General features: G+C 43.7%; 6 protein-coding genes and 3 non-coding genes across 14 annotated transcripts in view; 6 read left to right on the top strand and 3 right to left on the bottom strand.

The window, feature by feature from the left end:
* actr5 (actin related protein 5) overlaps nt 1–3,555 on the top strand; it is a 16,883-nt gene extending 13,328 nt beyond the window's left edge. The window contains exons 5-9 of the mRNA XM_029719988.1: nt 1–23; nt 187–285; nt 427–566; nt 718–850; nt 2,887–3,555. The exon at nt 1–23 is cut by the window's left edge and continues 115 nt beyond it. Of these exons, the coding sequence (XP_029575848.1) occupies nt 1–23; nt 187–285; nt 427–566; nt 718–850; nt 2,887–3,180 (689 nt within the window). The 3' untranslated portion in view covers nt 3,181–3,555. The remainder of the gene's footprint in view (nt 24–186; nt 286–426; nt 567–717; nt 851–2,886) is intronic.
* Nucleotides 3,556–20,711: 17,156 nt separating this feature from the next.
* On the top strand, nt 20,712–25,728 carry LOC115166201 (NADH dehydrogenase [ubiquinone] 1 alpha subcomplex subunit 4-like 2). Its single transcript, XM_029719986.1, has 4 exons — nt 20,712–20,980; nt 22,801–22,886; nt 23,227–23,287; nt 23,874–25,728. The coding sequence occupies exons 1-4, from the start codon at nt 20,939–20,941 to the stop codon at nt 23,928–23,930; spliced, it is 246 nt and encodes an 81-aa protein (XP_029575846.1). The 5' UTR covers nt 20,712–20,938; the 3' UTR covers nt 23,931–25,728.
* A 17,431-nt stretch (nt 25,729–43,159) lies between these two features.
* Nucleotides 43,160–51,735, bottom strand: LOC115166430 (neurexophilin-2-like). The gene is made up of 2 exons (XM_029720323.1): nt 51,478–51,735; nt 43,160–44,866 (listed from the first exon to the last, which is right to left on the bottom strand). Exons 1-2 carry the CDS (start codon nt 51,529–51,531, stop codon nt 44,069–44,071), a joined length of 852 nt encoding a protein of 283 aa, XP_029576183.1. The 5' UTR covers nt 51,532–51,735; the 3' UTR covers nt 43,160–44,068.
* A 19,117-nt stretch (nt 51,736–70,852) lies between these two features.
* LOC115166199 (methyl-CpG-binding domain protein 5) lies at nt 70,853–96,390 on the top strand. Of its 5 annotated transcripts, none has more exons than XM_029719984.1 (13): nt 70,853–70,872; nt 86,826–86,942; nt 87,574–87,713; nt 87,939–88,041; nt 88,153–88,321; nt 88,895–91,078; nt 91,249–92,183; nt 92,298–92,415; nt 92,844–92,989; nt 93,093–93,752; nt 93,896–93,948; nt 95,853–95,919; nt 96,044–96,390. In XM_029719984.1, exons 3-13 carry the CDS (start codon nt 87,598–87,600, stop codon nt 96,113–96,115), a joined length of 4,623 nt encoding a protein of 1,540 aa, XP_029575844.1. In that variant the 5' UTR covers nt 70,853–70,872; nt 86,826–86,942; nt 87,574–87,597; the 3' UTR covers nt 96,116–96,390. The 5 variants fall into 5 exon arrangements, with proteins under 5 accessions (XP_029575844.1, XP_029575843.1, XP_029575839.1 ...); XM_029719983.1 differs by lacking the exon at nt 70,853–70,872 and adding an exon at nt 81,838–81,904; XM_029719979.1 differs by lacking the exon at nt 70,853–70,872 and adding an exon at nt 85,767–85,971.
* LOC115166492 (U5 spliceosomal RNA) lies at nt 71,260–71,375 on the top strand. The gene has a single exon (XR_003870328.1). It is a non-coding gene; the product is annotated as a U5 spliceosomal RNA (small nuclear RNA).
* LOC115166493 (U5 spliceosomal RNA) lies at nt 76,353–76,468 on the top strand. The gene has a single exon (XR_003870329.1). It is a non-coding gene; the product is annotated as a U5 spliceosomal RNA (small nuclear RNA).
* LOC115166200 (SH3 and cysteine-rich domain-containing protein 3) lies at nt 78,023–84,080 on the bottom strand. Its single transcript, XM_029719985.1, has 13 exons — nt 83,840–84,080; nt 83,285–83,343; nt 82,937–83,015; nt 82,353–82,506; nt 82,150–82,247; nt 81,958–82,018; nt 81,767–81,864; nt 81,575–81,638; nt 80,750–80,802; nt 80,525–80,619; nt 80,352–80,403; nt 80,084–80,221; nt 78,023–79,710 (listed from the first exon to the last, which is right to left on the bottom strand). Exons 2-13 carry the CDS (start codon nt 83,299–83,301, stop codon nt 79,612–79,614), a joined length of 1,008 nt encoding a protein of 335 aa, XP_029575845.1. The 5' UTR covers nt 83,302–83,343; nt 83,840–84,080; the 3' UTR covers nt 78,023–79,611.
* A 2,708-nt stretch (nt 96,391–99,098) lies between the features above and the next one.
* Nucleotides 99,099–127,200, top strand: kif5aa (kinesin family member 5A, a). Of its 2 annotated transcripts, none has more exons than XM_029719978.1 (29): nt 99,099–99,718; nt 111,176–111,263; nt 111,552–111,625; nt 111,923–112,027; nt 114,360–114,408; nt 114,522–114,577; nt 114,719–114,806; nt 115,555–115,679; nt 115,977–116,081; nt 116,573–116,721; nt 117,351–117,499; nt 117,822–118,006; nt 118,644–118,712; nt 119,978–120,184; nt 120,437–120,583; nt 120,801–120,989; nt 121,434–121,551; nt 121,651–121,712; nt 121,807–121,916; nt 122,073–122,174; nt 122,308–122,368; nt 122,567–122,638; nt 122,758–122,862; nt 123,982–124,198; nt 124,358–124,523; nt 124,635–124,717; nt 124,878–124,905; nt 125,060–125,145; nt 125,274–127,200. In XM_029719978.1, exons 1-28 carry the CDS (start codon nt 99,590–99,592, stop codon nt 125,136–125,138), a joined length of 3,117 nt encoding a protein of 1,038 aa, XP_029575838.1. In that variant the 5' UTR covers nt 99,099–99,589; the 3' UTR covers nt 125,139–125,145; nt 125,274–127,200. The 2 variants fall into 2 exon arrangements, with proteins under 2 accessions (XP_029575838.1, XP_029575837.1); XM_029719977.1 differs by having other exon boundaries at nt 121,807–121,937.
* trnaa-ugc (transfer RNA alanine (anticodon UGC)) lies at nt 115,333–115,405 on the bottom strand. The gene has a single exon. It is a non-coding gene; the product is annotated as a tRNA-Ala (tRNA).
* Nucleotides 127,201–141,540: the final 14,340 nt, after the last annotated feature.

Here is a 141,540-nt window from a genome sequence, read left to right as displayed (position 1 = left end):
AGGGAAGGCAGCGACTCTTACAGGTGATCATAGGGGCTAGCAAACAATAGCGTTGAATTAGGATGACAATGTCCAACAAAAGTTTTTTTTTCAAAACAGCCTAGACTATGGCAACATATCACAGTGTTTATGTTGAGAATAATGTTGACGTTAAACTAATTGACAAGTAAGAAATCTCTCTGTCAGGCCTCGGAAATGGAGCAGCCAATGGACGAAGGGGACGGGGTGACAGAGATGGATCCAGACTTCAGCGAGGAAAACACAGAGACAGAAAAGCCTGTGCAAGTAAAGAAATATTCTCTACTATTTTAATGGTATAAACACAACAGTCTGAACCACATTCACGCAGAACGAAATATGGATTGTGATTGAACGTCTTGTGATGGAGGCTCCACTAGCCCTGTTGACAACCTCCTCTTGCCACAGCCGGTGTTTAACATGGCAGAGTACCATCAGCTGTTTGTGGGTACGGAGCGTCTGCGAGTCTCGGAGATCCTCTTCCAGCCGTCGCTGATAGGAGAAGACCAGATGGGCATGATGGAGACTCTGCAGTATGTCTTAGCCAGGTAATCTACTGCACATTTCCTCGCTATACATTTTTGATTGTACATTTATTAAAAACAACACGCAGACGGCCACAATAACTAGAAGATGATTAACATAGTGGCATGATTAACAAGAGGTTGATCATAGTTTGCTTGACTTGACTGTGTGCAGGTATACTCCTGAGCAGCAGGAGGCACTGGCCCGTAATGTGTTCCTGACGGGAGGGAACCTACAGTATCCAGGTATGAAGGAGAGGATAGAGAGAGAGCTGCTGGCCATGAGGCCCTTCCAGTCTCACTTCCAGGTATAGTAAACGTCTGTGTATGTGCTAATTTACTGCTCCTAAGGACACCGTTGTGTCAAGCAACTTATATTGGTTCATGTTGAGACAAAGTTAGGGCAAGAATATTCTATACCAGCAGTATAAATACTCAGTGACCTTAATTTAAACAATATGGTGATAAGGAGAGAACTGTATTACAACTTACAGTACAGTCGGAAAGTATTCAGACCCCTTGACTTTTTCCACTTTGTTACGTTACTACTTTATTCTAAAATGGATATAAAAAAAGAAAATCCCCCTCAATCTACACACAATACCCCATAATGACAAAGCAAAAGCAGGTTTTTAGAAATATCACATTTACATAAGTTAATCAGACGCTTTACTCTGTACTTTGTTGAAGCACCTTTGGCAGCGATTACAGCCTCAAGTCTTCTTGGGTATGACGCTACAAGCTTGGCACACCTGTATTTGGGGAATTTCTCACATTCTTCTCTGCAGATCCACTCAAGCTCTGTCAGGTTGGATGGGGAGCGTCGTTGCAAAGCTATTTTCAGGTCTCTCCAGAGATGTTCGATCGGGTTCAAGTCCGGGCTCTGGCTTGGCCACTCAAGGACATTGAGACTTGTCCCAAAGCCACTCCTGCATTGTCTTGGCTGTGTGCTTAGGGTCGTTGTCCTGTTGGCAGGTGAACCTTCGCCCCAGTCTGAGGTCCTGAGCGCTCTGAAGCAGGTTCTCATCAAGGATCTCCCTGTACTTTGCTCCGTTCATCTTTCCCTCGATCCTGACTAGTCTCCCAGTCCCTGCTGCTGAATAACATCCCCACAGCATGATGCTGCCACCACCATGCTTCACCATAGGGATGGTGCCAGGTTTCCTCCAGATGTGACGCTTGGCATTCAGGCCAAAGAGTTCAATCTTGGTTTCATCAGACCAGATAATCTTGTTTCTCATGGTCTGGGAGTCATTTAGGTGCCTTTTGGCAAACTCCAAGTGGGCTGTCATGTGACTTTTACTGAGGAGTGGCTTCCGTCTGGCCACTCTACCATAAAGGACTGATTGGTGGAGTGCTGCAGAGATGGTTGTCCTTCTGGAAGGTTCTCCCATCTCCACAGAGGAACTCTGGAGCTCTGCTAGAGTGCCCATAGGGTTCTTGGTCACCTCCCTGACAAAGGCCCTTCTCCCCCGATTGCTCAGTTTGGCTGGGTGGCCAGCTCTAGGAAGAGTCTTGGTGGTTCCAAACTTCTTCCATTTAAGAATGATTGAGGCCACTGTGTTCTTGGGGACCTTCAATGCTGCAGAAATGTTTTGGTACCCTTCCCCAGATCTGTGCCTCGACACAATCCTGTCTCGGAGCTCTACGGACAATTCCTTCAACGTTATGGCTTAGTTTTCTGCTCTGACATGCACTGTCAACTGTGGGACCTTATATAGACAGGTGTGTACCTTTTCAAATCATGTCAAACAATTGAATTTACCGGACTCCAATGAAGTTGTAGAAACATCAAGGATAATCAATGAAAACAGGATGCACCTGACCTCAATTTTGAGTCTCATAGCAAAGGGTTTGAATACTTATGTAAATAACTTATTTCTGTTTTTTTATTTTTTATACATTTGCAAATTTAAAATTATCTGGTTTTTGCTTTGTCATTATGGGGTATTGTGTGTTGGTAGATTTCTTTTATTTTGTTTTTTATTTAACCTTTTTTATTTAACTAGGCAAGTCGGTTAAGAACAAATTCTTATTTACAATGACGTCCGACACCGGCCAAACCCGGACGATGCTGGGCCAATTGTGCGCCGCCCTATGGGACTCCCAATCACGTCCGGTTGTGGTACAGCCTGGAATCGAACCAGGGTCTGTAGTGACGCCTCTAGCACTGAGAGGCAGTGCCTTAGACCCCTGCGCCACTCGGGAGCCCTGAGTGATTGAAAAAAATATTTGAATAAATTTTAGGATAAGGTTGTAACGTAACAAAATGTGGAAAAACTGAAGTGGTCTGAATGCACTGTAGTTGAGCAGCATAGTACACTGTTTTGACTCTGCTCGCCAGGTGATGATGGCGTCGCGGCCTGCGGTGGACGCCTGGTACGGGGCTCGGGACTGGGCCTTGGAGCACCCCCCTGGCGGGGAGGGCTGGATCAGCCGGCAGGACTACGATGAGAAGGGCGGTGAGTATCTGAGCGAGCACTGTGCCTCCAACGTCTTCATCCCCATGAAGATCGCCAAACCAGTCCCGCGCCTTGCTGAACCTCTGTTGGTGCCCATTACCACGATGACAGCAGCTTCCCCTGACAGTGTTTCAGCCTCTCCATCAACCGTCACCTTGGCACCGACCCAAACGTGAACTCTTCCACTTTCTCTCATGAGCACGTATGGGAAAGAGGAAAAACTAGGTCGGTGATAAACACTGTATAATTCATGGTGCTGTGCATTTTGGGATTTCAAATTGGCACAGATGACGATGGACCAATGGACCACTCATGTTGAATAGTTACAACTTTAGACCGGTCTGAAGGCATTGGGCTGTTTGGTTGTGTTAGTCCTTTTTATACTTCATCACATGAATGATTTGGGTTTTTACCTGTGGAGTTTTTCTAATACAATTAAGATATGTTTAAGATTCAGTCAAGGATATGTTGTCAACCAAACATCTAGATACCACAAGCTGGCATTTGCTGTCAAATATCGCAATAAAAACATACTTTTTGTAGAGCGACAATGTTTTGTGTAAGACTGTCAAGTTCCTCTTTGTTGTATGCTGTATCTAGAAGAGAGAAATCCATATCCACATGAGTATTACTGCAGTACACCATTATGCCACAGGGTGGTATTAGTCTACAGTACAGTATTTTTTTTCCCACACACACCTTTGACCAAACAACTGAATGCTCAGCCAATACAAGTTCTTCAGCAGCTTGTAAAGCACCATTGGCCGCATTACTAGGATGTAGGAACATCCCCTTTTTACAGGTGTTTTGTTAGAGTTTGATCTCTATTGTAGTATTGCCATACTGTGTCCTGTTAGATATACAGTGCCTTCAGAAAGTATTCATACCCCTTGACTTAACCCTTGTATTTTATTTTTTCTCACCCAACTACACACAATAACCCATAATGACAAAGTGAAAACGTGTTTTTAGAAATGTTTGCAAATGTATTAAATGAAATGCAGATATCTAATTTACATAAGTATTCACAGCCCTGAGTCAATACTTTGTAGAAGCACCTTTGCCAGCGATTACAGCTGTGAGTCTTACAGCTGTGAGTCTTTCTGGGTAAGTCTTTAAAGAGCTTTTGAAACCTGGATTGTGCAACATTTGGCCATTATTCTTTTCAAAATTCTTCAAGCTCTGTCAAATTGATTGTTGAATCATTGCTAGACAACCATTTTCAGGTCTTGCCATAGATTTTAAAGTAGATTTAAGTCAAAACTGTAACTCAGCCACTCAGGAACATTCACTGTTTTCTTGGTAAGCAACTCCAGTTTATATGTGGCCTTGTGTTTTAAGTAATTGTCCTGCTGAGAAGTGAATTCATCTCCCAGTGTTTGGTGGAAGGCAGACTGAACCAGGTTTTCCTCTAGGATTTTGCCTATGCTTAGCTCCATTCCGTTTCTTTTTTTATCCTGACAAACTCCACAGTCCTTCACGATTACATGCATACCCATAACATGATGCAGCCACTACTCTGCTTGAAATTATGGAGAGTGGTGTTCAGTAATGTGTTGTATTAGATTTGCTCCCAACATAATACCTTGTATTCAGGACAAAAAGTTAATTGCTTTGCCACATTCTTTGCAGTATTACTTTAGTGCATTGTTGCAAACAGGATGCATGTTTTGGAATATTATTTCTGTACAGGCTTCCTTTTCACTCTATCAATACGGTTAGTAGTGTGGTGTAACTACAATGTTGTTGATTCATCCTCAGTTTCATCCTGATTCATCCTCACTTCTTTCATAGTCATTAAACTTGAACTGTTTTAAAGTCACCGCTGGCCTCTTGGTGAAATCGCTGAGCTGTTTCCTTCCTCTCCAGCAACTGAGTTAGGTATTGATGCCTGTATCTTTGTAGTGACTGGGTGTATTAGTACACCATCCAAAGTGTAATTTAATAACTTCACCATGCTCAAAGTGATATTCAATTTTAGCTTTTTCTTTTTTTACCCATCTACCAATAGGTGCCTTTGTGAGGCATTGGAAAACCTCCCTGGTCTTTGTGGTTGAATCTGTGTTTGAAATTCATTGCTTGACTGAAGGACCTTACAGATAATTGAATGTGTGGGATACAGAGATGAGGTAGTCATTAAAAAATCATATTGCACAGAGTGAGTCCATGCAACTTATTAGGTGACGTGCAAATCTTTACTGAATGTATTTATGGTTGTCATAAAAAAGGGGTTGAATACTTACTGAATCAAGACATTTCAGCTGTAATTTTTTTTCTGAATTAGTAAAAATGTCAAAAAACAATTTCACTTTGACATTTGGTATTGTATGTATGCCAGAGGCAAACATCTCAACTGAATCCATTTTAAATTCAGGCGATAACACAAAATGTGGACAAAGTAAAGGGGTATGAATATTTTCTGAAGGCAAGATAACACCCCTCAGTGTTGCTTCTCTGCCACAGCAAGCTTTGAACATGTCAAAGGAGAGTGATAAATATATGATTGATTTGAATGGTTGGGTAAACCTTTGTAGTTATTGTAAAGCTGGCAGCATCATAGAGTGACTCCCGGTCTGTAAATACTCATCACACAGGGCATTGGCAGCCAGACATATAGAACCAGTCAAAAGTTTGGACACCTATTAATTCCAGGGTTTTTCTTCATTTTTACTATTTTCTACATTGTAGAATAATAGTGAAGACATATACTATTAAATATCACATATGGAATCATGTAGTAACCAAAAAAAGTGTTAAACAAAATATATTTTATTTGAGATTCTTCAAAGTAACCACCCTTTGCCTTGATGACATCTTTGTACACTCTTGGCATTCTCTCAACCAACTTCATGAGGTAGTCACCTGTAATGCATTTTAATTAACAGGTGTGCCATGTTAAAAGTAAATTTGTGGAATTTCTTTCCTTAATGCGTTTGAGCCAATCAGTTGTGTTGTGACAAGGTAGGGGTGGTATACAGAATATAGCCCTATTTGGTAAAAGACCAGGTCCATATTATGGCAAGAACAGCTCAAATAAGCAAAGAGAAACAACAGTCCATCATTGCTTTAAGACATGAAGGTCAGTCAATGCGGAAAGTTTCTTCAAGTGCAGTCGCAAAAACCATCAAGCACTGATCTAACTGGCTCTCATGAGGACCACCACAGCAAAGAAAGACCCAGAGTTACCTCTGCTGCAGAGGATACGTTCGTTAGAGTTACCAGCCTCAGAAAAAGCAGCCCAAATAAATGCTTCAGAGCTCAAGTAACAGACACATCAACATCAACTGTTCAGAGGAGACTGTGTAAATCAGGCCTTAATGGTCACATTGCTGCAAAAAAAACACTATTAAAGGACACCAATAATAATAAGAGACTTGCTTGGGCCAAGAAACACGAGCAATGGACATTAGACTGGTGGAAATCTGTCCTTTGGTCTGATGAGTACAAATTTGCAATTTTTGGCTCCAACCGCTGTGTCTTTGTGAGACGCAGAGTAGGTGAACGGATGATCTGCATGTGTGGTTCCTACTGTGAAGCATGGAGGTGGTGGTGTGGGGGTGCTTTGCTGGTGACACTGTGATTTATTTAGAATTCAAGCCACACTTAAACAGCATGGCTACCACAGCAATCTGCAGCGATACGTCATCCCATCTGGATTGCATTTAGTGGGACTATCATTTGTTTTTCAACAGGACATTGACCCAAAACACACCTCCAGGCTGTGTATGGGCAATTTGACCAAGAAGGAGAGTGATGGAGTGCTGCACCAGATGACCTGGCATCCACAATCACTGACCCTAAGCCAATTGAGATGGTTTGGGATGAGTTGGACCACAGAGTGTGGGAAAAGCAGCCAACAAGTGCTTAGCATATGTGGAAACTCATTCAAGACTGTTGGAAAAGCATTCCTCATGAAGCTGGTTGAGAGAATGCCAAGTGTGTGCAAAGCTGTCATCAAGGCAAAGGGAGGCTACTTTGAAGAATCTAAAATCTATTTTGATTTAACACTTATTTGGTTACTACATGATTCCATATGTGTTATTTAATAGTTTTGATGTCTTCACTATTACTCTATATTTATTATTTTCTACATTGTAAAGAAAAAAATCCTTGAATGAGTAGGTGTCCAAACTTTTGACTGGTTCTGTACATCTTCCTCAGCAGAGGATTTATGGGTATTAGCAGATACCAGTGTGTCCAGAGTTCCATGAGCATGGCCTTATTTTTATTACAGCATATTGGATGACTGTCATTCATATTCCATTCACCCAGTTCAATGTAACAATGATAGGTTTAGGCTACTACATGATGCTAGAATTTTCCCTATACCCATCGTGAGGTTGCTACAACCTAGCCTATGAATGAAAGTTTACAATGTAGGTGCACACAGGTCGAGATACAAATTTGAGGTGACAGTGACACATTCACTACCGCCTTGCACACTCTTGTCTGCATCTAGCTGATATAGGGTGTAATCATTAGTCCAACAGTTGCAAACAAGAGTTTCTATTGGTATGTATGGTATGTTTATTCCCGTTTTGTTCCGTTTGCTTCCGTTCATCAGAATCGGCAGAAGGAATACACCCCTGATCAAGCATAAACACAGTTCACTTTCATAGCAGCCACGTTGTATTCCTTTTATCTAGGCGCTCTACTTCTCTCACCTTTTGCTTGTGGACTTCAATGCACAAAACATCAGCTGTATGTGACCAGGCGAAAACAAAACTTTCCAAACCATATCATAACCGCTACACATAGCCTACATCGTTGTCACCATATTAGCTAAAGTAACGCCATAGTCAACATAGCTAATAGAAATAATGCGTTAGAAAACCAGCTACAATCATGCAATAACGTTAGTTAGTAAGCAGTTTAGCAGTTACACGGGCAGGTCCGGTTGGCAATAAATTAGTAAAACCAAAAGCTTACCTTGACTTGGAAGAGTTCCAGTGTTGTGTTGGATAGTCATAGCCAGCTAGATAACATATTATCCCGCTGTTTGAGCAGGGTGCTTTGAGTAGGCTAAACTAGCTGGCTGCATTTGCTAGTAAGTGAAAATGAAAAACAATTACAAAATCTCTCTCGCTTCTCCTTCATTTTGGAAGAAATGTATTTGTTCAAAACTGTTCAACTATTGTCTTTCTCTTTCATTGAGTCAACTACTCACCACATTTTATGTACTGCAGTGCTAGCTAGCTGTAGCTTATGCTTTCAGTTCTAGATTCCTTCTCTGATCCTTTGATTGGGTGGACAACATGTCATTTCATCTGATAGGTTGGAGGACGTCCTCCGGAAGTTGTCATAATTACTGTGTAAGTCTATGGAAGGGGGTGAGAACCATGAGCGTCCCAGATTTTGTATTGAAGTCAATGTACCCAGAGGAGGGCGGAAGCTATCTGTACTGCGACACCACCATGGTGGTAACTACAGAGTGCTGTTGAGGCTACTGAAGACGTTCATTGCAAAAATAATGGGTTGTAATCAATTATTTGGTGACGTGATTATATAGTATAGTTTTATCTAAGGATAACTTTTTTAATGTTTTAAAATATATATTTTTATGAAATTCACTGAGGAGGATGGTCCTTCTTCCTCTGAGGAGCCTCCACTGGCAGACACAGACTGACTTGAATGAACCCAGCCCAAAAAGTGTGTATATGATAAGATTATCTGAGAGGACTGATCTATGGTGGGGGGGGGGGGGTGAAATTATATTTATATTGTCCTCAGAACACACCATGACCAACCTCAAACTATAGTTTTCCAGACTCTTTTTTTGTAGAACAATTCCGCAATCCCATAGCAAGACATAATCCACAATCTTATGCATGATTAACATTCTTAATCAGGGATATACATATGACATTGACTAGTTGTTCAACAGGAAGTATTACAAATGGCTTTGTCCTGACCTTTGTCCTGACCTTTGCAGCAGCCGTAAAACCATTGATCATTTAATGTACAAGGCTTTCGGCCAGCCCCAAAGGAGACAGCAGGGAGTAATTTTACCCCATAGATACAGACAATAACAATGGAGCTGTTCCAAGGCAAACATGCCAATAATCACATTAACAGAGGAGTGATGCAGTGCATCAAAACACTTGTTTCACTAAACTGCTTGATATGACTAAATCATATTCCCTCTGTACCCCCCCTTCAAAAGTATAAAAGAGAGCGCATTCATTCTATTTTCCCGTCAAGTGGGGAACACTGCAGCTATATTCGAGTGTCATTGGCCACCTGACAACTGGATCATCATCAGTCGGGAGAAAACAGCATTTCCTGCTGTGACCCTGGTGATAGAAAGACATTTTAACAGAACACATGCAGTGAATTATTTTGATTTATTTTATTTATTTCACCTTTATTTAACCAGGTAGGCCAGTTGAGAACAAGTTCTCATTTACAACTGCGACCTGGCCAAGATAAAGCAAAGCAGTGCGACACAAATAATAACAGAGTTACACATGGAGTAAACAAACGTACAGTCAATAACACAATAGAAAAAAGTCTATATACAGTGTGCAAATGGCGTGAGGAGGTAAGGCAATAAATAGGCCATAGTAGCGAAGTAATTACATTTACATTTAAGTCATTTAGCAGACGCTCTTATCCAGAGCGACTTACAAATTAGCAAAATAACACGAGTGATAGATGTGCAGATGATGATGTGCAGATGATGATGTGCAAGTAGAAATACTGGTGTGCAAAAAAGTAAATCAAAACAATATGGGGATGGGGTAGGTAGATTGAATGGGCTATTTACAGATGGGCTGTGTACAGCTGCAGCGATCGGTTAGCTGCTCAGATAGTAGATGTTTAAAGTGAGTGAGGGAGATAAGTCTCCAACTTCAGCAATTTTTGAAATTCGTTCCAGTCATTGGCAGCAGAGAACTGGAAGGAAAGGCGGCCAAAGGAGGTGTTGGCTTTGGGGATGACCAGTGAGATGTACCTGCTGGAGCGCGTGCTACGGGTGGGTGTTGTTATCGTGACCAGTAAGCTGAGATAAGGCGGAGCTTTACCTAGCAAAGACTTATAGATGACCTGGAGCCAGTGAGTCTGGTGACGAATATGTAGCAAGGGCCAGCCGACGAGAGCATACAGTTCGTAGTGGTGGGTGGTATATGGGGCTTTGGTGACAAAACGGGTGGCACTGTGATAGACTGCATCCAGTTTGCTGAGTAGAGTGTTGGAGGCTATTTTGTAAATGACATCGCCGAAGTCGAGGATCGGTAGGATAGTCAGTTTTACGAGGGTATGTTTGGCGGCGTGAGTGAAGGAGGCTTTGTTGCGAAATAGGAAGCCGATTCTAGATTACATTTTGGATTGGAGATGTTTAATACAAGTCTGGAAGGAGAGTTTACAGTCCAGCCAGACACCTAGGTATTTGTAGTTGTCCACATGTTCTAAGTCAGAACCATCCAGAGTGGTGATGCTAGTCGGGCGGGCGGGTGCGGGCAGCGATCGGTTGAAAAGCATGCATTTTGTTTTACTCGCGTTTAAGAGCAGTTGGAGGCCACGGAAGGAGTGTTGTATGGCATTGAAGCTCGTTTGGAGGTTTGTTAACCAAAGAAGGGCCAGATGTATAAAGAATGGTGTCGTCTGCATAGAAGTGGATCAGGGAATCACCCGCAGCAAGAGCGACATAGTTGATATATACAGAGAAAAAAGTCGGCCCGAGAATTGAATCCTGTGGTACCCCCATAGAGACTGCCAGAGGTCCGGACAACAGGCCCTCCGATTTGACACACTGAACTCTATCTGAGAGGTAGTTGGTGAACCAGGCGAGGCAGTCATTTGAGAAACCAAGGCTGTTGAGTCTGCAGATAAGAATACGGTGATTGACAGAGTCGAAAGCCTTGGCAAGGTCAATGAAGACGACTGCACAGTACTGTCTTTTATCGATGGCAGTTATGATATTGTTAAATACCTTGAGCATGGCTGAGGTGCACCCGTGACCAGCTCGGAAACCGGATTGCACAGCGGAGAATTTACGGTGGGATTCGAAATGGTCAGTGATCTGTTTATTAACTTGGCTTTTGAAGACTTTAGAAAGGCAGGGCAGGATGGATATAGGTCTGTAACAGTTTGGGTCTAGAGTGTCACCCCCTTTGAAGAGGGGGATGACCGTGGCAGCTTTCCAATCTTTAGGGATCTCAGACGATACGAAAGAGAGGTTGAACAGACTGGTAATAGGGGTTGCAACAATGGCGGCGGATAATTTTAGAAAGAGAGGGTCCAGATTGTCTAGCCCAGCTGATTTGTACGGGTCCAGGTTTTGCAGTTCTTTCAGAACATCTGCTATCTGGATTTGGGTGAAGGAGAAGCTGGGGAGGCTTGGCCAAGTAGCTGCGGGGGGTGCGGAGCTGTTGGCCGGGGTTGGGGTAGCCAGGAGGAGAGCATGGCCAGCAGTAGAGAAATGCTTATTGAAATTCTCGATTATTGTGGATTTATCGGTGGTGACAGTGTTTCCTAGCCTCAGTGCAGTGGGCAGCTGGGAGGAGGTGCTCTTATTCGCCATGGACTTTAGTGTCCCAAAACTTTTTGGAGTTAGAGCTACAGGATGCAAATTTCTGTTTGAAAATGCTAGCCTTTGCTTTCCTGACTGACTGCGTGTATTGGTTCCTGACTTCCCTGACAAGTTGCATATCGCGGGGCCTATTCGATGCTAGTGCAGTCCGCCACAGGATGTTTTTGTGCTGGTCGAGGGCAGTCAAGTCTGGAGTGAACCAAGGGCTATATCGGTTCGTAGTTCTCCATTTTTTGAAAGGGGCATGCTTATTTAAGATGGTGAGGAAATGACTTTTAAAGAACGACCAGGCATCCTATACTGACGGGATGAGGTCAATATCCTTCCAGGATACCCGGGCCAGGTCAATTAGAAAGGCCTGCTCGCAGAAGTGTTTTAGGGAGCGTTTGACAGTGACGAGGGGTGATCGTTTGACCGCAGACCCATAGCGGATGCAGGCAATGAGGCAGTGATCCTGATTGAAAATAGCAGAGGTGAATTTGGAGGGCAAGTTGGTCAAGATAATATCTATGAGGGTGCCCATGTTTACAGATTTAGGGTTGTACCTGGTGGGTTCCTTGATAATGTGTGTGAGATTGAGGGCATCTAGCTTAGATTGTAGGACTGCCGAGGTGTTAAGCATATACCAGGTTAGGTCACCTAACAGAACGAACTCTGAAGATAGATAGGGGGAAATCAATTCACATATGGTGTCCAGAGCATGGGACTGGGAGCTGAGGGGGGTCTATAACAGGCGGCAACAGTGAGAGACTTATTTCTGGAGAGATTCATTTTTTAAATTAGAAGCTCGAACTGTTTGGGCATAGACCTGGAAAGTATGACAGAACTCTGCAGGCTTTCTCTGCAGTAGATTGCAACTCCTCCCCCTTTGGCAGTTCTATCTTGACGGAAAATGTTGTAGTTGGTGGCCTTCCTAAGCCAGGATTCAGACACAGCAAAGACATCAAGGTTGGCGGAGTGTGCTAAAGCAGTGAGTAAAACAAACTTAGGGAGGAGGCTTCTGATGTTAACATGCATGAAACCAAGGATTTTACGGTTACAGAAGTCAAGAAATGAGAGCGCCTGGGGACACGCAGGGCCTGGGTTAACCTCCACATCACCCGAGGAACAGAGGAGGAGTAGGATGAGGGTACGGCTAAAGGCTATCAAAACTGGTCGTCTAGTGCGTTAAGGCTTCACCTTCAGCCAGGGCTACCGGCAAACATGTAGAGAGCAGACATTTACCGCAGCACTTTTCAGTTAAGCTTACACAGTATGCTTCTCAGTCTAAATAGTTCGAGCATATTCAGTATTATGTCGAACTTTTATGACGTTTTTGTTCCTTTTGGTGTTCGGTAGGTTGTTTTTAGGCTGTTCATGCACACTTAATTTTTTTCTTGAGGCAAGTCGAAGTTCGGTAGCCGATGTCTACGCCCCTTCATCAGTGATTGGTCAACAGTACTACAACTCCTGGTATGAGTGGGAACTATGGACGGGATTCTTCAAATAAGTGTTTGTTGTTGTCATTCAACGAGGTGCAACTAGTTTTCATGTACATTTTTTCACTTGAGAAATACTGGACCAAAGATCTTAGATGTAAAATTGCGTGACTAATTCGAGATTATGATTTATCTTAGATGAATTCTGACTATTTTGAGGAAGTGATACTGGGTATGTTGTTCCTACGGCGTCTCAATAGGGAAAAACAGTAATATTGCAGTTTTTTTCAAATTTTTCAAGCAAAGTCTTAAGGGAGTATGCGAGTCACAGACGTTTGCTTCGCCTAGCTTAGTTCTGCTAGGAGCAAACCGAACCTAGTATGCGGACATCTAAAGCTTACCGTATGCTTCCCAGTCGAAACAGTTTGTGCATACAGTATTTTATGATTACATTTGATGTTTTTGTTCATTTTGGTCATCGGCACTTTTTTCCCTCCAGCTGTTCTTTCACACACAAATGTTTCTGATGGCAAATCGGAGTTCGGTAGCCAAAGTATACGACTCTTCGTCGTTGATTGGTCAACATTACTACTTCTAATAGGAGTAAGAACATGTAGTGTTGGTTCTCATTCAATGAGAGACAAGTTTTCATGCACATACTTTTATGCACATACTTTTCATGCCTATTGTTTTTTAGACTGATTTACCTCATAATTCGGCAACTCGCGCACAATTAAGCCAGAGTTTCTAAACCCAGAGGCGCAACACCGCAAGACTTCCGGGAAAGCATGTGAAGCAGACCAGACCGGGGTTTAAGAAGTCAATGAGAGAAGTAAAAATGATTTCTTAGTTGTTCATTTTCTAAATCTAAATGCACAGCTTAGATTCAAGCCAATGTCTTAAGTAGTTGAACATGTTATTACTCCAACCTCGTGAAAATGACAAACTGACATGTTTTCATTTTCATTAAAAACAGCTTAGCTAGCCAACATCGCCATGACATCACCTACAAGTGTGATCAGAGATTTCTGTTGTAGAAGCAGTTTCTGCCTGTCATCATACTGTACTGTTTTTGATTCAACCTTGTTCACATTGTCAGTTTGAAGTGACTCAAATCCAATTTTTTCGCATATCCAATTCGAATATGACTTTTTTCTGCAGTCTGAACAGCCAAAAGCACATGGAAATCGGATATTTCAAGCCACATCCGTAGGTGGTTTGAAATCAGATACAAATCTGATTCCTGGCCCTGCAACTTGTGACTAAATGGTCAAATCTGATTTATTTGCCTTCAAGTGGATTTTAGACAGTTATTTGGCATATCTTGAGGCTTGCTAGCTACTCTGTTGACTGTTTGACAAGAACATGTGGTAGCTAACTAGCTTATTAATTGTTTACAACAAAAAAATTATGTACTAGAAAGCTAAACAGCTACCTAGCTAGCTAGTTGACCGCTGTGGCTAGCCAAAAGGTTTGAGAGGCTTTAAACGTGTTCTTACACTATCATTTTGTAAGAAAGCAACTGGGAAACCTAGGCAGGCACATAGAATTAGGAATTAGAATACAAGGACTATTGAGAGTAAATATTAGTTCATCAGGAGAGCTGTAGCTCCCCCCACCGGTAATGTGGAGCAGAGCATGCTGGGCGATCTCTAACTGAGGAGAAGGAAGTAACTACAGAAAGTACACAAGCCGTGATAAGTTCCAGCCATCTTCTGTGATTACATTAAGTTAGCATTCTTTGTTTTAGCCAAGGCCAGAAATTCGAGTTCATATTTCTTACAATTCATGTGTTGTGGACGCACTCCTTTTGTTATGCTAATTCGCGTTTTTACCGCGAGCTAGCAACTGTAAGCTTGCTAACCCTGTTGTTTCTGTCATCTCATTTCAGACATTTAGCATTTCAGTGTATAGTCTTATATACTCTGTGGTTATATGGATGTATACTGTATAGATTATGTGGGTATTTTGTTAGCAATGAGCATTGTGGATGCATAATACATTCAAGTTCATGCAGTTGTGTGAGGATGATGGTGCTGTGTAGTTGCACTCTGATTATTCATTAGTGAAGTCACAGCCATGTTGTTAGGTTGTGTTGCCCTGTGCAGCAGATAACCTATTGTAGCCATTTTATTTGTATTTAATGTAATTGGAGGTTGTATTAAGCCTACACCTGCCATTTACTATTGTATTTCATTTCCCCCTTTTCAGAACCACACACTCTTGTTTAACACGATTGTCAAGCCATACGTTGTTCTGTGCCGTTACTGATCTATGTGAATCATCGTCATTAAACAACCTCAACTGGAATCCTACCGGTCTGTCATCTGTGCCCTTACAAGCACCTGGAAGAGATATGGGAGAGATATAATGCTAAGTTAAACCTAAACCTACAGAATATACAGTCCACCAAGTCTTCAACTACATTGTGGTCCATTCGAGATGGATCTTCAGAGCTTTTTCCCGGAGCAAAATGCAAGACCACTATGTGAGTGAAGCTTTCACACACCCAGCAGGTCGTCCGTAGCGTTAGACACAGCCACCACAGCATCTACAAGATAGGCTATGTGAGCCATAGACTGTACGCATCACCACACCATAGCACAGCACGGTATGATGTATATGGGCAGGAAGAGGAGTGGTATTCTCATCATGAAGGAGTGGCCAAGATGACCCCCTTCTCCTCGTCATGTGCAACCTCATCCACTCGCCAGGTTCAATGGGATGCTGCCCCAGAGAGGGTATGGTTCAGAACCCCAGCTAGCACACAGCCTGCAGAGAAAAAGAGAACACATGGAGGTAAGCAGAGAAGCCTCCACACCCTATGCTTACCGAAAACACAGGAATCTGCCAACAGCTTACCAAGCAGAGCTAGAGGAGATCCGGAAAGAGAACGAGAATCTGTGTATCTCTCAACTAGCCGTTCAGAGAGAATTCGCCAAGTTTGATGGAGTTAAACATGAGATGAGGAAGCTTGTGTATAAATAAGGTCTGCATTCTCCAGTCTCCCCTTGACCTGACTAATCAACAAGAGTCTGTCCCGGCTGTATGAATTGAATTGGTTCTCCCAGTCCACCACATTCCCCCACCTGAGCTAGAGGAAGAGTTCAGCGAGGAGTACAGTGAGGAGTACGATAACAATGAAGACGAATGCGATTATGTTGAGTGGACTGACTCACCACCATGGCCAACAGAGGGAAAATCAGATCAGCCAGAGAAAGAACAAGTAGTAGACCTCCTGGATAAGATGAGTGAGTTCAAAGTCATGAGGGATCAGGCTACTTCCGCTGCTGCTAAGCAGAGCAGACCAGCATCAGTAGTCAACACTCCAGGCCACCCTCCAAGAGAGGCTACACCTTCGCCGTGTCTCAGAGAGTCAAGTTATCACCCTGATGTGGACTATTGCCAACCTCCTCACCAGGCCAGTGCTGCACCTTCACAGCGCTACGTCGGTGCAGTGACCCGGAAGTATTTTCCTCCTAGGGCTCACCTTCATGCAGCAGCATATGAGTCACGAAGAGCCAAAGGCAACCAGAGCACTCACTAGGTCGCCAAGCAGGTCAGGTTCCATGGATACCTAGGCCAGACCCTTAACCCCATCCGCAGTCCACTAGAGGTTTCACCGCCGCACCAGTGCAGACCTACAGAGGACCTAGGCCAACCATCCCTAACTTCAACAGCCATGACCCAAGTGAGTTCCCTCGCACTAGGGAACATCCTTCCAGCTGACGGGAACGAGCTCTTCAAGTATCAGATCCTACTGCGGCGCACAACTGGCCCAGCGTCATCTGGGTTAGGGTTTGGCCGGTGTAGGCCGTCATTGTAAATAATAATTTATTCTTAACCGACTTGTCTAGTTAAATAGTAAATAGTTAAATAGTGGGTCACTTAAAGCTAGAAGCCTGCCTAGTGGCAGATTCATACCTCAAATCCCCCCACACCTTACTCAGACACCATGGCAACCCTGAACGAGACATTTGGACAGCCACACCATGTTGCCCTGAAGAAGATAGCCAGTGTCATGGACTCTCTCGATGTACGCCGTGGAGAGACAGCTGCCTTCGGGAAGTTTGCACTACAGGTCCAGTCCTTAGTGGGCGTGCTCTGGATCACTGGGTCCAGGTGGCAACATAGAGCTGATGTGTGGGTCTCATGTGGCATGCCTACTCAGCAAGCTACCACCCGAGATGAGGTCAGTCTTCTGCCGTCACATGTTTCATCAGCCAGGTACCACATACACCTTACTCGAGTTCTCAGAGTGGTTACAGTACGAATCCTGGTGCCAAGGGCATAAAGACAGACTTGGGCAGAAGTCAGAAGGGCGCCACGGGAAATGTGCAACATCCATCTTTCACAGAGCTAAAGACACATCTTGGGTGCGTCACTCCTGGGAGTACTGTTGCGGTTCCGTGAGCACGCCGTTGGGATCAGTGACGACATCAAGGGGATGTTTCATCAGGTCTACATCCTGCCTGAAGTTAGGCCCTCCTACGGTTTGTGTGGTGCGACATGGAGAGAAGAGCCCCCCTGTTTTTTTGCAGATATTTCTAAAAACCTGTTTTTGCTTTGTCATTATGGGGTATTGTGTGTGGATTGATGAGGAAAAAATACTATATAATACATTTTTAGAATAAGGTTGTAATGTAGCAAAATGTGGAAAAAGTGAAGGGGTCTGTATAGCGCCAGGAATGATTGGGTCTATGGAAGGTAGGGTTGTTACTGTACCATGGGGTGAAGAGGAACAAATTAGGGAAATATTAGGAAGAAGAGATGGAAGGGTTGAAAGATGGCAAAGATGAGTGAGAGATGAGGAGAGGAACATTTGAGAGAGGGAACAAAGAAGAAGATAGAGGATTGTATGAGGACCCTTCCGAAGAGGTGTGACTCTACATGGGGAAGACTAAAACACACTGCATGCCAGTGTAGAGGCTGGGTTAGAGTACAGACGTTGGGGAAGGGTCGCGTCACCACCAGCAGCATCTCTTCATGAATCATGGGTAACGTGGGTGAGTCGGAGTCCATCTCGTTCCCTCTCTGACAAACAAAAGCACTTCCCAGGTTAAATTCCAACCCTGGAAACCGTGTGTGAGTCTTTCCCCCTTTGAGGGACCAGGGAACGGCACGCCAAACCACCCGATACAGCTCACCTCAAACACCCCATCCTGATCATTAGGTTTTTTTAAAACAAAATGCTGTGGATTATTTTAAAATCACAAGGCCAGGGTGTTACCAAGAGTTGGGAAGTGTGCGATTTGGGCAGCACAAGCAGCATATATTTTTTTGGTACGATTTGATTAGTTTTTTTTTACAGTACAAAACATGCACACAAACAGCCACAACATCACCCATGCCCAGACCCACCTGCTCACACCCCCATCTCCAGCGCCCATATCACTCTCTGCCACATGGCCTCCTTCTGCACTATTTTGGTGATCTCCATCGCCCACGAACTTTCAACATTTGGATAGGCCTAATAAACCATTTGACCTTTCCATTGTGTTAACGATAGAAGATTGGTTGATTTCCAGTTTTTTTTCCCCCTCAAGATGATTGATGAGAAAAGTATCATCCAACCAATTGGGTATCTCACTGCATCCACATATGCCAGGTAGCCTAGCGGTTAAGCACTTGGGCCAGTACACCAAAAGGTCGCCGGTTCGAATCCCCGATCCGGGAAAGAAATCTGCCGTTCTGTCCTTGAGCAAGGCAGTTAACCACCAACGACTGCTCTCGGGGAGCCGAGGACGTGGACATTGATTAGTAAGGCAAGCCCCGCACCTCTCTGATTCAGAGGGGTTGGGTTAAATGCAGTAGACTCATTTTGGTTGAATGCATTCAGTTGTGCCACTGACTTCGGTGTCCATCCCCTTTCCCATGTCTTGAAATATGCAGACAGACGGATTAAAAATACATTTACATTGTGATACTTCTGACAGCCAATTTTCTAACACCCCGCCAATTGGACTTTATTGCATTCCCAGAGGCATGGATTATAGCCGATTTGTTGAGATGCAGTTAAATACATCTAAAATAGACCTAGGTCTAAAATCTAAATACAAATCGCTGGAAAAACACAGAAGAGAGGAGACAAAGAAAAAAACCTGAATCTGTCTTTAGTTAAGCTATCAAAATTCTCAACTAGCAATAGGCTATTGAGCAAACAGTATCCTTGTTTATTTTATTGGAACTATAGTGGAGAGTGCGCATTTTCACTGTCTGTCTTTTATTTTCTCCCCCAGGCTAGATGGATGTCATAGCCTACAATATGTGTCTCACCTTTTCATAGGCATCGATTAGATGGTTGCATTCAAGACAAGGTCATTTTTGCCCTAAGACTTGTAAAGTTGATAGAATATTTTTCAAAAGGGTTCACAGCTGTAATGGCTGCCAAAGGTGCTTCCACCAAGTATTCTGGGGTATGAAGACATAGCCTACACAATCAAGACATCTTAGTTTTTATTTGTTCATTAATTAGGAACACGTTCTATAATTTGTCCTTCACTTCGGAAATGTGGAGTAGGTTGTTTGCATCGGTAGCCAAAAAAATGTAATAAATGTCTTTAAATTTTAAGGCAGCAAAATGTGAAGACTGCGCAAGGGTTGTGGAGACTTTCACTAGGCACTGTGACTATGGTTTCATACGTTTGTTTAGTTAAGTTGATTTCTAAGCATTTTTTGAATGGCGAGATAAATATTTTTCAATAAATAGGAATCAGTGAAATGTGCCTGAAAAACCAAGATATGACGTTGTCCAACATATTTGGGTTCTGTGAATAAAACGGGTTGAGAGCAACATTGGGTATTACAGTACTAATTTTGTGTTGAATTATTATTTACACCGCAACGTAGGTATTGACCAGCTATAAAGAGTGTTTTTGTTGACTATTTCAATGTTTCTAATACTGCAGGGAGGGAAATGCCGCAATGGCCCTAAGAGCAGCAGGAAGTGTGTTTCTGGTTCTCTTGCCTATGGCAAGCACAGCTTTTCATGAGTAGCTACTCTCTTATCATGATCTCTCATCTCTTAAGTATTTCTCTTGGGTAACAGTAAAAAAAAAACTTGGTACACACACACACACACACACACACACACACAGAGGGAGAGAGTAGCATCATCGGTCAAATGACCTAAAGCATGACAGAGGTAAGTATTATGGATCCCTCCCTGTGTAATCAGCTTTATCAGCTGGCCATTGTTTACAAGGACACTGTATTGACCAAGGTCATGTAAGAATGCTCACATTTCTATGCCTCCATTCTCTTTTTTTCAAATCAAGCTTGTTTAATCAATTTGCTCTAAACCCCAGTTGATGGGCTAGCACATGCTCAATATGTCCCAAGAGGTCAGATATAGTACGAGGACAAGATGACATCTACACCTTCCTCATCTCCTGAACCCTGCGAGCCCCTCCCGGGCAGAGAACGCAACAGGTCTAATCTTGGATACCAAAAAGCTTGTTTGAGGCTGCCTTTATAACGCGTCCACAATGTTTTTAATTTCAAATGACTTGTTAAAATGTATATAATAATCTTGAAATTAACATAATCAAAAAGTACAGCAACAGCAAATGCCTAATTATATCACACGTGTATTTGTTTGCCTCTGTTTTCGATGTTTGGTCCAAATGACAAGTTGATACTGAGGTTTAGCCTATATCTTATAAAACAACGGGAATTTTGTCATTTGAATTTTACGCTCGTTTTATAATTGAAATGTAGATCAGGAATTTAATCATTGAAGTCACAAGTGTGTCCTGAAGTTGATGGGTCTATTGATCCCCTCGCCACTAGCCTATGTAAATCACCCTTGGGAGTTTCATCAGCAACATGTGACAACGGAGGGCCCTCCAAGCGAGTTTATAAGCTCAGTGGTTGAGGCAAGTGGCTGGTTTGGGATTCACTGCTAATATTGCTTAGTCACAATTAATATAAAATTAATATAATCATTTTAACCTTTATAATAAATTAGAGCAACTGCAATCAAAAATGATTAGACTAGCGTTGGAACACGCAAAGAAGCATCCAGGGGTAAGAATACCTACTTATTTTTGTTCTATGGTTTATTGCCTCAAGTGACTTAGTCGTCTATAATATTGCGTGACAATTCCTTCTGTCAGTGTGTATGTGCTACCAGTTGTTGCTCAATTAAATTATAAAACGACTTAATTGCAGTTTACAACATCAGTTGTCCACACAGACCGACTGTCATTTGGGTACTTGAAATTAAAAGTTACTTCTTTAAATACGCCCCACTACTGCATTTTGCCAAATTATTTTGGTTGTTGAAAAAGTGATTTTTGTGCTCTTGTCTTGATGTTGGTGAATGATTTGTTTTAAAAGAGCGGCTCAAAACTGGCTATTCGCTTATGTGTAGCGACAGTGAGATTTAAAGACTGGAGATATGACCGAAATAGTAAGATAACTTTACCATCTCATAGGCTGCATTAGCCTAGAGGTCCTCAACGCAGATCAGCAAGGAATTACATCGGGTTTCTGTCAAAATGGGAGCTTAGAAACAAGCTCGAAAACCCCAGGGATCACAGGAGGTTGGTGGAATGGTATCAAACAGGATGCCATTCCATTTGCTTCGTTCCGGACACGAACCGTCCTCCCATCAGCAGCCTCCACTGCCAGGGATGCAAGTTAGCCTAACCACCTCGTACAGCGGGATCAACATTTGGACTGCGTCATAGGATTTGCTACCAGTGTCACGTCTGAGTATAGCCTAGACAGGGCAAACTAGGTCTGCATTTATTTGGCTACATTCACGCAGGCTTACTAAAGTTATACCAACTTTTTGAGAAGGCAACAGACACGCTTTTTGTTAATGAACTTGTACAACTAATTGGGTCTCATTGTATCTAACGCTGTTGTGCATTATGGTTTCAGTTCCTCCTTAATTAAAGCGCCATCATTAGGCCATGTGTGCTAAAGGAAGTCAAGTGAACATTAAGGAAAGCTAGAAAAACTCAAGACATTAGATTTAAGTCAATACAGTTTATCAACGGACTACATTCAGGGCTGCCCAATTCTGGTCCTGGAGGCTGAAAAACGTCCGTTTTTTTTGTTTCTATCTGGTAGTTAATTGCACTCACCTGGTGTCCCAGGTCTGAATTAGTCGCCGACTAGAAGAAGGGGATGAAAACCAGAAGTGTTTCTGCCTTTCAGGATCAGATTTGGCAGCCTTAAGTCAGCTATTTACACTTGATCTATAGCAGGGATGGCAACTCCAGTACTCAGGGCCTGATTGACACTTTTGCCCCAGCACTAGCAGACACGCCTGACTCTAATCATGATCTCCAGTTTAGAATACAATTTGTTTAATTAGGTGTTTTAGCTAAGGCTGCATGGGTCCCGTGTGGCTCAGTTGGTAGAGCATGGTGTTTGCAACGCCAGGGTTGTGGGTTCGATTCAGTACGGAGAAAAAAAAGAATGTATGAAATGTATTCCTTCATTACTGTAAGTCGCTCTGGATAAGAGCGTCTGCTAAATGACTAAAATGTAATGTAAAATGAAAATGTATGACACCAATCGGGGCCCCTAGGACTGGAGTTGCCCACCCATATAATATGAAAAGGAAGTTCCATATGAGTCTCCCTGAAAAGGGGTGTGTGTGTGTGTGTGTGTGTGTGTGTGTGTGTGTGTGTGTGTGTGTGTGTGTGTGTGTGTGACACCTAAGGCATGACAGAGCAAAGTCTTATGGATCCCTCCATGTGTAATCAGCTTGATTAGCTGGTCATTGTTTACTGGAAAACTGTATTGACAAAAGGTATCTAAGAATGCTCAGATTTCTATGCCTCATGAATGACATGCTCATGTTATCTCCTTCTCTTCCTACCCTCTCATAGCTCATCCCCCAGTTCCTCGTCGTCTTGTTGGGAATAGGAGGAGCCTCCACGTATTTGTTCCGTCTTGCAAATGGGCCCCATGTTAAGTAAGACTCATTCACCCTGACTCTCATTCTCTTTTGAATCAATATTGGTTAAACCATTTCTTAATACTATCCAATTAAAACAAAGTAGTGGATCCCCTTTGACATCGTAAAGCCTTGGCTAAATCAGTTCATGATTGACAGCTCTTGGTAATCCCACCTCTTGTGCAGTTCTAGGGCATCAATTTCCAATTCACTACTAAAGACCTATACCACTGTTGTAAGTGTTTGAAAACTGTGCCTGGCTAATGAATAGTTGATCACAGGCAGACTAATACAGTTCCCTCTGATCCCATTTGCCTGTCCTACTTTGGCCTGCTTTGACTATTGTGTCACTGTACAGCTGGAACAAGAAGAACAACCCTGAGCCCTGGAATCAACTTGAACCTACCTACCAGTACAAGGTACAGTACTGTTTACACTCTAGCACACTTTAGCTCCACAAAGTGAATTAATCACTATCTTAATCGATTCTTGTTTCACGTGACAACAATGTAATAGTAATGCAGCCTATCAATAGTATCAGTTAAGTCAATAATATATTTTTGATCAATATAAGTAGCCAAGAGCATTACTGTGCTTGCCTGGATCATAGACATGGAAATGAATAGAGCAGACTTGGAAGCTCTAACCATGGCATTTGATTGGTAAACTCATGGGTACACTCACAATGGCTGCCTGGTATTTTGATAGAAGATTCCAAAATCCCATTGAAATGATTGTATCAACTGATGCTGGATTGCCATGGTAATGTAGAATTCAAATGATCCTAACTGAATGTAATTTTAGTAATGTTAGTTGAGTTGACAAATCACAGCACAGATTGAAGGGTACACTTTCTGATTTTACTTCCTGGCATGGGTACGCTCAAAACTGCTGCCAGTCCACCCATTATGCCATAATTGACTTGAATGGTGCCACCCTTTCTTTCTATTCATTCTTATTTTTATGGCCTGATTTACATAAATCCTGCCATATTGTCTTCCGCAGTTTTTGGCCATAGACACAGACTACAAGAACCTGAAGAAGGAGGGACCTCACTTCTGAGTATCTTTCCTCCTGTCCTAATGGCACAAGGTCCAGCCCACCTTACTGCAGTCAATGTAAAAAGCCTTCGGTCAGACATGTGCATAGCAGCAGTAACACACATGTTAAACTGCTGTTGTAGTGGAAAAATAAAGTGAACGAAATGTGAACGTTGAAGGCCAGTGCTGAAGGTGCGTCTAGCGACTTGCTGACGCCAGCCTGGCGTGTTGATTCAAAATTGTCTTGTTTGATTTGTTTCAATATTTCATAAAGAGCTGTGAATTTTGATTACGTGATTGTACTCTGAGTTATGGATTTTTTGTTGTTACAGGGAAACTGTTATTCTGTCCGTTTTGACGTGGGGTGACTAGTTTAGAGAATGCGTGTGATGTTTTATGCCTTTTGATTAAATGTTTTGGGCCATGCAAAGTGATGTTAATTATAGGCGCGTAGGCCTACTGATATTTGCCGCTCTGGAAATAATAAACGTTTGGTTGAAACCTATGTTAATGGCGACATTGTAAATCAAGCACCTGACAACCTCCAGTTTGTCAGTGTATTTGTATGCTTTTAGACTTACTATTTTGTATTGGTTTTACATTGAAGACTTCTAATATGTAGCCTCTGCCATTTGTATTCTTTATTGCATAACTGTAATGAACCTGATTTAATTTTATATTTGGCCTACTGTAGTCCTCATATTTCAGTGTTATATTGTTTTCTTTTGGTTGAACCGATAGTCGTTAAACACACTACACAGCATAAATGCCTGGCTTCTACTGTGCCTTCTCTGATAGACTCATTTAGTACAGTGATAGAAATATGATCGTCAGGACCAGCTCAAGATAACGCTCTCCTTAGACAAATGTAGGTGTACTTAGTATTTTGAGTGGTGATGCAAGCAAGGCTCGCTACCTTGGCTAGGTGATTTAAATTTCCTCCTTTTAATGGGTTGAGATCTGTCTGACATTTTCCACCTGACCCAATTAAAGCGCCCCTGGCCCAGCTGAGCAAGTGGCAATAAATTAAAGGACGATTCCACCAACTCCGTGGGGCTTTCTACAATTTCCGTCTGTTAACAAGCCTTTTTGTGGGGAGAAACTCATTCTGATTGGCTGGGCCTGGCTACCAGTGGGTGGGCCTATGCCCAGTCATGTGAAAGCCATAGATTAGGGCCTAATGAATTTATTTCAATAGACGTATTTCCCTGTAACTCAGTAAAAATGTTGCGTTTTGTATTTTTGTTCAGTATAGATCAAAGCTGAATCAATGTTTTGGAAGATCACTTAATGATTCATTCCCACTGGGCACAGACATCAATTTAACATCTATTCCACATTGGTTCAACGCAATTTCATTTAAATTATGTAGAAACAACGTGAGATTTAACCAGTGTGTGCCCAGTGGGTTAGTATTTTACATAACCAAATATAACAGCATAGTAGAACAACACTATTACACCAAAAAACACAATTTCTTATGATATTTTAGGATGATGAGCTGAATAGTAAAACAAAATCTCATGTGTCCAAAACTAAACAGCACCACTGGGCTTTGATAATATATATACAGGAAGGCTATAGGCTATAATTTGTTAACACCATCTGCTGTAATTTGCCCACGAAACAGTAATTCAAGAAGATCTTAATGCATATTCCAATTAAAATGATTGTGATCAAATGATTGGCCTGCTTCACTGGTGAAACGAAGAATTATCCTAATTGTTCATGATTGAGCGTGATGATGTCTTGGCCTCTTTTTGAAATTAAGTTAGCCTAACATGGTGTTTGTCTTTTGAAGGTATTAAAAATATAAATGTTTCTTGAGACCATATGTGTGGGCATAGGCAGACGTTGCATTTTATGTATGGGATGTGCTGTGAAATGTTTGTATTCTCTAAAAAGAAAAAGTTCCTTTAGGGGTTCCTCAGATTACAACACCAGCGGAACCCCTAAAGGTGCCTCCAGGAACCTTTTCCCTGATTAACCTTTTTATGTCCCATGTATTATATTAATAATGCAAATAACATTGAGTGGCAAACTTGTAAAGTCACAAATTCATTTTATTGACTGAAAGTTAGAAATCCAAATATGCAATCAATCAATAAAAACAATTACTGTCATCAAGTATACCAATCAAAATCCCCATCTTACTGATAAAAAAGCTATGTTTAGATACATGAAAAATATTTCACAGGGTCAATAATAAGACTCATAGGCATGTGGAGACGCTAACAAAGCATTAGCACTTTCTAAGTGGTTTCTAATTTGAGTTATTTGGCTGTTACAACTGATCTCGCATTACTTTGTGCTCTGGTCTCCCCTATCCCTCTCCGCAGCGAAAAGTCTGCCATTCAACATTTGTTGGTAATTTACACCCCTCATCAATTCCCACAACATGCATAGCGTAGTGCACAGTGTAGTACTTTTCACTAATTCTGCATACTAAATATTAAAAAAGAAATGGACCCCCATTGCCACTTCCATGGAGTGTTCCTCAGGCTCCTTAGTGAGTAGCTCCTCTCCATCTAGGAAGACTTGACCGTGGCTCTAAACCGCAAAGGGATTCCCATCTATTATTATGGTAGGTGATGGGAACTTGAACCAAATAAAAATAAGATTAAGGTTATTTAAGTCATTTTCAAACAGTAAATTAACAAATGAGCCCACCTTACACAGTATTACTTGTAACTTTGCATTTATTTCTTTATTTGTCTGCTGGGAAATACATACCCTGTCTGTGACATACAGACGTATGGTACAGCCCACTTGAATCTTCTTTGAGGAGAAGCAAAATGGCTCCAGTGACATTGAGACCTTCAATTGGAGGGTGTGTAATAAAAAGGCTGGATTAGAATCAATAGAATTAGAATGGCTGCATACTGTAAAGGGTACATGCGAAATGTAATGACGGATTATTGGGACATAGGTTAGCGGAGCAGACTTAGTCAATTACATTCCTAGCGATTGTCTCATTATGCTGCTGGAAATGTGATGGAATAAACAATTTGAGAAGAAAATATCCAAGCCGGCACATTATGGTCTAGGTAGGCACAATGTGGTGTACAAAGGTTATTAGTGTGTGAATTAATGTGCGTAGGAAAATCGAAGAATTCTTACATATCCCTTCCAAGTGTGGTCTCTCAACAAGGAGTACTTCTGAATGAGTGCTGTGCAGACATCCATTTATATTTGGGTAGTGGAGTACCTAAATCAAAATAGAAACGTACAAGACTACCTTTAGACTAACAATTAGGTTTGGAATAAAAATGATGTTGATTGTTCGAGTTTATTATCAAGTAACTGTGGAGTATGTGCTATGCTATCAGTTGTAGTGATTATGAAAATACATTATGGAGAGAGTATGGAGGACAGAGACAGGAGTAACAGAACACAATAATTACACTGTAAATACATTAATTCACCATTCAGTTAGTATTGGAAAATATAAAGAAATAACACAGAACACACTATAATCACACTTCAAATACATCAGAAGACTTTACAGAGGCTAACCTGTTTGTCGATCCACAGTGAGCTTTAATATTATCTTGCTTTGGTCTGAACTGCAGAGGACAGAACAGGCCGCCCCAATACACCAACCTGAAAGACATAAATCAGAAACAAACACAACTTAAACATGAGTATTCAAAATCAAATGTATCTACCTAATCTGATCTGTTTAATTTATTCTTATTTTTGTCAAGTTGAACATAACCTACATTGGGTCATCTCTCTCTATGTGTGTGTGTGTCTATTTTGTCTGTTTGTGGAGGTTGATACATTTCTCTATACATTTCCAAGCATTATGGGTTATTGTGTGTACATGTATTTAATACATTTTAGAATAAACTCTCCACCACTTAACTGGACAGGGGCAGGATGGAAAGAGAGAAAGTGTATCATGGATTTAAATCTTTTTGTCAAGTTTAACATAACCTAGATTGGGTCATCTGTGTCTCTGTGTGTGTGTGTCTTACCTGTTTGTAAAGATTGAGTTTTTCTATCAATGCAGGCCACCCCGACACACCAGCCTGAAAGACATATGCTATACAGTGCATTCAGGAAAGTATTCAGACCCCTTGACTTTTCCCACATTTTCTTACGTTACAGCTTTATTCTAAAATGTATTAAATACATCTACACACTATAACCAATAATGCTTGGAAATGTATTAAAAATAGAAAACAGAAAACCTATTTACATAAGTATTCAGACCCTTTGCTATGAGACTCGAAATTGAGCTCAGGTGCATCCTGTTTCCAGTCATCATCCTTGAGATGTTTGTACAACTTGATTTGGAGTCCAACTGTGGTAAATTCAATTGATTGGACATGATTTGGAAAGGCACACATTTTGTCAGATGCGCCGAATACAACAGCTGTAGATCTTACTGTGAAATGCTTACTTACAAGCCCTTAACCAACAATGCAGTTCAAGAAATAGACTTAAGAAAATATTTACGAAATAAAGTATAAAATAAAAAGTTACACAAAAATATAACTATGTAAATTGTCCGGGTGGCCATTTTATTAATTGTTCAGCAGTCTTATGGCTTGGGGGTAGAAGCTGTTAAGGAGCCTTTTGGACCTAGACTTGGCACTCCGGTACTGCTTGCCATGCGGTAGCAGAGAGAACAGTCTATGACTTGGGTGACTGGAGTCTTTGAAACATTTTTGGGCCTTCCTCTGACACCGCCTAGTATATAGGTCCTGGATTGCAGGAAGCTTGGCCCCAGTAATGTACTGGGCCGTACGCACTGCCCTCTAGCGCCTTACGGTCGGATGTTGAGCAGTTGCCATACCAGGCGGTGATGCAACAGGTCAAGATGCTCTCGATGGTGCAGCTGTAGAACTTTTTGAGGATCTGGGGACCCATGCCAAATCTTTCCTGTCCCCTGAGGGGGAAAAGGTGTTGTCATGCCCTCTTCACAACTGTCTTGGTGTGTTTGGACCATGATAGTTAGTTGGTGATGTGGACAGCAAGGAATGTGAAACTCTCGATGTGAATGGGGGCATGTTCGGCCCTCCTTTTCCTGTAGTCCACAATCATCTCCTTTGTCTTGTTCACATTGAGGGAGAGGTTGTTGTCCTGACACCACACTGCTCTTTGACCCCCTCTCTATAGGCTGTCTCATCGTTATCGGTGATCAGGCCTACCACTGTTGTGTCGTCAGCAAACTTAATGATGGTGTTGGAGTCGTGCTTGGCCACACAGTCGTGGGTGAACAGGGAGTACAGGAAGGGTGGAAAAGGGCAGTGTGGAGTGCGATTGCGTCATCTGTGGATCTGTTGGGGTCGTATGTGAATTGGAGTGGATCTAGGGTTTCCGGGATGATGGTGTTGATGTTAGCCATGACCAGCCTTTAAAAGCACTTCATGGCTACCCACGTGAGTGCTGCTGGGCAGTAGTCATTTAGGCAGGTTACCTTCACTTTCTTGGGCACAGGGACTATGGTGGTCTGCTTGAAACATCTAGGTATTCGGTGGCAACCTGTCATTTTGGTTTTCTTGAGTAAGGCAGCGCCAGAAGGCAGTTGTTTCAGCCTAGCTCAGTGCTTTCTGTGGTGGTGGGGCAAGCCAGCAGAAAATGTCAGTGAAGACACTTGCCAATTGGTCTGCGCATGTTCTGAGTACACGTCCTGGTAATCCGTCTAGCCCCGCAGCCTTGTAAATGTTGACCTGTTTCAAGGTCTTGCTCACATCGGCTACGGAGAGCGTGATCAGTTGTCCGGAACAGCTGGTGATCTCATTAATGCTTCAGTGTTGCTTGCATCGAAGCCAGGATAGGCTCACGTCACTGGGCAGCTCGCGGCTGGTTTTCCCTTTGTAATTCGTAATAGTTTGCAAGCCCTGCCACATCCGACGAGCTTCAGAGCCGGTGTAGTAGGATTACATTTTAGTTCTGTATTGACGCTTTGCCTGTTTGATGGTTTGTCTGAGGGCATAGCGGGATTTCTTATAAGCATCCGGATTAGTGTCCTGCTCCTTTAATAAAGCTCTAAACTTTAGCTAGGTGTGGATGTTGCCTGTAATCCATGGCTTCTGGTTGGGATATGTACAGTACCAGTCAAAAGATGAAATCATGTAGTAACCAAAAAGGTGTTGTATAAATGAAAATATATTTGAGATTCTTGAAAGTAGACACCCTTTGCACACTCTTGGCATTCTCTCAATCAGCTTCATGACAATTCCAGATCATTGCTTCAGTCCAGGACAACTGCTTTATTTCTGTACATTACAGTATGTTTTCCTTATTAATGTTGTTGTCCCTAACTCATTAGGAAACGTAGTGTGTGATGTATGAACTTAATAACACTTTTTAAAAAACTAGGCCTAATTTCTTTTAGGGCTATTTACACCCTAACACAGTGGTCTGAAACCCCTGGTTTACAAGCCACATCAAGCAAGCAAATCACATTATGCTCGCAAAGTGACATGATCCTATTGGAATACAGCCAGAGTGAGGTTATCCAACAATTTGAACTTTTAATAACCCGCAAATTTGAACTTCTTAAATGGAAAAAGTTTGGAAACACCAAGACTCTTCCTAGAGCTGGCCGCCCGGCCAAACTTAGCAATTGGGGGAGAAGGGCCTTGGTCAGGGAGGTGACCAAGAACCCTATGGTCACTCTGACAGAGCTCCAGAGTTCCTCTGTGGTGTTGGGGGAACCTTCCAGAAGGACAACCATCTCTGCATCACTCCACGATCAGGCCCTTATGGTAGAGTGGCCAGATGGAAGCCACTCCTCAGTAAAAGGCACATGACAGCCCACTTGGAATTTGCTAAAAGGCACCTAAAGGACTCTCAGACCATGAGAAACAAGTTTCTCTGGTCTGTTGAAACCAAGATTGAACCCTTTGGCCTGAATGCCATGCTTCATGTCTGGAGGAAACTTGGCACCATCCCTATGATGAAGCATGGTGGTGGCAGAATCATGCCGTATGGATGTTTTTCAGTGGCAGGGACTGGGAGACTAGTCAGGATCGAGGGAAAGATGAATGGAACAAAGTACAGAGAGGTCCTTGATGAAAACCTGCTCCAGAGCGATCAGGACCTCAGATTGGGGCGAAGGTTCACCTGCCAACAGGATAACGACCCTAAGCACACAGCTAAGACAAAGCAGGAGTGGCTTAGGGACAAGTCTCTGAATGTCCTTGAGTGGCCCAGCCAGAGCCCAGACTTGAACCCAATCGAACATCTCTGGAGAGACCTGAAAATAGCTGTGCAGCGACACTCCCCATCCCCAACCTGACAGAGCATGAGAGGATCTGTAGAGAAGAATAGGATAAATTCCCCAAATACATGTGTACCAAGCTTGTAGCGTCATACCCAAGAAGACTTGAGGCTGTAATCGCTGCCAAAGGTACTTCAACAAAGTACCCAGTAAAGGGCCTGAATACTTTTGTAAATGTGATATTTTAGATTTTTATGTTTAATCAATTAGTAGAAATGTCTAAAAACCTGTTTTTGATTTGTCATTATGGGATATTGTGTGTAGCTTGATGAGGGGGAAAAAAAATGAATTTAATCCATTTTAGAGTAAGGATGTAAATTAACAAAATTTGGAAAAAGTCAGTGGTCTGAATACTTTCCGAATGCACTGTAATGCACTGTAATGAATAGACTATGAGACTAGAACATAATGCCCTGATATAACAGTAATAATCACAATAGGCAGCCATAGCCTATATATACTAGAACGGTGGACACCAAGCCTTTCAAATCAAATCAAATTATTTTAATTTAATTTGTATTTATTTTCGTTAACCTTCATTTAACTAGGCAAGTCAGTTAAGAACAAATTCTTATTTACAATTACGGCCTACACCGGCCAAACCCGGACGATCTGGGCCAATTGTGCGCCTCCCAATTACGGCCGGTTGTGATTAGCCTGGATACGAACCAAGGTCTGTAGTGACGCCTCAAGCACTGAGATGCAGTGCCTTAGACTGCTGCGCCACTCTTAGTCGAGATCACTTTATGAGTCGAAATGTAAGCCAAGTGCAGTTCTCTGCTGGCCCTACAATGCATTGTGTGATTTCAATTAAATGATCAATAGACTGATTATAGGGCCTAACTATAGTGCATGGGAGGAGACGCACAGGCTAAAGTTATATTTCCAATTCCTAAAAATGGTAGGCTATTTACATTGATTTGAAAATTGTTATGGGATTTATATGTTTGAATGTAATGATTAAATAATTCTACCCTGAAACTTAACTAGTAGGGATATGGTCTATATAGCATGTAGAATGAGTAACTAAAGTGTTAAGCATAAGTCTAACTGGGTTGGACTAGGATAAGAGAGGAATGGGTGTCTGTGTGTTTAACAGTTCTTGGTGTTTACTTAAACTGTGGTTGACCTGCCCTAGCTTGAACTCTGAGGGTTTAAGATATGAGAGGGAGTACCCCTCAAGGTTTCCCTAATCTCAGAGGAATGAAACTGTCGGCTGGGTAATGATCTACAGTGTTAAGAGATCTGTGGCCTTAATATTTGTGGGTATGTGTGTGTGTGTGTGTGTGTGTGTGTGTGTGTGTGTGTGTGTGTGTGTGTGTGTGTGTGTGTGTGTGTGTGTGTGTGTGTGTGTGTGTGTGTGTGTGTGTGTGTGTGTGTGTGTGTGTGTGTGTGTGTGTGTGTGTGTGTGTGTGTGTGTGGGTATGTGTGTGCGTAAATAAGGAGTGAATTATAAAAATGATGTCTCTGTACAATGGACTTCAGAACGTTCTCGTGAATAAACACTTCTGATTCTTGTAAGCTGGGCCTTCGTCTGTTTCATTCAACCAGAATCTTACACATTCTGGGTGTCAGACTGAGTATTTTAATTGAAGTTAACATTGAGAACATAATTCTCATAACATAAATAAATATTGTTTCATACATCTGCTTATTTCCATATATAAAAAGAGAGGACCGATTTTTCTGTGTAGGCCTACCCTTTATTATAATTAACGTAGAGTCCCTTATTTCTAAACTCGAGTCTCAAGCTAAGCTATATGATAACTCTGGTAATAGGTCAGTTGTAATATTTAGCCATACTTTTTTATTTTTTTTAATTAACATTTATTTAAATAGGCAAGTCAGTTAAGAACAAATTCTTATTTACAATGACGGCCTAGGAACAGTGGGTTAACTGCCTTGTTCAGGAGCAGAATGACAGATTTTTACCTCGTCAGCTCGGGGATCCGACCTAGCAACCTTTCGGTTACTGGCCCAACACTACCACTAGGCTACCTGCCGCCCTGATACTGGTGAGGCACATCGGAGCATAAATTGAAATAACTTGTTTTTTTATGTCACTGGACTGATAATCATGTCTCAGCGGAGGGAGAGCGTTTGCGGTCAAGTGGAGAAACAAGTTTCATGATTTCTAAAAGTGTTGAAATAAAACGTTGTAATGCTGTAGTGTTGTCTCTTAATGTACTGAAACTGTCTTTAAGGCCCTCGATTAGGTCAATGCAATCAGTGATTGATATAGAGGGGGACTGGAGGCCCATCATGGCCAAATCCCTGATATCAAATAACTTAGAATATTGTCCAACATCCTTTTCAATACACAGTCTCTTGGAAAAATGTTATAGTGAGCTTTGTTTGGCCATTTCACTTGTTTTTGCTAGCCAAGTTGGCTAGTGAGTATTAGCTAGCTAGCTGACAGTGACTAGCCTACACAGTGTAGCCTAGCCTACACAGTGTAGCCTAGCCTACACAGCGATAGCTGCTGTTTACTGCACATGGTATCAGTGCACATGTTTTTTTTACAATATGTTTTTATTCTTTTTTCCCCTGTAAATAATCAAACATAATTCAAATTCATTACATATGCCTACATTAAATGGATTTTACGTACAGCACTAGATTTTGTGAAAGATGTCGTTGAGTATCCTGAAAGGCATCTGCAAAATAAAATTTATTATTATTACTATTTATTATTAATATGTCAGTATATATCCCTTTTGTTTTTCCACCCTCCTCCGTACTGTTTACTATGAATTCTATCTGATGGCCGGTTGTTGACTTGGAATGAAATAGGTGTCGGTACTCATTTTGGGTGCCGGTACTCATTTTGGGTGCATGTACCGTTTATAATTAGATGCAGGATCTCCTCAATAGTTTTGCGCTAATATTCTGTAGGAGGTGGCAGGAACCCTAGGGGTTAAGAGCGTTCCTCCTGTAAGTCGCTATGGATAAGAGCGTACACTAAATGTAAATGTAAAATGAGATGCAGGAACTAAAGCGGAAGAAAATTTGAGGTGCCAGTATTTAGTTCCGGTGAGCTCCTGACCAAGTCAAGTACTGTGCTTAGACAAAAAGACAAATAATGTCCCATTTGGAACACTGACAAGTAGAGCCTAATTTATATACAGTTCAAGTATAGTTTTGGCAAGTCGGTTAGGACATCTACTTTGTGCATGACACAAGTCATTTTTCCAACAATTGTTTACAGACAGATTATTTAACTTATAATTCACTGTATCAGTGAAGATGCTGGAGGAAACAGGTACAAAAGTATCTATATCCACAATAAAAACGAGTCCAATATCGACAGAACCTGAATGGCCGCACAGCAAGGAAGAAGCCACTGTTCCAAAACCGCCAAAAAAATCCAGACTACGGTTTGCAACTGCACATGGGGACAAAGATCGTACTTTTTGGAGAAATGTCCTCTGGTCTGATGAAACAAAAATAGAACTGTTTGGCCATAATGACCATTGTTATGTTTGGAGGAAAAAGGGGGAGGCTTGCAAGCCGAAGAACACCATCCCAAACGTGAATCACGTGGGTGGCAGCATCATGTTGTGGGAGTGCTTTGATGTAGGAGGGACTGGTGCACTTCACAAAATAGATTGCATCATGAGGCAGGAAAATGATTTGGATATATTGAAGCAACATCTCAAGACATCAGTCAGGAAGTTAAAGCTTGGTTGCAAATGGGTCTTCCAAATGGACAATGACCCCAAGAATACTTCCAAAGTTGTGGCAAAATGGCTTAAGGACAACAAGGCCAATGTATTGGAGTGCCAGCACAAAGCCCTGACTTCAATCCTATAGAAAATTAGTGGGCAGAACTGAAAAAGCGTGTGCGAACAAGGAGGCCTACAAACCTGACTCAGTTACACCAGCTCTGTCAGGAGGAATGGGCCAGAATTCCCCCAACTTATTGTGGCATGGAATTGTGAAAAACTGAGTTTAAATGTAATTTGCCTAAGGTGTATGTAAACTTCCAACTTCAACTGTGTGTGCGTGTGTGTGTGTGTGTGTGTGTGTGTTATTCTCATCGATCCATTATCCACTCCAAAAGACACTGGATACAGTCTCTTTGTTCTTGCCCCGAGCCGTTGTGGCCCAGCAGTGTTTAATTGGTAGGTTGATTGTAACATATAGTTGGAGAGTATAGACTGTGCTGCACTAAGTGCTCATGTAAATGGTGACTGTCAGACACAGCTGAGTGTGAAGTCAGCTTGGCTCCATGTCCTCTGCTGCAGCCATCTGTTATCTGTTTCATAGTTGTCAGCTACAGAAATATTACAGCAGCCAAGAGCAACACACATGTACGCACGCACACACACACACACACACACTTGTGATTTAGAAAACGACATTGAAGGAGTTCTTGGCAATTTTGTGATCAGTGATCAAGATTAGGTAACAGATAAACTCATGGCCGTGGCATAATATGTCTCTTTTCTTTAAATTGGAACTGGCAACATTCCACCTCAATTATTTTCAGGCTTAAATAGAAAGGGAATAGTGTTCCTCAATTATCTTTGGATGAATCATTTATAATGACGCTTACTGAGCTACAAAGTCTACCACCTATTGACGTGTTCCATAAAAATCCATAAATACTAATAAACACATCAGTTATGAGGATTTTCTATCAATCCAATGTTTCTGAGATTAAGTACACAACGGTGGGTTGTAACGTCTGCTACAGTGTACTATATGCCAAGCCCACAGGACCAATATTATACTGCATAGCATGATCCCAATCCCATCCATTGATGGCTAATATGATATATCCTTACTATATACCCAGCACATCTCACTGTATATTAGCCTACACTTCATCAACTTATAGTATAGCTTTAAGTACATTGTGTTTTGGGTCATTCTCCTGTTGAAAAACAAATGATAGTCCCACAAAGCGCAAACCAGGTGGGATTACGTATCGCTGCAGAATGGTGTGGTAGCCATGCTGGTTAAGTGTGCCTTGAATTCTAAATAAATCACAGAGTGTCACAAGCAAAGCACCCCCACACCATCACACCACCTCCTCCGTGCTTCACAGTGGAAATCACAAATGCGAAGATCCTCCATTCACCTACTCTGTCTCACAAAGACACAGCGGTTCAAACCAAAAATCTCAAATTTGGACTCATCAGACCAAAGGACAGATTTCCACCGGTCTAATGTCCATTGCTTGTGTTTCTTGGCCTAAGCAAGTCTCTTATTCTTATTGGTGTCCTTTAGTAGTGGTTTCTTTGCACTAATTCAACCATTGAGGCCTGATTCACTCATTCTCCTCTAAACAGTTGATGTTGAGATGTGTCTGTTACTTTAAATCTGTGAAGCATTCATTTGGGCTGCAATCTGAGGTGCACTTAACACTAATGAACTTATTCTCTGCTGCAGAGGTAACTCTGGGTCTTCTTTTTCTGTGGCGGTCCTCATGAGAGCCAGTTTCATCATAGCGCTAGATGGTTTTTGCGACTGCACTTGAAGAAACTTTCAAAATTCTTGAAATGTTCCGTATTGACTGACCTTCATGTCTTAAATTCATTAACTGTTTCTCTTTTTGTAACCTTGATTGAAGTAAATTAGATAGAAATTGATTGATCAGTTTCCACATGATCCTAATAATACAATTAAGAGTACATGAGTGTTAATGAGGAATTGACAAAGACATTATTAAAATGATGGGATGATGCCACGAGCTCATGAAAATGTATAAAAAGATAGTTCATCTCATCGATCCATTATCCACTCCAAAAGACATTGGATACAGTCTCGTTGTTCTTGCCCTGAGCCGTTGTGGCCCAGGAGTGTTTAATTGGTAGGTTGATTGTAACATATAGTTGGAGAGTATAGACTGTGCTGCACTAAGTGCTCATGTAAATGGTGACTGTCAGACACAGCTGAGTGTGAAGTCAGCTTGGCTCCATGTCCTCTGCTGCAGCCATCTGTTATCTGTTTCATAGTTGTCAGCTACAGAAATATTACAGCAGCCAAGAGCAACACACATGTACGCACGACACACACACACTTGTGATTTAGAAAACGACATTGAAGGAGTGAGTTCTTGGCGATTTTGTGATCAGTGATCAAGATTAGGAAACAGATCAACTCATGGCCATGGCATAATATGTCTCTTTTCTTCTTTCAAAGTTCTTGAAATTTTCCGGATTGACTGACCTTCATGTCTTAAAGTAATGATGGACTGTCGTTTCTCTTTGCTTATTTCAGCTGTTCTTGCCATAATTTGGACTTGGTATTTTACCAAATAGGGCTATCTGATTGGCTCAAACACATTCAGAAGGAAAGAAATTCCACAAATGAACTTTTAACAAGGCACACCTGTTCATTGAAATGCATTCCAGGTGACTACCTCATGAAGCTGGGTGAGAGAATGCCAAGAGTGTGCAAAGCTGTCAGCAAGGCAAAGGGTAGTTACTTTGAAGAATCGGAAATATTTACATTTACATTTTACATTTAAGTCATTTAGCAGACGCTCTTATCCAGAGCGACTTATAAAGTGTATTTTGAATGGTTTAACACTTTTTTTGTTACTTTGTGATTCCATATGTTTTATTTCATCGTTTTGATGTCTTCACTATTTTTCTACAATGTAGAAAATGGTAAAGTTATGAAAAACCCTTGAATGAGTAGGTGTGTCCAAACTGTTGACTGGTATTGTGTGTATATATACTGTAAATCAAATGTTATTAGTCACATGCGCCGAATACAAGTAGACCTTACAGTAAAATGCTTACTTACAAGTCCCTAACCAACAATGCAATTTAAAAAATATGGATAAGAATAGAACATTTTTACCTTTATTTAACTAGGCAAGTCAATTAAGAACAAATTCTTATTTTCAATGACAGCCTAGGAACAGTGTCGTTCAGGGGCAGAACGACAGATTTTTACCTTGTCAGCTCAGGGATTCGATCTTGCAACCTTTTGGTTACTAGTCCAACGCTCTAACTACTAGGCTACTTGCCTAGTGGTTAGTAACAATGTAACAATTAATTAAAGAGAAGCAGTAAAATAACATTAGCGAGACTATATACAGAAGATTGCATCATCTGTGGATCTGTTGGGGCGGTATGCAAATTGGAGTGGGTCTAGGGTTTCTGGGATAAAGCATTTCATGGCTACAGATGTGACTGCTACGGGTCGGTAGTCATTTAGGCAGGTTACCTTAGTGTTCTTGGGCACAGGCACTATGGTGGTCTGCTTAAAACATGTTGGTATTACAGACTCGGACAGGGAGAGGTTGAACATATCAGTGAAGACACTTGCCAGTTGGTTAGCGCATGCTGGCAGTACATGTCCTGGTAATCCGTCTGGCCCTGCGGCCTTGTGAACCTCCATGGGTTGTCTTACTCATATCATAAGTGGAGAGGTTGATCACACAGTCTTCTGGAACAGCTGGTGCTCTCATGCATGTTTCAGTGTTATTTGCCTCAAAGCGAGCATAGAGGTAGTTTAGCTCGTCTGGTAGGCTCGTGTCACTGGGCAGCTCTTGGCTGTGCTTCCCTTTGTAGTCTGTAATGGTTTGCAAGTCCTGCTACATCTGATGAGCATCAGAGCCAGTGTAGTATGATTCGATCTTAGTCCTGTATTGATGCTTTGCCTGTTTGATGGTTCATCGGAGGGAATAGAGAGATTTCTTTTAGGCTTCTGGGTTAGAGTCCCGCTCCTTGATAGCGGCAGCTCTAGCCTTTAGCTCAGTGCGAATGTTGCCTGTAATCCATGGCTTCTCAATGGGGTTTGTACGTACGGTCACTGGGGGGATGACGACATTAATGCACTTATTGATGAAGCCAATGACTGATGTGGTGTACTCCTCAATGCCATTTGAGGAATCCCGGAACATATTCCAGTCTGTGCTTGCAAAACGGTCATGTAGCTTAGCATCAGCTTCATCTGACCACTTTTTAATTGATCTAGTCACTGGTGCTTCCTGCGTTCATTTTTGCTTGTAAGCAGGAATCAGGAGGATAGAATTATGGTCAGATTGCCAAATGAAGGGCGAGGGAGAGCTTTGTATGCATCTCTGTGTGTGGAGTTAAGATGGTCCAGAGTTTTTTTTCCCCTCTGGTTGCACATTTAACATGCTGATAGAAATGTGGTAAAACGGATTTAAGATTCCCTGCATTTGTAAGGGTCCTGTGTGTAGCTGGTGTAGAGAGTCAGGCGCAGGACAGCAGAGTTGAGTAATCAACGTACTTTACTCAAAAAATGCAAATATACATAGTAACATATGAGCCCACAAAGACGGACCGAATTACAAATAAACAATCACTCACAAACACAACATGGGGAACAGAGGGTTAAAATAATAAACAAGTAATTAGTTGAGTGAAGCCAGGTGTGTGAGATAAAGACAGAACAAATGGAAAATGAAAAGTGGATCGGCGGTGGCTAGAAAGCCGGTGACGTCGCCAGCCGAACGCCGCCCGAACAAGGAGAGGGACCGACTTCGGCGGAAGTTGTGACAGCATTAAAGTCCCCGGCTACTAGGAGCGCCGCCTCTGGGTGAGCATTTTCTTGTTTGCTTATGGTGGAATACAGCTCATTCAATGCTGTCTTAGTGCCAACCTCAGTCTGTGGTGATATGTAAACAGCTACAAAAAATATATATGAAAACTCTCTAGGTAGATAGTGTGGTCTACAGCTTATCATGAGATACTCTACCTCAGGTGAGCAATAGCTTGAGACTTCCTTAGATATCGTGCACCAGCTGTTATTTACAAAAATGCATAGGTAGAGAAATGAACATTTAATTACCTGGCAACAGCTCTGGTGGACATGCCTGCAGTCAGCATGCCACTTGCATACTAACTCAAAACTTGAGACATCTGTGGCATTGTGTTGTGTGACAAAACTGCACATTTTAGTGTGGCCTTTTATTTTCCCCAGGACAAGGTTCACCTGTGTAATGATCATGCTGTTTAATAATCACTGTATATATACACTGCTAAAAAAAATAAAGGGAACACTTAAACAACACAATGTAACTCCAAGTCAATCACACTTCTGTGAAATCTAACTGTCCACTTAGGAAGCAACACTGACTGACAATAAATTTCACATGCTGTTGTGCAAATGGAATAGACAACAGGTGGAAATTATAGGCAATTAGCAAGACACCCCCAATAAAGGAGTGGTTCTGCAGGTGGTGACCACAGACCACTTCTCAGTTCCTATGCTTCCTGGCTGATGTTTTGGTCACTTTTGAATGCTGGCGGTGCTTTCACTCTAGTGGTAGCATGAGAGGGAGTCTACAACCCACGCAAGTGGCTCAGGTAGTGCAGCTCATCCAGGATGGCACATCAATGCGAGCTGTGGCAAGAAGGTTTGCTGTGTCTGTCAGCGTAGTGTCCAGAGCATGGAGGCGCTACCAGGAGACAGGCCAGTACATCAGGAGACGTGGAGGAGGCTGTAGGAGGGCAACAACCCAGCAGCAGGACCGCTACCTCTGCCTTTGTGCAAGGAGGAGCAGGAGGAGCACTGCCAGAGCCCTGCAAAATGACCTCCAGCAGGCCACAAATGTGAATGTGTCTGCTCAAACGGTCAGAAACAGACTCCATGAGGGTGGTATGAGGGCCCGACGTCCACAGGTGGGGGTTGTGCTTACAGCCCAACACCGTGCAGGACGTTTGGCATTTGCCAGAGAACACCAAGATTGGCAAATTCGCCACTGGCGCCCTGTGCTCTTCACAGATGAAAGCAGGTTCACACTGAGCACATGTGACAGACGTGACAGAGTCTGGAGATGCCGTGGAGAACGTTCTGCTGCCTGCAACATCCTCCAGCATGATCGGTTTGGCGGTGGGTCAGTCATGGTGTGGGGTGGCATTTCTTTGGGGGGCCGCACAGCCCTCCATGTGCTCGCTAGAGGTAGCCTGACTGTCATTAGGTACCGAGATGAGATCCTCAGACCCCTTGTGAGACCATATGCTGGTGTGGTTGGCCCTGGGTTCCTCCTAATGCAAGACAATGCAAGACCTCATGTGGCTGGAGTGTGTCAGCAGTTCCTGCAAGAGGAAGGCATTGATGCTATGGACTGGCCCGCCCGTTCCCCAGACCTGAATCCAATTGAGCACATCTGGGACATCATGTCTCGCTCCATCCACCAATGCCACGTTGCACCACAGACTGTCCAGGAGTTGGCGGATGCTTTAGTCCAGATCTGGGAGGAGATCCCTCAGGAGACCATCCGCCACCTCATCAGGAGCATGCCCAGGCATTGTAGGGAGGTCATACAGGCACGTGGAGGCCACACACACTACTGAGTCTCATTTTGACTTGTTTTAAGGACATTACATCAAAGTTGGATCAGCCTGTAGTGTGGTTTTCCACTTTAATTTTGAGTATGACTCCAAATCCAGACCTCCATGGGTTGATAAATTGGATTTCCATTGATTATTTTTGTGTGATTTTGTTGTCAGCACATTCAACTATGTAAAGAAAAAAGTTTTTAATAAGAGTATTTCATTCATTCAGATCTAGGATGTGTTATTTTAGTGTTCCCTTTATTTTTTGGAGCAGTGTATATAGAGAGAGATTTTACTGAGTTACAGTTCACATAAGGAAATCTGTCAATTCAAATAAATGAATTAGGCCCTAATCTATGGATTTCACATGACTGGGGAATAGATATGCATCTGTTGGTAGAGATACCTTAAAAAAAAAGTAGGGGTGTGGATAAGAAAACTAGTCAGTGTCTGGTATGACCATCATTTGCCTCATGCAGTGCGACATATCTTGTTCTCATAGAGTTGATCAATTTGTTGATTGTGGCCTGTGGAATGTTGTCCCACTCCTCTTCAATGGCTGTGCGAAGTTGCTGGATATTGGTGGGAATTGGAACACGCTGTCGTACATGTCGATCCAGAGCATCTCAAACATGCTCAATGGGTGACCTTTCTGGTGAGTATGCAGGCCATGGAAGAACTGGGACATTTTCAGTCTCCAGGAATTGTGTACAGATCCTTGCGACATGTGCATTATTATGCTGAAACGTGAGGTGATGGTGGCGAATGAATGGCACGACAGTGGTTCTCAGGATCTCGTCACGGTATCTCTGTGAAATTGCAATTGTGTTTGTTGTCCGTAGCTTATACCTGCCCATAACATAAATCCACTGCCACAATGGGGTATTCTGTTCACAACGTTGACATCAGAAAACTGCTCACCCTACACGACACCATACCAGGGTCTGCCATCTGCCAGGTAAAGTTAAAACGTGATTCATACGTGAAGAGCACACTTCTCCAGCGTGCCAGTTGCCATCGAAGGTGAGCATTTGCCCACTGAGTTTCTTACAACGCCAGACTGCAGTCAGGTGAAGACCCTGGTGACGATGACGAGCACACAGATGAGCTTTCCTGAGATGGTTTCTGAAAGTTAATGCAGATATTCTTCGGTTTTGCAAATGCAGTTTCATCAGCTGTCCGGGTGGCTGGTCACAGACGATCCCGCAGGTGAAGAAACCGGATGTGGATGTCCTGGGCTGGCGTGATTACACGTGGTCTACAGGTGTGAGGCTGGTTGGATGTGCTGCCAAATTCCCTAAAACGATGTTGGAGATGGCTTATGGTAGAGAAATTAACATTTAATTACCTGGCAACAGCTCGGATGGACATGCCTGCAGTCAGCATGCCACTTGCACACTAACTCAATACTTGAGACATCTGTGGCATTGTGTTGTGTGACAAAACTGCAAATTTTAGTGTGGCCTTTTATTGTCCCCAGCACAAGGTTCACCTGTGTAATGATCATGCTGTTTAATCAGCTTCTTGATATGCCACACATGTCGGGGATGGATTATCTTGGCAAAAGAAAAATGCTTAATAACAGGGATGAAAACAAATGTGTGCACAAATTTGAGAGAAATAATGTTTTTGTTCATATGGAACATTTCTGGGATATTTTATTTCAGCTCATGAAACATGGGACCAACACTTACATGTGTTCAAATTTTTGTTCAGTGTATATATAGACATATCTTTGGTTGTTACTCAATCTGATTGGGTGGGCCTGGCTCTCCAATGGGTGGCTATGCCCTGGTTCTGGCTGAAATGAGATTAACATCTCAGTAAAGGGTGTAATAAACACAACTACTAACAGGTTGGATTAGATTGGGAAAAAGTATGTTATTTATGTTTGTGTAGTATACGATTAATCAACCAGTCAATGTACAAACAACACAGGTATTGAAGCAAACAATTCTGAAAATCAACCTGCAATAGAGCACCCTTGGAAATGTGATAACGATGAGCGTGATTTTAAGTGGTTTTGAGCAAACATACATTTGTAATTTACTCAACAAGCTTGTTGAAATTCAGCTAAAACAAACATCAAAATTAGCTCAAATTATTTTCCTTTTGAAGTCCACTCAACTCACAGGCATTAAGCAGTTGGTTAGGTTGACATTTTCTTTGTGTAGATGCGTTGCCTTGCTTGCAATATGTCCCCAAATGAGTAGTGAAAAGGTTAATGTAAGGGCCATCACAGATGGGCAATGTGTGACAAAAAAGCAGACAATTTACACAAACATAATCACAGTAGTAAAAATGCAGGAATTATTGTTGTGCTAATACCAGCTGCTTTGGCATGCACATGGAGCATTACTCCAACCAAGTCAATATTTGACCCCAAATACAGTTAGCAAAATGACTAAATATCACACTTGTTCCCAATAACAACCACTACTTGATCTTCTGTAAATCTTCTACCCTTCAGTGGTGTATTTTCAAAATATTATCCAGGTGCTGACGACTTCCATTCTACCAAGCAAATCTCTCCATCTGAATGTCTGTGTTGGGCCACCCAAGAGGTTCATCATGACCTGTTCAAAACAAACCCCTTTCTCCAGTGATAAAGGAGATGAAGAAAAACATGCTTTAATAACCCGCCTAGTTCATCCACTATCCTCGTCTTCCAAAGTGCTGGAGATCAGCCTGGAAGTTGTAGTCTGGACAGACCTTCTGTGCCAGTTTGTAGTCGGTGCTGTGAAAAAAGATGAATACACAGATGACCTTGAAGGGCTTGGCACAGATCCAAGCGGCGTGAGACTGGGTGTGTTCCGAGTAGCAGGTCTGGGAGGGATCGTAGAGGCATGGCTTTGTTTTCTTGGCTCTGTTGGTCCTTTGGTACTCCACCACGCAGTTGAGGGCCTTCATCTCCTGCTGGTGCTCATTGGGGGTGGACTGCGGCTGACTCTGGAACTGGTGTTTCGGGCGTCCCACATCCTCCCATTCCACGGCTTTGGAGGGAGGAACGATGCTCACTGAGATATTCCCCAGACGGGACGAGTTGTGGCGGAAGTACACACTGAAGGTGCCGTTGCTGTGGTCCACTATCTTACCTGTCACCAGCAGGCTGAACTTGATGGTTTTGATGTTGAGGTAGAAGTTGCCCCAGCCAAAGGTCTTCTTGACCTTGATAGGTGTTTTTATGGGGGGCTTGGATTTGGAGCGAAACGGTGACTGATCCAAGGGGAGGGAGAGGTTCTGTGACCAGCCATATGGGCCCACAGAGCTATAGCTGGAGGCCTTAGGCTTGGTGGATACATCTTTTGAAAGGTGTTTGACTTTCATTGCAGCTCCAAGGTTTCCTTCTTCCCCCCTCCTTCCTATTTCATAGGTAAGGGGCTGTGAGGTGCGGTCAACATTTGGGTTGAGGTTCAGATAGTCCAAGGTCTTCCCAGCATCCTCCTCCTGCACCTACGGATAGATGAATGAAGGATAAGTTTTGTATTTTTTCAGTCCGTCTCTCTCTTTGTCTCTAATGAATTGCTGTCAATCTTCACATGCCTGGGGGCTTGATATGGATGTAACCTTGATAAAGTAAAGGTAGAAATATATTGATCAGTTCCCACATGATCCTAAAAATACAATTAAGAGTACATGAGTGTTAATGAGGAATTGACAAAGACATTATTAAAATGATGGGATGATGCCACGAGCTCATGAAAATGTATAAAAAGATAGTTCATCTCATCGATCCATTATCCACTCCAAAAGACATTGGATACAGTCTCGTTGTTCTTGCCCCGAGCCGTTGTGGCCCAGGAGTGTTTAATTGGTAGGTTGATTGTAACATATAGTTGGAGAGTATAGACTGTGCTGCACTAAGTGCTCATGTAAATGGTGACTGTCAGACACAGCTGAGTGTGAAGTCAGCTTGGCTCCATGTCCTCTGCTGCAGCCATCTGTTATCTGTTTCATAGTTGTCAGCTACAGAAATATTACAGCAGCCAAGAGCAACACACATGTACGCACGCACACACACACTTGTGATTTAGAAAACGACATTGAAGGAGTGAGTTCTTGGCGATTTTGTGATCAGTGATCAAGATTAGGTAACAGATATATTATGCCACGGCCATGAGTTTGTCTCTTTTCTGCAAATTGGAACTGGCAACATTCCACCTCAATTATTTTCAGGCTTAAATAGAAAGGGAATAGTGTTCCTCAATTATCTTTGGATGAATCATTATAATGACGCTTACTGAGCTACAAAGTCTACCACCTATTTGACGTGTTCCATAAAAATCCATAAATACTAATAAACACATCAGTTATGAGGATTTTCTATCAATCCAATATTTCTGAGATTAAGTACACAACGGTGGGTTGTAACGTCTGCTACAGTGTACTATATGCCAAGCCCACAGGACCAATATTATACTGCATAGCATGATCCCAATCCCATCCATTGATGGCTAATATGATATATCCTTACTATATACCCAGCACATCTCACTGTATATTAGCCTTCACTTCATCAACGTATAGTATAGCTTTAAGTACATTTCTTTTCTCTGCATGCCTTCTCATAACTACTCTCCTGTCTGTAATCCACTGTCAAACCAATGATCCATTACAGAACCCTCATCAGGCTAATGAACTCTGAGCCACTGCATTCATCTCCTCCACTAGCAGGGTGGTAAGTCAGCCATGCTCCAGCTCTAATTGAGCACCACACACTGACAGTTATGTCCGTGGCTCTGTGTCCGGTTGTCTGTATGTCTGGCCGTGGCTGGGTTAGAATACAATCTTACATGGGGAACCTCAGCTCATGGTAATGGGGATGGCAGTGAAAGATGGGTACGTGTTACACACCACTCCATGGGCAGTAATCATTAGTGTACTCACATGATCGTCATGTATGAGAATGGTGCTGGGGGAAAGAAAATAGAGGCTGCTTTTGGTAAATGGATAGATCATCAAAATGTTGTTGTTAAGGCTCACTGTGGTTCTTGCTGAGCCCCCAGAAGAGAACACTCAACCTGAGTTGCGCCATAACTGAGTTAGACCAACTCTACCGTGAACAATGAATGCACTGTATGTTTCTCCAGATTGTGTTTGCTGAGAAAATGATCAGTTTAACCTGGCACAGCTGTCAACCCTCAGGATGATGTATACTGTAAAGGCACATGGAGTTAATTTGCGACCCGACGAGGCCAATTAAATGATAACATTTATAGTTATTATTGGTGCATGAATAAAAAAAAAAGTGATTTAATATAGCATTAATATGGAGACTGTAGAATCCGTAAATTCCGTCTGTCTAATGATCCCAATTCAATAAGAGTATGTGTTCTTGAACTTTTGATAAGATTATGTTAAATGAATACCTTATTCATCCAGTGCATTGATAACAAATCATTGCTAAATGTGGGTAACAGTGTCTTTATTGCTATCATCAGGAGGATTCATTCATGCTGTTACGTAAGTGAACAACTTCAGAACTTACAACTGCATAGACACACATAGCATTTGGAATTATTTATCACCATGAGATCGTTTGAGGGAACCAGAGTCTTCTGGGGTATGTTGAATATAAGATCATAACTTAGATAAAGACAAATTAACTTTGAGGAAGTTCTACACTGTAATGGAAAACTGTCAATTATACTGTAATTTTCTTGTATTTTCAACAGTAAAATACTCAAAGTTTTACTGCAGTATACTGAACATTATGGTGCATTGTGGGAAAATGTTGTCGGAAGGGAAAGATTGCTGTTTTTCGAATGGTGCTGTAATTCCACCCCACAGTTTGCAGTACCTTACCATATTTCTGGAGCGCCAAAAACCTTTTGACCACTAGTGGGTGCATGGTTGTTGTTGTTTTTGGCTCAATAACATATTTTGAGGCGTGCCTTGTAATAGGCTACCTTTGTTGCACCCATGAGTGAGAGTGCTGTACCAATTTAACTCCTATCTGGTTATATTTAGTGATGGGCATTCCTGGCTCTATTCAGTGAGCTTGTTTGTTCAGCTCAACTCAGGCTCCCAAATGGCTCTTTAAAAAAAACATGTTTTGTATTTTTTCAACTCAAACAGTTTACGATAGTTTGACTATGATTGGTGTTGGTGTAAATCTAACCATTCAAAACGAATACAATCTGAACAGCATAATAGAATATTGCACCATATCAAATAAAAATAAATAACAATGTGCAAAACTGCAGCATCCCACTTAAAACTCTTCTTTTTTGCCATGTTATAACCAGCAGCACACAGCAATGCTGACCATATTTAGCTTTTATGAGAGATTTGCATTCAGAAATGCAAGCTGCCTCACTTTCGAGGGGCTGATGCGGTTTCTTCTCTCAGTAATTATTTGTATCATTTTCGAGAAGACCCTCTCAGAGGGAACGGATGTGGCCACTATGCAGAGTCTCCCTGTTATGACTTTAGTAAGAGGTCATGTTCTTCCACCAGCTCAGAGGATCTGCAGATCTTTGGAGGAAGGGCTCCTCCAAATAGGATCGGACCTCCATTATGGCATCTGCTGAGGGATTCCTTCGTGCTGCATCCCTAGTTGCTCTCTCGTAAAACAGCATCCAAACAGCAGACGTTTGTGGCACTACTGCTGGTGCTTCTGCTCCATCTGATCCCTCTTCTTCCTGTTGCCCTGGTGCCTGAGCCAGCTGACTGCTGGGGCTGTCCCTCCCTGCTGCTGAGGTTATTCTTTGAAGAGCCTCATCAATCTCTCTGGCATCACTGAAGGCTAACTTCTTAAACCTGGGGTCAAGTGCAGTGGTTTCTGATAGCACGTGATTATATTCCATTCTGTGGAACTTTCTGTCCATTGACATGGACATAGGGTGTCCATCAACTCTGTCACATGTCCTGTGGTTACATTTGCTTCTCTCTGGCAGCTGGCTGTGATTCGCTGCAGACCCTTACACAGGAGTATCATTTTTGAGGCTGTCGCATAGCTGAAAAGAGAAAACAGTAACTTATTAGTTCAGGTTAATGTTTTGTCTACTGATACAACATTCTCATCTACTGCTCATATACATATATAATACTGGATTAAATAATGATGTAGTAATAACTGCTTACTGTACCTCTCTCCTCTGATCTCCACAGTGACCTGCTCAAAGGGTTCAAGGACTCTGCACACCTCCTCCCATTACTCTTGGGTCAGAGCATCAACAGGTGCAATGACAATGGCCAGGGTAGAGATGATGGCATCCTTTGACTCAAGAAACCGATTCAACATATAAAATGTTGAATTCCACCTTGTAGTGCAGTCTTGTTTAGGCCTCAGTTCAGGCATCCCCATCTGGCATTGTGTAGACTTCAGTTTTTCAGCACCTACTGTGCTCCTGTGGAAGTATTCCATGGCTGCTTTCACTTTGTCCACAGTGGGCTTCATCACCATCAGAGCATCTCTTACAATCAGGTTGATTGTGTGGGCAAGACATGGATGATGGGTCCATTTTAAAATGTTCATGGCTTTGGTTATGTTAGCTGCATTGTCACTAACACAACAGACCACTTTACCATCTGCTTGCCATTCTCTGGCCACTCTCAACAGTTCCTCTGCCAAGTTCTCTGAGGTGTGTCTGTCGCTGAACTCAAAGCAGTCCAGAAGACAGCTAGACATCGAAAAATCTTCAATGAAGTGACATGTAACCGACATGTAAAAAGTGATTACCCTTGATGTCAGTGGTAAGGCAAACTGCAGTAGCTTTTTGGTCTCTTTCCCGCCTGTGTGCTCTCGTACAGTTGTGGAATACGTGATTTTGAAAGGGTTTTCCTGCTTGGAATTGTGTACATTGGATTTAGACTATTGCTAGGTTTTAGAAATTATATGTCATCCATGATCAAAAATGGCTGGAAATCGGTGGCAATCATTTTAGCCAATGCAATATCAATTTGACCTTGTTTTGCTACAGACATAGACTTTGGCATAAACTGGTCCATAGAAGACTGCGTTGCTGTGGGTCGTGGAGTAGGCCTACTTGACTGAGTGGATACATCTCCATGTGTAGAGGTGCTGGCTCCACCACTATCACTAGCAGGCCTGTTAGTTTCTCTAAGCTCTGCTTCAGCTAGCTTCACAGTTGGGTGCACAGTTCGCATATGCCGGTATAAAGTTGTGCGTAGAACTGGCTTTATATGAGATTTTGTTTTGGCAAATTCTACACTGTGGTCTAACATTGTCTACATTATTAAAATGCATCCAAATGCTACAGTGCTTCCGACTCATTATCCAGCTGTTGTTTTCACAGCTGTCCTTCCTCTCTCTCCTCGGCTGCTGTGTGTGACTGTGTAAGTTGGCTCGGGCCTCCCTCACGCATCTTTGGTTCATTGGTTGACACTGCATGTCTGACTGACAGGAACAACAGGTGAGGCTGTTAGTCTGAGCTGACAGTCTGAACAAATGTGTGTGCACTTGAGCATTTAGGCCGATATTTTATTTATTTTTTCATTCTTTGAATTAGTTAATTCTATTCATTTAAATCTTTTTTTATTATTCATATTTTTATAAATAGATTCAGCTCTTCTGATGCGAGCCGGCTCCCAACGTTCACCTACAAGAGCCGACTCATTCGCAAACAACCTATCACTAGTTATATTCCCCGTCAATTTAACATGTATACAGTCGGGGACAGATTTGAGTGGCAGCATGTTTTAAACCTGTTTTTCCCAGTCCCCAGCACCAATCCTCCAGTCCCGGTCCCAGCATGACTTCCAGTCCTGGCCCCAACACCAGTACCAACCCAGGTTTTCCCGATCCCAGCATGACTTCCAGTCCTGGCCTCAACACCAGTACCAACCCAGGTTTTCCCGGTCCCAGCATGACTTCCAGTCCTGGCCCCAACACCAGTACCAACCCAGGTTTTCCCGGTCCCAGCCACATCCAGCAACAACCCTGTACACCGCACGACCTAGCACAACTGCCACCTGCTTTCAGCAACTGCCAGCCCAGCCCCCCCCCCCCCCCCCCCATCCCAACCCCCAACACAAAGACACAGACACATTGTGGACTGACTGACAGATTTTTTCTGATTCCTTTTTGATTGATTGCTTTAGTTTTTCTGTTTTCGTTTGATTGGATGACCATTTGGTTTGCCTATTTTGAATTGATTGCTTATTGTCAGAATTGTTTATTATTTGTCATTTGAAATTAATGATGGATTGAATTTGAACTTGAACTGTTTAAACTGTATGAATAAAAAAAAGGTTGGTCTGTTATGCCCTGTAGACGCTACCCGTTTGGAAGCCTTTGTTAAGGCCTTTAGACGCTCAAGTGATATTAAACACCAAATATTCATTAATATTCTGTAATATTTGTAAACTAAGCACTTTACCAAGCAGCCAATCGGCTTGCACCAATCCCTTGTAAAATACAATTCTGTGAAATACAAACTACAATTGACAGTATACTAGTCCATTTTACAGTTGTGTACTGTGTGTCATTACACAGTACATGCTTTGGTACCATATTTATATTACAGGAAGTGTACTGTAATATGAAATACAGAATTTTCTTGCCACGAGCTGACAGTAAGCTACTTTACAATTCATGATAACCCCTTTACAGTGTACCCAAAGCCATTATTCTATGTTATCAATATATCTCTGCATAGCATACAACTTCATAACTATCAACCTCTACCATAGAGACAGAGAATGTCTTATCATTGATTTCCATCTGTAGCCTATGGCTTTGTGGTAGTGTGAGGACTGAAATACTCCCTCTATGTTCAGCAGAATAATTATTCAGATAATCAATATGATCCTGTTGTTTTCTTGCCCCAGGGATGGATTTGTTATATAATGGGAATTTAATATTTTATTTATAGTTATGCTTTCACTCTCCCTCTCAAATCCGCACCACAATCACAGATTTTTCTCTGCATGTGAATACACAAAATGAAGAAGGCATGAACAGGCACGAAGACGAACCACTTTTGAAATTTTACAAAAGCAACGTTTACTTAAACTCTCTGTATAGCGTTTAGTAGCCGTTTTATCTGAAAATGATTGCCAACCCTCATGTGAAAATAATATCAAATACTGTAGCTTACCGTTGGTAGAAGCCACAGACAGAAGATGGCAAAGCTGATGAATAGTATCCTCATCTCGTCCCTGAATGTCGAACAAATCTGGACACCGTGGCAATCAAAGTCTGAGAGCAATTCACTTGGAAGAAAACTTCAGGCTGATTAAAAAGTCATAGAAAATGTTGTTTGTGGCTTCAATGACACTCTGCAGTGAGGTCCATGGCTCTGTGAAAACAGGACGAACTGGGGGGAAGATAAAAGTGTTTGAGAGATTCACCTTACTGATGATATTAGACAGCCCCTGGGATTTAATTTTCTCTCTCTCTCTCTCTCTCTCTCTCTCTCTCTCTCTCTCTCTCTCTCTCTCTCTCTCACACGTCTGTTTGCCTCTCATCATTTGTACAATGAGAGCAAATTAGAGCAAATGTGCATAATTTCACTAACCCCCTACCCTGCACAATTTGCATTGTAGCGGACTTTCTTTTGAGTTTGACCATGGTAAAAATAGACCATGGTCAAAGAATACACATTTTGAGGCTAATGATACTCCATGTAGGCTATGTAACTGTAGGCAGAATGTGAGACCATTGAAATCATAAAGACCCTCTCATCACACTGGTGATAAATTCAAGAGAAAATCTGACAGAATGAAGAGTTGCTCTGCTACTGTCTATCTGTCACCAAACCTCCTGGCTCGTTAGAACTCATCCACAGGGAGACTGACACAATGAGAAGAACACTCTCCCAGTGGAATATAAAGACAGTAGGCATATAGTGCCGGTATGTGTGGATGTAGTTTCTGTAGCCATTTTGGTTGCTGCTGACTATAGCCGTATGTGTGTGATGGTGTGTGGAAATAGCCTGATGAGGCAGAGAGATCATTTAATATCTAAATTGCTCTCTTGTCTTTTTTTCTTCCTTTTTTTACCACATGTGGTTAAAGTTCAGGCTTTAAATGTATATGATAGTCTAACAAGCTAGCACCTACACTAGGGATAACAGTTTTTTACCTGTTAACTGTAACTTTTCATCTGGTGTAGCAGGCCAGTAAATAGACCAATTTATTTGCAACATTTCTTTTTGCAAGATTTACAATGTGTTTTTATATGTCCTACTTTTACCAGAGCAGGGCCGGGTTTCCTAAAAGCAGTTTAAGGCTAAATGAATGGTTAGAACCTCTGTATCATTAAACCTCAGAGCTGTTTCTCCATACCACCGGTATTAACGTTACACTTGAAACTAATCTCATGCCTCGTACACATAGTGACCTATTTCATGACGCCGTACGTCATCTTTATGCAATCTCGTTCCGCTACTGGACGGTTTCCCGTACACGTCGTGACGTATTTCATGACGCCGTACGTCATCTTCACGCAATCTCGTTCCGCTAACTGGACGGAAAGCATAGGCAAAGATGTGTATCACAAACCCAAGATAGACCACATTCTGTCGTTTCCAATGGGAACAAAATGAGTCATAGTGGGCAGAACAAGCACGAGCACGATCCTATTGTCACTCTAGCAAGTATTTTCATATTTCCGTTAGAGAACACCTACTCTGTGGAATGTGCACGTGCAATAACTCAATATTTGGCACTGAGTGGAAACGCCAAGTGGATGCTTCACATTTATACATCCAGTGAAATATCTGTCTCATTGTTCTATCTGTGGCAAAGAGTTTCACAAGACAAGATGGTGAAGAGCCTGACTGCTACTGTAACCAAGCTGCAAGGAATGCAGCTTGTTTGTGGATTGCAGAAGAAGTAAAAAATGTTTCATGACAAGAAATAACAAACGTGGGCCTCCCGAGTGGCGCACCAGTCTAAGGCACTGCATCACAGTGCTTGAGGCGTCACTACAGACCCGGGTTTGATCCCGGGCTGTGTCGTAGCCAGCCGCAACCGGGAGACCCATGAGGTGGCGCATAACTGGCCCAGTGTCGTCTAGGTTAGGGGAGGGTTCGGCCGGCCGGGATGTCGTTGACCCATCGCGCTTTAGCGAGTCCAGTGGCGGGCCGGGCATGTACACGCTGACACGGTCACCAGTTGTACGGTGTTTCCTCTGACACATTGGTGTGGCTGGCTTACGGGTTAAGCGAGCAGTGTGTCAAGAAGCAATGCGGCTTGGCAGGGCCGTGTTTCGGAGGACGCATGGCTCTTGACCTTCTTGTCTTGTATTGAAGAGGTGAGAAGAAGTCAAGGAGATGGTGCTGCTTCTTCATCCAAGGCAGACATTTCTGCACAAATACACTTACACTCCTCTGCTCTACCTTTTCTGCTCTACTCTACTCTACTGTGCTGTACTCTAAATGACTCTGCTCTGTTCTACCCTACTCGCCTCTGCTCTACTGAACTCTCCTCTGGGTGTGACCATTTGGAGAAACCTTAACAGCGACCACTAGCTTCAGCCTGGTCCTGCCTGTTAGCCATTCTTCTCTCCACATCCTCCTTCTCCTCCTACCTCCTTTTCATCATCCTCTCTCTCGTCTACCTCTCTTCTCCCTTCCTCTTCTCTAGGGAAGTGTTTCCCAACTCCGGTCCTCGAGTACAAGGTGTGCTTGTCCGGGGCTACAACAATAATGTGTGTTGCTCTAGAGCAGGGATTCCCAAACTCGATCCTGGGCCCCCCGGTGCACGTTTAGTTTTTTGCCTCAGCACTACACAGCTGATTCAAATATTCTAAGCCTGATGATTAGTTGGTTATTTGAATCAGCTGTGTACTGCTAGTGTAAAAACCAAAACGTGCACTGGGGGGGAGGGGGCCAAATAGTGTCCCCGGGGCAAATAGCGTCCCACTCTACTTCACAATGGGATTCGATGAGTTCTAGCTTCTTTTGCTACGGCTGTTGCGAGAACTTGCAACATTCTGACCGGATTACGTAATGAACCAAGCGTCCGAAGCTATGCTGGTTGCTTGGCTCTATTTCACCTCGTAAGAGGATGCGGGCAGTCCATGCAAAATTATTACCTCAAAATTGCTCTCCAAGGATGGTGTTTTTGACGGTGACAACCTGCTGATTACTTGCTGCTTCAGAGGACCGAAAAGACTGGAAAGAGAACACTTTCTTTACCGTGTATTTGTCTTAAGTACATATTGTTAAATAGGGATATGTAATTTAAGCTGTTTTTATAGACTGACGTCACTAGATACTGTACTTATATACCTCAGCCTGCCTAAGTTAGCTAGCAAGCAAGCTACTGTAACTGTTATTGCAGCTTTCTGTTTGTATGGAGCTTGCACTTCAATGGCATCCAACGAGGAGATTTTCTTTTATCTTTCCAACCAGGCAAAGTACTATGAAGACACCACTGATCTCGACAAGAGGCGCAATATTCAGAGAAATTCACAATTCAGGGTAACGTTAAGCAGTTAACTTCAATTAGATAACTGGACGGATTTAGCTGTGTACAACCATTTTCCATTTAGCGAGTTGCTAGCTATACATATAGTTCAGTGGAGGCTGCTGAGGGGAGGATGGCTCATAATAATTTCTGGAATGGAGTAAATGGAATGGTATCAAACTATTGTAGCTGGAAACGGCAGATTTCTTTATGGAATATCTACATTAGCGTACAGAGGCTAACGTGGCTTCCGTGTGGTTTATACCATTCAATTTACTCCATTCCAGTCAGTATTATGAGGCGTCCTCTCCTCAGCAGCCTCCACTGATATAATTATGTCTGTCATATTGAGGTGTCTAGCTATAAGTTAAACCTGATCAATCAAATGCATAGGTGTAAACTAGGTGTCTTTGCTTGACAGACACAGAGGGGGGGAGTGAGAAAGAAAGGATGAAAGTGAGAGAGGGAGAGAGAGGTGAGAAGAGAGTGGAAGACAGAGAAAGAGAGATGCAGAGAGAAAGACGGCAGTGCAAATATACTTAGACTTGAGTATTTCAACAACTCTTCTCTTCCAACTTGTTAGGCAATCATATGTACCTATGGGGGAAGGATGGCCAGCCACACAGGAGAGTGATTTTTACTAAGGAGGAGGAGGCCGTGCTGACCGAGATGCATGCTGGCCATTTCGGAGTGAAGCACATGAATGCCAAAATCAACCTTCTGACGGGGGAATTGTCAAGGAGGTGGACAGCTGGGCAAGTGAAATAACCTTTTGTTTATCAATCACATTCTAGTATATCTGAAATTATTATGATTTCAATTAATGTCATATCAGAGGGCACACAATGTTTCAATTTGTCACTTTTTGCTTAAAGGTCAGTACCTTGTCTCGTCTGACAGAAGTTTGAGAGGGTGAAGTCTGTGGCGCCGGAGTTGAAGCCCATCAAAGTTGTTTCACCATGTGTCCTATTTCAAATTTTGCCGTGATAAGTTGTTTTGTAATGGTTTCTTTATTTGACCACAGCAAAGTTCAATATTATAGTGTGTGTGTGTGTGTGTGTGTGTGTGTGTGTGTGTGTGTGTGTGTGTGTGTGTGTGTGTGTAGAGCAGAGGTGGTTAGACACAGTGGGTTACCTGACATGGAAGATGAAGATGCACTCAATTCCTCCAAAAATGGGGCAATCGCCCATCAGCTGATGCAATCCATACATGATGATTTGCGAAAAACTTTTGTTTCCACAACTAATGACTGGGAGAGACAAAACTATGGTGACGTCATTGACATGTTGTCACGACTGGACAGAGACATCAATCAACATAATAAACCGGCTGTTATCAGAGTTGTGCAGTTTCCGAGTGAAACCAACAACATTATTAGTTCAGCAGAAGAGAAACCTGGTGTTCAACCTGGAGAATGTCTGAAAAGAAAATGTGTTTTTATGAGAAGTGGCCAGGTGAAGCAGGGTCCGTCTGAGGGAAAATGGATTCAAGACAACAGCCCCAATGACACAATGTTGATGCAGAAATGTAAGAAGCTCTCTCTGTCTCAGCAGCAGAGTCTGCTGGATGCTGTGAAGGTAAACTAACAGACTCCCTCTTACGTCCCATCTCAGCTGGTGTACATGTGAAATTGAATGGAATATATGTGAACATGATCTTTAACAACGTTGCAGTAGATGTTTTTGTAGATACGGGTGCTGAAGTCACTGTATTGCCCATATCTTATGCAAAACACATATGTCCTCAGTACACGGGCAAGAAGATGAGAGCAACAGGAGTGGGGGGAGACAGATATGAAACAAACCAAATCATTTTCAATTTCTATAAATCAAGTGGTGACTGGTGAGTGACTGTGGACTACAGGAATGCAAATGAAGCCATCTCCAAGCTCCTGCTCACTCCGTGTTCTCAGTCATTGATATGGCTAATGGGTTCTGGTCAGTATCCTTACATCCAGAGGTCCTTCCATGGCTTGCTTTTTCTGAGGATGGTCAACAGTATCAGTGGACTAGGACTCCTATGGGCCTTCATAATAGTCCTTCCATTTACCATCGGGCATTGCGGAGACATCTCCAAGCTCTCCCTCAGATGTCATCTGTTGTCATACAATATGTTGATGGTATATTGTTGGCCTCAGAAGATGAGGAAACACATGATAAGGATCTAAAATCACTGTTAGACCACCTGCATGCCAAAGGCCATAAAGCTACCCCTAAGAAGGCCCAACTCATGCAATCACAGGTTATCTACCTTGGTCAACTGGTCTCACAGGGGAAAAAGAGAGATGACACAAAGTCGTATGGCTGCCATACAAGCTGCCAAAGAGCTCAATACTATTACAGAACTTCACTCCTTCATGGGCTTGTGCAATTACAACAGATGCTGGGTGGACTCTTTTGCCGAAATTGCATAATCCCTTAACGACCTCCTCAAAGGAGAGCCTGATTCAAAAGACTACGTTGCCTTCATAGGAAGAACAGAAAGAGGTTTTTGGCAAGCTCAAACTAGCTTTGTCATCAGTACCAGCTTTGGGCATTCCAGACTCAGGCCAACCATTCACCCTCTTTGTGGCTGAAAAAGATGGCTACATGACCTCAGTCCTGACACAAGACCATGGTTATTGTCAGTGTTACGTTCCCCAGTTTCTGTGTTGTGGTTTTGTATGTATGTGTGTGTTTCAGGATGGCTTCCTGAAATTCCCCCAAGCAGCTGATTGGTCGGCCCCCATTGCTAATTGGAGAGCTGACCACGCCCCCTTGTCAGGAACAGCTGTCTTCAATTACCAACTCCTTCTGAAGATATATAAGCCAGTGTTCTGTTGATCAGGAGAGAGATGATTAGTGTGTCCCGAGTTGGTTGTTGCTGAGATAATAGAGCTGAGGGTGATAGCCTGTGTTGGTTGTTTCTCAGAGAGAGATGAGCGTTATATCCTGTGTTAGTTAGTTGTTTCTCAGAGAGAGATGAGCGTTATATCCTGTGTTAGTTGTTTCTCAGAGAGAGATGAGCGTTATATCCTGTGTTAGTTAGTTGTTTCTCAGAGAGAGATGAGCGTTATATCCTGTGTTAGTTAGTTGTTTCTCAGAGAGAGATGAGCGTTATATCCTGTGTTAGTTAGTTGTTTCTCAGAGAGAGATGAGCGTTATATCCTGTGTTGGTTGTTTCTCAGAGAGAGATGAGCGTTATATCCTGTGTTAGTAGTTTCTCAGAGAGAGATGAGCGTTATATCCTGTGTTAGTTGGTTGTTTCTCAGAGAGAGATGAGCGTTATATCCTGTGTTAGTTAGTTGTTTCTCAGAGAGAGATGAGCGTTATATCCTGTGTTAGTTAGTTGTTTCTCAGAGAGAGATGAGCGTTATATCCTGTGTTAGTTAGTTGTTTCTCAGAGAGAGATGAGCGTTATATCCTGTGTTAGTTAGTTGTTTCTCAGAGAGAGATGAGCGTTATATCCTGTGTTAGTTAGTTGTTTCTCAGAGAGAGATGAGCGTTATATCCTGTGTTAGTTAGTTGTTTCTCAGAGAGAGATGAGCGTTATATCCTGTGTTAGTTGTTTCTCAGAGAGAGATGAGTGTTATATCCTGTGTTAGTTGTTTCTCAGAGAGAGATGAGCGTTATATCCTGTGTTAGTTAGTTGTTTCTCAGAGAGAGATGAGCGTTATATCCTGTGTTAGTTGGTTGTTTCTCAGAGAGAGATGAGCGTTATATCCTGTGTTAGTTAGTTGTTTCTCAGAGAGAGATGAGCGTTATATCCTGTGTTAGTTAGTTGTTTCTCAGAGAGAGATGAGCGTTATATCCTGTGTTAGTTAGTTGTTTCTCAGAGAGAGATGAGCGTTATATCCTGTGTTAGTTGTTTCTCAGAGAGAGATGAGTGTTATATCCTGTGTTAGTTGTTTCTCAGAGAGAGATGAGCGTTATATCCTGTGTTAGTTAGTTGTTTCTCAGAGAGAGATGAGCGTTATATCCTGTGTTAGTTAGTTGTTTCTCAGAGAGAGATGAGCGTTATATCCTGTGTTAGTTGGTTGTTTCTCAGAGAGAGATGAGCGTTATATCCTGTGTTAGTTGGTTGTTTCTCAGAGAGAGATGAGCGTTATATCCTGTGTTAGTTAGTTGTTTCTCAGAGAGAGATGAGCGTTATATCCTGTGTTAGTTGTTTCTCAGAGAGAGATGAGCGTTATATCCTGTGTTAGTTGTTTCTCAGAGAGAGATGAGCGTTATATCCTGTGTTAGTTAGTTGTTTCTCAGAGAGAGATGAGCGTTATATCCTGTGTTAGTTAGTTGTTTCTCAGAGAGAGATGAGCGTTATATCCTGTGTTAGTTGGTTGTTTCTCAGAGAGAGATGAGCGTTATATCCTGTGTTAGTTGGTTGTTTCTCAGAGAGAGATGAGCGTTATATCCTGTGTTAGTTAGTTGTTTCTCAGTTTATTTTGTGAAGTATTTTGTAGTGGTTCTGCAGATATATGTTGATGTCCAAAGGTCTGTTTTGATTATTGAACTTGTTTGTATTTTTCTGTTTCATTTGTTCCCAGGGGGGAAGGGGAAGGCACCTAGGGAGTGCTTAGGCAAGAGGCCTGCGGTCATACATAACCCGTAGTGTTCAAAGTCTATGCACACTAGGTAAGACCTGGGCGGACCATCCCCTGTATTTTGGTTAGTGCACCAGGTGGTGCTAGTTAGGTAAGTAGTGGGTAGGCAGGTAAGGTAGGAGAGGGGGCTTTGATATTTACTTTCTTTGCTTTGGTTCCATCCAGCCCCTTTTCCCCAAAATTACCGTGTGACGGAATAAATTCTCTGTAAACGGTAAATCCTCTGCCTTTGTCATCCTTACTCGCACCTACAGTCCCATACCTCTTTCGCTCCACGGGGAGTTGAGTTGTAGCAGGGAGTTGTGTTCCCTCTTCCTAGAGGCGTACATAACAGTCAGAAATCTGTAGGCTACTATTAGAAGAAATTGGATGATGTGGTGTTGGGATGGGGTCTCTGTCTCAGAGCTACGCAGGCTACTTACGTCGCTGTGTCAAGGGTGGCATTGCATGTTCTCAACCAACATCTTACCATCAAGTGTCCACATACTGTTCATACTCTTTTGAAAATGAATCGAGCTGCATAGGTCACAGCTGCTCGTTGGAGCAAATGGTCAACTGTGTTGGAGGCTCCTAACATCATCATACAACGTGGCACACCATGTAATCCAGCTACTCTGATGCTTCCTCCAGATACCACATTACTTGAACACGACTGTTGTGAGTTGGTTTTGGATCAGCTCACTGATGGGTTAATTAAGAGTCATCTGTTGGAAAACCCTGAGCTTATCTTATACACAGATGGTTCAAGCATTGTGGAGGGGGGGGGGGTGAGGAAGGCAGGCTGGGCAGTTACTACAATGGACAATGTGATAGTGACAGGCACGTTGCCTGCAGGAACATCAGCACAGGTGATGGAATTGGTGGCTTTGACAGAAGCATGTAAACAGGCTGAAGGAAAAACATATCTTCACAGACTCAAGATATGCTTTTGGTGTTACCCATGATTTTGGAAAAATATGGAAAAACAGAGGATTCATGACATCACTGGGAGCTCCTATGAAGAATGGATCAGAGGTGATGGCTCTACTGAATGCTCTCCAGTTACCTGGGTGACAATTTTTAAAATGTAAAGGTAATGATTTGACTGACAGCTGCCAAGGTGGCTGCCAAGAGAACACCTCTGTCACCTAAACTGATTAGGAGATACACCTTGGATACAGTGCAACACATTAGAGATATGCAAAGCAGTGTACCAAAAGATGAAGTGTAGGAATGGATGGCAGCAGGATGCAAACTCAATCAAGAAGGTGTGTGGAAATACAATCTGAGATGTGTAACGCCAAATGCACTCTTACCCTACTTGGTGACACAGATCCACTCTTTGGGACACATTGGTGTGGACAAGAGTTTATCGTTTGTGGGCAAATGGTGGAATCCTGGTGTGCGGAAAGAGGCTGAGGCTGTTGTGGCGAATTGCAAGATTTGTATGGAAAACAACACCAAAGGACGAGTGGAAGTACAGACACGATGAGCGCCTGCCCCACCAGGACCCTTCAGACATCTACAGCTTGATTACATCACACTGCCAAAATGTAAAGGACATGAAGATGTGCTGGTCATTGTGGATCGTTTCTCACGATGGGTTGAAACCTACCCTACTAAGAAAGGAACTGCACAACACACAGCTAAAATTAGGATTCAAGAAATCATTCCCAGCCGGAACAATTAGATTCCGACCAAGGCACTCATTTCACAGGAAAGGTGTGTCAGGAGGTAGCTCGTCTTCTGGACATAGATTGGAATCTACACTGCCTTATCATCCTCAATTGAGTGGACAGGTACAACGCACAAATCGAGGTTTGAAAGAGAGACTTTCAAAGATGCATCAAGAAGGGATAGCATGGACGACGGATGCATTGCCTACGGTATTATGTAGTATACGGGCAGCACATAACAAAACCACAGGGTTGAGTCCATTTGAGGTTGTCACAGGTCGACTCATGTCACTAACAGACACGTTAGACTTGAGAAAAGCAGACGTTCACTTTATGAGTGACACAATGCTTAACTATTGCATACAACCATCTAATGTAGTAGGGGAAGCAGACAGACAAGTTAAAGAGGCGTGGGGAATAACTCCCGAGGGGGGACATGACATAGTACCAGGACAGTGGGTAATGGTAAAGAAATATGTGACAGACACATTAGAGCCAAAATGGGAAGGTCCTTATCAAGTTTTGCTTATAACGAGGTCAGCAGTAAAAGTCCAGGGAAAATCATGATGGATACATGTCACTCATTGCAAGGTTGTCCATTTTGATGACAAAGCGGAGCCTGGAGAAAAAATAACTTATTGATTAGCAATCGGGGGCCAATCTCGGGTGAAGAAGCATACTAAGATGATCAGAACCTGACAAGCTTCTATGTTCTATACTGCAGTTACATTTTTTTACATTTTAGTTATTTTGCAGACTCTCTTATCCAGAGCGACTTACAGTAGTGAATGCATACATTTCATACAATTTCATACATTTTTTTTCCTGTGCTGGCCCCCTGTGGGAATCGAACCCACAACCCTTGGTGTTGCAAACACCATGCTCTACCAACTGAGCTACAAGGAAGGCCAGTTGTCATATTAGGGATATCTAGGTGAAATGTCCAACGTTATCCTGAAAATTGGGACATGCTTGCTTAGGGAAATCTATGTGAAATATAAATTTCTCTTGAAACCAGGACATGTTACTTTCACTTTTTGTTTCCTTTGTTACAGGTTATGAGAATCTATCGTCTGAGGCTGCAGCAATATCCTTCGATTCAAGGACTGTACCTGAAACGATACAAGATCACCGGTGAAGTGGAACGGAAGAAGAATTCCTCACTACCGGCAGACTGTCAGAACATAATTTCTAATAGTTATCTATGTGGGTCTGATACCAGTGTGGAAGAGCTGGTCACTTTTAAAGGACTTGGTGAATGATTGCCTTGCCAAATGGACGATTGCATATTGTCTTGTAGACAATTGCTATTATTTTTGGTGTGAGATTCCTCCTAATACAGGATGTGGTATGAATCGGGACATCATCATTACACCTGTTAATACTTATTTTTCTATAACTTTGTTTGGAATCTATTTCTTCTTATTTTTTACATTTTATTTCACCTTTATTTAACCAGGTAGGCTAGTTGAGAACAAGTCCTTTATTTAACCAGGTAGGCTAGTTGAGAACAAGTCCTTTATTTAACCAGGTAGGCTAGTTGAGAACAAGTCCTCATTTAACCAGGTAGGCTAGTTGAGAACAAGTTCTTTATTTAACCAGGTAGGCTAGTTGAGAACAAGTCCTTTATTTAACCAGGTAGGCTAGTTGAGAACAAGTCCTTTATTTAACCAGGTAGGCTAGTTGAGAACAAGTTCTTTATTTAACCAGGTAGGCTAGTTGAGAACAAGTTCTTTATTTAACCAGGTAGGCTAGTTGAGAACAAGTTCTTTATTTAACCAAATAGGCTAGTTGAGAACAAGTTCTCATTTACAACTGCGACCTGGCCAAGATAAAGCACAGCAGTTCGCACATACAACAACACAGAGTTACACATGGAGTAAACAAACAATAAACAAACAATAATATAGAAAAGTCTATATACAGTGAGTGCAAATTAGGTAAGATAAGGGAGGTAAGGCAATAAATAGGCCATGGTGGTGAAGAAATTACAATATAGCAATTAAACACTGGAATGGTAGATGTGCAGAAGATGAATGTGCAAGTAGAGATACTGGGGTGCAAAGGAGCAAGATAAATAAATACAGTAGGGGAAGAGGTAGTTGTTTGGGCTAAATTATAGATGGGCTATGTACAGGTGCAGTGATCTGTGAGCTGCTCTGACAGCTGGTGCTTAAAGCTAGTGAGGGAGATAAGTGTTTCCAGTTTCAGAGATTTTTTTAGTTCGTTCCAGTCATTGGCAGCAGAGAACTGGAAGGAGCGACGGCCAAAGGAGGAATTGGCTTTGGGGGTGACCAGAGAGATATACCTGCTGGAGCGCGTGCTACAGGTGGGTGCTGCTATGGTGACCAATGAGCGGAGATAACCAGACACCTAGGTATTTGTAGTTGTCCGCATATTCTAAGTCAGAACTGTCCAGAGTAGTGATGCTGGACGGGCGGGCCGGTGCAGGCAGCGATCGGTTGAAGAGCATGCATTTAGTTTTACTTGTATTTAAGAGCAGTTGGAGGCCACGGAAGGAGAGTTGTATGGCATTGAAGCTCGTCTGGAGGGTTGTTAACACAGTGTCCAAAGAAGGGCCAGAAGTATACAAAATGGCGTCGTCTGCGTAGAGGTGGATCAGAGACTCACCAGCAGCAAGAGTGACAACATTGGTATACAGAGAAAAGAGTTGGCCCAAGAATTGAACCCTGTGGCACCCCCATAGAGACTACCAGAGGCCCGGACAACAGGCCATCCGATTTGACACATTGAACTCTTTCAGAGAAGTAGTTGGTGAACCAGGCGAGGCAATCATTTGAGAAACCAAGGCTATTGAGTCTGCCGATGAGGATGTGGTGATTGACAAGTCGAAAGCCTTGGCCAGGTCAATGAATACGGCAGCACAGTATTGTTTCTTATCGATGGCGGTTACGATATCGTTTAGGACCTTGAGCGTGGCTGAGGTGCACCCATGACCAGCTCTGAAACCAGATTGCATAGCGGAGAAGGTGCGGTGGGATTAGAAATGGTCAGTAATCTGTTTGTTGACTTGGCTTTCGAAGACCTAAGAAAGGCAGGGTAGGATAGATATAGGTCTGTAGCAATTTGGGTCAAGACTGTCCCCTCCTTTGAAGAGGGGGATGACAGCAGCTGCTTTCCAATCTTTGGGAATCTCAGACGACACGAAAGAGAGGTTGAACAGGCTAGTAATAGGGGTTGCAACAATTTCGGCAGATAATTTTAGAAAGAGAGGGTCCAGATTGTCTAGCCCGGCTGATTTGTAGGGGGGGGGGGGGGGGTGCAGTGCTGTTGACCGCGGTAGGGGTAGCCAGGTGGAAAGCATGGCCATCTGTATAAAAATGCTTATTGACATTTTCAATTATAGTGTATTTATCGGAGGTGACAGAGTTTCCTATCCTCAGTGCAGTGGGCAGCTGGGAGGAGGTGTTCTTATTCTCCATGGACTTTACAGTGTCCCAGAACTTTTTGGAGTTTATGTTGCAGGAAGCAAATTTCTGCTTGAAAAAAATAGCCTTGGCTTTTCTAACTGCCTGTGTATATTGGTTTCTAACTTCCCTGAAAAGTTGCATATCACGGGGGCTGTTCGATGCTAATGCAGAACGCCACAGGATGTTTTTGTGCTGGTTAAGGGCAGTCAGGTCTGGAGAAAACCAAGGGCTATATCTGTTCCTGGTTCTAAATTTCTTGAATGGGGCATGCTTATTTAAGATGGTGAGGAAGGCATTTAAAAAAAATAACCAGGCATCCTCTACTGACGGGATGAGGTCAATATCCTTCCAGGATACCCGGGCCAGGTCGATTAGAAAGGCTTGCTCGCTGAAATGTTTCAGGGAGCGTTTGACAGTGATGAGTGGAGGTTGTTTGACCACTGACCCATTACGGATGCAGGCAATGAGGCAGTGATCGCTGAGATCTTGGTTGAAAACAGCAGAGGTGTATTTAGAGGGCAAGTTGGTTAGGATGATATCTATGAGGGTGCCTGTGTTTACGGCTTTGGGGTGGTACCTGGTAGGTTCATTGATAATTTGTGTGAGATTGAGGGCATCAAGCTTAGATTGTAGGATGGCTGGGGTGTTAAGCATGTCCCAGTTTAGGTCACCTAGCAGCACGAGTTCTGAAGATAGATGGGGGGCAATCAGTTCACATATGGTGTCCAGAGCACAGCTGGGGGCAGAGGGTGGTCTATATATTTACTTATGTACTTATGATAGCATCAGTGTCAAAAAAGTGGCAAGCCCATCTACTATATAAATGGTTTAGGCCAGCCCACGACCACCACCCTGCACGCTGTTTCCGGTCACAACTTGCAGACTTGTTTACGCTGTTGTGCGTTTTTGTTGCCGTTTTTACTTTGCTACCTGACGGTTTTTACTTTTTCATTACCGTATATTTTTACTTTTTCCCTCACTCAACTTTTTTTCATTCAACTCTCCTACCCCGGAGGTTTTATCTGGACATGGTTCGTCAGGACTTCAAACAGCCGAAGCTAAGTAACATTAACATGATGCCTTCTAATTGCAGTCGTTGTACTCGTAATATACAGGAGAACGATCGCCTTACGGCAAGGATAGCTGTGCTGCAAGCCCAGCTTCAGACGCAATCGTTAGGCAAGGGTCATTTCAGTGTAGGAAAGGATGAAACAGCGTCTGTGCCACCAGCAAGTACAGATAGTAACGTTAGTATAAACCCCCTCGCACGGTCCCCGCAGCCGGACAACTTTCTCATGGCTTCTGGAGGGAAACGCTGTAGGAATGCTCAACCGGTGTCGCTTATTCAGCCGACAGAAACTTTCAACCGGTTCTCCCCGTTAAGCGAGTCGGAGTCGGAGGCCGAGACTTCTCTGGTCTCTGCTCCTCCCGTTGTGGGGTCTGAGACGCCGACGGCTCCCACCATTAGCTCTGACAAATTGAAAACCCTAGTCATTGGCGACTCCATTACCCGCAGTATTAGACTTAAAACTAATCATCCAGCGATCATACACTGTTTACCAGGGGGCAGGGCTACCGACGTTAAGGCTAATCTAAAGACGGTGCTGGCTAAAGCTAAAACTGGCGAGTGTAGAGAGTATAGAGATATTGTTATCCACGTCGGCACCAACGATGTTAGGATGAAACAGTCAGAGGTCACCAAGCGCAATATAGCTTCAGCGTGTAAATCAGCTAGAAAGATGTGTCGGCATCGATTAATTGTCTCTGGCCCCCTCCCAGTTAGGGGGAGTGATGAGCTCTACAGCAGAGTCTCACAACTCAATCGCTGGATGAAAACTGTTTTCTGCCCCTCCCAAAAGATAGAATTTGTAGATAACTGGCCCTCTTTCTGGGATTCACCCACAAACAGGACCAAGCCTGGCCTGCTGAGGAGTGACGGACTCCATCCTAGCTGGAGGGGTGCTCTCATCTTATCTACGAACATAGACAGGGCTCTAACTCCTCTAGCTCCACAATGAAATAGGGTGCAGGCCAGGCAGCAGGCTGTTAGCCAGCCTGCCAGCTTAGTGGAGTCTGCCACTAGCACAGTTAGCGTAGTCAGCTCAGCTTTCCCCATTGAGACCGTGTCTGTGCCTCGATCTTGGTTGGGCAAAATTAAAAATGGCGGTGTTCGCTTCAGTAATCTTACTAGTATAAAGACCTCCTCCATTCCTGCCATTATTGAAAGAGATTGTGATACTTCACATCTCAAAATTGGGTTACTTAATGTTAGATCCCTCACTTCCAAGGCAGTTATAGTCAATGAACTAATCACTGATCATAATCTTGATGTGATTGGCCTGACTGAAACATGGCTTAAGCCTGATGAATTTACTGTGTTAAATGAGGCCTCACCCCCTGGTTACATTAGTGACCAAACCCCCCGTGCATCCGGCAAAGGCGGAGGTGTTGCTAACATTTACGATAGCAAATTTCAATTTACAAAAAAAAAAACAATGACGTTTTCGTCTTTTGAGCTTCTAGTCATGAAATCTATGCAGCCTACTCAATCACTTTTTATAGCTACTGTTTACAGGCCTCCTGGGCCATATGCAGTGTTCCTTACTGAGTTCCCTGAATTCCTATCGGATCTTGTAGTCATAGCAGATAATATTCTAATTTTTGGTGACTTTAACATTCACATGGAAAAGTCCACAGACCCACTCCAAAAGGCTTTCGGAGCCATCATCGACTCAGTGGGTTTTGTCCAACATGTCTCTGGACCTACTCACTGCCACAGTCATACTCTGGACCTAGTTTTGTCCCATGGAATAAATGTTGTGGATCTTAATGTTTTTCCTCATAATCCTGGATTATCGGACCACCATTTTATTGCGTTTACAATTGCAACAAATAATCTGCTCAGACCCCAACCAAGGAAGATTAAAAGTCGTGCTATAAATTCTCAGACAACCCAAAGATTCCTTGATGCCCTTCCAGACTCCCTCTGCCTACCCAAGGACGTCAGAGGACAAGAATCAGTTAACCACCTAACCGAGGAACTCAATTCAACCTTGCGCAATACCCTAGATGCAGTTGCACCCCTAAAAATTAAAAACACCTGTCATAAGAAACTAGCTCCCTGGTATACAGAAAATACACGAGCTCTGAAGCAAGCTTCCAGAAAATTGGAACGGAAATGGCGCCACACTAAACTGGAAGTCTTCCGACTAGCTTGGAAAGACAGTACCGTGCAGTATCGAAGAGCCCTCACTGCTGCACGATCATCCTATTTTTCCAACTTAATTGAGGAAAATAAGAACAATCCGAAATTTCTTTTTGACACTGTCGCAAAGCTAACTAAAAAGCAGCATTCGCAAATGGAGGATGGCTTTCACTTCAGCAGTAATAAATTTATGAACTTTTTTGAGGAAAAGATCATGATCATTAGAAAGCAAATTACGGACTCATCTTTAAATCTGGGTATTCCTCCAGGGCTTCATTGTCCAGAGTCTGCACAACTCTGCCAGGACCTTGGCTCAAGGGAGATACTAAAGTGTTTTAGTACTATATCTCTTGACACAATGATGAAAATAATCATGGCCTCCAAACCCTCAAGCTGCATACTGGACCCTATTCCAACTAAACTACTGAAAGAGCTGCTTCCTGTGCTTGGCCCTCCTATGTTGAACATAATAAACGGCTCTCTATCCACCGGATGTGTACCAAGCTCACTAAAAGTGGCAGTAATAAAGCCTCTCTTGAAAAAGCCGAATCTTGACCCAGAAATTATAAAAAACTATCGGCCTATATCGAATCTTCCATTCCTCTCAAAAATTTTAGAAAAAGTTGTTGCGCAGCAACTCACTGCCTTCCTGAAGACAAACAATGTATACGAAACGCTTCAGTCTGGTTTTAGACCCCATCATAGCACTGAGACTGCACTTGTGAAGGTGGTAAATGACCTTTTAATGACGTCAGACCGAGGCTCTGCATCTGTCCTCGTGCTCCTAGATCTTAGTGCCGCTTTTGATACCATCGATCACCACATTCTTTTGGAGAGATTGGAAACCCAAATTGGTCTACATGGACAAGTTCTGGCCTGGTTTAGATCTTATCTGTCGGAAAGATATCAGTTTGTCTCTGTGAATGGTTCGTCCTCTGACAAATCAATTGTAAATTTCGGTGTTCCTCAAGGTTCCGTTCTAGGACCACTATTGTTTTCACTATATATTTTACCTCTTGGGGATGTCATTCGAAAATTGCCCCAAAATTGCCCTCGCTAGAAGCCTGTGTTTCAGACATAAGGAAGTGGATGGCTGCAAATGTTCTACTTTTAAACTCGGACAAAACAGAGATGCTTGTCCTAGGTCCCAAGAAACAAAGAGATCTTCTGTTGAATCTGACAATTAATCTGGATGGTTGTACAGTCGTCTCAAATAAAACTGTGAAGGACCTCGGCGTTACTCTGGACCCTGATCTCTCTTTTGAAGAACATATCAAGACTGCTTCAAGGACAGCTTTTTTCCATCTACGTAACATTGCAAAAATCAGAAACTTTCTGTCCAAAAATGACGCAGAAAAATGAATCCATGCTTTTGTTACTTCTAGGCTCGACTACTGCAATGCTCTACTTTCCGGCTACCCGGATAAAGCACTAAACAAACTTCAGTTAGTGCTAAATACGGCTGCTAGAATCCTGACTAGAACCAAAAAATTTGATCATATTACTCCAGTGCTAGCTTCCCTACACTGGCTTCCTGTTAAGGCAAGGGCTGATTTCAAGGTTTTACTGCTAACCTACAAAGCATTACATGGGCTTGCTCCTACCTATCTTTCCGATTTGGTCCTGCCGTACATACCTACACGTACGCTACGGTCACAAGACGCAGGCCTCCTAATTGTCCCTAGAATTTCTAAGCAAACGGCTGGAGGTAGGGCTTTCTCCTATAGAGCTCCATTTTTATGGAATGGTCTGCCTACCCATGTGAGAGACGCAGACTCAGTCTCAACCTTTAAGTCTTTACTGAAGACTTATCTCTTCAGTAGGTCCTATGATTAAGTATAGTCTGGCCCAGGAGTGTGAAGGTGAACGGAAAGGCTGGAGCAACGAACCGCCCTTGCTGTCTCTGCCTTGTCGGTTCCCCTCTTCCCACTGGGATTCTCTGCCTCTAACCCTTTTACAGGGGCTGAGTCACTGACTTACTGGTGTTCTTCCATGCCGTCCATGGGAGGGGTGCGTCACTTGATTAGGTTGAGCCACTGACGTGGTCTTCCTGTCTGGGTTGGCGCCCCCCCCTTTGGGTTGTGCCGTGGCGGACATCTTTGTGGGCTATACTCGGCCTTGTCTTCGGACGGTAAGTTGGTGGTTGTAGATATCCCTCTAGTGGTGTGGGGGCTGTGCTTTGGCAAAGTGGGTGGGGTTATATCCTGCCTGTTTGGCCCTGTCCGGGGGTATCATCGGATGGGGCCACAGTGTCTTCTGATCCCTCCTGTCTCAGCCTCCAGTATTTATGCTGCAGTAGTTTATGTGTCGGGGGGCTAGGGTCAGTCTGTTACATCTGGAGTATTCTCTTGTCTTATCCAGTGTCCTGTGTGAATGTAAATATGCTCTCTCTAATTCTCTCTTTCTTTCTTTCTTTCTTTCTTTCTCTCGGAGGACCTGAGCCCTAGGACTACCTGGCATGATGACTCCTTGCTGTCCCCAGTCCACCTGGCCATGCTGCTGCTCCAGTTTCAACTGTTCTGCCTGCGGCTACGGAACCCTGACCTGTTCACCGGACGTGCTTGTTGCACCCTCGACAATTACTATGATTATTATTATTTGACCATGCTGGTCATTTACGAACATTTTAACATCTTGACCATGTTCTGTTATAATATCCACCCGGCACAGCCAGAAGAGGACTGGCCACCCCTCATAGCCTGGTTCCTCTCTAGGTTTCTTCCTAGGTTTTTGGCATTTCTCAGGAGTTTTTCCTAGGGAGTTTTTCCCAGCCACCGTGCTTCTTTCACATGCATTGCTTGCTGTTTGGGGTTTTAGGCTGGGTTTCTGTACAGCACTTTGAGATTTCAGCTGATGTACGAAGGGCTATATAAATAAATTTGATTTGATTTGATTTGATTTGTAGGTTTCATGGGCTCTCATGGTGTGTAGTACTTAGTATGACCACAGCATGTCGCTAGAATAATTTTTATTATATCAAAACAGTTTGGAGCTAATCGATTTTGCATGTTGCAGTTGCGTAAATTACTATACACAGAATGATGCATTATACACGAAGGCTTAGAGTCCAGACCTAATGAAGATGTCTACACAGAGTTTAGAAAACGTAGGCTTTGTTTGAGGACTGCACTATGGGGATGTGGCAGGGATGTTAGCTGTACTACGCATGCGTGTGAGTGTGTTGCACGGTGGATCAGTGAAATACAGACGTAAGGCATTTCAATTGATTTATTTTCCTTTTTGACTATGCTTTTTACTAATAGCTATAACATTATTCCCCAGGTATAATTCGATTAAATAAAAGTAGTGGAGTATGGCATATGGCACTCTACCTCGATATATAGATTGAGAAATTAGGAAGTGGTTGTAATAATCCCCAGCATGCATTTCGTGTAGAATTATAGGCTACTAAATATATAAATATAATAATAACACAGCAAAATGTTTCCACTACGAATGTCGGATTATTGTCATTTCAATGTACTAAAAACTGGTGATTTACCAACTTTACATTTTGGGTGATATTGCTATATAAAACGTTACCGGGACTTGTAAGGAATTGAATGTGTTGAGAGCCGGTTCCTTCAGTCTGCAGTACACTCTGGTTTCTCTTCAGATCGCATAAATCTTTCGCCTTTTACTAAAGATTTCCGTGGGGAGGAACATTATGAGTATCAACCAATTTTTTGATGCCCGGCCTCACGGCTGGGCTTCCTACTCTTGTGAAATCAATATTGAGGTAGTATGGTGAGAAGGTAGTGTATGTTAGGCTTTGACATAGAGAGGTACAGGTAGTCTGCTAAATCAAGTTGTGACTAGTGACGGGAAGTTGGACTATTTGTACTTTGATCTTTTCTGTTCGTTTGTTCAAAATACAAATATTTCGACTCATTTCGTTCACTTTAGTCAGCAATGCCCAGAGCATTCAGGACCCCTACCGGCGAACGATGAACTGAGAACTCGAAAGAGTCATGATTTTACGAGCCTCCTGTTCACGTCATTTACCATAGAGGGCTTATTGGCGCTGTCATTTGTGACTGAGACTTGTAAACGTGTGCTTTAAACAATATAGATTTATTGATTGATAAACATGCAAATAAGATTATTTCTTGATACATTTCAAACGAGGTTTAACTGTGGCTGCTAAGGGTATAGTATAAATAGCCAAATCCACTAATTTGAAGGGTTGTCCACATACGTTTGTATATGTATAGTGTATGTCAACAATATATATATTTTATTTTTATTTATTTCACCTTTATTTAACCAGGTAGGCAAGTTGAGAACAAGTTCTCATTTACAATTGCAACCTGGCCAAGATAAAGCAAAGCAGTTTCACACATACAACAACACAGAGTTACACATGGAGTAAAACAAACATACAGTCAATAATACAGTAGAAAAATAAGTCTATATACAAAGTGAGCAAATGAGGTGAGATAAGGGAGGCAAAGGCAAAAAAGTCCATGGTGGCGAGGTAAATACAATATAGCAAGTAAAACACTGGAATGGTAGATTTGCAGTGGAAGAAAGTGCAAAGTAGAAATAGAAATAATGGGGTGCAAAGGAGCAAAATGAATAAATACATTAGGGGAAGAGGTAGTTGTTTGGGCTAAATTATATATGGGCTATCTACAGGTGCAGTAATCTGTGAGCTTCTCTGACAGCTGGTGCTTAAAGCTAGTGAGTGAGATAAGTGTTTCCAGTTTTAGAGATTTTTGTAGTTCGTTCCAGTCATTGGCAGCAGAGAACTGGAAGGAGAGGCGGCCGAAGGAGGAATTGGCTTTGGGGGTGACCAGAGAGATACCTGCTGGAGTGCGTGCTACAGGTGGGTGCTGCTATGGTGACCAGCGAGCAGAGATAAGGGGGGACTTTACCTAGCAGGGTCTTGTAGATGACCTGGAGCCAGTGGGTTTGGCGACGAGTATGAAGCGGGGGCCAGCCAACGAGAGCGTACAGGTCGCAGTGGTGGGTAGTATATGGGGCTTGGTGACAAAACGGATGGCACTGTGATGACTGTGATATGTGATACACTGTGATATGCATCAAAGGTTTTATTGTATAGCCTATTGGAGTTCCTGTGACTTTGTTGGCAGATTGTCACATGCCATTTGAACATTCAGGTTCAAATGAAACTAATCCAATCGGGTTTCAGTTGTAACAATAGAAGAGAAGCACGGAGAGGCAAGACATAGCCAGACTTTTAAATTGGGCTAAGGAACTGAAGTTTATGTTGGAGAAACGCCATCAGTGCGTGCTCTGCAAGCAATACAGGGGTATAGAGGGTATAGATTTTGAATGAAATGCATTGCTTGACTGCGGTGAGATTGATGCATTTTTGGAGCAGAGGCTGTGTATGTTTTGGTTCTACAAAGCTGTGTCCATCACATTCAATGATCAATTAATTGCAGTCATTCTTGCTCCATGCGATCAATTATCAGTTATAAACATGTATTTTTCTTCTCTTTGCTCAAGACATAGATAGTGGTCGGAGCACGTCTCTGGAGCCGCTGACCCTGAGGAGCGTGTATTAATCCTGCTGTATGGCTCTAGTGATGGGCATTCGGAGTATTTTCTGTGAGACGGCTCATTTGGCTCCGTTCACGTAAAAGAGTCAGACCATTGGCTCCCAAATGGCTCTTCGTTCATAATGCTTCGAAATCGACCTAGACCAATGAACAAAATGTCAAATATCCAATGTTATGCCCAAAAATTAGGCTACCATTATGTCTGATAGTAAAATGCACGTTCAAATAAATGTTTACCTGGCCAAATTATTTGATGGCCTGCAAAAGAATGAAGAAAATAAATCTGCCTGGACCTGATTGAGGCGCTCTCTCTTGTTTCTGCAGTGAAGATTCACCCTCTTTAGATAATTACTTTATGTCTTATCTGCAGAAAAACGTTATCTTGAGCTCAGAAAGCAGTAGTGGCAGCATGTTCACCAAAAATATCCGTTCAAAAAGGGCCGACCCATCACCATAGGACTCATTGCAGCCTGCAGGTCAAACCAACAGTGTTGTTTTTAACACACTGATATCAATGGAATCTCATTTAGGATTTTGAAATGATTCATGCATTATGTTTCTTCCAGTGTGAGATAAAATTACATCATTGTTATCCATGATTGACACAGCAACATAACAACGTATAGCCAGTCCATAGTTATATTTCTAAGAAGAAGAGTAAACAAACAAGAATCAATTGGGAAAACACTATCGACAGCACTACAGCAGATATTGAGAGTCTATTTACTTATTCAACATTTTAATTTAGGACAAGGAGTACAAATTTACAGTGCATTCGGGAAAGTATTCAGACCCTTGACTTTTTCAAAGTTTTGTTTCAATGCAGCGTTATTCTAAAATTGATCAAATAATTTTTCCCTCAACAATCTACACACAATACCCCATAATGACAAAGCAAGAACAGTTTTTTGAAATTTTTGCAAATTTATACAAATAAAAAAAAACCGGAAATATCACATTTACATAAGTATTCAGACCCTTTATTCAGTACTTTGTTGAAGAACCTTTGGTAGCGATTACAGCCTCGTCTTCTTGGGTATGACGCTACAAGCTCGGCACACCTGTATTCGGGGAGTTTCTCCCATTCTTCTTTGCAGATCCTCTCAAGCTCTGTCAGGTTTGATGGGGAGCGTTGCTGCAGAGCTATTTTCAGGTCTCTCCAGTGTTCGATGGGGTTCAAGTCCGGGTTCTGGCTGGGCCACTCAAGGACATACAGAGACTTGTCCTGAAGCCACTCCTGCATTGTCTTAGCTGTGTGCTTGTCCTGTTGTCCAGTCTGAAGTCCTGAACGCTCTGGTTTTCAACAAGGATCTCTCTACTTTTCTCTGTTCATCTTTCCTTTGATCCTGACTAGTCTCCCACTCCCTGCCGCTGAAAAACATCCCCACAGCATGATGCTGCCACCACCATGCTTCACCATAGGGATGGTGCTAGGTTTCCTCCAGACTTGACGCTTGGCATTGAGGCCAAAGATTTCCATCTTGGTTTCATCAGACCAGAGGATCTTGTTTCTCATGGTCTGAGTGTCCTTCAGGTGCCTTTTGGCAAACTCCAAGCGGGCTGTCATGTGCCTTTTACTGAGGAGTGGCTTCCGTCTAGCCACTCTTCCATAAAGGCCTGATTGGTGGAGTCCTGTAGAGATGGTTGTTTTCTGGAAGGCTCTCCCATCTCCACAGAGGAACTCTGGAGCTTTGTCAGAGTGACCATTGGGTTCCTGGTCATCTCCCTGACCAAGTCCCTTCTCCCCCGATTTGGTACCCTTACCCAGATCTGTGCCTCAACACAATTCTGTCTGAGCTCTACGGACAATTCCTTCGACCTCATGGCTTGGTTTTTGCTCTGACATGCACTGTCTACTGTGAGATCTTATATAGACAACTGCGTGCCTTTTCAAATCATGTCCAATCAATATAATTTACCACAGGTGGACTCCATTCAAGTTGTAGAAACATCTCAAGGATGATCAATGGAAACAGGATGCACCTGAGCTCAATTTCAAGTGTCATAGCAAAAATGTATAAAATCCAGTTTTTCCTTTGTCATTATTGGGTACTGTGTGGAGATTAATGAGGAAAAAATCTATTTAATCAATGTTAGAATAAGGCTGTAACGTAACAAAAATTTGGAAAAAGTCAAGGGGTCTGAATACTTTCCGAATGCACTGTACACTACATGACCAAATGTATGTGGACAACTGCTTGTGGAACATCTCATTCCAAAATTATGGCCATTAATATGGAGTTGGTCCACCCTTTGCTGCTATAACAGCCTCCTCTCTTCTGGGAAGGCTTTCCACTAGATATTGAACATTACTGCAGGGACTTTCTTCCATTCAGCCACAAGAGCATTAGTGAGGTTGGGCGATTAGGCCTGACCTGCAGTCTGTGTTGCATTTCATCCCAAAGGTGTTTGATGGGGTTGAGGTCAGGGCTCTGTGAAGGCCAGTCAAGTTGGCATTGTGCATGGTGATCTTAGGCTTCTGTGCTGCTGCTCGGTCATGGAAACCCATTTCATGAAGCTCATGATGAACAGTTCTTGCACTGACGTTGCTTCCAGAGGCAGTTTGGAACACGGAAGTGAGTGTTGCAACCGAGGACAGACAATTGTTACGAGCTATGCGCTTCAGCACTCGGCGGTCCCGTTCTGTGAGATTGTGTGGCCTACCGCTTCGTGGCTGACCTGTTGTTACCACTAGATGTTTCCACTTCACAATAACAGCACTGACAGTTGACTGGGGCAGCTCTAGCAGGGCAGAAATTTGATGAATTGACTTGTTGGAAAGGTGGCATCCTATGACGATGCCAAGTTGAAAGTCACTTAGCTCTTCAGTAAGGCCACTCTACTGCCATTGTTTGTCAATGGAGATTACATGGCTGTGTGCTCAATTTTATACACCTGTCAGCAATGGGTGTGGCTGAAATAGGAAGTGGTTGTAATAATCCCCAGCATGCATTTCGTGTGGAATTATAGGCTACTAAATGTTTAAATATAATAATAATACTGCAAAATATTTCCACTACGAATGTGGTATTCTTTTCATTTCAATGTAATAAAACTGGTGATTTGCCGACTTTACAGTTTGGGTGATATTGCTATATAAAACGTCACCGGGACTTGTAATGAATTGAATGTGTTGAGAGCCGGTTTCTTCAGTCTGCAGTACACTCTGGTTTCTCTTCAGATCGCATAAATCTTTCGCCTTTTACTAAAGATTTCCGTGGGGAGGAACATTATGAGTATCAACTAATTTTTTGATGCCCGGCCTCATGGCTGGGCTTCCTACTCTTGTGAAATAAATATTGAGGTAGTATAGTGAGAAGGTAGTGTATGTATTGCTTTGCTATAGAGAGGTACAGGTAGTCTGCTAAATCAAGTTGTGACTAGTGACGGGAAGTTGGACTATTTGTACTTTGATCTTTTCTGTTCGTTTGTTCAAAATACAAATATTTCGACTCATTTCGTTCACTTTAGTCAGCAATGCCCAGAGCATTCAGGACCCCTACCGGCGAACGATGAACTGAGAACTCGAAAGTGTCATGATTTTACGAGCCTCCTGTTCATATGTCGTTTACCACATAGGGCTTATTGGAGCTGTCATTTGTGACTGAGACTTGTAAATGTGTGCTTTAAACTATGTAGATTTGTTGATTGATAGGCATACAAATAAGATGTTTTTTTATACATTTGAAACGAGGTTTAACTGTGGCTGCTAAGGGTATAGTATAAATAGCCAAATCCACTAATTTGAAGGGTTGTCCACATACTTTTGTATATGTATAGTGTATGTGAACCATATGCATCAAAGGTTTTATTGTATAGCCTATTGGAGTTCCTGTGACTTTGTTGGCAGATTGTCACATGCCATTTCAACATTCAGTTTCAAATGAAACTAATCCAATCGGGTTTCAGTTGTAACAATAGAAGAGAAGCACGGAGAGGCAAGACATAGCCAGACTTGTAAATTGGGCTAAGGAACTGAAGTTTATGTTGGAGAAACGCCATCAGTGCGTGCTCTGCAAGCAATACAGCTGTTGAAGGCATGGCAAGAGCGTGGTGAACAGATAGATGTGGTTATGGACAGCGAGGAAGAAGGAGAAGAGCTGAGTGTAGAGGGAAGAAGTGTGTTGAGGAAGAATGGCATCAAGTACAAACCGTATTCTGCTAGCTTTGATGGCTCAGACATTTAACCTGAGGATGAATTACCTACCTGCTGTGGCAGGTGTGGTGAAGACCTCTGTCCAACCTTCGCCCTGATGGTCATGCAAAGGATGATTCGGGCACAGTGGGATCGAAATTTTTGAAGAAAGTGAATCCCTGCCTTTTAGCTGATCTATATGCAGTCTCAGGCTGGGTAGGAAATAATTTGGGTACTGTTAAATTGGGGAAGGTAGCTCGAAGTGGACTTGTGAGGATTTTCTGTGTTTCTTCAGTCCAGAGGGAGCGGGCACTTCATGTCACATGACTAGTGACAAGACCTGTGACTTGCTTTGCTCTCCAGAGCAGGGTGCCTTTGAAAGGAGTGATAACGACACCTCAGTAAAGTGTTGAGGTGGAGCAACTGAAATGGAAAGTTCCCTGCGTCTGTGACGCCAACCGTTTGGTGCGACGCAGACACGGTGGTGAGCGTGGTGAAACTGAGAAGACAGTGTCTGTCCTTTAAGCAGAATCTTTACCTGATAAAGTCATGTTATGATATGTCAGTTATCCAGTGAGAGCTTTTGTGCCGAACCCACTAAGGTGTTTCAGATGCCAAGCTTATGGTCATATTGCAGCAGTGTGTAGGAAGGAGATTTGGAGATGTAAGAAGTGTGAAGGAGGGCATGGCACAAAGGAGCGTGTATATCTGACATTTTATTAGATATAAGGAGTAGACATGCTCCATATACGCATTTCCTTAATTTCATATATGGAGCTAGGATATTCTCCATAATTGGACAGTTTTTACATGCATTTTTTATGATAAAAAATAGAGTGTTATACAAATAAGTGTAGGGTTAGTTGTTGGTGCAAATTTAGGTAGGTAGCGGCATTCACAAACAAAATGTGTGAATGACATGATACTGCAGAAGTAGAAGAAAAGGGGGAAGAGGAAGAAGAAGAGGAAGAAAGTGAAATGAAGGACTAAAATTAACGAGTCACTCAAAAAAACAAATAATGTCTCTCGAGTCGGTAAAAAGAGTAGTTAAAAAATAACGACATAAATAAATATCGTTTGCGAACTGCACATCACTAGTTGTCAACATCAGAGCCATGTATTTAGAATAAATATATGGCTCTGGTCCCCATCACTGGATCAAGATACATGACATAAGTACCTGTTATGACTATTTTGTAGACAAAAGCTGAACTGATAAGGCCTAGCAGTTTAGGTTAGGCATATGAGTCCTGAATTATAGTAGACACACACAAATCAGTGAATGCAAAATACTGCTACAAAAAATAAAGTACATTATTTCTACTTGTGAATTGATTTCATGTTTACACAATGGTCAGTCATTCAAGTTTACTATGACGGTATCCCAGAGTTCTATAGGTTTTGAAAGGATGCATATCAAGAAAGACAATACATGGGATAAGCCTGCACTTGGTACTGCACTGTTGGTATTTCAATAGAACATGAATTACAAATGGCTGTACTGTAATGTTACAATCTTGCATCAATGATAGGCCTACGTTAGTCTGGCAAAAGCATGTGGGTCTGTGTGTCAGCACAGGCTATTGCTCTATATAAATTCCTCAAATACAAAGCACATTGTTTTGGCAATGATTATAAAAGACGGGCCCATGCAAAAAAAAATGACAGCATGCACTTTAACAAGCTCCTTTTAACATTGACATCAAGGGGAAAATAAAATAGTATTTCAGCTGCATATAAAAACAAGGAACTACTACAGGGACAGTAAGCAATAGCCTCTAAAATATACATTTGTTTGAATGAATAACAAAAATGATGTAGAAATCCTAGCTGCTTACAGTAGTTACAGCCATTGCCTTTTGAACCTTGCTGAAGATCTAGTTTAAGGTTGTCCAGTTTTAAATCACGTTAAAATGACACAAACATGTTAACGTTTTAAATTCCCACCACACACATTTACGGTCTTAGCTAACACATTTCTCCATCCAGCTCGGATTGCATGGCCAGCTGACCCAGTTCAACAGGCTGGGGAGGCTGCAGTATTAGGTTACACTCAATAACCTTGCCCTCTCTGAGCCTTTACAGCCCTCAAACAGCTTACAGACTCACCAGATCAGACCTAGGCGCCTACAGGTGGAAAATGATAGTGGTGCTAGATTGGTAGTATAAAAATGCGGTGCCTGGTCACGTGTGTTCACTGGAACTGGGTTTGATGAATTGTGTGATTATGGTCCTGGTGACGGTGTGACCCAAGTCCTATGGTTGTGGTTGCGATCCGGTAAGGTTCAGATCTCCTGGAGCAGGTCAGCGGGGAAGAAGCCCAGCTTGCGGCCGGTGCTGACCTTCAGATAGCCATTCACCTCCTCTCCCTTCTTCACCACGATCTGCAACACAACACAAAGAGGATGGAGGAAGGTGCTGTGGCTCCACAGAGGTACAGTAATCGTTGCAGAAGACCAGACACACACACACACACACACACACACACACACACACACACACACACACACACACACACACACATACACACACACACACACACACACACAGTAGCAACCGTCATTACAGTCGCTGTCCACATGCACACACCCATCCATACTGATCATGATCATAAAGCTGAAATCAGTTTCCTGTACAAAGGAAAAACTCAACACGTTATTTTCATAGAAACATAAAGCACAGCTAAATTACAGTACTTTCAAGTATGTGATAGTATTTGACTCAGGTCCGACAAACAGCGACACATCTGTTTGTTACCTGGTCTTTTTTCAGAGTGATCTGTCCCATCTCTCTGTTTCCCACGACGGACCGTGTCACCTTGAACACCCTCTCCCCTGTTTTTATTCTAATGATGTAATTGGTGGGGAGGTAACCTGTCTTCTCACCAATCTTCCCCTGAGAATAGGAAATAGGCCTTATTTACGACGTCGACAACAAATTAGAAAGTACAGCCAAAGAGTTGGTCGAGCCATTGCTAGTTTTGATCGTTGTCAGCTGGCTTGATCATTTTTTCAGGAACCCTTACCCTCCACCATTCTTCATTGGCGTCATCAATTATAGTGATTCGATCACCAGGACTGAAAGACAAACAAAGGTTTGTCTATTTGCATGAAATTGGATTAAAAACGTTCACGAGACTGAAATATTGGACACAAAACGGCATTCATACAATATAAGGAAATATTTTTGTAAACTCACTGGAAGTCAAGGTCGTCTTTCTCAATGGCCTTGAAGCGGTACAGAGCCAGGTAGTAATGGGACTGATTTCCCATGTTTCCCATCTCCTTCTTTTTCTGCAGCAAACATACACCGATGTTTGTCTACTAATTGTATTGATGTACCAAACAGGGTGTTATTGTTGATGTGGACGTGGTTAGTTGTATACATGACGTCAGGGCATGTCAGGCGGTTAAAGCCCCTTACCTTGTCATCTGCCTTGTCAGCCTTGTCCCCCTTCTTATCCCCCTCGGGCTTTCCTACGAACACATCACACCAGTTCTTTGTAGAGTGTCAATACAACAATGGTGAACTCCTCAACGTTAGACCCAGTATTACAAGTATTTTATGTAGCTTCTTGACATTCAGTGTAAGAATTTTTTGATTTGTTCTGTACTGTATGCCACTCTGTTTTGTCTGAGAAAAGGTTGACATACATACACAAAACATTAAGAACACCTGCTCTTTCCATGACATAGACTGACCAGGTAAATCCAGGTGAAAGCTGTGATCCCTTATGGATGTCACTTGTTAAATCTACTTCAATCAGTGTAGATGAAGGCAATGAGACCGGTTAAAGAAGGATTTTCAAGCCTTGAGACAATTGAGACATGGATTGTGTGCGTGTGTCATTCAGAGGGTGAATGGGCAAGACAAAAGATTTAAGTGCCTTTGAACGGGGTACGGTAGTAGGTGCCTGGCGCATCGGTTTGTGGCAAGACTTCAACACTGCTAGATTTTTTTCACGCTCAACAGTTTCCCGTGTGAATCAAGAAGGGTCCACCACCCAAAGGACATCCATCCAACTTGACACAACTGTGGGAAGCATTGGAATCAACATGAGTCAGGATGGTGCGACTCAATATTAGGAAGGTGTTCTTCATTTTTTATTTTTTATTTTATTGAACCTTTATTTAATGCTGCTTAACAACCTCTCAGTTAGTTTACCATTCCCTTGGATGGGCTCCAATATCAAATCACCTTGAATTATCACATGCGTCAATATGGACATCCTTCATCCTCTTTCAATACCTTCTGCCTGCTCGTCTTCTTTGGGTTGTTGTGATTCCTCTTCCTCCATCATCATCATCATCATCTTAGAGGGGGAAAAATATGGTTAAGATACAATTTATATTCCCTATGCAAATGTTTGTCAGTTAATGATACCGTTATCGTGACTTATCGTCATTCATTTCTCTTTTGGCTAATGTGTGCCACACTCACGTTCTTCTTGTCTTCAGACCCCTTCTTGCGCTCCTTGTTTGCCATGACAACCCCAACCCGCAGGGTGTCAAACACAGGGTCGTTACGGTTGGAGTGGGCTGGACAGGAGAATGCAGCAGAGGGAACACACAGTTCAAAGTATGTTGAACACAAGTTGAACCCTTAGCTTGTTGAGATGGTTATTGTCTTACCTGCATCTGTCTGGTCACTACTGTATAGAGGGGAACTGTATGCTCGTCTGAAACCTGGGGGCTATAGGACAGACAGCAATATGAATATGTAGAGGAATTGATGTGATTCTGGCAACCACACATAACATGAACTTGATCACGATCCGACTTTATACAGATCATGGCCTAAATTATGAATAGAAAACGTCTTACAATTTTGCCAAAGCACTTCTGATACTCAACGTAGGACTGGCACGAGTGGTGGATGTTGGTCTTGCAGTTTTTGCACGTTAGAGCAAACTTGTTGTTGACTGCAAGGTTGAAAATATGTACAGTAAGAAGCTAGTCGGTTTGATTAAGCTTTCCATGTGACATGAATCAATACAAGAGCGACTCCTGGTCAGTTTTAAACTTACGGACTATCATACGAGCACAGACGTCACAGAACTTGGGCGTCTTGCAGTAGTGGTCTTTGAACTTGTGTGGTTTGTCATTCACCAATATAACAACGGGCTCCGGCTCGGGCTCCTTCTCCTCTACTTCCACCTCCTCCTCGTAAACGAAGTATACCTGCAGAGAGAGTGGCTGTGTCTCAATACTATTAGTGGTAGACAGCTTTTCCGTCCTTCTCCCTAGTGACGACTGTTTGCATAGGTAAGAATCAGTCTAGTCGAAATAATACTTTCCTATCATTGACAAGTCCACATGGTCGTTCTCTACAACGTGCAAATGTTTTTGCATCAGTTAAGTAAATCGGTAAAGTAAAAGTAGCTTTTCATTTAACAAGCATTTTAAATATTATTTTACTTCTGGCGAGTATGTGGTCAATGGGGAGAAAAAAAGCTCTAGGTTTAGCCCATAGTGTCACCTAACTACAGAATAGAAATAGGGGACCGGAAACCCTCACATATATTAAACAAATGAGCGTCCTAGTTGGCTGCTATTTGAATCTGTTTGGGGGATGGTGTTACCAACAGTGGCAGATTGACGTGCTACTCACAGTATTGTCTTCCTCTTTTACAATATTGTCAGGGGTGGTGGGGTTGTCGTGGATATCCACAGAATGTTTATCTTCCAGTCTAACGCAGACAAACAAACAGAGAACATTAAGCAACGTCGAGCAACAAGGACATCCGAAATGTATTTGAGAGTGAACATTGCAGTAGAATTGTTATGGTGGCTGAGCTTTCAAATTTGACCAAGTTTAACATGATTATTGCAATGAATAATATAGTTCCTAAAGCTTTGCCATATTGTGTTATTTAGAACCAGGGGTAACTGTTAAAAAGGACTATCCAAATTCTGTATATAGAGTGTATTGAGTTCAGCAACATGAGAATAGACTCACTGGTCATATTGGGCCATGGTGCTCTCACGCTCTCACACTCGTCCTGCAGTGCTATGCACCTGAGACATAAGACAGTTTAGAGAACAGAAACACTGGCTTTCAATATCACCTTCAATCTGAGAACCATTTGAATGGAACACTTGACTACTTTGGTGTACTCTGTGGGAGTTTTAAAATGATTAACAGAACAGCTAGGTATGGGCAGGATGATTTACCCACACACACAAGCATACATGGACATACACATACACCCCCCCCCCCCAAAAAAAAGATACACTCATCCACTTTACTATTTTGGGGAAGGGTAACTCAATCTCATCATAGCTAAATTTGGGCATGAGCTGAGAAGTTCTGGGGAAAAGTACAACGACATAAGACCAGAAGTCTTCTTGAATATTTTACATTTCAGTCAATTCTCAATGAAAACTTAAACAATTTGCTATCTAACTAAAAGCTGACTGAACAATTAAATATATGATGTCTAGTTAGAAAAAAAACTGAACAGACCACACACTAAAAACAGAGAAATGCAATATAGTTGAAATTGAGACATACTTGGTCCCACTGGTTGCTAGTCCAGTCAATGAAGAAATTGAATCTGGTATGTGGATGAATGGCAAAGGCTTTCTTCACCAGTTTGGATTCAGAGATGTTCTTTTCGTGTGTGATGAGCAACCTGTCACACTGGAGACCCCCGAAACCCTTCCAACTCTTGATTGGTACTTCCCTTTTGAGCTATTCTTTATGCATGTCATTTCCTAGCAGTGATCCAATGGTTAGTGGTTAGAGCAGAGGGGTGCGTGGGTAAGGGACTGTGAGGGCAGGTGTCATTGTGAGTGAGGGAGACAGCTGGGTAACTTTCAGGGCGCCGATGACGAGGGGAAATCAGACCCCGCTGAGAGGGCAGGCCAAGACACACGGCCTACTGTTGGCTTACTGTACAAACTGCAGGCATCATCAGAATTGCTGTAGTTTCTCGCATTTTCAATACACGGTGAACACCACCTTACACTATCCCATATAAAACCTTTAACAGTTAAAATCCTTATTGAATAGGAAAGAAATTCTAAAACAGAAAGAAAAAGTGTGTAGTTTTTATGTAAGAGAGGATCAAAATAATAGAATGAGAAAATGTATTCATATTGTTGAAGACTGATATGGGAGTAGCCAGAGGTAGCTAATCCATAGATGAAAACATGAGATTTTACAAAGGCCTATTTTTGGCCCCAGCACAGTTGAACAACAAACTGGCTAGTTTATTGTATTTTTTGCGTCGGCTACCACAGAGAGATAGCGCGAAGCAAGAGGTTGTACTCCGCCCAAAATCTGTCCGTTATATTATGGTGGTCAACGAGAGTGTCGAATTTGGTCCACAAAAAAATGTAATTGGTAATTTGCTACGTGTGGCTTATTTGATCAAATAAACGTTTCGTAATGTTTAGGTTGTTACAATGCACCGATATAAGTGGACGCACGTGGCATTTCGACATACTTTGAAAAAACGACCTAATATTGAGTTGTGTTTATTGTTTTAGAGATAGATAGAGGACTCATCATGCATCTAACCTGTTTGAGCATGGACATTGCCACTGAGGGCTTCCACCATTTTAAAGTAGTCAACTGGGTGGGAATTCCTATGAGTTTGGAGCAATCAGTCAATGAGGAAGAAGAAAATGTACTACTTTAAATGGAGATGGCATTGGCACTGCCCATGCTGTCTCAGACACTATAATAGTACAGATACAAAGATGAGTCCTCTATCTCAGTAGTTCCCAAACGGTGGGTCGGGACTCACTTGTGGGTTGCGGCAGGGGTCCAGGTGGGTCGTGGGATTACATTTTTGGTAATAAAAAAACGAACATTTTAGGGATGTAAAAACGCTTTCAGTGTAAACTTCAACAACTAAAACCAAATAGAAATAGCCTAGAATCTTTAAATACTTACAATCATCAAAACAAAAACTAGACAATCAGGCCCCCATTGATGTTGTTATAATAAGAACATAGCATTAGCCATATGGCAAAAAAATGAAAAATGAAAAATGTGCTTTAAAACGGCAACATTTTATTTCAACTCCGTTACAAAATGTGTAGATTTGCAGGAAATTATAGCTTTAAAACGGCAACATTTTCTCTCTGCTGCCAAGGTTGTATTTTTTTACTTATTGTATGGTCTGTGTATGTTTTTTCACCGCCCAACCCATATGGTGGGTGAGGACACAAAAGACACCTCCATTGGTGGGTCACGAAGCAAAAAAGTTTGGCAAACACCGGCTCTATCTATCTCCATGGCTTGTTGTTCACACGTGTATCTGCCCTCTCATTGGCTGGAATGCTTCCACCCGATGTCGCTTCCTCCCGCCTGCCTTCCATCTTTGAGGACGTGTATTTCCATTGTTAGAGAGGTTACTTGACTATCTTGTCAATATAGTACACAATCTTTGGCTACCACTACAAAGGTCCCATTGCATTGTGGGTACAATAGTCTCTCGCATCCCAAGTGCGCATGCTCCTTAGAAAACTCCATTATTTTTTTTTGCACGGAATCTGCAAGAAAAAAATTGAAACCGTGAAATAGGGATTAAAAGGTGCATCAGCTACGCTAACTTTTTGCTTAACATACACCGACCTGATCGAACAGTGTCTGGAGATAAGAACTGAATAATTTGACGACACGATCGGACATCGGTGGGTCTTGGGACACTACAGAATCAAGTAAATGTCTGTCAATGCTAGCGAGCTAGCTTCGCCCCAAGATCATAGGCGCAGTAAAATGAAGCATTATTGCCCTTTGTTTTTAACCCGATGGGCAGATGTAGCTATCTAATAGACAGACGGAGGTTTGATTGGTGGCGAAAAGACTGCATTGAAAGATTGATCATCGTATTGGCTGTCTAGATAAGGTTAACATCCGAAATAGTTTAGCGTTACCAAGCCAGCTAACTATGTGTTCTCCCGCGAGCTTACTGGAGAAGACTCCAAAAACTTCGAGCTTGTTTTAGGACAGAACGGTTGAATGCAATTCGCTCAATTGTTCGTTATCTAGCTAGCATGCATGACTAGTTATAAAACACAAATTTTCCAAGTTCTCATTATTAAAATGCTGCTATTTCGCACTGTGTCTATCAAGCTGTCACGAAACATCAGACTGCAACATTGGCTAGTTTACGTTAGTTGGCTAGCTAGTTGGGATAAGGCTAGCCCAACGTTGGATATGGGACCTTCTTCGTTGTGCATGTGATTTCGCTACTTTGCGTGTCGCTTTCTCCTGTAATATATTAGATGAGTATAGTGTGCATTTAGCTATTTATTATCAGGTTACAAATGCTGGGTTTCCCCTTCTCATTTCAACATCCAGCTAGCTATTTGATAATTCGCCACCGACTCAATTGAAATACAACTAGGCATATCCAAATATGCATTCCCTTCTATGTTTGTGTGGGTTACTGTAGCGATCAGAATTGAAAGATTCCTTTTGTTCAACATGTCATGTGTTTATTTAAGGGCTAACTAACGAGGTATATCTTTATCTTCAATTGCAGACATACAGTGGGCCCTAGTGTGAGGTTGGCAGAGTCTGTTCTTCTCCGCTGACACCATGGCCTTCAAACGGTGGATACCATAGCCAATACTATCTTTGGCTTTTCAAAGATGACAAGGTATACCGGAGGAAACATAATATCCTTCCTCACTCATCAGGAAGTCTGTGTTAGACTTTATATTGGTTTCTATGAGTTGGAACTCTGGTTGTGTTTTTGGTGGGGAAACATTTGAAATCAGAATCTCAGTACAGCTGTCGTAATAGTTGTTCATTAAAGCTCTCATGCATTCACACTAGGGCTGGGACAGTACCGGTATCGTGATACTCGTTAGTACCGTGGCAAGGAAACAAAACATGAAGAGGGTTTAACATCTTAAGGAAAAAGCCATCATTTTTTGAATTTCACCATTATTTAACCAGGTAGGATAGTTGAGAACAAGTTCTCATTTACAACTGCGACCTGGCCAAGATAAAGCAAAGCAGTGCGACGCAAACAACAACAACAGAGTTACACATGGGATAAATAAGCGTACAGTCAATAACACAATAGGGAAAAAGTCTATATACAGTGTGTGTAAATGGCGTGAGGAGGTAAGGCAATAAATGGGTCATGTTGGAGGTTTATAAATGACTAAAGAGTTTGATCTGCTTCATGTTTCAATTTTTTTCCATGGAAGAAATATTGCCATTCTGGGATCGTCACAGCCCTAATTCATACTACATTTGTTCCCACCACTTCTTTCCCAAAGGTGCTGCAAGGCGGTTTTTACAAAATGATGGGAGGCAGTGAGAGTGGCAGTGGAGACACGGATGGAGTCCAAACTGTGGCAATACAAGTCCCCATTGGCTGGCAGAGGAGAGTGGAGGACGGGCTTGTGGTGTATGTCAGGTAAGCAAGTTCAGAAACAGTTATCGTACTTGCTTTATGAACACTTAATCTATTATTCTATGTCTTATGCTATGTTATTCCATATTATATATTCAGACTAGTCTGGGTGTGTGTTGTCTTCATTTCCCAAAAGCTGGGCTAGAGCAGGGAATTGTAAAACCTATTTGATTTCCCTTCTCTTTTATTTAAAAAACGAATCTCCTGCATCCCTGTCCATTCCCACAGTCCAAGTGGCACGGTCCTGTCTTCACTGGAGGAGGTTAAGTCTTATCTGTTGACCGATGGCACATGCAAGTGTGGCCTGGAATGTCCGCTGGTCATCCACAAGGTAAAGTAGACCCTAACTTTTCCCTCTGCGTCTCCCATCTCACTTCCGTTGGGTCACGACTGATTTTTGACTGCGGTTTGCTGAAGGTATGTCCCTTTATTGTCTCGGCAGGTGTTTAACTTTAGCCTAGGGGTCAAAGTTCAGCAGCGCAGCCAGCTGGTGGGGAAGGCAGAGCAGGACATGACAAAGCTCTGTAACCATCGAAGGAAAGTGGTTGCCATGGCAGCGCTCTGTCGCAGTATGCAGGCTTCACAGCTGCCCTATGTTTCCTGTCACACAGGTAAATATGAAAACAATTCTAGATCTAATGTAACAGAAGTACTTTTAGGATATTGTACTGCTATTACCGGTTTTCATGGTGCTTTTGAAAAATTGCTCTCAGAGATGTAACTAATCATGTTGGCTAGTTCTGTGGCAATTATGGGATTTTGGGTAGCGATTAATTGTCATGCCAATGACCACAGTTATTATCGCAGTAGTTTTAGTTTCTAGTTTGTAACGTATCATAATGCATCTTTGAAAATTTGTTACGACAAACCTAATGATTACAACACAGCTTTTGTGAAACCCGTCTTAAAAACAAATGGTTTTGACTGCTTGGGACTTATTCAAAATAATCTTCTCCTCCCGACCATGCCATTCTGCTCGTAAAATGATTAGGCCTGCCAACTTTACCCTCTACACTTAAAAATGAATGAAAAAAAACCAACAGCTTTTGGGTAAACTACTTGAAAATAAAGTTGAATTGAGACCATTATGACAATGTGTTTTTGTTTTGTTCATGGTTATTGTCCGTCGTTGTCAACTATATGATTTTTGTGCCAGCCCTAATGTAGGTTTTTTTTGTTTGCAGAGGTCACCAGTGCCATTATGGAGAACCGAGATCCAAAGAGGATGAGAGTGGACAGGGAAGAAGAAGAAGAACGTGGCACTTATCCCTCTAAACACCATCTAGTCCAGTCCAGGCCCAACAATAATCTCAACCACAACCCTTGTGGCAGTCCTAAATATTCCACCCAACTTGTGTATTCTTACAATGGTTCCTCACCCCTCTCACACGCTAGCACTAACTCTCACCACTCTCCTGAGATTCTGAAGAGACTGCCCCCTCCTCTCCATTTCCCTCCCACCACCTCTCAATTCTCCAGCTATGGGGCACCTCAGAGGTCCCCATACACCCCCACGCCTCAGAACTTCAGTCAGGGTCAGAGGACACCCCAGACTCCGGAAGCCCCCGGATCTCCTAATTTGGGGCCCCTCTCTCCCCTTCCTCCCTCCTCCCCTGGGACACTGGGAAGGGGAGGGCAGAGCCACCCACATGGTATCATCATTGGGTCTCTCCTGTCCCCCTCATGTTCCCCCTCTCCCCGCCAGCGCTCACGTCACCCCTCCGCCTCTTCCTCGCTTTCTGAACAGGGGGTGGGAGGGGTGGTGCTGGGCGGCTACCCCCCCAGAAGGATATCCTCTTCTTCCCCGCACTCTCCTCTACCCGGGGGGTCCCCTAACCTCCATTTCCCCAAATACAAGCTCGAGGACATCTTAGAGCAGTTCAGGAACTCAGGCAACGCTAGCACTAATAATCACATCCTTAACCCGAACTCACTGAGCAACCAAAGCAATCCTCAGATCCTCTCTCTAGCTCTTGAAAAGGGTGAGAAGCCCACAAAGGCACCTGCTTCTGCCACCGGCTCAGGCTCAGGCATGGGGATCAGTGCTGGTCCTTCTGGGTCGCCTCTTGGACAGTTCTTGAACCACCAGAAGCAACCACACACAGCCTCGTTTCCTGCCAGTAGCCTCCTCTCGGCAGCAGCTAAGGCTCAGCTGGCCAGCCAGATGGCCCACGACCACAGTCCCAATTCGGCCAGCGTCCTTAGCTCGGCCACCTCTCTGGAGGTCTCGAAAGAGTCTCGGCAGTCAAAGGTAACAAACAGCACTTTACACAACAACAGCCATCCCTCCGTCACTAGGCCCCTCCCTGCAGCCTCCCACCTGCTTCTCCACCCCTGCGCCACCCTCTCTCAGCCCCTAGCCTCGAGTCCCCTGCACCTCTCCCCTACAGACCGGACGTCCCATAGGAAGCGGCAGCGCCGTTCGCCCACGGTGCTCAGCATGCTGAAGGACTCCCAGGTGAGCGCTCTCAGAACTCCCGGCGACGTGCTCAACCTCTCCGACTTGCACTCTCAACCCTCCTCTACCTCAGGCTCGTCCCACTCTGCCACCTCGGAGAACCACCTCCAGGGTCTGAGGCTCTCAGTCCGGCGCTCCTGCCCGCTCACAGGGCCCCAGAAGCAGCCTGACGGCGCCCTGGACTTCACTACGATCGTGGCGGGTCAACCGGATCCTCCCACCCAGCCTCTCTCCGCTCTGCTTCACCTGCTCAGTATGCAGAACGCCCAAGCCGCCGGAGCCCAGCCCGGCTCTGGACACGGTACAGGAGGCACGAGGCAGAGCCCCAGGCAGTCTCCCTCTCCCTCCCATTTAAACATTAGACCATTCCCCATGCAGTCCCCCTCTCATCCCTGTACCATGCAAGGCCTGTCACAGCCCCTGTCTCCCTCTCAGTCATTGTCCAGGCTTGGTAGCGCTAGTGCACAGTCTCCACATACGAAGGCCAGTCCCAAACAGACACGGTCTCCCTCTACGGCCCTGTCCAACGCTCAGTCAGCACACCATCGCAGTAGCCCCTCGCCCACCCCACACACCCCTGATGGGCTACGGCAGGCCCAAAACCAACCTATGGATGCCGCCACCACCACCACCACCATACAGTCTCCCATGTGCCAGGCCTTGCCCGACGTCAGTGCATCAGTGGAGATTGAGAGCATATCAACACTAGGCCCTGGTCTCAGCCTGGGTCATCCTCCCAACAGCACCCCCACCTCCAACCATAGCACCACCGTCACCAGCTGCAGCAGCACCACCACCTCCCCCAGACCCCTGGATCTTAGTAACCACGTGCTGGCCCTGCTGGCAGCCTCCTCCACCACGCCTCTGGAGGAAGGGGGCCTGGACACAACCACCGGCAACAACACTGCAGGTGAGGATGAGCCTTCAAAATCTGTCTCTAACTAGGTGGAATCCACACAATAGGAAAATTGATTCATTGTTCATTCGACTTTATTCATGTTAGTTGTTGTTGAGCACTGTGCGTTTTGAACAATCATCTCCCTCGCTCCTTTCATCCTGGTTCTATTTTATCCTCTCTAGGGGTGCAAGAGCCTGAGAGTGTTGATCATCGTAGTTCTACAGTGAGCAAACCCCCAGGAGGTTGCAGCCCCGGGCCCTGCAACACCCCTTCCCTAGGGGACTCCTCCGGCTCCTTACCCTTGGCCGAAGCCTTCCCCTTCATGAGCCAGGAGCAGCTGCTCCAGCTTCTGTCTGCCACAGCCGGCCTGCCCTCCCTCCTGGACCCCACCATCCTGGGCTCCCTGCCCCTGGGCCTGTGGCTGGGCGGTCAGCAGGGTCACCTCCCCACCTCTAACACCTCACAGCAACACCATCAATTGCCCGATCATCAACAACAATCGGAACATCAGCAACTACTGTTACAGCATGAACAGCATCAAGAGCAACACCAGAAACAACAACAGACTGCCCATCTGAACCACAACTTTCCGTTTAGCTTACTCCCCTCTCTAATGGGAGGTCAGGGAGAGCTGCCTCTCAATCTCCTGGGTCTGTTGAACCCACTTCTACCCCCCTCTGCCACCCTTACCCCAGGCCAGGAGGGTGATCTGGGTATAGGGGAGAAACTGGGCCTCCAGGCTCTCCTTATGGCCTCCCTGCTACTTGGCCAACAGCAGGCTGCCATGTTGCCCCTGTCTGGGCTGGGCCAGTTGAGCCTGGACCTCCCCCTGCAGCAGCAGCACATCCCAGCCTTGTTGGACGGTTTGTCTCTGGATAAAGGCTCTGGACTCCTGGACCTGTCGTCCTTCCCCGGCCCTGGGCTCCTTGAGGCCCTCCAGGGCCTGCTGCCGCCAGCCGAGGGGCCCCTCCAGGCCCTGCAGTCGCTCCTGCTCCCCGCTCCTCTCCCTCCCCCGGGCTTCCTCTCCCTCAGCCCCACTCTGCTAACCGCTGCCCTGGGTTCTACTGACCTCCCTCCCACCCCTCAGCTCCCCCCACCCCAACAACCCCCACCTCAGGTAGGCTCCCTCCCTTATCTCAGTGCTCATACTCAGTAGTTTGCCCTTGTGAAAGAGTTAGCACTATCTGTATTAGAGAGGTCAGTTGATTGTTTTGGTCCCGTCTCCATCCAGGTCTCAGCTTCAGGCCCTGATGGGGGGGTGGACACCCTCATCCCCCTGTCTGTCCAGGGGAAGGACAACCCTGTCCTCCACCAGTTACTGCCCACTCTCCTCAACCCAAGCCTACTAGGTTAGTCACAGCACCGTTCATTTCCACTGCTGTTAATATCAAGCGGTTTTGTTGCCTATTGATTCTGAAATAATTGGCTTTAAAAGTTCTGAACCCTCACCGGTTTGAACAGTAATTTTTATCTTGTATTCTTTTGAACTTAACAGCATTATTTTGGGGCTGTTTAGAGTACTATATAGTTAGAGAACATTGAACAGAACAAGGCTATGTCATTAACTCATTTTTGACAAAAAAATGTTAAAAGAACCTCATAGTCCCAAGCCCTCGCTATGCTGAATCATAGTTAGTATTGTCTATTACATGTAACTCTCTGAATAGTGAATTATGTCCAACTGTGGGGAACAGCTACAACAAAGCTATATCTTGTAGATTACCCACATATTGATCATTCGGAAACCGTTTTGGTGATGACCCATGTGTCTCTGTAGGAGACCTGTCTGCTCTGACTAGCCTCCACAGCCTGCTGGGGCTAGGTGCAGGCCCTCTCCTCCTCCCCCCTGTACAGACCTCTGCCCTGGGCATGCCTCTACTCCAGGGCCCTGATGGGGCCATCAACCTCCTCAACAACATTCAGGTACTTGTTGTATTCCGCTCCTGTCACAAGCCTTGTCCTGTGATTTTTTTTAAATATCACTATTGGATGTTGATCACATCATCCGTTCCTCTTCCTCCTTCAGCTCAACATGGCACCGCCCTCGGAGGGAGAAAAGCCAATCTCCTTACAGGAAAAAGACAGCCCCGCCCCTCAGGAGGATATTCCAGCCAATCGGCTTACCCCAGAGGCTGCGCCCAGCCCCTGTCCCGTCCGTACCCCCGTGTCCCAGCGTGGTGAGGGCTCCGCGGGGAGCGTTCTGGACCCCTATGCCTCCTTCATGGACACCATCTACACCTCTTTCCTCCAGGTCAGTGCTAAAGAGCAAGAAGCAGCTCAGACTGGGGTGGAAGTCCTCTGTGCCTTACCCCCCTCCTACCCTGGGGAGCACCCTGCCCCCTCTGCCCCCCTGTCCCTGAGCCCTCGCCTGGCCTGCTCCCTGAGGAACCCGGAACTGTCCCGGCTCAACTTGGAGGCGGCCCACTCCCCGGCTCAGGGCACCCCCAAACCCAGCAACGACGGCTCGTCCACACCCCTGCAGAGCAAGCCAGGGGTCCCAGAGGGTCTCACTAACCCCCCTCTGCCTCCCATCTACCTTGAGGAAGCCAAGACCGAGTCGTACGGCCAGGCTGTCACAGATAGGAATGGGGACAGACCCCAGGCAGGGGTGTACCTGAGCCCCAGAGATGGGGGCAGCTGCCCCAAGGAGGAGACTGTGGGTCTGCAGCACATGGAGCAGGGCAAGGTGAGCCATAAGGATGTATTGTTTTACCACTGCATTGCTAAAAATGCCCTTCCTCCACAATATTGCATATTACATAACATGCAGTGAAAGATTTCAGAGAGAATTTGTGCCTTATTGACTTCAGTGCCCTTTTTCCCTTTCAGAACCAAACTGCACAAACGGTAGGAGCCAGGAGGGGCAGGAAGAGAAAACAAACGTGAGCTCATTTTGATTCTGTACATTAATCTTTGATAACGATGAGCACCGGCATTCTTTTCTGACTATCTTCTCAATGGTACTTATAACACTACCATTTTTCATTAGAACAATTAAATTGAATACCGGTAAATATGTATGTATGTGTGTGTATACAGTGCATTCGGGAAGTATTCAGACCCCTTGACCTTTTCCACATTTTGTTACATTACAACCTTATTCAAAAATGGATTAAATATTTTTTTCCTCATCAATCTACACATAGATAGACAAAGCAAAAACAGGTTTTTAGAAATTTGTGCAAATGTATTCAAAATTAAAAACAGATACCTTATTTACGTAAGTATTCAGACCCTTTGCTATGAGACTCGAAATTGACCTGATGGTCATCTTTGAGATGTTTCTACAACTTGAATGTTGTTCACCTGTTGTAAATTCAATTGATTGGACATGATTTGGTAGAGTGGCCAGATGGAAGCCACTCCTCAGTAAAAGGCACATGACAGCCCGCTTGGAGTTTGCCAAAAGCCACCTAAAGGACTCTCAGTCCATTAGAAACCAGATTCTCTGGTCTGATGAAAATAAGATCGAACTCTTCGGCCTAAATGCCACGCATCACGTCTGGAGGAAACCTGGCACATCCCTATGGTGAAGCATGGTGGTGGCAGCAGCATCATGCTGTGGGGATGTTTTTAAGGGACTGGGAGACCAGTCAGGATTGAGGGAAAGATGGACGGAACTAAGTACAGAGAGATCTTTGATGAAAACCTGCTCCAGAGCACTCAGGTCCTCAGACTGGGGTGAAGGTTCACCTTCCAATAAGCACACAGCCAAGATAATGCAGGAGTGGCTTAGGGATAAGTCTCTGAATGTCCTTGTGTGGCCCAGCCAGAGCCTGGACTTGAGCCCAATCAAACACATTTGGAGAGACCTGAGCTTGAGAGGATCTGCAGTGAAGAATGGGAGAAAGTCCCCTAGTGCAGTTGTGCCAGGCTTGTAGCATCATACCCAAGAAGACTCAAGCCTGTAATCGCTGCCAAAGCTGCTTCAGCAAAGTACTGAGCAAAGGGTCTGATTACTTATGTAAATGTCATATTTCAGTTTATTATTTTTAATAGATTTTCAAAAAATGTTCTGAAGATTTCAAAAAAACAGTTTTTGCTTTGTCATTATGGGGTATTGTGTGTGTGTGTGTATAGTGATGGGGGGGGGGGGACAATTTAATCCATTTTAGAATAGCGCTGCAATGTAACAAAATGTGGATGAAGTCAAGGGGTCTGAATACTTTCCGTATGCACTATATGTGTGTTCGACACCTTGTAGAGCATGCATCGATGAATTGAGGCTGTTCTGAGGGCAAAAGGGGGTGCAACTCAATATTAGGAAGTTGTTCCTAATATTGATTTGAACCCCCAGCCTCAATTTGTCGGGGCATGGACTCTACAAGGTGTCGAAAGCGTTTCTCAGGGATGCTGGACCATGTTGACTCCAATGTGTCCCACAGTTGTCAAGTTGACTGTATGTTCTTTGTGTGGTGGACTATTCTTTATACACACGGGAAACTGTCGAGCGTGAAAAACCCAGCAGCGCTGCGGCTTTTGACACGAACCGCTGCGCCTGGCACCTACTACCATACCCTGTTCAAAGGCACCTAAATATTTTGTCTTGCCATTCACCCTCTGAATGGCGCACATGCGCAATCCATGTCTCAATTGTCTCGGGGCTTAAAAATCCTTCTTTAACCTGTCTCCTCCCCTTCGTCTATGTGGATTTAACAGGTGACGTCAAGGGATTGTATTGTAGCTTTCACCTGGTCAATCCATGTCATGGAAAGAGCAGGTGTCCTTAATGTTTTGTACACTGTGTGTGTGTGTATATTGATATTAATTTCTTTGTGTGTCTTAGGCTACAGAATGTGCTGGAGGATTTCCGAGATCTGGACGCTCCAGCCCTAGAGGAACCTAATCCCACGGTAAAGCACTAGACCTTCCCGCAACTCTCATTTAACCTAATTGGACCTTTTATATCAACTCAGTTGCCACGGCCTGTTTCTAGCAGCAGTGCAGTTGTAATGATGACATGTGTCTGTGTTGTAGGTGGTGCTGCTGAAGCCTGAGAGGTCGGTCCGGGGCAGGAGGCGGCGTGGGGCCAGGTCCCAGAGACAGTGACTGTTTCCCCCTCACCGCCAACACCACTCCCTATCACTGCTTTATATTCTCCTGGCTCCCCCACTGTTTTTCAACTGCACTACTATATCGTCATGCCAACCTCTTACCTTTTTGAACAGGAGTGATCTAGATAAAACAAAAAAAAACATAATTCTGTGGGTGCTTTCACTTAGGAGAACGCCTATCTTAAGTCTGTGTGGTTGCTTGGCGTTATTGATTGAGATCCGTTATGATGTAAGTGTTAGAATTTATGTCTACAAAACAACTGTACTGTTTCTCAGTGTGTTTACTGTGAGTCAGGATAAGAGTATCTACTTGAATGACCTACGTTTGCTCTCTGTTTTGAGATTGTGTGGTTTGTGTATGTTCAAGAGTGTTTTCGAGACGCTAGACGTTGTCCCTGACCGCAGATCTAGGATCTGATAACTTAACCCCAAATCCTTATGAGGATCCAAAATATATCTAATCCTGGACCTGAGTTGTGGGGCAACTTATACCAACGCCTAGAGATGCCTGCTGTTGCTGAGCCCTTTCACTGTGGTAGTCATACAGTATGTGTACCCAGAGAGAGAGAGAGAGACCATGCATCTGTGCCAGACAGTCTCAGGCTTCTCTGCAGACAGACACACGATTACCCAACACATAGCCTAGGTGTGGAAACAATGCAATGGCAAAGTAATAATTCCCAATCAGGGCGTGTATCACAAAGCAGGATCAATGATTTAGCCAGCAAACTCTCCAGCCTAAATCGTCTGAAGCCATATTTTCAAGTTCATGAAGATAATGTGAAATGGGCTTGACTTGACACTACTAACAACCCACATTCAAGATAAGCTTTCAGGGTAGGATGCTTTTTTCCCCCCCAGTTTTCTTCTGAAAATGACACACCCAAATGTATCTGCATGTAGCTCAGGCCCTGAAGCAAGGATATGCATATTATTCATACCATTTGAAAGGGAACACTTTGAAGTTTGTGGAAATGTGAAAGTAATGTAGGAAAATATAGCACATTAGATCTGGTAAAAGATAATACAAAGGGAAAAAAACATGTTTGTATTTAATTGTTTTTGTCTTTGAAATGGAAGAGAAAGGCCAATAAATGACTTAGGAATCTAGGAGCAATTTAGATTTTGCCCACTAGATGACAGCAGTGTATGTGCAACATTTAGACTGATTCAATGAACTATTGCATTTCTGTTCAAAATGTTGTATCAAGACTGCCCAAATGTGCCTAATTGGTTCATTAATACATTTTCAAGTTCATAACTGTGCACTCTCCTCAAACAATAGAATGATATTATTTCACTGTAATAGCTACTTTAAATTGGACAGTGCAATTAGATTAACAAGAATTTAAGCTTTCTGCCCATATCGTATGTCGTGGGAAATTTTCTTGTTCCTTACAACCTCATGCTAATCACATTAGCCTATGTTCGCTCAACTGTCCCGCAGGGGCACACCAATCCTGTAGAGGTTTTAATGTATGAGCTCGATCTGGTGGTCATGTTTTGTGATACACTCCTCAACATATTCTCTGTGTGATGTTTAGCAAACAATGTATATTTCAATTATTTCCTTTCACGGGAATGGCTGAAGAAATAGTGTGTTGAGATATACATCCAAGTCAACAATTATTGGCACCCTTGGTAAAGATTTAACAAAAATGACAAAAAAAATCCTAATACTGAGCTATTGCATGCTCCAAAATGTTTTAAAATTGTATTATTTTATACAATTGGAAACAAAGAGATTTTGTTTAGTAAGAAATGTTTTTTCTCAAAGATATGGGTCAAACTTATTGGCACCTCGGAATTCAATAGCCTTTTTAAAAAATATATATGTTTTTATATGATTGGAGAACACATTGGTTTAGCCCATTTCTCCATACATAATCTTTCCAGATCTTTGATATATTTTTGTCTGTTCTCATTGCCTACCCTCTTCAATTCAAACCACAGATTTTCAATGGGATTCAAGTCCGGAGACTGAGATGGCCATTAAAATATGTTGTGACATTTGTTCAACAAATTCTCTTTCTCTGAACAATTTGTATTAGTATAAAATAAATATAATTTCCCATGTTTTTTAGCATACAATATTGCTCAGTATTTGTATTTATTTTATACATTATTTTTTGCCCATCTTGTGTGGGTTTGTAACGCAATGTTTTTTTGGTGGGATAGAGTTATACTTTCTTTGTCCTTCAAATCGCTTTGCTCTGTACACTATCTGCCAGCCCAGTAATACTGGCATCTCTTACTGTATTTAAATAAAATGAAAAGAAGCAGATTATGCAATTTCTACACTTGGAGATTTGTAAATATGTACAGTTAATGTGTTTTATTTTGATTTTATATTGTTAGAGAGACAACAACGAATTGTGAATTTTGGGGGGAATTGTAATTAAGTATTTTCTCATACCCTTGCTTTCAATACTTATGTTTAAAGATTCAATTGTGGACTGTGGCTTTCTTTTTATATTGGAGTCTTTTTTTTATTTAATATTAAACTATTTACAGAAAATTTGCCTTTTTTTGTGTTGGTATTTGCAACTAATAGTAGGCTTCATCTACTGAATTGTGTCTAGCAAACATCTTATTTGCACATTCATGCTTGACACAAGTGGAAAAAGACCAGGAGCCCAAACTCAGCATTTGATCAATAATTTCAATTGCTTCCCATCGGTGATGTGACGAGCTTACATTCCAGTAAGACTTCATGAGGGAGAAAATAAATGAAGGTGCTTTTAGGGCTACGCTTCATTAATGCTTGCAAGTGGGGGTAAACACGTTAACGTCAATGAAATTGTACGATTTAGGGAACATTATTCAGTCCTTTAATAAAAACATAGAAACAATTCAACCTTTCATCCATAAGACGTTATAGGCCTATGCAAAGAAGGTGGTGATGCTGATGATGCTGATAGGCTACATCCGGTGTCTGGATCATGTGGATGCTGAGGCGGGTACCATCAGGGAAGCGACAGACCACTCCCTACGCTCTACACAGTGAACCCAGCGCAAAACAGGCGATCCACTGGCTTACCTCAGTCTGCCTCACCTTCAACCGGCCCGACCGAGTGGTGCCATCATCTAAACAACGACAACATCTAAGAAAAACATCCGAGACTACGTCCATCTTTAAAGATTTGGCCAGAGGATGAATTCGACGTTATAATATATTCTTTCAATGATGTAACCCAATGCGATTTTAACTAGAGTTTCTATGCATAGGCAATTTTTGCTGCGACATGCTCGAAGCATCATTTTTGGTCTCTAAATTGTCATTCATCCGTAGTTAACTGTCAAGCTTTACCTCTGGGCTGCAACATTTTTCAGCCTTAGAGACATAAGAATTAAGGACGTGTCTTTTAGTATCCAAGCAGATCTGTCATTACTTATTTTACAGTCGACTGGGCCTGCAAATTGTGATTCCCGACTAGTTTATTCCAACCCCGTCAATTGAATTTGCGCAATGGCGGATGCAACCTCCGAATGTAATATCAAGGTGTTGTGTCGCTTTCGCCCTCTGAATCAATCGGAGATTCTGCGTGGGGATCAATTTATTCCTACATTTCTGGGAGATGACAGTGTCAGCGTTGGGGTAAGGCACTTTTTTTCTGACGTGCTCATTAATAAATGATTAACTTTTTCTGTTTTCGATTGGACTGCCAATAGCAATAATTAGTGATTAAAAACGAGGCTACTTGACTGTAATAATTTCTGTAAAGTGCGTAGGCATCAGTTGAGCATTCAGTGCAGTAGGCTCTGATTTCCCCTCCAGTGTATAGGCCTACACGTTTTATTTACTGCGGCTCCATATCAGGCCTCATATCCAATAACCTACCAATGTACATTAACCTTGTACTTGCTTAGGTTATTGATAACAGAAATGAACCCCTTTCAATGGAAATGGGCTCAAAATATTTATTTATTATTTATTACAGGCCTCCGCCTATATGGATGGTCTACATAGCCTGCCAATAGCTGATATTCCTCGAATGTTATTTTAGCAACAATATGCTGTTGTTATTCTCATTGTAATGATTTGGTTCGTATATGTCATGGAAATGGTACTTTAAATGTATAGGCGGGGATTGTATTAGGCCTATGTAATAAATGCCACATACATATTGTACGCCACAGTATCACATAGCTTAATCATCCCCTCCTCAGACAGGCCTACTAGTCCGGTCGGGTTCACCAGGGCCAGGACAGAGTGGAATGAGAGAGTGGATTTATTTAGAGTTTAACTGAGGACGCTAAGGGACACACCTTTGGCTGACCTTCTCTTCAGTCATAATTCTTTACAGCGGGCCAAGTATCTGTTCTCTAACTGCATATGGAGGAGAGGATCAATAATCATTCTCCTGTTTAGAACTGACTCACTCTACCTCTGTGCCAGACTGACACTCTGGACAATGATTTTTGTTCGCGACGATGCGTCTGCATTGCTAGTGATGTGAATGGGTCAGCTTCAGGCTACCTTTTGCTATGTTTTTCTAAAGGGAGTGATATTCAATGTTGGCCTATTGAGCAATGGACATGTGAACGATCATCCTTTAACTATTACAATGCATTCTGAATGATTTCCCCATTTCAAGACCAGCCATGTCAAGCTCTTGGCCACGTGTCATCTGCTTCAGAAAAGTAAAACGTAGTAATAGATACACAATGAGCAACGATAACGTGGCTACATACAAGGGGTGCCTGTACCGAGTCGATGTGCAGAGGTACGAGGTTATTGAAGTAGATACAGTGCCTTCAGAAAGTATCCACACGCCTTGACTTTTTCCACATTTTGGTGTGTTACAGCCTGGATTTAAAATGGATTAAATGTCAATTTTTTTTGTCAATGACCTACACACAATATCCTATAATGTCAAAGTGGAATTAGGTTTTACATTTTTTTTTTTTTACAAATTAATAAAAAATGAACTCCTTTGTTATGGCAAGCCTAAATACATTCAGGAGTGAAGATTAGCTTAGCAAGTCTCATATTAAGTTGCGTTGTCTCACTCTGTGTGCGATAATAGTGTTTAACATGATTATTGAATGACTACCTCATCTCTGTACCCCACATATACAATTATCTGTAAGGTCCCTCAGTCCAGCAGAGAATTTCAAACACAGATTCAACCACAAAGACCAGGGAGGTTTTCCAATGCCTCACAAAGAAGGGCACCTATTGGTAGATGGGTAACAATAAAAAAAAACAGACATTGAAAATCCCTTTGAACATGGTGAAGTTATTAATTACACTTTAGACGGTGTATCAATACACCCAGTCACTACAAAGATACATGCGTCCTTCCTAACTCAGTCACAGGAGAGGAAGGAAACAGCTCAGGGATTTCACTATGAGGCCAATGGTGACTAAAACAGTTACAGAGTTTAATGGCAGTGATAGGAGAAAACTGAGGATGGGTCAACAACATTGTAGTTACTCCACAATACTAACTTAATTGACAGAGTGAAAAGGAAGCTTGTACAGAATAAAAATATTCCAAAACATGCATCCTGTTTGCAACAAGGCACTAAAGTAATACTGCAAAAAATGGAGCAAGCAATTCACTTTTTGTCCTGATTACAAAGTGTTATGTTTGGGGCAAATCCAATACAACACATTACTAAGTACAACTGTCAAGGCTGGCTCAAGGAAGCAGGAGAGGTAGAGTCAAGCGCAGGAGACAGTCAATTCTTGAACACACTTTAATTCAAGAAAACTGTTATGGTCGTCAGAAAATAACTAAATACTTCTGCGGTGGTAAAACACAAAAAACCAACCACAGGCAGAGGGGGAAAAAACACACGTTCCTCAAGCACACAAACCCGACAAGGAACATAATCACGCACAAACACAGACATACTACGCTAAACTAAATAACCCCCCCTACTAATAACTAACCCAAAACAGGTGCGTGCCTACCTAGACCTAACCAACAGAAAGTGAAACAAAAAGGATCGATGGCAGCTAGTAGGCCGGCGACGACGACCGCCGAGCCCCGCCCGGTCGAGGGGGGGTGCCACCATCCGTCGGTGTCGTGACAGTACTCCCCCCCTGACGCGCGGCTCCCGCAGCGCGCCGACGCCGGCCTCGAGGACGCCCCGGAGGGCAAGGCGCAGGGCGATCCGGATGGAGGCTGTGGAACTCCCAGATGAGCGCTGGGTCCAATATGTCCTCCACCGGTACCCAGCACCCCTCCCAGTCCACGAGGTACTGCAGGCCCCTCGCCCGGCGTCTGGAGTCCAAGATGGACCGGACTGTGTACGCCGGGGGCCCCCCGATGTCCAGGGGGGGTGGAGGGACCTCCAGCACCTCATCTTCCTGCAGCGGACCAGCTACCACCGGCCTGAGGAGAGACACATGAAACGAGGGGTTAATACGATAATAAGAAGGAAGTTGTAATCTGTAACACACCTCGTTTATTCTCCTCAGGACTTTAAATGGCCCCACAAACCGCGGACCCAGCTTCCGGCAGGGCAGGCGGAGGGGCAGGTTCCGGGTCGAGAGCCAGACTCTCTCCCCTGGGGTGAACACGGGGGCCTCGCTGCGGCGCCGGTCAGCGCTCGCCTTTTGTCGCTCCCTGGCTCGTTCCAGGGATTCCTGCACAGCGTCCCAGGTCTCCCTTGAGCGCTGAACCCATTCCTCCACCGCTGGGGCCTCCGTCTGGCTCTGATGCCATGGCCCCAGGACCGGCTGATAACCCAACACATATTGGAATGGCGTCATGTTGGTAGAGGAGTGGCGCAAAGAGTTCTGAGCCATTTCGGCCCATGGCACGAACCTTGCCCACTCCCCTGGCCGATCCTGGCAGTAGGACCAAAGAAACCTGCCCACCTCCTGGTTTACCCTTTCCACCTGCCCATTACTTTCGGGGTGAAACCCTGAGGTCAAACTGACCGAAACCCCCAGTCGCTCCATAAACGCCCGCCACACTCGGGACGTGAACTGGGGGCCTCGATCTGAGACAAATATCCTCGGGCACCCCGTAGTGCCGGAAGACGTGGGTGAATAAGGCCTCCGCGGTCTGCAGGGCCGTAGGAAGACCGGGTAAAGGAAGCAGACGGCAGGACTTAGAGAACCGGTCCACAACGACCAGGATCGTAGTGTTGCCCTGAGACGGCGGGAGATCGGTCAGGAAATCCACCGCCAGGTGGGACCATGGTCGCTGGGGAACCGGGAGGGGCTGTAATTTCCCTCTAGGCAGGTGCCTGGCAGCCTTACTCTGAGCGCACACCGAACAGGAGGAGACATAGTGCCTCACGTCCCTCACCAAGGTGGGCCACCAGTATCTCCCACTAAGACCACACACTGTCCGCTCAACCCCTGGGTGACCTGAGGAGGGAAGCGTGTGCGCCCACTGAATCAAACGATCGTGAACACCGAGCGGAACGTACTTACGACCCACTGGACACTGCGGAGGAGTAGGCTCCGTCCGTAACGCCCGCTCGATGTCCGCGTCCACCTCCCAGACCACCGGTGCCACCAGGCAGGAGGCTGGAAGTATGGGAGTGGGATCGGTGGACCGTTCCTCGGCGTCATGGAGACGAGACAGTGCGTCGGCCTTAGTGTTCCGGGAACCTGGGATATACGAGATGTTAAACTGAAATCTAGTAAAGAACATCGCCCACCTGGCTTGACGCGGGTTCAGTCTCCTCGCCGCCCGGATGTACTCCAGATTGCGGTGGTCAGTCCAGATGAGAAAAGGGTGACGCGCCCCCTCAAGCCAATGTCTCCACACCTTCAGGGCTCTGACCACAGCCAACAACTCCCTGTCCCCCACATCATAGTTACGCTCCGCCGGACTCAACTTCCTAGAGAAGAAGGCGCAGGGGCGGAGCTTGGGGGGGGTGCCCGAGCGCTGGGATAGCACAGCTCCTACCCCAGCCTCGGACGCATCCACCTCCACTATGAAGGGCAAAGAGGGGTCCGGATGCGCCAGCACCGGAGCGTCGGTGAACAAAACCTTCAGACGACTAAAGGCCCTGTCCGCCTCCGCGGACCACCGCAACCGCACCGGGCCCCCCTTCATCAGTGAGGTAATGGGAGCCGCCACCTGCCCAAAGCCCCGGATAAACCTCCGGTAGTAATTGGCAAATCCCAAAAACCGCTGCACCTCCTTCACCGTGGTGGGAGTCGGCCAATTACGCACGGCTGAGATGCGGTCACATTCCATCACTACCCCTGATGTGGAAATGCGATACACCAAGAAAGAGACGGCTAGTTTGGAAAACTCACATTTCTCAGCCTTGACGTATAGGTCATGCTCCATCAGTCGCCCAAGCACTTTACGCACCAGAGACACATGCTCGGCGCGTGTAGCGGAGTAGACCAGAATGTCATCGATGTACACCACTACACCCTGACCGAGCAGGTCCCGGAGAATCTCGTCCACAAAGGATTGGAAGACTGCGGGAGCATTCTTTAACCCATACGGCATGACGAGGTACTCATAATGGCCCGATGTGGTACTAAATGCAGTTTTCCACTCGTCCCCTCCTCGGATACGCACCAGATTATACGCACTCCTGAGATCCAATTTCGTGAAGAAGCGCGCCCCGTGAAATGACTCTATCGCCGATGCGATGAGAGGTAGTGGGTAACTGAAACCCACTGTGATGGCATTTAGACCTCTATAGTCAATGCACGGGCGCAGACCTCCCTCCTTCTTCTTCACAAAAAAGAAGCTCGAGGAGACGGGTGAGTTAGATGGCCGAATGTATCCCTGCCTCAAAGACTCAGTGACGTATGTTTCCATAGCCGCTGTTTCTTCCTGAGACAGGGGATAAACGTGACTACGAGGAAGTGCAGCGCCCACCTGGAGGTTTATCGCACAGTCTCCTCGTCGATGAGGTGGTAATTGGGTCGCCTTCGTTTTACTGAAGGCGATAGCCAAATCGGCATACTCTGAGGGAATGTGCACGGTGGAGACTTGGTCTGGACTCTCCACCGTAGTCGCACCGATGGAAACTCCTATGCACCTGCCCGAGCACTCATTTGACCACCCCTTAAGAGCCCTCTGTCCCCACGAAATCTTAGGGTTGTGAGTGGCTAGCCAGGGAATCCCTAGAACCACTGGAAACGCTGGGGAATCAATCAGGAAAAGACTAATCCGCTCCTCATGACCCCCCCCCGCATTACCATGACCAGTGGCACAGTGACCTCCCTGACCAGCCCTGACCCTAGCGGTCGACTATCTAGGGCGTGCACGGGGAAGGGTTGGTCCAACTGGACCAGGGGAATCCCACGGTCCATAAAACTCCCAGCCGCGCCTGAATCGACTAGCGCCTTAAACCGGGAGTGAGGGGAGAAACAAGGAAAAGACACTGACACATACATGTGACGGACAGGGGGCTCTGGGTGAGGCTGGTGCTGACTCACCTGAGGTGTCAAAGGAGCGCTCTGCCTGCCCTCTGGACTCCCATGTGAGTCTCTCCAGCACCGGTCCACAGTGTGCCCTCTGCGACCACATGGAGCGAACTCCCCCTCCAGTCTTCCTGGCTGCTGCCCCCCCTATCTCCATAGGCGTGGGAGCAGGAGGGCTGGAGGGTGGAATGAGCAGGGCCCGGGTCGGACGTCCGCGGGCGGCCAGCAGATTGTCCAGTCGGATGGACAGGTCCACCAGTTGGTCCAGGGTGATGGTCGTGTCCCGACAGGCTAATTCCCGGCGGACGTCCTCCCTCAAACTACATCGGTAGTGATCTATAAGGGCCCTCTCATTCCACCCTGCTCCCGCGGCCAGGGTCCGGAACTCGAGAGCAAAATCCTGCACGCTCCTCGTCTCCTGTCTCAGGTGAAACAGCCGCTCACCCGCCGCTCTCCCGTCCGGGGGATGATCGAACACTGCCCGAAACCGGCGGGTGAACTCTGGGTAGTTGTCCCTGGCTGAGTCCGGACTGTCCCACACGGCGTTTGCCCAGTCCAGGTCCCTACCCGTGAGGCAGGAGACGAGAACGCTGACGCTCTCCTCCCCGAGGGAGAGGGACGAACGGTCGCCAGGTATAACTCCAACTGGAGTAAGAAGCCCTTACACCCAGCGGCCGTCCCATCATACTCCCTGGGGGGAGCGAGTTTCACCCCACTGGTACTGGGTGCTGTGGGTGCTGGTTGGGGCGCAGGCTGTTGACCTGCCGCGTTCGTGGGGCCGAGAGCGCTTCGGTCCCAGCTCTCCATGCGCGCCAACACCTGATCCATGGCTGTACCCAGACGGTGGAGCAGGTTGGAATGTTGGGCAACTCTTTCCTCCATGGACAGGATTGGCACTGAAGCTCCTGCTGACTCCATCAAGTAGGTGCGTGATTTCTGTCAAGGCTGGCTCAAGGAAGCAGGAGAGGTAGAGTCAAGCGCAGGAGACAGTCAATTCTTGAACACACTTTAATTCAAGAAAACTGTTATGGTCGTCAGAAAATAGGGACGCAGCCCTTAAATACTTCTGCGGTGGTAAAACACAAAAAACCAACCACAGGCAGAGGGGGAAAAAACACACGTTCCTCAAGCACACAAACCCGACAAGGATCATAATCACGCACAAACACAGACATACTACGCTAAACTAAATAACCCCCCCTACTAATAACTAACCCAAAACAGGTGCGTGCCTACCTAGACCTAACCAACAGAAAGTGAAACAAAAAAGGATCGATGGCAGCTAGTAGGCCGGCGACGACGACCGCCGAGCCCCGCCCGGTCGAGGGGGGGTGCCACCATCCGTCGGTGTCGTGACAACAACACTCCATATTTTCAAGCATAGTGGTGGCTGCATTATGTTATAGGTATGCTTGTAATTGTTAAGGACTGGGACATTTTTCAGGATAAAAAAGAAACAGGATGCATCTAAGCTCAGGCAAAATCCTAGAGGAAAACCTGGTTCAGTCTGCTTTCCACCAGACACTGGGAGATTAATTCCTTTCAGCAGGACAATAACCTAAAACACAAGGCCAAATCTACACTGGAGTTGCTTACCAAGAAAACAGTGAATCTTTCTGAGTGTCCGGGTTACAGTTTTGACTTAAATCTATTTGAAAATCTTGAAAATGGTTGTCTAGCAATGATCAACAACCAATTTGACAGAGCTTGAATAATTAAAAAAAATAGTAATGGGCAAATATTGTACAATCCAGGTGTGGAAAGCTCCTAGAGACTTACCCAGAAAGACTGCCAAAGGTGCATCTATGTCACGTCCTGGCCAGTATAAGGGTTAATTAGTATTGTAGTTTGGTCAGGACGTGGCAGAGGGTATTTGTTTTATGTGGTTCAGGGTGGTGTGTTTGTTTAAAGGGTGTTTGATTTAGTATTTCCGGGGTTTTGGTTTGTGGTCTAGGTTTATGTATGTCTATGTGGAATCTAGTGAGTGTATGTCTATGGGTGATTAATTGGGGTTGGGACTCTCAATTGAAGGCAGGTGTTTTCTCTTTGCCTTTGATTGAGAGTCCCATATATTGGGGTGTGTTTGTGTTTGTGATTCGTGGGTGATTGTTCTGTGTTTAGCCTTGTGCCTTACCAGACTGTTTTTGTTGATCGTTCATTCTTTGTTATTTTGGTGTTCATGTTGTATTTATTAAAAGCAAGATGAGCATACACGTACCTGCTGCGTTTTGGTCCTCCTTCACCGACGACAACCGTGACAATCTAACAAAGTATTAACTCAGAGATATGTCTGTATTTACTTTTCAATAAATATGCAAACATTTCTAAAAACATGTTTTAACGTTGTAATTATCGGATATTGTGTGTCGATTGATGAGAGAAAAAATCTATTTAATCCATTTCTAATTCAAGTTGTAACACAACAAAATGTGGAATAAGTCAAGGGGTACGAATACTTTCTGAAGGCACGGTATGTAGAGTGCATTCGGAAAGTATTCAGACCCCTTGACCTTTTCCACATTTTGATACATTACATGCTTATTCTAAAATGGATTACATTGTTTTTTTTTCTCTCATAGATCTACACACAATTCCTCATAATGACAAAGCAAAAAAGGTTTTTTAGAAATGTTTGCACATTTTGTTAAACAAAAAAACGGAAATATCACATTTACATAAGTTTTCAGACCCTTTACTCAGTACTTTGTTGAAGCATCTTTGGCAGCGATTACAGCCTCGTCTTCATGGGTATGATGCTACAAGCTTGGGACACCTGTATTTGGGGAGTTTCTCCCATTCTTCTCTCCAGATCCTCTCAAGCTCTGTCAGGTTGGATGGGGAGCGTCGCTGCACAGCTATTTTCAGGTCTCTCCAGAGATGTTTGATCGGGTTCAAGTCCGGGCTCTGGCTGGGCCACTCAAGGACATTCAGAGACTTGTCCCGAAGCAACTCTTGCATTGTCTTGGCTGTGTGCTTAGGGTCGTTGTCCGGTTTGATGGTGAACCTTCGCCCCAGTCTGAGGTCCTGAGCGCTCTGGAACAGGTTTTCATCAAGGATCTCTCTGTACTTTGCTCTGTTCATCTTTCCCTCGATCCCTGCCGCATGATGCTGCCACCACCATCTTTCACCGTAGGGATGGTGCCAGGTTTCCTCCATATGTGACACTTGGTTTTATCAGACCAGAGAATCTTGTTTCTCATGGTCTGGGAGTCATTTAGGTGCCTTTGGGCAAACTCCAAGAGGGCTGTCATGTGCCTTTTACTGAGGAGTGGCTTCCGTCTGGCCACTCTACCATAAAGGCCTGATTGGTGGAGTGCTGCAGAGATGGTTGTCCTTCTGGAAGGTTCTCCCATCTCCACAGAGGAATTCTGAGGCTCTGTCAGAGTGACCATCGGGTTCTTGGTCACCTCCCTGAGTAAGGCCCTTCTCCCTCGATTGCGGCCAGCTCTTGGTGGTTCCAAACTTCTTCCATTTAAGAATGATGGAGTCCACTGGGTTCTTGGGGACCTTCAATGCTGCAGACATTTTTTGCTACTCTTCCCCAGATCTGTGCCTTGACACAATCCTGTCTCTATGGACAATTTCTTCGACCTCACGGCTTGGTTTTTGCTTTGACATGCACTGTTAACTGTGGGACCTTATATAGACAGGTGTGTGCCTTTCCAAATCATGTCCAATTGTCCAATTGACTCAATGGATCAATGGTAACAGGATGCACCTGAGTTCAATTTCGAATATCATAGCAAATAGTCTGAATACTTATGTAAATAAGGTATTTCTGTATTTTATTTTTGATAAATTTGATAAACTCTTTTTGCATTGTCATTGTGGAGTATTGTGTGTAGATTTCTGGGGATTTATTATTTTTTTAAATCCAGTTCAGAATAAGGCTGTAACGTAACAAAATGTCGGAAAGAATCAAGGGGTCTGAATACTTTCTGAAGGCACTGTACATATAACTAGGAATAAAGTGTCAGATAGTAAAGAGTAGCAGCAGCGTATGTGATGAGTTAATATGTAGTTTGTCAAAAAGGTTCAATGCATATAGTCTGGGTAGCTGTTTGGTTAAATATGTAGTTTGTGCAAAAAGGGTCAGGGCAGATTGTCTGGGTAGCTATTTGGTTAACTATATAGCTAACTATTTAGCAATCTTATGGCTTGGTGGTGGAAGATATTCAGGGTCCTGTTGATTCTGCTACCGCTTGCCGTGTGGTAGCAGAGAGAACAGTCTTAGTTGGCTGGAGTCTTTGACAACTTTTAGGGCCTTCCTCTGACACCGCCTGGTATAGAGGTCCTGAATGGCAGGGAGCTCGGCCCCAGTGATATACTGGTTGCCAAGCAGTTGCCATATCAAGCAGTGATGCAGCCAGTGAAGATGCTCTCAATGGTGCAGCTGTATAACTTTTTGAGGATCTGAGGGCCCATGCCAAATCTTTTCAGCCTTCTGAGGGGGCACAGGCGTTGTCGTGCCCTCTTCACGACTGTATTGGTGCGTTTGGCACATGATAGATCCTTAGTGATGTGGAGATCGAGGAACTTGAAGCTCTTGCCCTCCTCCACTACTGTCACGTCCTGACCAGTAAAGGGCCTATTTGTTATTGTAGTTTGGTCAGGACGTGGCAGAGGGTATTTGTTGTACATGTTTTTAGTAATGTGCTTATATAGAGGGTTATTTTGTGTAGAGTGTTTCTGGGTTTAGTGGTGTATCTATGTAGAAAGGGTATTTGATTTAAGTGGTTCGGGGGTTTATTAGATATGTATTTATGTAAGATGGGGTGTTTGATTTAGGTGTTCCGGGTTGTTGGGTATGTTCTTGTATTGTATTTCTAGGGGGCTGGTCTAGTGTTGTATTCCTGTGTTGGCCTGGTGTGGCTCTCAATCAGGAACAGCTGTACATCGTTGTTGCTGATTGAGAGTCATACTTAGGTCGCCTGTTTTCACCTGTTAGTTTGTGGGAGATTGTGCTGTGTATAGCTTTGTGCCTTACCGGCCTGTTATTCGTCGTTGTGTTTTCGTATACGTGTTTGTTTTGGGTTTTCCTTCTTCACCAAATAAAAGAAGATGAGTGTACATTTTCCCGCTGCGTCTTGGTCTTTACCCTACGACAACCGTGACAACTACAGGCTGTGGATGTGGATGGGGGCGTGCTCGGCCCTCCGTTTCCTGTTGTCCGCGATCTGCTCCTTTGTCTTGCTGACTTTGAGGGAGAGGTTGTTGTCATGGCACCACACTGCCAGGTCTGACCTCCTCCCTATAGGCTGTCTCATCATCGTCAGTGATCATGCATAGTGACTATGTAAGCACTGGACGGATTAAACCGTATTACCTACACTCTATATCCTAGGTCACAGGATTATTTTGCTACAGTTTTGGTTTTTGTCCTTATTGTCTCTGAGCATATTTTTTCGTCTGTCCCATTAATTTATTCAGTGATTGACATACATAAATCATCTATCACTATCCATAAACAAGGAACTAAGAACAAACTTGATTGCATTTCCATGGTTTGTTTGTTTGGGATATATAAATGAAATGGCAATGCTAGTTGGAAAGACAATTGGAGACAAGAAAATGTCCCTCATTATTTTCCACTCCAGTATGTGGTTCATGGTTTATCTTGGTCTGTGTATTGTAAATAATAGCCACAGTATTTGGTTTACAAAACTGACCTAATCTCTTTGTGTCTCCCAGGGACGGTCATACGTGTTCGACCGGGTTTTCCCCACAAACACCACTCAGGAGCAGGTCTACAATACCTGTGCTAAACAGATTGTCAAGGGTAAGGAAAAAATACTGCCAACAATGGCAGAATGAACATCCACACACAGTCCGTGGAGGTGTATTAGAGAGACAAAAGAGAAGTCAATGTGAAGTTCTGACTCATCAAGTGATTAAATCAGTCGGTGACGTCACACGTTAGTAGCCTGCTTGCTGCCTTTGTTTCCCATAACTGTGTTCATATTAAAGGTTATTGGTGTCTTTCTTATTTTCAAACTTGAAGGCCTGAAGACATTTTATCATTTCTGTCATTTCCTCAAATTATCTTGGTTTCCCTCTGTTTATGTAGATGTTCTGGGTGGATACAATGGCACTATTTTCGCATATGGACAGACCGCCTCCGGCAAGACTCACACCATGGAGGTACAGTGGGAGTCATTGAAATGATATGCATAATACAGTATTTTCAAATACTTCTGAAAAATTGATGATCTCCCATTATGAAATAACTCTATAAATCAGCATAAATGTGGCTCTCGTTTGGTTTCAATCTAAATGTAATACCCCGGATGTTGCTTTGGGGGCATTTGCACCCCATCTAATACATGGTATTGGAAAAATACTGCTAGTGATGATATGAGGATTTTAATATTCATACAATATATAACAGGTATTAACATCTCAAACTCCTGAGACTGACTGTACAGTATGTCTTTATAGGGGAAGCTTCATGACCCCAATCAGATGGGCATCATCCCCAGGATTGCGGAGGACATCTTCAACCATATCTTTGGCATGGACGAGAACCTGGAGTTCCACATCAAGGTTTGGATTCATCTCCATCTCCTCATCCATATATAGGATGGTTCATTTTTATTTATCCCTTACACTTTTAGAAAAAAGGGTTCCAAAAGGGTTCTTCGGCTGTCCCCATAGGAGCACCCTTTTGGTTGCAGTTAGAACTACAGCTGTTGTGGTGACCATATTACTACCACACCAGTAAGATTCCACGTGACCATGGTCACGGGAATCTTTCATGCACTCTGGACATTGGTACTACCCAAACTCGCTAACAATCATCAGGTCGCTAATGGCCTGGTACTCAGGGTTCTATTGTTTCCTCTAACCACTCTGACGTCAATGCAAATGCGTTTGAAAACCTCCTTAAACAATTATCATCAAAGCAGTATGTGCTTTTAAAACTCACTCCACTGTGATTAATCAATTTGAAGAAAGAAGTGCGGCAACATGGACGTTGTTTCAAAGACTAACAACGAAATGGACCGCACTTTGATTCATTCAAAACACCCATACACAATATTAGAGCTTATGCATATGAGCCCAACCTTGAAAAAGAAAGGATTGTGCTGTTATACAGTACATAGCCTACCACATATTATGAATGGCAGAAAAACATACACAAAAACTGATTTAAGATTTAAGTCAAAACTGATGTCTTTGGTCTAGCCTATACTCCAAAATGTAACAAATTCTGGTAATCGCCTTTGAGTGTGGACTGTATTATTATGCATACTAGATGGACTGGTTACATGATGCCACACTCCAAACTTTCTATCCAGTCTAGGAGAGAACGTAGGCCATTGGCCTAGGTGATGCTGTTGGTTCATTGATTGTGCAGTGCGGCTTACAGACTCCTACAATTATAGTGAATTTGTATTTGATTTTGAATAGCGTAGTAATAGGGTGACACATTAGGCTACCTTTATCTGCAGAATATCTCACACCGTGCGTTTCCATCTCCTCCCCTCTCTCCTTCATTACTTTCTCAAGCATGCAGAGAGAGGAGCTGTTAACAGTTTAATGAAATATGTTTAGTTGTGAAAACATTTTACTATCCATTTTCCCGGACAGATTTCACTTAGTTTCCAAAATTAAGCACTGGGTAGCTGCAGGAACATGGTTGGAGAGCCCATGGCATACAGAGTTTGGGCGGAATATCACCTGTCATGCTGAAGTGAAATAACCGGAGTAGCTTACCCGGCATGAGTCAAAAACGAACCTGCACGAATGTGGGCTCCATTTGCTATTAGAGTGCATACAGATGACGTCTTTTTCCCCGGCCCATTTGATAACGGGCCATTCAAAATCGAAACAAATTTTACATATTAGTAAAGACGAAATTAAATTGAGACTAGTCAGATGGGTGAAAATAGTATCACTTGACGAGAGAACAGCTTGCGCAGCCTGAGGCAAGGAACAGAGCGCAAGCTTTCTCTAATCAATGGCCTATAGTCGCATCATGCCCCCCATATATGTTTTGATTTCTAAAACATTCTAAGGTTTGCATCATTCACAACTAAAGTTGCCAAATAATTCGTAACTTATAGGACCTGTTTCAAATGATCATTTTTACGCTCAACACAGCCACTTCATATTCACATTCGCTACGGAATGGGAAAAATAACATTTCTATTTTATTCAGCTAAGTTCAATTATATTCTTCTTACTATAAAATCATATAATGTCAAATAACGACACGGGACTTATAAGCATATCTTGTCTGCTTATGGAACAAGCCTACAGCCTATGGCACGGCATATAGCTGGATAACATACAGTAGGCCGACTCATATTCTGTTCATCTGAAATACATTCTCTTCATATCCTAAGGTTTCTTTAGACCTGCCGAAAATAAACAATGGATTTATTTTGATGGTGTACATTCAATTGATTTATTAGACATTTTTAAATGTACATTTTCTAAAGGCCTCTAGGTGTGGAGGCCTGGAGATGCTAAACCTGTTTATGTTTATTAACGGCCAGTTACCATGACACCAGCAGTCTTTTGCAATACAATAACTGGCTGACAAAATGTCATGACCGCCACAGCCCTAGGTAGAACCATTTCGGATTCCATGTAGAACCCTTTCCATAGTGGGTTCTACATGGGACGCCAAAAGGTTCTACCTGGAACCAAAAGGGTTCTAACCGGGAACCAAAAAGGATTCTTCAAAAGGGTTCTCCTATGGGGACAGCCGAAGAACCCTTTTAGGTCCTAGATAGTACCTTCTTTTTTTTCTAAGAGTGTATGAGTAATCATCCATTTGTATACCGCAATGACTTGGTGCTCTTACATGGAGCCACGGTATGTATGACTTGATTGAGGTTATCTTCTCTTTTCCCTTTCCTATGCTTAGGTTTCATATTTTGAAGTCTATATGGACAAAATTCGGGATCTGCTGGATGGTTTGTGCATAGTTCTTTCTTTATTCTCTTTATTTACCACATCTAATGCCATTACAAAGCCAAATCTTCTTCCAAAAATGGTCTGTCCTAAAGGTTGTTCGTGTATCTTTTAGTGACCAAGACTAACCTGGCTGTTCATGAGGACAAGAACAAGATCCCATATGTGAAGGTGGGTTTTGACGAGGCCCACTCGTCACTAACTACACCTACATCTGTTTCTAACGGTGCCTAACGTTTACCAAGAAAAAAAGAGTATGCATATTCATTATTAACCCTTTATCATCGCACTCCCCCCCCCCCCGTGATGTAGGGCTGCACCGAGCGCTTTGTGTCCAGCCCTGATGAGGTCATGGATGTCATTGACGAGGGGAAGAACAACCGCCATGTTGCCGTGACCAGTAAGTCTTCAGAATGTTCTCTCCATTAGTCCGTTCCGTTTCATTCCCACCGCTCTCCTTTTCAGCAGTGAATCCAGCGCCGTGTCTTTCAGCTAGCAGGAGAGTTGCACAGTTAGTCAAGTGTCTCATGACAGTTGGGTCATGTGGCTCGTTATATGGCTTATATAACAGGGCTTCCTCTCACAGCATCTCTATTTGAAGGACGTTCACAATTACAATGGTCCAACTGGGTGTCTGCTGGCTAGTGTAATACTCCCACTGTAAAATAGTGATAACACGGTAACGGGCTCAGGTCTGGTGCAATAAGATAGGAACAGATAAGTAACATGAGCCCTTATTCTGGGGACTGTAGGTTGCATCAGGAGAAGGATTCAGGCATGAGTTCTGTCCTGAAAAAGGTTCGGTAGGGTACATACCGATCATTTGAGTCTTATATTTTACAATTTAGTCATTTAGCAGACGTTCTTATCCAGAGCGACTTACAGTAGAGTGCATACATTTTATTAAAAACATTTTTAAATACTGGTCCCCCCCATGGGAATTGAACCCACAACCCTGGCGTTGCAAGCGCCATGCTCTACCAACTGAGCTACAGGGGCATTATATCAGTGAAATTCACCTTATGTGTCGGAAAAAGCATTCATTAAACAATCCACATGTAAACCATCCCTGTAAACACTAGATTAGACGTTGTGCATATTGACATGAAGATGCTCATTCGTCTCCATGTTGTTCTGTCTCCTCGTAGACATGAATGAGCACAGCTCTCGCAGTCACAGCATCTTCCTGATCAACATCAAGCAGGAGCACGTGGAGACGGAGCAGAAGTTGTGTGGGAAACTCTACCTGGTGGACTTGGCTGGTAGTGAGAAGGTAAGACTTCACTTCCTTGTCTGTATGGTTTATCTAGCTGGGCTGAGGGAGTGACACTATGGGTCAGTCTACTCTGCATATGCCATTGTGACAGAGCTGACATTATAAGCACAGTGACACTGGGGTTTTTGACCTTTCCGAAGGTCATTGAGTCACAGTCAGTAATTTAGTCTCTCTCTCTCTCTCTCTCTCTCTCTCTCTCTCTCTCTCTCTCTCTCTCTCTCTCTCTCTCTCTCTCTCTTTGCACCTGTCTCACTGTGTCTATCTCTGCCCCCACTCTCTTTTTCTCTCTCTCAGGTCAGCAAAACGGGTGCTGCGGGTGCTGTTCTTGATGAGGCCAAAAACATCAACAAGTCTCTGTCAGCCCTGGGCAACGTAATCTCTGCACTGGCTGAAGGGACGGTGGGTCCAGGACAGTGAAGCCGTCTACCTTACACACCTGTCACCCTAATGTCGATCCAGCCCCTACACACATCCATCAATACCAACTCACTGTACAATCATCTCCATGCCATCCATGCCATAACCCATCTGAAGCCTGGTCAATGCCAACTCACCACACACACACCTATCAATGCCAACCTTCTCCTGGCCTTACTCTGCCATCAACTGAAAAAAGGTGCTATCTGGAACCTAAAAGGGTTCTTCGGCTGTCCCCCATAGGAGAACCCTTTGAAGAACCCTGTTTGGTTCAAGGTAGATCCCTTTTGGTTCCAGACAGAACCCTTTTGGGTTCCATGTAGAACCCTTTCCACAGAGGGTGATCTGGGGGACCTGGAACAAAAAAAGGGTTCTCCTATGGGGACAGCCGAAGAACCCCTTTGGAACCCTTTTTTTTTTCGAAAGAGTGCACTTACTCACTTCATCCCTTCTTCCTCTGTTTTGTTTGGTAGAAAACCCACGTGCCGTACCGTGACAGTAAGATGACCCGTATCCTGCAGGACTCTCTGGGTGGTAACTGTAGGACCACCATGTTCATCTGCTGCTCTCCGTCCAGCTTCAACGACGCTGAGACCAAGTCCACCCTGATGTTTGGACAACGGTAACAAACACTTTGCCCCCATCTTGTCTTCTCCCTGCATTGACAATGTACCATGTCAGCAGTGTCAACTGTCAATTCTGCACAGAAAGGGCCAATGTACCAATATGTCCGTAGTCAAATGATTTTGCATGCAATATTTCCTTAACCCGTATTCATATTCACTTGTTCCAATATGAATATGCTGATATTACTGGCATGATGAGTATAAGCTGTTGAATATGCAGATATTACTGGTGCGATGAATAGAAGCTGTTGAATATGCAGATATTACTGGTGCGATGAATAGAAGCTGTTGAATATGCAGATATTACAGGTGCGATGAATAGAAGCTGTTGAATATGCAGATATTACTGGTATGATGAATAGAAGTTGTTGAATATGCAGATATTACTGGTATGATGAGTATAAGCTGTTGAATATGCAGATATTACTGGTGCGATGAATAGAAGTTGTTGAATATGCAGATATTACTGGTATGATGAATAGAAGTTGTTGAATATGCAGATATTACTGGTATGATGAGTATAAGCTGTTGAATATGCAGATATTACTGGTGCGATGAATAGAAGCCGTCGAAGCCACCGCTTCAACACGTCATGAATGACATTAACGTTCCCCCTGTCCTCCAGTGCTAAGACCATCAGGAACACGGCCTCCGTCAATCTGGAGCTGACGGCTGATCAGTGGAAGAGGAAGTACGAGAAGGAGAAGGAGAAGAACAAAACCATGAAGGAAACGGTTCAGAGGCTGGAGGCTGAGCTCAACCGCTGGAGGAACGGTGAGACGTACTGTAAAACACAGAACTGGAGAGCATTTATCATGGTTGAGGATTCCTAGTTTATTACTTTGCTTTATTGTTAATGACAGTTTTCTTTTCCTAAATGTTGATCGAATTTATACTCTTAACATACTTTAAAAAGAACATGCTTGCCATGCATATTCTTGATATGCCTTGAACTCTGCTTGAGGTTGGGAGCAAGGCACACGGACATTTCATTTCCTGGAAAAAGCTAGACCGATGAATAGGAAGTTTATTCTCTTAAGACGCTGACGTAGACCGCTGACGCGTCACCTCCTCTCCACTCCTCTTGCTCCTCCAGGGGAGAACGTTCCTGAGACGGAGAGGACCACTGCTGACGTGGTTCGTCTGGAGTCGGTGGAGGAGCGGAGCCCCGTGATGATCCTGGACAACGACACCTCCTCCATCGTGGTGCGCATCTCCGAGGAGGAGCGTCAGAAGTACGAGGAGGAGATCCGCAAGCTCTACAAGCAGCTGGACGACAAGGTCAGGGCCTGTTGAAACACACCGTACACCACACCATACACACACACACACACATTGAAGGGTATTACATACACTGAGTGTACAAAACATCATGCTCTTTCCATGACATAGACTGACCAGGTGAATCCAGGTGAAAGCCATGATCCCTTATTGATGTCACCTGTTAAATCCACTTCAATCAGTGTAGATGAAGGGGAGGAGACAGTTTAAAGAAGGATTTTTCAGGCTTGAGACAATTGAGACGGATTGTGTATGTGTGCCATTCAGAGGGTGAATGGTCAAGACAAGAGATTGAAGTGCCTTTGAACGGGGTATGATGGTAGGTGCCAGGCTCACCGGTTGTGTCAAGAATTGCAACGCTGCTGAGTTTTTCACGCTCAACAGTTTCCCGTTTGATTCAAGAATGGTCCACCACCCAAAGGACATCCAGCCAACTTGACACAACTCTGCATCGGAATCAACATGGGCCAGCATCCTTGTGGAACGCTTTCGACACCTTGTAGAGTCAGTGCTCGGGAAAAAAATGGAGGCTGTTCTGAGGGCGAAAGGGGGTACAACTCAATATTAGGAAGGTGTTCCTAACGTTCATATTTCCACTAGCAGACCAAGTGACCATAGTGTGTGTGTGTCTCCACAGGATGATGAGATCAACCTGCAGTGCCAGTTGGTTGAGAAACTAAAGGAGCAGATGCTGGATCAGGATGAGGTGAGGACACTCACTCGGTTCCCCTCTCTGTATGTATCTCTGTCCCAGGCATCTCTTGTTCATGCAAAGGTCTTAATAACGAATATGTTTGCTTTTTATTGTGATACAAATCTTGATGATCCTGAATCTATAAGTTCTGGTATAATACTATCGTAGTATATGGGGCTTTTTGTGTTATGGGCACTAGGGGGAGTAGTGGTAGAGGCATACAGACCCCTGTTTTACACTGGGTTTTCCACCCCTTTGAGCCAATGATCTCACCAGGCGGGAAGCCTGGTTCTCGACGAGGCTAACCCTAACTCTAACCCTTTTCCTAACCTTAACCTAATTCTCCTAACCTGCTGCATAAGTTCTCCTAACCTGCTACGAAAAACTCACTTCTGACCGTAGCTGTATAACATCTAGTCAAAACCCATTGAGGCGATCTCCATTTTAAAGTAGGACATTTTCTTCTTCTTTTGTGTTTGAAAAAAGTGTACAGCTAATATTGGTGATGTACTGCCACCTGCAGTGCTAGAGTCCTGAACCAGCTCTTGTGTGTCATTCATTTATTGTGACCCCCGGATGGCAGTGATAAAGCTTAAAGCCATTTACAGACCATAGCACCCAATTTCAAGATGAAGACAATGCTCTGATCATTGGCTGATCTCTCCCAACCCATAGGAATCCCCACCCTGTTGACTACTTTAAAATGGTGGAAGCCCTCAATGGAACTGTCCATGCTACAACTTGGGATATATGCAAGTAGAGCCCTTTAATTATCTTTATTGGTAGAGGTGACATCTTATGGGGATGTACAGTAGGCCTATACAGAAGATGTTGTAAAATTATAACCAAGCAAACAAATAACCTGGAATCCTCTTTATATCTACCCTAAATATAGTTAATAATCTGATACATTTGGCTGTAGCTATAAGACATTTCCTACCCTTTCAGTTAGGCAGCAGATCTCTTTCAATTGTGAACCGTTGTCATAGCAACAACAGGGGATGACTCAAATGCCAATTCTAAATCTAGGCCATCTGTGTGTGTCTTGTCTCTGGTTGTACTGTGTAAAATATGAATATTACAAATATTGTGTGTTGTCCGAGTATGTGTACTGTGTTCCTACATATGATCGTGTTTGTGAAGCTTGTGTTCACGTGATCGTCTCTCTCTCTCTCTCTCTCTCTCTCTCTCTCTCTCTCTCTCTCTCTCTCTGTCTCTCTCTCTGTCTCTCTCTCTCTCTCTCTCTCTCTCTCTCTGTCTCTCTCTGTGTCTTCTAGCTGCTGGCGTCGTCCCGTGGGGATGGGGACAAGGTGCAGGCGGAGCTGGGCCGCCTGCAGGTGGAGAGCAACTGTGCCAAGACAGAGGTGAAGGAGGTGCTGCAGGCCCTGGAGGAGCTGGCCATCAACTATGACCAGAAGAGCCTGGAGGTGGAGGAGAAAGGCCTGCAGAACCAGCTGCTGGCCGACCAGTTGGCCCAGAAGATGGTGGGTTCAGCAGGGCATATAAATACAAGGCGTAGAACGGACATAAAGTCTACAATGCTTTTCTATGAAGTGTTGTATGAAGTCTATGTGGGCTTTATGGATTCATTGCTCTACTTGAGATTACCAGAGCTCTGCCAACATGGCGGCATCATTTTGATTCGATTTTTGCACAAGTAAATCTGTAGCCTATCTATCGTTTTTTTTTCTGCCCACGTTCAATCATCTCGTCCCACTCTCCTGTCTGCTGTGCAGGCCAATCTGATGGAGCTGGAGGCGGAGCTATCCCACATGCAGGAAGTGAGTGGTCAGCAGAGGAAGCGCATCGCTGACGTCCTCAACGGCCTGATGAGGGACCTAAGTGAGTTCAGCACCATCGTGGGCAACGGGGAGATCAAGCTGGTGAGTTACTTCCATCTCCTACTGCCCCTCTGGAACCACTGAGATAGAATAGTTAGATAGATAGGCAGAGAGAGAGAGGTTTTATATACAGTATGCGCTTCATCCCCCTTCCCCTCATCCCTCCATCTCTCTCCCTCTCTGTGAGCCTTTCTCTCCCATCCTTCTCTAATCTCTCTCTCTCTCTCACTCTATCTCTCTCTCTCTATCTCTGCTGTAGCCGGTGGAGATCAGCGGGGCGATCGAGGAGGAGTTCACGGTGGCCCGTCTCTACATCAGCAAGATCAAGTCGGAGGTCAAGTCCATGGTGAAGCGCTGTCGCCAGCTGGAGAACCTGCAGCTGGAGTGTCATCGCAAGATGGAGGAGACGGGCCGCGAGCTCTCCTCCTGCCAGCTCCTCATCTCACAGGTCAGCCTGGGCACCTCGGTGTACGCAAATGCAGACATCACAAACAGCTAGAATGACTATACTATCCACAGCATATGTATATAAATACATATGGTATGTTGATACCATGTATACCAGAGGAGGCTGGTGGGAGGAGCTGTAGGAGGACGGGCTCATTGTAATGGCTGAAATGGAATCAATGGAACCGTATCAAACACGTCAAACATATGGAACCCACACGTTTGCCTCCGTTCCATTTATTCCATCCCAGCCATTACAATGAGCCCATCCTCCTACAGCTCCTCCCACCAGCCTCCTCTGATCTATACACAGACGCACTTTACCACCGCACACAATGAACACATTCGTCCGTCATGTCGCTGACAAAATGTGTCGACATTTTAGAAGCCGTGTAGACGGGAGTGTGTTTGTGCGCTCAGTGGACTGTGTGTGGGCTGTTCGCAGCATGAAACGAAGATCCGCTCTCTGACGGAGTACATGCAGAGTGTTGAGCAGAAGAAGAGGATGCTGGAGGAGAGCCACGACTCCCTCAGCGAGGAGCTGGCCAAGCTGCAGGACCCGGGTAACGCACCTCCACACACCATCCACCCTCACATCAGCCAGGCTACAGGCCCCGGGTGGGAAACCAGATCTTACAGATCTCTCTCTGTGTGTGTTACAGATAACTCTCTGCTCGAGGAGAAGGATGGAGAGAAGGGTGAGACCGAGGAGGGTAACGTCAAGGTAAACATTGATTCCAATCATGCTAATTATGTCACCTGTTAATGAGCAAAATGGAATGAATCTGACAATGTTCTTTTTCCTTATGGTGGTTCAGAAGGTTCCTCGGCAGCAGGGGGAGTCTCACCGTGGCCTCCAACAAAGGCAGATGGCCCGTCTGCGGGATGAGATCAACGAGAAGCAGAGGATCATCGATGACCTCACTGAGTCAGTGTCATCAAGACTACTGTAACCCTCTCAGTTTAAGTGCCGTTGATGAGATAAAAAATTTTAATATTCACTTCACTTTAAAAAGCATTCAATTTTTTGTCTCTCTCTCTCTCGCTCTCTCTTATTAAACATGATCCTCTCTCTCTCCCTCAGTCAGAACCAGAAGCTGCAGATTGAGTTGGCTCAGGTGCTTGCCGACTTTGACCGTCTGAAGAGCGTGGACAGCAGCAAGAGCGAGCGGCTGGAGGAACTGTCGTAAGTCTGAACACAGACACACACACACACACACACACACACACACACACTGACACAACATGAAGTCACAAAGTTAAGAAATGTATTCTGATTTGGATGTTGCTGATGACGATGGGTTTTCTCTTCCTGTCAGATTCCTGCATGAACGCCATGAGCAGACCAAGCAGGACCTCAAAGGGCTGGAGGACACCGTCGTGAGTGGCCCCCTCTCTGTCTCGCTCTCAGAACCCTCCTCTCTTCCTCTTTCTCTCCCTCCATCGCCCCTTATATGTCTCTTTTCTCGCTCCATCTGCCTCGTTCTTCTCTCTCTGCTCTCTACCTCTCTTTTCTCCACTTTCTCCCTCTTTTTTTCCTCCCGTTGACTACTCTTCTTCTCCATCTCTGTTTTTCAGGCCCGGGAGCTCCAGACCCTCCACAACCTGCGAAAGCTGTTCGTTCAAGACCTCACGTCGCGGGTTAAAAAAGTGAGCGAGAGATGGCGAAAGACAGAAGATGCCCCCTATTAATCACTACGCAGGCCACTAAACCCCCATCTCTCGTCTATTTATTTCTCTCTGTTCCAATTCTTTTCTTTCTTCCACAGAGTTCCGAAATGGAGCCTGATGACAGTGGGGGGTCTTGCACCCAGAAACAGAAGATTTCCTTTCTTGAGAATAACCTGGACCAGCTTACAAAGGTTCACAAACAGGTGAGAGCCTCACAGGATAGTTGTGTCGTTTTGACTTGTTCTGACAAAGTGAAACCTTACCGGTCGCACCAGGAACGTCTCTCCTGCTCCAAGTGTGAACACTCGCCGTGATCCTACACCGCAGCCTAGCATCGCCCCTTTCCCTTCTCACCTTTCCCCCTCGCACACTCAGCTCTCTGCCCTGGCCTCCTCTTGTCTCTGTCTCGCTTCTGTTCCTTTTTCACCTCTTGTTCTTGTGCTTTTTAGTGTGTGTGAGCATGGATGTGTGTGTGTGTGTGTGTGTGTATTGGGTTTCTGTTGTTGTTCTTGTTGTTGTGTGTTAAAGAGCACACCCTGCAGATGATGGAGTGCCACCGACAGGTACAGGACCTCACTTCTCCTTTGCTTCCATCTCCCAGCAGGCTTGGCATCCCCTTTTCTTCTGTATATTTTTTGTACCTAAAATGTCCCTCTGCTTTTGGCACTATGCATAAGGCTTCTAAAGGGACACACGGCTCGATGCTTCCTTAACACCCTTTCTTGGCATGCAGTTTTGTTGTTGTTGTAAATCAGAGATGTTTGAAACAGAGAGAGATGTTTGAAAGAGAAAAAGAGCGAGCCGTATGTGAGTGCGAGTGTTTGTGTGATGCCATACTCACAGAGACGTTATCGCGTGTTATCTGACAGGTTCTGAGCGGTTTTAGTCTGGCATGAACCAAAAGAGGGAAGGCTACGCCGTATATTTATCTTTGAATGTTTATGAATGTCATGCTATGGGTTATGAGAGAAGAAACATTTCCATTCAAAATGCGTCCGTGATACAAGATATTCAGGGGACACAATAACATTGAAAGAAAACGGGCGTGTGTGGCTAAATGTCGCTTTTGATGAGTCATAAAACGCATCGTTTTATGTCAAGGTCAGTGTGCAGTCTTCTCTCCTTCCCTGTTGTTCATACAATCTCCCCTCATCTCTCTCAAACTGGCGTCACCCAGTCTCACCCCGCCCTCTCTTACCTTATCCACCCCTGATCAATCAGTATTCCCTGCTATAAATCTCTCTTCCCTTGTGTCACTCTTGTATTTCTTCTCTCTCTCCTCCCTTCCCCCTCTCTCTCTCTCTCTTTGTATTTCTCTGTAGCTGGTTCGTGACAATGCAGATCTGCGTTGTGAGCTTCCAAAGCTGGAAAAACGTCTTCGGTCTACTGCTGAGAGAGTTAAGGCCCTGGAGACGGCACTGAGGGACGCCAAGGAGGGCGCCATGATCGACAGGCGTCGTTACCAGCAGGAGGTGGACCGCATCAAAGAAGCCATGAGGACCAAGAACGCTCTGAGGCGCCCCCATGCTGCACAGATCGGTAGCGCGCCCACCCCCAATATCGTTCTACTGACTGTGATTATGCGCTATTTATTGGATGGAGAGCTACATAGGCAGTCATTGATAAACGGAATAATAAATGAGTAATGATCGGAATAGTTATTGATTGATGGACCTCGGCATTACTGTCATCCTGCAGCCAAGCCAGTGCGACCGAAGCAGCTGCCGGTGTGCTCTCCCACCAACCCGTTCTACATGCGTGTCAGTGAGCCAGCCAACACCTACAGTAATGCCCTGTTCCAGAGCTCCGTCACAGAACAGACCACGGCACCCATCTCTCAGATCAGCTCCGTCCCGACCAACACGTGAGTCCCATCTCACGCTCCTATTAAGTTCATTTGGCTTGGAATAGTTGACTTGTATCGGTGTGTTGTTAGACTTTGGGGTGACTGTGTCCTATTGTCTGTGTTGAGCAGAGTGTCCACCGCGCTGGGCTACAGAGCAGTCAATCCCGCAGACATGCTGGAGTCCTACCCGCTCAACATAGACAGAGATAACGGTGAGTCCCAGAGCCATTCAGTTCAACCAATCACCCACGTCACCAGTTCAGTTTTTTCTTTTACTGTACATTATATGTTACACTAGCTAAGAGCTAGTGTATTTTTTTTTTAAACGTATCCACACCAATGCTCACTCTTTCCTGTTATATTCATGAACAGGAAACACCGTAGACGTCAATGACAACAGGTAAGCATATCGGCGCCTCAGCTGTATATTGTACGAGCATTACAATGAGACTAATTGCTACTACTACTTGTAGCTTTTGTTACTCTATTCGTACTACTACCAGGGCTGTTTCTCCCACACTACAGTACTAAACCGTGTGTGTGTGTGTGTGTAGGAGTGATGTGCACTGTGGCAGTAAGGTGGACGACCCAGGCAGACTCTACATCATTCAGCAGGAGACCGCCGCAAGTTAATGACATGGTAAATAACACACACGCACGCGTTATCTCGCAACAAATGATGTCATCAGTACACATGCCCGAAGGATGAATTACTATTCCCTGTTTGAAACACGTCTCCTAACGATCAATTTCCTTTTCTTTCCACAGATTGCCGAACACTGTGTCCAGTACCTCTCCCATATATATGCATGCAGCCGTCTAGCGTCCCTCCCCCTGCACCCGGACGTGGCCGACGACGCCCCCCTGTAGCCCGAGTCTTACTGTATAGCTCAGCCCCATGCTCCCAATGGTGACCACCCACTCATACGCTCCTGTGATTAGAACACATAGTAGTGTATACTCCTGTATGGGTATTGACCAGCACTGTGTCTGTGTATGTACTGTCCCCACTTTACTCGACAGTGGCATCATAATGCTGACCTAGAGCGTCGTCATAATAACCATGCCCCCGGGCATCTCTCCTATAAGACATTTTCTCAGCTTACGAACAAAAGGATCTCACTCTGCATGTTGCCCAGCTAGCCAATTAGCCAACCTAAATCTGCATGTTGCCCAGCTAGCCAATTAGCCAACCTAAATCTGCATGTTGCCCAGCTAGCCAATTAGCCAACCTAAATCTGCATGTTTCATGACAGCGTTGCTCCATTTTTCTATGAACTGGGAATAAAGCGCTACAGATGTCATGCACAGTTTATGATGCTTTTGTACTAGCTGTATGATGTCATTGTCCAGTCAGTACTGAGGCATGTGTAACTCAGCCGTGCTCTATGGCCTTTAGAGTCTAACCCAGCCTTAATGATAAATAACAACAGCTGATTTCACATGATCATAACATGCAGTCGTGTGTGTACACATCGAAGTGTCTGTGTATTTCCTACCTCTCGTTCTACTGATACAACTTGGCGTCACTTCCAGAACTGATTCCAATATGTTGTTATATTCGTAGATTGTAGGCAGTGAAGCGAGCTGTTATGTTGTCCAGTGAACTCGTTTGTTAAAACAAAGATTCCTCCCCATGAAGTAAAGCTTGAGGTTATTGATCAGATATTTTAAAATAGTGGCCCTTCTACTGCTCCTCAAAAATGCATTTTGACAAACGTTTCTCTCTGTATTCTGTTATAGGCAACGCAATCATGCCAAACGTTTCTCAACCTCTATATAAAAAAAAATGAAGTTATTCAGTGTACCACAAAACACCATCTGAATGTGTTTTGAAACTTCTCCCAACTGAGCTGCCACCAGAAATGGGTTTGAAAGCATTTCATTTTCTAGTCACCGTGGCATGTTAGTAATATCAGCTTTACATTATTCTCCAGTGTTCTGCTCTGTTTTCTCAGTCAGAATCCCGATCAGCCAATCGGGACAGAGAAAACCAGCGGTTGCTGGAGCTGTGTTGGTCTTTTGACAAGTATTGCACTGCACAGAGTCGGTAGACTGACTGTAGTCTGACTGTACAGTGTTGACTTCAGGTCTATCTAACAGACCCTTCGACCCGCATCTTGGCCTACTAATATCAACAATATGACTGGAACTTACAGCATCTCAGGATCTCTGATTGATAACAGTGTGTAGTGGGGCCACCTATGTCTTAGCAATTTTGTTGTTCAAATGATAAGTGATTGAAGACTCATAACCTCCTCCACTTGGATACATGAAAGACTGAAGGATTTCGAACCAGGCTTGCCCCTGATGATTGTTTTGATTCCCGTTTGAGGTCGTTTTTGGATGTAACATGTTTGAGAAATTGTACTACAGTCTATAGTACAATAGTGTGTCACTGTCTTGACTTTAGCATATCTAACATATGTGATAATATTGTTCAACTTGTAAGTAGAACTGCATATCAGTATGATTAAATGAAAGGAAATTAGCCACTTAATATGACTTTGTTAGGGAACCATAATGTGTACTGTATGTATTCATTTCTGTAGGCCTATATGCTCGTTATGTGATTCATCGTGCGACATGCATATTTCTGTATATACTCATTCAAATATGTGAATCATTGTGTTGTAGTTTGGCAGAAATAAACCCTTACCGAAATAAGTTATTAAAGACAATCATGTCCAAAGAATCATTGTGTTGTGAAATGTATTGTGTGAGTGAGGACTGTCCGAATGGTTACTGGTTACACAATATGTGCTGGGCATATAGTGGGAGTGTACAGTGCATTAGGAAAGTATTCCATATTTTGTTACGTTACAGCCTTATTCTGAAATGATTAAATACATTTTTCCCTCATCAATCTACACACTTTTTAAAAAGTTTTTTTTTTGCAAATGTATTAAACATAGAAAACATAAATATTTTATTTACATAAGTATTCAAACCCTTTGCAATGAGACTTGAAATGGAACTCAGGTGCATCCTGTTTCCATTGATCATCCTTGAGATGTTTCTATAACTTGAGTCCACCTGTGGTAAATTCAATTGAATGGACATGATTTGGAAAGGCACACACCTGTCTTTATAAGGTTCCACAGTTGACAGTGCATGTCAGAACAAAAACCAAGCCATGAGGTCGAAGGAATTGTCCGTAGAGCTCAGAGACAGGATTGTGTCGAGGCACAGATCTGGGGAAGGGTATCAAAAAATGTCTGCAGCATTGAAGGTCCCCAAGAACACAGTGGTCTCCATCATTCTTAGCTGGAAGAAGTTTGGAACCACCAAGACTCTTCCTAGAGCTGGCTGCCCGGCCAAACTGAGCAATCGGGGGAGAAGGGCCTTGGTCAGGGAGGTGACCAAGAACCCGATGGTTACTCTGACTGAGCCACAGAGTTCCTCTGTGAAGATGGGAGAATGTTCCACAAGGACAACCATCTCTGCAACACTCCACCAATCAGTCCTTTATGGTAGAGTGGCCAGAGGGAAGCCACCCTTCAGTAAAAGGCACAACTGCCCACTTGGAATTTGCCAAAAGGCACCTAAAGGACTCTCAGACCATGAGAAACAAGATTCCCTGGTCTGATGAAACCAAGATTGAACTCTTTGGCCTGAATGCCAAGTGTCACGTCTGGAGGAAACGTGGCACCATCGGAATGGTAAAGCATGTGGCAGCATCATGCTGTGGGGATGTTTTTCAGCAGCAGGGACTGGGAGACTAGTCAGCATCGAGGGAAAGATGAACGGAGCAAAGTACAGAGAGATCCAACAGGATGGGCTTCGGGACAAGTCTCTGAATGTCCTTGAGTGGCCCAGCCAGAGCCCGGACTTGAACCCGATCAAATGTCTCTGGAGAGATCTGAAAATAGCTGTGAAGTGACGCTCCCTATCCAACCTGACAGAGCTTGAGAGGATCTGCAGAGAAGAATGGGAGAAACTCCCCAAATACAGGTGTGCCAAGCTTGTAGCGTCATACCCAAGAGGACTCGAGGCTGTAATCACTGCCAAAGGTGCTTCAACAAAGTACTGAGTAAAGGGTCTGAATGCTTATGTAAATGTGATATTTCAGAAAAAAATGTATATGTACATTTACAAAAAATCTAAAATCCTGTTTTTGCTTTGTCATTATGGGGTATTGTGTGTAGATTGATGAGAAAAAACAAATGTTAATCAATTTTAGAATGAGGCTGTAACATAACAAAATGAGGTAAAAGTCAAGGGGTCTGCATACTTTCCAAATGCACTGTACATATTCCTTTTGTTGTGCAAAGGTATATGGTGGATATTGTGTGAAACTCAGTGAATTATTTGCTGTAGTCATTCTGCTAGTGCTGCTGCAATTGTTCTAAAGATGTCTTTACCTGCTGGTGCTCAAACAGGAAAAGGTAATTCTCAGAACTGCTCTGGAAAGGAACCATTTCAGGAACCCTAATACACTTCTGCATGGAATAACACACTGTAGGAATCAACCCATGTCCAGCCCTGACACCAAAGCAAACAGAGAGGGAAAGCCCTGTCATCTAAGTTTTTTAAACTACTGAGTGGCTGTGGGACCAGATTCTTTGGACGCCTCCTTCCAACAGCGAAACAACCGTACCTTCTGCCCATGTGATAGTTAGGCTGCTCTGCAGCCTTGGCCTATAAACTATTTACTTCCTCCTCTGTGACACCAGTGGAAACTACAGTTGGGAAGTAAATTATGCTTAGAGCATGGGGCTGGAGTGAAAGGGGTATTTATTGGATGATGGTTGAGATCAGTATTTGTATTTTTGTATTTATTAGGGATCCCCATTGGCTGCTGCCGAGGCAGCAGCTACTCTTCATGGGGTCCAAACACATTAAGGCACTTACATTACATATAAAACAAAGATAAAACAGTTAATCATACAACATTATTAAAGTATCAAATGTGTAATACCACCATACAACAATATTACAGTCATTTCAGTCGCTGTATTAGCTGAAGTGTATAGTGTTGAGTCATCTGCATACATAGACACACTGGCTTTATTCAGTGGCATGTCGTTAGTAAAGATTGAAAAAAGTAAGGGGTCTAAACAGCTGCCCTGGGAATTACTGATTCTACCTGGATTATGTTGGAGAGGCTTCCATTAATGAACACCCTCTTTTCTGTTAGACAGGTAACTCTTTACCCACAATATAGAAGAGGCTGTAAAGCCATAACACATCCATTTTTCCAGCAGCAGACTATGATCGATGACGCTGGGCCAATTGTGCGCCGCCCTATGGGATTCCCAATCACGGCCAGTTGTGATAAAACCTGGAATCAAACCAGGGTCTGTAGTGACGCCTCTTGCACTGAGATGCAGTGCCTTAGACCGCTGCGCCACTCACGAGCCCCAAAGTGCTGTGCTTGTTGAATGTCCTTCGCTATAAGCGTGCTGAAAGTCTGTTGTCAATTTGTTTTATGTAAAATAGCATTGTATCTGGTCAAACACAATTTTCAGAAGTTTACTAAAGGGTTGGCAACAGACTGATTGGTCGGCTATTTGAGCCAGTAAAGTGGCCTTTACTATTCTTGGGTAGAGGAATGACTTTAGCTTCCCTCCAGGCCTGAGGGCACACTTTCTAGTAGGCTTAAATTGAAGATATGGCAAATAGGAGTGGCAATGTTGTCCGCTATTATCCTCAGTAATTTTCCATTCAGGTTGTCAGACCCCGTTGGCTTGTCATTGTTGACAGACAACACTAATTTGTTCACCTCTTCCACACTCACTTTACAGAATTCAAAAGTACAATGGTTGTCTTTCAGAATTTGGTCAGATATATTTGGATGTGTAGTGTCAGTGTTTGTTGCTGGCATGTCATGCCTAAATTTGCTAATCTTGCCGATGAAAAAAATCATTAAAGTAGTATAAGTGGATTTTGTGATGATTGAGCCATCTGATTCAATGAATGATGGAGCCTGGATTGTCTTTTTTCCCAAAATATAATTTAAGGTGCTCCAAAGCTTTTTACTATCATTCTTTATATCTTTTTTGTTTTTATCTTTTTGTCACATGATTTCTCAATGTGCAGTACGTTTGCCAATCAGTTGGGCTGCCAGACTTATTTGCCATACCTTTTGCCTCATCCCTCTCAACCATAACATTTTTAAATTCCTCATCAATCCAAGGGGATTTAACAGTTTTTACAGTCATTTTCTTAATGGGTGCATGTATAAGACCCAGATGCAGACAGTTCGAAATAACAAATGTTTATTTTTGGATCAGGGGGCAGGCTTACGACAGGTCAAGGTCAGTAATCCAGGGCAGAGTTCATAAGGTACAGAACGGCAGGCAGGCTCGGGGTCAGGGCAGACAGAATGGTCAAAAACCGGGAGAACTAGAAAACAGGAACTAACAAGAACCGGGGGTTCGGGAAAAACAGCTGGTAGGCTTGACGAGACAAGACGAACTGACAACAGACAAACAGAGAATACAGGTATAAATGCACCAGGGATAATGTGGAAGATGGGCAACACCTGGAGGGTGGTGGAGACCAGCACAAACAGATCAGGGTGTGACAGCATGCTTATTAGTAACTGGAATAAGCAATTACATAAATGTGTCAAGTGCAGCATCTGGTTGCTCCTCATTACACACCACAGACCAACAAATATTCTTTACATAATCAACATAAGAATCACTACAAAACGTATTGTATGACCTCTTATATACACTATATTATGCCCAGCCTTTAGAACTTTGGTTTTCTGAGATGCGGCTACTATTTTGTGATCACTACCTCCTATGGATTTGGATACTGCTTTCAAGCACATTTCTGCAGCATTACTAAAGATGCGATCAATACATGTTGATGATTTAATGATTGGGCTGTTTGTAACTTCCCTGGTAGGTTGACCGACAACCTGAACCAGGTTGCAGGCACTGGTTACAGTTTGAAGTTTTGTTGAGTGGGCAGCTTGATGAAATTCAGTGAATATTTAAATCACCCAGAAAGTATACTTCTCTGTTGATATCACATACATTATCAAGCATTACACACATTTTATCCAGATACTGACGGTTAGTACTTGGTGGTCTATAGCAGCTTCCCACCAGAATGGTCTTTAGGTGAGGCAGATTAACCTGTAGCCATATTACTTCAAAAGTATTTAAGATTTACAGGAATGTGATTCTGAATATAGACCGCAACATCATTGGCATTTCTGTCTTTTCGGTAGATGTTATTACCCTGTATTGCTACCATTGTATCATCAAAGGTATTGTCTAAGTGAGTTTCAGAGATAGTCAGAATATGAATGTCATCTGTTACAAGCAAGTTATTGACTTCATGAACCTTGTTTCTTAGGCTACATATGTTAATATGGGCTATTTTTGGCACTTTTCAGGGTTGCTTGATTGTTTTCAATGCTTTACTGGGATGCTTCAGTAGATCACTTCTACACATCTCTAGCAAGCAGCAACTGTCCCCTGCCCATCCTGAGACAGAAGAGATGAGAACACACTCAATAACTCAAACTTCATCTTAGCTTCTCTTTAGATGTTTGTGCTGGGGTACACTACACACAGAGGATAGAAATCAGTTCCCTGTGCCTTGCTCTCTTCATGGATTGCACAACCAATCACTTTCAGTGAGTTGGTTTAGGACAGCGAATGGGTGGCAAGGCTTGTAAACCCCAGTGTCATATCCAAAATCACTGCAATAAAACACAGAGGTTAATTTTCCACCTCCAGTGCTCATGAAGTGCAGTGGCTCATCCCGAGCTCAATCACAGCGTTAACACGTCACAAACCAATGAGAATTTAGAAACTCTATCACAAGCGGCCTACTCCTTTCACCAGGGGAAAGGAAATAATACTACGATCTTGCCATGTATTGTCCACACATTGCTGCTCTCTAAGCTCCTAACCACACCACACCATGTCCATTGATACCATTGATATGTTAGCTGATGCTGAAGTGTGTGAGCCCTTACCTGCGCGGAGCACAGTGCGGTGGCTCGGCTGTGGTTGACGTCCATCTCCATCAGCAGGGAAATGGAGGAGAGGTTGCAGGGGAGAGCGGACATCTTCTTGGTCACCTGCATGTTGTTCATGGTCAGATAACAATTCCATAGTGTCTGCAGCTGGCCCCGAAACAGCTCCCTGAGAGAGACAGAGCGCTGAGTTGCTGTATCTGTACCAACTAGGAAGAGAACGGAGAGCTGAGGCTGAACATTGCAGCATGGTTACATGCAGCATGGTTACATGCAGCATGGTTACATGAATGCAGCAACGTGAAGGCTATTTATTGAGTTCACAGTACTAGGGGTTTTACAGTGGGTTTCCCTGTACCTGACTCCACTCAGGGGTCTGGTCTCTGAAGCGGGCATCACCAGGTGGGTGGCCTCGGCTGGAGGGGGCAGGCGGCGGCGCTGGCGGACAGGGTTTAGCGACCACATCAGCTTGTGCGGCTCGATGGTCCGGAAGTGAAGGGAGTCGCTGGAGCAAGGGAACGAGTTTAGCAGGTGCACGTTACAGCCTTATCTTATCTGAGGAAATTTGGGGAATTTGGTTGATTTCTTTATTTTAAAGGTGCTGGATGGTAAGCATTTCGTGGCATTGTTTACTAATCTAACCATCTTAATGTCAAAGTATAGCATAAAGTATGGTTGTACAATACAAACAATACACTGTGAAGCCTGCCGAGCCAACCGAGGCAAGGAACCCTCTCGAGACAGCTAAGGCGTGGAAGCCCGGCGAGCCACCTGAGGCACCCCTGGTTCCATCAGCAGCTCACCCGGACCCGACGTCACCAACAAAAACAAAAAACAAAAACTCCCTGATGCTTCAAATTGTGGTGTCAGCATTCTGTAAGGACAGATGCTTGGAGACGAGAAGCAAGTACAGGGAGTGAACATTTAATTAATAAACAGACATGAAACAGGACTTACAGCTGACACGGGGATGAAACAGAGTAACAGAAAGACACAGGGAAAGCAATCAAAACGTGATGGAGTACAGGTGAGTCCAATGACTCACTGATGCGTGTAACGATGGGCAGCCTGGCACCCTCGAGCGCCAGGGAGGGGGAGCGGGAGAAGGCGTGACATGATGAAAATAGAGTTGATCTCTTTTAGCATGTCCCCTGGTGACTTGGTGGTGTTATCCCAGAACCCTGCCCTGTCCAGTTTGTCCTCCTCAAGCAGCATGCACAGTATGTTGGAGATTGGAGGTTATCTTGTTGAAGGAGTCTCTGATGGTTTTCAGAAGGACGATGTAGAGTTTGATGGCGTCGTTGGCCTTGTCTGCCTGTAGGTCCATCCTGTGGAGCTGGCCAGCCATCTCTAACCCCACTTGCCCCAGGTTTAACACTGAGGGACATTTCAATGATGTTGAACACAGATAACTGGAAGCCATCCAGGAGGTTGGTGCTCTTCTTCTCCATGGCCTCAAAGATGTCCAATTCATCAGGTGAGGGTTCAGGCTTGATCTCTTCTTCAAACATAGGGAAAGGTGTGTGAGGTATCTCCTCTTCGTATGTCTCTTTTTCAACATACACCTCCTCATTGGGCTTATGCTCTGGCATTGGCTCTGACCGTGGCTCTGGCTCTGGCTCGGCCACAGCCTTGGGTGGGCTCTTGGGTTGATCTGGTTCCACCACTGGTGGGGCTATCTTTGGCTTCTGCTCCTTCTTAGGCGGAGTGGGCCGTCTGGAATACTTAGGCTTGGATGGGGCTGGGCTGCTTTCTGGCTGGGGTTGGCTCTGAGGCATGGGGACTTCCATCACCTGCTCAATCACCTCAATTACAGGACCCTGTTGACCTGACCTGACCATCTTTTGCAGCTTGTGGATCTGGAACATGTGTGCTGCGATCTCATCCTGAAGGTATAGTTCTCTCTCTCCTGCTTGGTGATCCTCCTCTTGCCCCCTTCCAGTTCTGCTTTGGCATGGGCCAGGTTGGCACAGTAGTTGTCAGCCTTCATCTCATCCAGCTGGGCCTGGGATTTGTGGGTCTCGCGTGTGCGCTCCTGCAGAGCCTCGTTCAGGTTGTGGAGCCCCGTCTGAAGGAATTTAAAGGCCATGCTCATGGCCTTGTTGCAGGACAGGGACCTGGCGATGTCGCCCAGCATGAAGGAAAGGCCAGTGGAAGACTTGGTGGCCAGGTTAGGGCCCACCAGCATGCCGTCCACTGTGGGTGGCTGAAGCTCCTGGATCTTCAGTATGCTCCTGGCGTCGACTTTTGTCTCGCGCTACCAGGACCACACACCTCCCTTGTTGAGTGCTGCTTCTGTTTTGGTGGTTTTCTTTGTGTCGAGTTCAAAGAGAAATCCACAACGCTCTTGAAGATGTATAATGCAACCTTGGATGTCCAACATGGACCTCTGGAACTTGTCTTGCATCTTCTCAACTCACTCCTCAGTGATGTCATCCACCTCCCGGATGTCCTCATCCTCCTCCATCTCCACCTCCCCACCAGCTCCTGTTCTACAGCAATCAACCAATGAATCACGTTTTATTAATAAAGCCCTTTAAAAAACAATTGTCACAAAGTGTTTTACAGTATCTAGGCCTAGACTCCCAAAGAGCAAGCAGCAGAGAGAACAGCATCTGGTGACTTTGATTATAAAAATACATTGTATAGAACAGATTTCACCACTATGGTATCAGCATTAATTTCCGAAGCGCTTTGGTGCAATTATAAAGTACTTTGAAGAGCCTTTTGCATTGTGTTACTCACTCATGTTTCTGAGCCACTGGAGTACGGCACTGAGGTTGTTCTCCTTGTCCAGGTTGGACAGTAGGAATGCTTCAATAGCGATGAGCAGCTGGCCACGCTTCTGCTTCTCCTCCGGATGCTGTGATTGTGTTAGCAGGTCATCAGCCTCCTCCTCTACCAGTGGAGGCCAACCGCATGCGGTACAGTGCCAAGTTAACAGTGTTCAGGATCACGTGCAGTCTCTCTGCCATGTCCTGTAGGCAGAGGGGAGATACTTGATAGGCCTATATGGAATACTACTACAAAGACTACAGAATGGACTATTGTGTACCAATTGAAGGGGGGAACAGCAGTAGAGGGACTTGAAATTGACTCTGAGGTTTCAGTGAGGCAAGCACACTACTACCTGTGCCATAAAAGCCTGGGCCATGTGGCAGAGGCAGTAGTACAGTACTCACATACAGGGATTCCACACTACTATGAAGTGATTAGATGAAGAAGTATAACACAGTAGGAAAAGTGCTTCTCTGCCATATGACCTACAGGAAGTGAGGGGATATTGGCAACTATCTCATATGCTCTTGTTAGAGACATATTTCTATGTCAATTCTTCAAAGCAATAATTGCAAATGGTGTGAGTTTCAAGAAGAACCCTTTCTGGAATGTGACTCACTCGTTTAGCCCGACCCATTTCAGCAATCTCCACTTTCCTCAGTACCACCTCAACGGAATATGGTACTTCTTGAGGTGTAGAAAGGATCTTGTCCAAATTGATATCAGTCATAGTTGGTTTCTCCTCCATTTTCCCCTATGATATATAACTCTTTCTCAGAACATTTTGTAAAAATAATAAACATTTTGAAAGAAAATAGAGGTTATATAATTGACTAACTATCTCATGGGCTCTTTAAATAAATAAAAATGAAGTACCAAAACATTTACATTTTTGAGGACGCCAAGGTGACCTCTCATTCTTCCAAAGCTGAGAACCAAAAACACACCAATAAAATTAAAATAAATTACATAATTTACTTTGTTACATCATAGACTCCCTTCAGTTCTGGAGAACGAAATTCGATTTTACAAGGGAAGCCGGTAACACTTTACAATAAGGTTCCATTTGTAAAGTGTTTATAAAGGGTTTATAATTACGTTGTTAACTGTTATTTAATCATTTGTAAATGCATTATAAACCATTAATAAATGGGTTATAACAAATTGGTCAAACTAGTGCGACAGCCAGTCAGTGCTTGCCAAATAGTGAGCCACTATTCACCTCCAGCTATTAATAATTTATAAATGCACTTACAAATGCATATAACATTGAACCCTTATGTAGCATCATGCAACCTTATTTTCAATGGTTGCACAGTTAAACTATAGTTATTTTCTTACTTTTTGTTGTGATGCATTGTTGCTCTGTCCCCAGAATAGAAATGGTTGGTTTTTAGACCATTGGTCAACTCCCATGATGTGTCTTACCCCACATGTGAAACCCTCCCGATGCATTGGTACACATCTTTACTCCAGGAATGAAGGCTTCATCTTATGGAGGACCAAACCTGCCATAATTAGAAATAAATAAATGCACACATAAATAGATAAATAAATTAATGAGTAAATCCACACATAATTAAATACATGAGCAAGGAAATACAAAAATACTGACTAAAATGAATTAATTTTCTCTACATATCTTTATGTATTTATTTATTTATCTATATATTATCTAATTATTCAAACTTCAAATCAAAGTTTATTTGTCACGTGCGCCGAATACAACAGGTGAAATGCTTACTTACAGGCTCTAACCAATAGTGCAAAAAAGGTGTTAGGTGAACAATAGGTAAGTAAAGAAATAAAACAACAGTGAAAAGACAGGCTATATACAGTAGTGAGACTAGAAAAGTAGCGAGGCTACAAACAGACACTGGTTAGTCAGGCTGATTGAGGTAGTATGTACATGTAGGTATGGTTAAAGTGACTATGCATATATGATGAACAGAGAGTAGCAGTAGCGTAAAAGAGGGGTTGGCAGGTGGTGGGTGGGACACAATGCAGATAGCCCGGTTAGCCAATGTGCGGGAGCACTGGTTGGTCGGTCCAATTGAGGTAGTATGTACATGAATGTATAGTTAAAGTGACTATGCATATATGATAAACAGAGAGTAGCAGCAGCGTAAAAAGAGGGTTTGGGGGGGTTGGGGGGAGGCACACAATGCAAATACTCCGGGTAGCCATTTGATTACCTGTTCAGGAGTCTTATGGCTTGGGGGTAAAAACTGTTGAGAAGCCTTTTTGTCCTAGACTTGGCACTCTAGTACCGCTTGCCATTCGGTAGTAGAGAGAACAAACAGTCTATGACTGGGGTGGCTGGGGTCTTTGACAATTTTTAGGGCCTTCCTGTGACACCGCCTGGTGTAGAGGTCCTGGATGGCAGGCGTGCTATATATACGATACCCATAATACATATATATATATATATATACATATATACACATATATATATATATATATATATATATATATATATATATATATACATATACACACACACACACACACACACACACACACACATATATATATATATATATATATATATATATATATATATATATATATATATGTATGTATGTATGTATGTATGTATTATGGGTATCGTCCCGTGTCGTTCAACAAGGTTTACCCTCACTCTTTTGTTTGAGTACAGCCCAGTATTTTTGTATACGTGTTTGTTTTGGGTGTATTAAAAACCCCTATTGTGTATTCCTGCACCGGTCTCCAAATCCTTTATAACAGCGTGACACTTAGGGCAAAAACCAATAAGTACACCCCTTGGGGTCCCGAGGACCGAGTTTGGGAAACATATTAGTCAATGCTTATGAACTGAATATTGTATGTACATTTCCATATATCAATGACACTAACAAAAGGTTTGAATTGTTGTGCAGTAAATGCTAACATGACTGGTGAGGTACATAATGCATGTCATATCCTCATTAGGTCACTGCGTGCTGTGACATGGGCCTGGATAGTGACATCTTCAAGCTGCCTGACTGTGGCCTTCGGTGGTACCAGAAGCAAGGGCAACACTCTTTCTGTCTCAGCCGTTCTGTCAACATATATTGTTAACCACTCAAATTCATACAAACTGCTACGGATGCAATCACTATGTCTACTTGTCCCAATCTTCAATCTTGTTTGGGATATATATTTTAGTTGACACATCTGTGTGATGTCTGATTTACATGAACAAAAATGTATTCGCCTGGACATGAGACTTCAATTTACTTTAGACCTTTTGAATCATAAGCTCTAAGTGTCATCTTTAAGTTACCACAGAAGGTTGTCCGAAGACCACCTTGACATTAAAAAGTTCTTGTTCTGTAATCTAACAAAAACATGAAAGAGTTTTATACAAAACTTTATTGCAATTGGTCATCCCCAGAATGTGGCCTTTGAAAGCCTAAATAGTTGCAGGGAACTGTCTGCAGATAGCTGACAACACAGTGGCAGGATTTTTGATGTGCTGCTCTAGAGTTCCATGGCCCAGCAGACTCACATGAGGATAAGAGGATGGACACATCCGTTTTGATAAAAGTCTAGTATACTTTTACAGAGAGGAGAGAGCATGAGTTTGAGTGTGTGAGTAAATCCAATCCAACCTGTGGCCCTGGATAATATGCTATGTCATACAGGCAGACTGCATAGGCTAAAAAAAAATATATTAAACACTACACGTAAAGTGTTGGTCCCATGTTTCATGAGCTGAGAAAGATCCCAGAAATGTTCCATGCCCGCAAAAAGCTTATTTCTCTAAAATGTTGTGCACAAATGTGTTTACATCCCTGTTAGTGAGCATTTCACCTTTGCCAAGATAATCCATCCACCTGAAAGGTATGGCATATCAAGAAGCTGATTAAATAGCATGATCATTACACAGGTGCTGGGGACAATAAAAGGCCACTCTAAAATGTGCAGTTTTGTCACACAACACAATGCCACAGATGTCTTAAGTTTTGAGGGTGTGTGCAATTGGCATGCTGACTGCAGGAATGTCCAACAGAGCTGTTGCCAGAGAATTGAATGTTAATACATCTTCCATAAGCTGGCTCCAACGTCGTTTTAGAGAGTTTGGCAGTACATCCAACCGGCCTCACAACTGCAGACCATGTGTATGGCGTTGTGGGGGCGAGCGGTTTGCTGATGTCAACGTTGTGAACAGAGTGCCCCATGGTGGCGATGAGGTTATGGTATGGGACAACGAACACAATTGCATTTTATCGATGGCAATTTGAATGCACAAACATACAGTGAAGAGATCCCGAGGACCATTTTTTAAAGGTATTGGTGGCCAACAGATTCATATCTGTATTCCCAGTCATGTGAAATCCATAGATTAGGGCCTATTGAATTTATTTAAATTGACTGATTTCCTCATATGAACCTTAACTCAGTAAACTCTTTGAAATTGTTGCATGTTGCGTTTATATTTTTGTTCAGTATACATTTAAATACCATAACAGACTTGACTGTAGTAAGGTTAAAATAGACTGGGTTTTGGTCCATCTGCACGTCTAAAATCCTACTATGTGGATGGGACATTTTTGCTGTATTTGGGTATGAGAGATTTAACGTCAGAAGAGTTACAGGGTGTGTTGAGTGGTGGTGTCCCATCCTTGACGACGTAAAACAAGTGAACCGTTTTGGAACACTGAGCCATTGACTGCACCAGGTGGCTGTGTTACCAGTGGGTTGCTTTTGACAATCAAATCAAATCAAATCAAATCAAATCAAACCTTATTTGTCACATGCGCCGAATACAACAGGTGTAGACCTTACCGTGAAATGCTTCCTTACAAGACCTTAACCAAAAGTACAGTTCAAGAAGTGTTAAGAAAATATTTACCAAATAAACTAAAGTAAAATAAAAAATAAAAAAGTAAGACAATAACATAACAATAGCAAGGCTATATACAGGGGGTACTGGTACCGAGTTAGTGTGCAGGGGTACGGGTTAGTTGAGGTAATTTGTACATGTAGGTAGATAATAAACAGCAAGTAGCTGGGGGGGGGGGGGGGGGGGGGGGGGTCAATGTATTAGTCTGGTGGACATTTGATTAATTGTTCAGCAGTCTTGTGGCTTGGGGGTAGAAGCTGTTAAGAAGCCTTTTGGTCCTAGACTTGGAGCTCCGGTAATGCTTGCCGTGCGGTAGCAGAGAAAACAGTATGACTTGGGTGACTGGAGTCTCTGACGATTTTATGGGCTTTCCTCTGACACCGCCTAGTATATAGGTTGTGGATGGCTGGAAGCTTGGCCCCAGTGATGTACTGGTCCGTACGCACTACCCTTTGTAACGCCTTACGGTCATATACCAAGCCGTTACCATACCAGGTGGTGATGCAACCAGTCGATGCTCTTGATGGTGCAGACAATAAAAGGCCACTCTAAAATGTTCAGTTTTGTCATACAACACAATGCCACAGATGTCTCAAGTTTTAAGAGGGTGTGCAATTGGCATGCAGACTGCAGGAAAAACTCATTCTGATTAGCTGGACCTGGCTCCCCGGTGGGTGAAGCACTCCTGCCCAGTCATGTGAAATCTAAAGATTAGGGCCTAATGAATTTGTTTAAATTGACTGATTTCCTTATATGAACTGTAACTCAGTAAAATCTTTGAAATTGTAGCATGTTGCGTTTATATTTTCGTTCAGTATAATTTGAGTGTCCCGGATTTACATTTACTATGTTACGTCTAGTCTATGAAACCAGGCTGGGTAATCTGGTAAGGGGTAATGATGATTGAAACATTTTCTGGATGTAAATTTTGCCAGGGCATAAGGGTTTCAAACCAACCTCTTCTGTTCCTCGGACAACAACAATGCACCACACCCAAAAGTGAGAAAATAACTATTGTTCAACTGTGCAGCAATTGAAAATAAGGTTGCATGATGATACATAAGGGTTGATTTTATAAGCATTTGTAAGTGCATTTATAAATGGTTAATAACTGGAAGTAAATATTGGGTTACTATTTGGCAAACACTGACCAGTTATTGCAATACATAACTGTTTATTCCTGGTTTATAAGGCATTTACAAATGATCAAATAACCGTTAATAACGTAATTATAACCTTTTATAAACCCTTTACAAATGGAACCTCATTGTAAAGTGTTACCTGGAAGCCTTTGTAGATTTTTGTCCAACACCATTCTGAATAACAGCTTTTGCCCAGACATACTCTGCTATTTTTCCAGTAATGAGCTAACTGCGCATGGCCATCTGGTGAAATTACTCTCACATCAGTGGCTTTGCTACATAAAGCCACAAACCTATATTATATTCCCTGCTCTCTTTTAA

This window comes from Salmo trutta, chromosome 28 (assembly GCF_901001165.1).
Source record: "Salmo trutta chromosome 28, fSalTru1.1, whole genome shotgun sequence".
Lineage (NCBI taxonomy): Eukaryota > Metazoa > Chordata > Actinopteri > Salmoniformes > Salmonidae > Salmo > Salmo trutta.
This window is presented reverse-complemented; position numbering and strand designations above follow the sequence as displayed.

What these genes read in the sequence shown, in the direction of transcription:
- LOC115166201 (XM_029719986.1), top strand. Translation starts at nt 20,939, where the DNA reads ATGATTAGACTAGCGTTGGAACACGCAAAGAAGCATCCAGGG. An exon ending in ACGCAAAGAAGCATCCAGGG is followed by an intron (nt 20,981 to 22,800) that starts GTAAGAATACCT and finishes ACCCTCTCATAG; the next exon opens with CTCATCCCCCAGTTCCTCGT. An exon ending in AACCTACCTACCAGTACAAG is followed by an intron (nt 23,288 to 23,873) that starts GTACAGTACTGT and finishes TGTCTTCCGCAG; the next exon opens with TTTTTGGCCATAGACACAGA.
- LOC115166200 (XM_029719985.1), bottom strand. An exon ending in TAAAAGAGGAAGACAATACT is followed by an intron (nt 82,507 to 82,936) that starts GTGAGTAGCACG and finishes CTCTCTCTGCAG; the next exon opens with GTATACTTCGTTTACGAGGA. An exon ending in AGAAGTGCTTTGGCAAAATT is followed by an intron (nt 82,019 to 82,149) that starts GTAAGACGTTTT and finishes TCTGTCCTATAG; the next exon opens with CCCCCAGGTTTCAGACGAGC.
- kif5aa (XM_029719977.1), top strand. Translation starts at nt 99,590, where the DNA reads ATGGCGGATGCAACCTCCGAATGTAATATCAAGGTGTTGTGTCGCTTT. An exon ending in GCAAGACTCACACCATGGAG is followed by an intron (nt 111,626 to 111,922) that starts GTACAGTGGGAG and finishes ATGTCTTTATAG; the next exon opens with GGGAAGCTTCATGACCCCAA. An exon ending in ACAAGCAGCTGGACGACAAG is followed by an intron (nt 118,007 to 118,643) that starts GTCAGGGCCTGT and finishes GTGTCTCCACAG; the next exon opens with GATGATGAGATCAACCTGCA.
- LOC115166430 (XM_029720323.1), bottom strand. Translation starts at nt 51,531, where the DNA reads ATGAGGATACTATTCATCAGCTTTGCCATCTTCTGTCTGTGGCTTCTA. An exon ending in GTCTGTGGCTTCTACCAACG is followed by an intron (nt 44,867 to 51,477) that starts GTAAGCTACAGT and finishes ATCTATCCGTAG; the next exon opens with GTGCAGGAGGAGGATGCTGG.
- LOC115166199 (XM_029719984.1), top strand. Translation starts at nt 87,598, where the DNA reads ATGATGGGAGGCAGTGAGAGTGGCAGTGGAGACACGGATGGAGTCCAA. An exon ending in CCCAACAACCCCCACCTCAG is followed by an intron (nt 92,184 to 92,297) that starts GTAGGCTCCCTC and finishes GTCTCCATCCAG; the next exon opens with GTCTCAGCTTCAGGCCCTGA. An exon ending in AGCACATGGAGCAGGGCAAG is followed by an intron (nt 93,753 to 93,895) that starts GTGAGCCATAAG and finishes TTTCCCTTTCAG; the next exon opens with AACCAAACTGCACAAACGGT.